Below are 144,179 nucleotides of genomic sequence, written 5' to 3'. Positions count from 1 at the left end.
CATTTGCACATAATTTAATGTTTTTGTTTATCTGATGACATTGTTAAAAACAAACAAATCAGACTTCATGTTCAAGCAGTTACTCAGTACTTGAGTATTCTTTTCAGCAAATACTTTTTTTACTTGTACTTGAGTGATTTTTTTTGATGAATACTTTGGACTTGAGTAATATTATTTTGATGTAACGCTACTTATTTTTGGCTTCTCTACCCTCCTCTGCTCCCTGCATGCTGCAGCCCATGGTGGTGTTTTAATAATGATAATAATGATGGGGTCAATGAAATTATTTCTATAATGATTCAATGTTTGATATGTGCTGTTATCATAGTTATGAATGAAATACGATGACATCCACCACACATATCAAATTGATCAAATTCACCAAACTTGTATTACACCATCCTTGCTGTAACTTAGACCCCGCTCCAAGCTGGTCTAAAGTCTAGTCTACTTTCAGGCACCAAATTATCAGGTGCATGTAAAAGAAAATGCCCTCCTTGGTCCGCCCAGTATGGCGCAGCTCGGTCTACCAAATTCCCAAACACAGTCCATGTGCCAGTTTTTACGCTGAGTACACGTGCACTGTCTACCAAAGTAGAGCCCTCAGTTTTATGTTGTCAGACCTCCCTTGCCTTTCCTCTGGAAATGATGTTGTGAACCTAGAGCGGGGTTATTTAGATACAAATCTTAAAGTGCCATGGAGACTGTATTCAAAAAGTCAAAGGTCATATTTATTGGGGTTGGTCAGGCTACATGCATTAATACTGTAGTAGGAATTCCAAACCAAATGTCCTTTTCACTCAAAACAACAATACAAACTAAAATAAGATGTACTTTCATTTTTGCCAACATGAAAATCAGTAGTTGAATGAAACAAAACATGAATCTAAAACAATTTTATCAGGAGGGGGTAGAGAACATACACACACACAAAAAATAAAGAACATTTTATTTGTCCTATTATTGCGAGACAGTGTACATCAGAGCTGATTTTTATTGTACACTTTCCTCTCACAGTGAACATGGAATACAGTACACCATTTTCATGCAATCTAGGCTCCTACAGCTCGCAAAGTGTCAAAATGTGACAAAACTGAAAGTGAAAATTAAAAATTGCACCTGCAGCAGTGAACTTGGAATGATCTATTAACAGGTCATATGGTGAAGGTATTATCCTCTGATTCCAGCTAAGGTAAATGTACGGCTCTCCATGTCACCACCATGTCAGAACACCACTGAGAAAAATGTAAAAATAAACAAATACATCAATCTATTTGATTCATTGAGGCACATCGGTGGGGTTTTCTCCTTTCCTCTATTTTTTTAGACTACAATTCCTCTCTGCTTACACGTGTGTGTGCGTGTTTGTGCACTTCATTTATCATGCTCTTCTTCAGAAAGCCACCATTTCTGGTACTTAATCGCCGCTGCTGTAGTGATCAATACAGTATATGGAAACTTTCACTAACCTAACGTCACAAAAACATTTAAATAACACATTCTGGCGCAACAGGTAATGCCTAATGTGAACAAAGCGTATTTGCATGTTCACACATAAGTCACCTTGCTTAAGATGGACGCGTGACTCAATGAAGTCTGAGGCTGGCTGTAAATCATGGAGCATGGAGGCTTCCTCAGACATGTGAATCGACACTTAAAGTATGTAAATAGCTTACAATAGCGCACGGCTCGGTCTAACTGTACTTTGAGGCAGAGCATGTGTATTTCATTCTGGATGAAATGAATTAAATACAACTAATTTAATCAGAATACTGTACTTATTAATGCATGTTTGGATGCCCATTAAAAAAAAACTTGAAAATCAGACAGGCTTATCTGGCTGATTATTAAATCATTTATATGTAACACACTGTTGTGCTCTTAGGATGACTATATTTGTTGTAATAGTGGAAGCCATGTGCTGTAAATAAATAAATAAATAAACAAAACTCCAAGCCGTCGGCAGCACGTTTGAAGTAGAAAAGCTCCTTGCTCAGGTTGAAAAATGTCTGCTGGTCCGATACTTTTTGCCAATAATTACTGACAGCTAATTGATCAGCCTACTTGTTAAAAAAAAGTTGATTCGAAGGAAACATTTTTCAGTTTATGGTCATTGGGGAGTCGGTGCACATTGGTGAGTGTCACCGGTCAGCCAACTAACCTATTAACAGAATCCAAACTTAAAGGTTTTTTTTGTAATTCTCTCTGTGTGTCGGTAGATTGGAGACAGGTTTCGGTGCATACTCAACCCAAAACACATTGTGAAGAAATACAGTTAAATTGCCGCTAATGCTATATTGCGTAGCTCGTACTGCCATGAAGGCAACATTTTCATGTGATTCCACCATGTGAAGAATGGTGTAGCACTTGTTGAGTTGGTCAAGAGCATAAATATGTGCATTTTAAAACTCTTGTTTTATTGTGAATACTTTCCAAAGGCAATGTTGTTTGTCATTCTGTTTGATTTGAAGCACAATATACAGCTCACGAATTGACATTAAAACTAAGGGATTATTTATGTCAAAATGTTCCAGTTGCAAATGTTTTTTCCTCATATCATCCATACATATACATAGTAAAAGGCTTAAAACCAGGCAGCGGTATTTTATGCAGAATTCAGTTTTTTTTTCTTCTTTTTTTATACGCACAATGGAATAGCTATTTAATACTCAAAGCATATATTGTACTGGAAACATTTTGTAGCTACACTTACACATCAAAACAGAATCTACAAACACATGCAGTTATTTCAATTTATGTAATGCCATCACTGTGTAATATGTTTGTGTTGTATCCAGTTCCCACTGCCATATGTTATCCGTAGCATATCTTGCTCTAGCAGGCACTCAGTAGCCTGCTGTTCTCAGGGCTCACCTCTCCTTGTCCAAACAAAAAGTGCCCTGCGCACACGCACACACTCAAAGGATTAGACTTTATGATCAAGGTTTTCAGGAAGACACTGGCATATTATTTCATGAGTTCCCCTTCCACACATTTTCCTAACCCAGCCCCACTGAAATTTTCAAAAACAGTTATGCAGGGCTGTTTTGCAAATATCTGATGTGTTTACAATATTGTATTTAATGGGAGGAGTTCTACTATGGAAATACAATTTATTCAAATGCATTGGGACCAATGTTCTGAGTAGCATATATATCAAAAGCAATTTTAGTAATTATGTTTTTTTTGCTGCAACATGTATATAAAATAATACAATGTATACAACTCAAAGTGATCAATTATATCTCCATCAAGGCCCAATACAGTGTTTAACTCATTCACTCCCAGCTATTTTCACTGAAGCAACCCCCTTCACTCCCGGCTGTTTTACTGGATTTTGACCTATTATGCAAGGCCCACACAATATTGTGTTCTATTGCTATAAAAAAAAATGTAACCTAGCAAAAGAAAGATTAGAGTCTCTTATTTCATCTGGGGAAAAAAAGTATATTTCTATCTTCTTCCATTAGCTTTAGACTATAGCTATGTATAATATATAAGTTTCATCGTTATTCACAAATCTATTTAGAATTCTGAGTAATTTAGTTTTTTTTTTAACATGACCCTGGTTGATCTCTTTTGCTCTACTGCCACCTGCTTAGAGGCTGCATAACTAGCATAAAAAAATTAAAAACGAATAAATATGTCTTTGGGACATTTAAAACCTTTTTAAAAGAACGCATTTATACGTTTTTGGGAGCAAATGAGTTAATATTGAACAGCTTTTGTGTTAGGCATTATTGTATTGCACAATGAGTTCAATATTTTGTGGCTGGTCTGTATATTTATGCAATATTAAATTTAGGGATATTTGATACCACTTTTTTTTCTAGACCAATACAAGTACTCCACTCTTGAGTAGTCACAATACCGTTACCAAACACTGATACCACTAGTACATAAAATTCCCCCAAAAACAATGACAGGCTTTTTTTCATTTTTAAGAAAGACCTCTATATCCCAATATCACATTTTGCTTAAAAAGGCATGAACCTAAGTTGTATTCTTCAAATTTTTAGTTCCTGATATTGATATCGACCCCCGTCACGAGTACCGATACCTTAAAATTAAACTGTATTAGCACAGATACCGATACCCGGTATCGGTACTCACCTATCCCTAATTAAACTAGTTAACCTCAAACATACAGTATAAATAGTATACAGTATACATATTTGTTTTGTTAATAGCATGATTGCACAGTACAAACTAGCATTCATGCCCATAGCAAACAAGTTATGGTAATAATTAGTTTCCCCTGTATCCATTTTGTACAGTTTTTGATAGCCACACTTTTTTCCCCCTTTTATGTTAACATCTGTACCTGAAAAAAATGCAATGACACTTTCCTTCACCACTAGTGTCCTCTTCTGGGACACACACACACATGCATGCGCGCGCGCACACACGCACACACACACACGCACACACACACGCACACACACACACACACACACACACACACACACACACACACGCACGCACGCACGCACGCACGCACACACACACACACACACACACACACACACACACACACACACGCACACACACACACACACACACACACACACACAAGGAACACTTATCTGCTCTGAATGTTACAATAATTTAAGAGAAAATTAGCTCCAACATGGCCGTCAGAAAACAAATCATGTCATGCCAAGGCCCATTAGATGACATTGGCCTTGGTTGTGTGGTTAATCTCAAAATGATGAATACGTAAAAAGTCTTGACCAAGATTGGCAACAGACTGTACAGCTGTGATGGTCCCAAAACCAAACTGTAATCACTTGTACTGTAAAAAGAAATAATAAAAAAGTTGTCTACACCACTGTTGTGTATTCTGTTTGAAGTTCCTGTTTGACAGCTTCATTTGTGAAGCGTTTCAATTAGATAGAATATTCCTGCCGACATATCTCCGCACTCAGACTGTCTCGCTTGAACATGAAAGCCTGGACTTAAGGAAGTCATCACACACCTCACCAGGGAAAGACTGACGCACACATGCGCATGCATGCAAACACTAAAAATAGAGGCAGCTCTCCGACAAACACTGCTTAATGCTTCTCGCCCAGACAGTTTCATTTGCATAGCTTTAATGTGTTTTTCGCTCTCCTTTCTCTTCTCTTTTTCTATCTTTTTGCGAAACAGCCTGGTTTTGTAGCATTTCTCTGGGGGGCTTGCAGTGCATGCTCGGAGGGGTCTTTCTGTATCAGAAAAAAGGGGGAAAGGAAAGCTGAAAAGATTACAACAAAAAAATGTAGTAATTCCGTCGACATTTTGGAAATTTGAGACATCCCTTCTTTCTAAGCTCGACAATACTCTTTCTCCATCTGGTTCGTGAGAGTGAAAAGAAAAGCATTGAGCCTCTTGACTGTATTGGAAGGCCATCTGGGCTGGGCTGGGACACTCCCAACGCTCTGAGGCCACTCAAAAGTCCCAACTGACCAGGCAACAGGCCCGGCGCATCTTAATGCATAAGCTGATTTCAGCAACAACAGTCAGGCCCGTTTATTAAACTCTTTTGAGGTGTATGGTAGATAATCAGCATTATACTCACTTGAAAGAGCTAAAACAACAGGCATAGATAAAAGATGATATTTAGAAATTGACCACAATAAGTTACAGCATTCCTGATTTAAAATCTCGGTTTGGCCCTTCCTTTGTGAGTTTGTTTTGTGTCTGTGAAAACTCACTGTGTCAGTAGGTGTGAATATTTGTGTGACTGGTGACCATTCCAGGGTGTTGTCTGCCAAAGTGCAGCTTCCCTCCATGCTACAAAATGGACATATTTCATTTTAAACACACTAATGCAGGGGTGCTCAAGCCCGTTTTCCATTTTTCCCTCCTGCAGTCTAATGATCAGCTAATCAGCAAGCTTTGCCAAAGCCTGATAACGATCCTGAGCGTGAATCAGGTGTGTTAGTGGAGAGAAACATGGAAAATAGGCTGGACAGGGGCTCTCGAGGATCAAACTTGAGCACCCCTGCACTAATGGATTATTGTTTTCACCCTATAAGGGTAGACTTTTTAAACACAACACCAAATAAACATTTACTCTTAAAGTGCAGTGAAAAGAGGGGGGAGTTAATTATAGCCACTGAGAAAACGGAGTAATTGCAGTTACGCATTAAGAAATTTCTTGAATGGTCTGAAAAAGAGGGATATGTCCTTGAGGTTCACTTTCAAAAGTTACACACCGATACAAGCAGAATTTGCTTAGAATTTGCCTGCCAATTAACAACATATTTACACTAATATCACATGACACTTCACATCCATAGAGCAGGTCCAGGAGCACACTCATACAAAGGCACCAACTGAACCAAAAACAATCACATTTCTCAAAGAGTTAAGGAAAAATGTTCTTTAACTCTTTTACTGCCAAAGACGTTAAATGACGTTCTGCAAAAACCTACGGAGGAGCGCCAAAGACGTTAAAAGACGTCCTCCCATTTATTTTATTTTTTTTTTTTTGAAACGGGTGCTGGGAAGGCTTGCGGAGCTCTCCTGAAAGTTTTAAGCAGGTTTTTTGAGCCTAATGACTATTTTTGGCCCCTAGAGGGCAGCGATGACTCTCTTTTGACAAGATCGGGTGGGCGTCAGTAGAGGCGGAGCTAGAGCGTTGAGCAGGAGATCAGAATGGAAAACAAAGGAAAAATGGCGGCCGGTCGCGAGGAGCTAACGCCAGAGCCGTTTTTTTCAAAGACCAAAAGCATCGCTAAAAAAGCACATTGTTGATGACGATCATCATCATCGATGATGAAGATGATGGTGACTCCGTGGTTGGAAAGCATTGACACGGCAGTAGAAGACGTTAGATGGAGCTAGATGGAGGAAGGAACGGGCAATGGCGAGCGTTTGCAAGCAGCTCTACACTTACAAGACGAAAGGCATCGACCAACGCTAAAATAGTACATTGATATCCATGTTGATGAAGGTGAATCCGAGCTTGACGGCGAAATTGGAACCGCTGACGCGGCGGCTATGTCGTAACGCGGAGCGCAACCGAGCACGCACAGGCGGACGTTCGATCGGACGACGGAGAGTGCCCCGAGTCCAATGCATATTCATCGGAGGAAGTGTGTACAGTCTGCTACTTGCTTTTTATTTCCCAGAAAAAAAGGCCGTCAAGAAAGTGTAACGTTTGCACGCAAAACGGACCAATGTGAAAGTGAAAGTAAACTGTTGTGCGAGTCCTGGCGTCTCCTTGCACGCAGGAGAGCGTTACAAAAGGAAAAACTGTATTTGAAACATCCACATAATTGTAAGTAGTACCACAGTTGCACACATTTGTAAATAGTTTGCGAAATTGTTTTGTCAAATTGTTACACTGTTGAATGGAAATAAACGTATTTTGCAATCAAAAAACACTTTTTCATTGTTGGTGAAAGCGTTTTACAGAAGTAAAGCACTATTTAGGTGTTTGTGGCATCATTCATGGACAAAAAGAAGTGTACAATTCACTAGAGTGCATGAAATAACATCGTTTCACAAAAAGCTCTTTTTCTCCGTTTTTTGTTTCAAAAGAGAGAATTTCGGTGAAAGTAACCATTTTCTATTGTTGATTACTGAAGAACGGAATAAGGTAGAAACAAACTAGTCCAAACACAACATTTTCTGTGGACCTTGAAAGATCACTCAAAATGCTTAAATCGGCTGGCACTGGCGACAACCCGTTTTTGAAAACGTCTGGCAGTCAAAGAGTTAAAATAAAAAAATAAAATAAAATAAAAACTTGAGGCAGAACTGAGACTCGATTTGAAGTGGTCATCATCCCCAACTGGTTGGGTTGCAATGTACAACGGGTTCAGCGTGCAGTGACAAATTATCAGGAGTGCTGCAGGAAATTATCCATTTACCAACAAATACATACCTAGCCTTTCAACATACTGCTCTTTTTTATGACTCTGAAAGTTAACCCGAAGGCAGCAGGTTCGAGAGCATCTATTTATCAATCTATCTCAAGCTTTTCCATAATTTTGGTAACAGGTTAATTTTTGTCTCATTTGACTCCAAGCTTTTCTTAAATTGTATTTTTGGGGAAATTGCAGTTTGGCCTTCCTTTCCAATGTCGCATCTTTACTCTTTTTCATGTTCATGACCTTTTCTCTGGATATTGTTGCAGATATCACAGTCTTGGGGTATGTCTTTGCAGCTCATATTCTTGTTCCCCCCCTTTGTCATCTCTTACCTATAATACACCAGTGTTTTTATATGATTTAGTATTAAGCATTATGCATTCAATCCACCCAGACAAAAGTGATTACTGCCTTTATGCAGAAATTAACAAGATTTTGGGGCAACACAATTATTACAGCTTTATAAATACCAGTGAGTATTTGCAGTGCTTTCATATGCAGAACAATTACCAAACCGTCTGGTTAACTTAGGTTACTAAAAATATATATTTTCAGTGCCACTCATGTCATAATTTCTTTATCAATCTCTGTTAAGTGTTACCTTTATTTATTGTTTAGTAACGTATTTCTTGCAAGTGACCTCAATCTGAAGGCTCTTTGGTCTAAGTGATGCCTGAGATCATGGTTGCACTAGACATGACCAAAGGGCATCTCAGTCCATCTTCGGAGAATGAGGGTGACAGTCCCACCTTAGGAAACAAAACAAAGATGCAAACTCTGACTATGCAACCAAATCTTGCTTAAATTAGTGTCTCATGAGGTCAGTGAGTCGACCAATTTTCTTTAGCAGTTTCTAGCCCTTTTTTTTGCGCGATGCTCTAAATTGAATGAATCTCAGCGCACTTAAAACTCCTGTATACACTTGTATCTACATGTGTAAACCCACATACACGATCAATACCAATGCCGTTATCAGTACCATTTGTTCGTTGTGGTACATTTAGTCATAGCTCATTGTTGATAGTATTAGGAGTTAGCGTACATTTTATCTTGGTAGGAAACATTTGAGGTGGTCAGTGAGAGCACTACTGTCCCATGTTTGAAATGGAATGAGAGAAACTAGCTGTTGTGTTAAGTGCTTGTTTAATTCTAAAGCCAAGGTGCTTGCTTACTGGCTGAATACCCATTAACGATGACTCGGACACATGGAGCAGGAGGAGCAAGAGAGGCTTGCATAAATTAGCGGACAAAATATTTATGTCAATCAATCAATCAACCAACCAACCAACCAATCAATGAATGAATGAATGAATCAATCAATCAATCAATCAATCAATCAATCAATCAATCAATCAATCAATCAATCAATCAATCAATCAATCAATCAATCAATTTTCATTTATATAGCACTTTTTATGCATTTAAAATGCAACTCAAAGTGCAATTAAAACATCCATAGTACAATAAAAAAAAAGACCTTCCAACACACACACACACACACACACACACAATGGGGCACAGAGAAACCATGTGAGATAAGGAACCCAGGAGTAGCTCATCCACACTGATAGGGATGACGGACTTCCATGTTGTGAACTTCCTTTCATGAAAGAGTTGAAAAACAAGTCCAAGGTCTTTTGATTGCTTTTTTTTTAAGTAGAAAAAAAGGTGTACTGTTAATGTGTTATGTAAAGGTACTGCTGTATCAAAATTTAGTTTGTTTTGTAAATTCACTCCATTCCTCTCACCGTGGCTCAACATTTAAAGGGGGAGTCAACCCCCCAAAAATGATTGACAATAATATGTTCTATGCAGCCCCACTAGTCTAAATACGGTATTCTGGTTAATATTGCGTTAGTGGAATATGAGTTAAGCAGCTAAATCCAGCCGTTTTTATCAGTATCAGAAGGTGGCCATTTTGCCACTTGCTGTTGAGTGAAAACAACGTCACAGTTGCTCAGGTCTGAGGTAACAACCAATCACAGCTCAGCTTCAGAAAACAGGTGAGCTGTGATTGGTCATTGCCTGAGCCCTGAGCAACATTAATGTCATCTTCAGTCGACAGCAAGTGGCAAAATGGCCGCCCCCTGTGATGGATAAAAATGGCTGGATTTGAACTCATATTCCACAAATGTATTATTAATCAGAATGTCATGTTTGGACTAGTGAGGGCACATATAACATATTATTGCCAAGAAATGTTTATGGTTGACTTCCTCTTTAGATAAGCTTTATCATATTTGATGGTTTTGTCAGAGACTTTCTGAAAAGGTGCTATTCATAAATGTGGGAATGAAATTGTGTTTAAATGTTAAATGTATCTTATCTGGCAGGTAAAAACAAGAATTCTGCCATGCAAAACTGAGCTAAATCACACTGCATGATAGAAACAAGCCTTATGCAACTCAGAGGAACAAAAACGGTGCGCATTAATTCTCATTCGTGCTTTCATTTTTATGGAGAGTATATAGGTGAGTTGAAACTATTTATTCAATGGATCAGTACCAAATTAATGTTACCATCCCGACAACTTTTGCAGCTGAGCTTGCACCACTGCCACCGGTTCAAAATAACCATTATGTGAGCCCGTTGCACATGCAGCAACATCGGCACCCTTACAGCAGGAATCTGTGTCACTGTCATCACTGTCATCCAAAGTAAGTGTCAATAAATGCATCTCTGTCAGGGTTGCAAGGCCACCATGATGGACCGAGCTGTCAACGGCACCTGCAGCCAGAAGCTTGCCCGCTGGCGAGCTCTCACATAGACTGGCTGGAGCTTTCCAGTCCACAGTTTATTATTCAACATTTTCAGAATCTCTGCAAGACAGCAGACAACATATTGCTACAAAGACCCACTGTTTCTGCTATTCCACAGTGGAGCAGCACTTTTGCTTTAATTGGAGGAAAACTGCACATTTTAATGAGCATCACATGTGCAAGTCAGTACGTCTGTAGAGTTTGTGAAAGTGAAAACACTGTTTAGTCCTGAGTTGCAGACACGCCCTATGAGGCAAGCCACTGTGCTGACGGAGGCTGCCTTTGATTGTGCAAGCTATATCACAAGCCCTGCTGGGGTTTGAGGTCTCATTTCCCGATGGGGAGTGACAATTTAATGGTCATGTTCAGGGAAGTAACTGAACAGAAGCTAGGACATTTGTGATGCAATGCTCTCAACAGGATTTATTGGTATGCTTACTACCAATGTGGGTATTAAATCTTGAATTTTTTAAGTTCCATCGACTTGGTCAGTATTTATTCTCTACTTTTTGTGTTTTTGCCCCTGGCCACTGTCTGTCTGCCTGCCACCTTTGACTCCCCCGCTGTTTCTTGCAACAGTCATCCAAACTATACAAGCCCCCAGCCAGTGGAAGAACGCTAGGCACCATGCCAGCAAGCCAGGGCGCCAGTTTGCTTGAACATCAGTAGCATTAAAGATATGCTATCCACCCGAGTGTATCTGCCTGGCTTAGAGCCCTGATCCCCTGTTCCCCCCCACCCCCCATATGCTGTCCCTTGATTCCATTAGATCCGTCTTACATCCAGTATACTGCTTTAGGTCTCTTAAAATACATTCACAAATAAATGAGCAGTGGGGGCTTGAAATAACTACTTTCTCATCTGCAGCCAAGCTGCCCTGATCAGGTCAGGTCATTGTCTTTAAAGGGACAGGGACTGCAGAAAGCAGACCCCTCCTAACATCCATTTCGTTATTCCATGACAGAAATAAAACTCAGTGTTAGTTTTGTTTTTGCCATTTTTCTACAATAATTCCTTTGATTCTTCAAATGATTTGTTTTGTGTTATAGATAGCTGTAAGGCGCAATTCATGATGGTTAAAAATATATCTGCTCCTGTTCCATCATTCCTTTTGCCCTCATTCTTTCCACTCTAATATAGATTGCGTTGCTTCAAGAATGATTACTTGCTGACTATGAAGTGGGACTTTAGTGGCCGAATTTGATGATGTGATCTTCATGTTTTGGTTGTTTTTTTGGGTTTAGCATGGCAGAAAAGTGGTTGGCACTGCACAGTAAGAAGGTCACTGGCACAATTCATTCTTGAACTTATTTAGGAGAAACGAAGCATGCCTGTTGTACTTGAGGTTAGCTGACTGCATGTAATAAATGTATGTGTGTCAAATTAAGTTAATCTTTCTTTAATTGTAAATTTATACTTTTTTTCTTTCTTTTTTGAAATTACAGACAACATCTGGTATATCTCTGATGAAGTCTGAGGGCCATATTCCGGCATACGAGAGGTATGTAATTACCCACAGTTGTCCATGTGAATGCAAGTACTGAAGATGTTGTGAAAAAGCATATAGTCCGCTGATATAAAGAAACCCAACGTTGAAAATGTTATCTACGCTGATTATGAATTCTGCTCATCAAAATAATTTAAATAAGATGAAAGTGGATGTAACTATATCTTAAGTCATCTCAATATCCACAGCTGATGTTATAAAATGATTGTAGAAGATCCTGATCCCAGCAAATGTACCATCGTGCATTAATTGTTGTTCAGTTGGCTGACAAATGTTACAAAATTGAAATATCCTACAAAGTACCTTGCAAACGGTTTCTAGGCAAACATGGCGTTAGTCAGTCTGTTAGGCTACACGCCACTACAGACTTGGAAAATTTAAGGTTGGCTATAACACCTTAAAATGACTGCTTATGTAATCAGGAAGAATGTAACTTTATTTAAGTTAACGAAAACTAACGGAAAAAAATAAAATTCAAAAACCTTTTTCATTAACGAAATAAAATCAAAACAAAAATGCTTTTAAAAAAACGAAAACTAACTGAAAATACATTTTATGTTTACAAAACTAACTAAAACCAACTATAATTGCAGCGAAAATTTGGTTTGTTTTAGTCTTTGGTAATTAATTTAATGCATGAGCTTTTGGGGATGATTTTAAATGTGATTTTAAGTATATTTATTTAACCGGAATAAGAACGTTTGGAAGTGTGTCACACAGAAATGACATCATTTCGCAGCAGCCAATAGAAAAAAAATTCTTCTAGGCGACAAATTTTGGCTCGCCTGTTTTTTCATTCACTCGGTAGCTCAGCTGAAACGCAACGCTAGGTAAGAAATTAGTTATTTTTTGATTTTACCATGGTTTTTATCAGGGCCGTTTCTAGCTTTATGGTGATGCTGTTTGGGGGCCACTAGTTTGCCGAACTCTACGCCAAACTCTGCTATACGTCACTAACTGTGTGACACAAAAACACCAGCCGCTGCTCATCATCACAGTTTATTTTATGTATATACGATGATTATTTTTTTATGCATAAAAGGGATGTAATAAACAAATATTAGAGACAGATAAAGACAGGACATTTTAATCTTCTTCAGGCAGAGTTGTCAAAAGTACTAGTGTTCAGTCTTTATGTAAAAAAAAATGCAAAAAACTACTCTGTTAAAAGTATTGAAGTCACTCCCTTACATAACTTGACTTGAAAAAAGTAGAAAAAGGTTATTATTTTTTTAAATTAATTCTATATTTCCCTAAACCCAGAATACTGATCCACAGAACAAATCTGTAGCAACATGTCAAGCCGCATATCTAGTGCTGCCATTATATTTTTCATAACCATCCAGCCATACATCCATTTCCTTAACGGCTTGTCCTCACAAGGGTCGCTGGAGCCTATCCCAACTGGCTTCAGACAGTAGGCGGGGTAAACTCTGAACTGGTTGCCAGCCAATCGCAGGGCACACAGAGACGACCAAACAACCATCCACACTCACAATCACACCTATGGACAATTTGAAGTGTTCCATTAACCTGCCATGCATGTCTTTGGAATGTGGGAGGAAACCGGAGTACCCAGAGAAAGTGACATCTCACACGCTTTGTAAATGTTATTATGTCTTCCAGTGAACACGATCACCATTTTCTTATCCATTCCCTGTGAGACGCTTTAAAACTGGTGGCGTTCGGGAGCTCATTTTCCTCCATATTGACCAACATGCGTGTGATCGTTGACTAGCAACTCATCTGGTTTCCGGTGCACGGCGCGTGAGCTTTGCCTGTCTTATGTTGTGTCGTCACGCACACCAAAAGTAACAACCCCATTTTCAAAATGTAAGAAAAAAAAAGAACAGATATTTGCATTTGAAAAAAAAAAAGTAAGAAGTAAAAGTAAAAAGTCACCAGAATAAAAAAAAAATCGAGTAAAGTACAGATATTTGAAAAAACTACTTAAGTACAGTAACAAAGTACAAGTACTTCCCATCTCCTCAGGTAAGATTTGGCGAGAAACGGTTATGGTGTTTATTAAATATTGTGCAAAAGTAATACACAATTTTTTAAACGAAAACTAATACTCAAACTAACTGAAACTAAACTAAAACTAAGCATTTTTAAAACAACTAAAACTAATAAAAACTAACAGAACCTCCCTCAAAACAAATTAAAACTAACAAAAACATTTTTTTTTAAAACGAAATAAAAACTAACTAAAATGAAAATTCCCAAACCATAATAACCTTGCTAGGAATTCATTATTGCCAGGAACAACTTCCAATGCTACAATGAAGTGTTGAATAGATTTGTTTTAAGTGTGTTGTTATGTGGGCTTCTTCCCACGTTAAAAGAACAAGCATGTTGAAATTAAATTTTTAACTTGTTGCCCAAAGTCCGCTGGGATTGGTTTCAGGTTCCTTATGAGGACAAGTGGAATATAAAATGGATGGAAGGTTAAGCATACAAATTTGACTTTTTGAATAACAAAGTAAATAGCTTAATTCAAGAGACCCAAGGGCACTCTCATGGGAACAACAAAAAGGTGAAATGAAAATAACTCCCATGAATGCTTTCATTTTAACACGTTTGTAATATAAGAACACATGGTTTTAACCTTGCGTTTTGAGTTTGAAAACATTCAAAAGATTCAAAAAGCTTTAGTGTCAACTCTATAGATAAGTACTAGACACATAGACCAGGGATGTCAAACTCATTATCTCATGGGCCACATGGAGTCAAATTTATTACCAAGCGGGCCGGATCAGTAAAATCATGGTATATAACTTAATAAACAATTGGCGCTATTTGTGGGTTAGCCCATACATCAACTGTAATTATACTGTTCCAAAAAATAAAACAAATGCAAATGAAACACAGCAACACTGCCTGTACGAGTTCCGGACAGAATGCATTGTGTGGCACAGTTAATGAAGTTTTAAGGACGGTAATCCTTTTTATATGTGTTTATGTTACCATTAACTTAATTTGTGTTGTATTTAACACGTTTATGTCGGTCTATGATTTTATTTATTTATTTATTTTAAACAAACCATAACTTTAGGTGGTGTGTAAAATAATGACAATTCCATGTACATGTTTGCATTGCTCATCTGCTTGTGAAATTATGAATTTATATGTTTTGATTGTGGCCATCTGAATAATTGGTTCCACTAGTAATTTTTTTTTACTTTACAAAAGTCATCTCGCGGGCCAGATTAAACCCCTTTGCGGGCCCTGACATAGACAATCAAAGCAAAACTTTTTATGAATTGAACCACGGTGTAGCAATAAAGACATAAAGAGCGATTGAATGTAAATTCTAAAAACAACAAAACTGTGGAAAGATAAAAGCATCATTGTTGTGTGAAATTGGTTGATACTGTATGACATAAAAAAACAGCCCAAGATTTGTGCTTGAAACGAACGTTGACTTAATGGTATTTTATCATTATTGTTCTTCATAATGATTCTGTATGATGAATGGATTTACCAGTACATATAGTTTGACTAACCATACTCAGACTATGAGGTTTTGTGTGTCTAGGGGGTTTGTTGTTATCGTACAACATTAGGGATGGATACCTTTCACATCTGGTACAGTTCCAATACTCGGTACCTAGGAATCGATACCGGTACTCAACGGTACCAATTTTCTGTACTTTTGTACTCTCTCTCTCTCTCTCTCTTTTTAATTTTTTTTAAATTTGTTAAATTTAATTTATTAATTTTGGTGTAAGTAAATGTTCATCATCTTTTTAAAAATACATTTAACAGCTACCTTTCAATATATAAAACTTGAAAAAAAAATAAAAAAATAAAATTCGTTCTAATGAGCCAGAGAGGAATAGTAAAAATAAAGGTTTAACATTTTACAATTACTGAAGTATAATTAATAAACATAAGTTATCATTACAAAAAACAAAGTGGGAATCAAAGTTCAGTGCAATGAACAACAGTAAATATATAAATTAATAATATTGATATTATGTTAGTTTCTTGTGCAGTTGTTTTTCAAGAACGTAAAGCCTGTAGCGCTATGAGCTCGAAGTTTGAATCCACATATGAAATATGGAAAATATTAAATCATGTAATTAAAAATATTTCCAAAAAAAATAGATCATCCAGAATATTTTTTAAAAGATAAAAACATTGCTATTGATAAAATTACAGAAATAGCTAATTCATTTAATGAGTTCTTTGTCAATGTTTGTAATGACCTAGTGAAAGAAATTTCTGAGCCAAGAAATAAATATGAAGTAGATAAATATATTAAAAATAACTCCTACACTATGTTTCTTAGTGCAGTAAATGAAACCGAAGTTTTAAATGTTGTAAAAACACAAAAAAAATAAATAAAAAGTCAAATGATTGATTTAATATCGACATGACATTAGTCAAAAGCATCATCGAACATGTTGTACAACCATTCACATATATCTGTAATGTGTCGTTTAAAGCTGGTATCTTTCCATCAAAAATGAAAACCATTCAAAGTCATTCCTATTTATAAAAACGGAGATAGACATTTATATAGACTATAGTCTACTATAGACCCTCTTTTGCCACAGTTCTAAAAAATATATATATATTTTTTCACATAGACTGGACACTTTCATCAAGAAACATAACCTCTTAAGTGAAAAATCAATATGAATTTAGAGAAGAACGATCAACCTCGATGGCAGTCATGGAACTTGTAAAAGCTATAGCTAATTATAGATAATAAAAAATTTACTATTGGGATTTTTATAGATTTAAGAAAAGCATTTGATACTATACATCAGAGTATATTATTGAATAAATTAGAGAGATACGGCATAAGAGGCTTAGCATATAAATGGATTAAAAGTTACCTAGATAAGAGTTATCAGTATTTGCAGTTCAACAAGATACAATCAAAACAATTGATGATCTCTCATGGTGTTCCTCAAGGGTCAGTGCTTGGCCCTAAATTATTTTTTTTATGTTATATATAAACGATTTCTGCTGTGTCTCCAAAATAGTTAAAAGTGTTTTGTTTGCTGATGACACAACTCTCTATTGCTCTGGAGAAAATCTGAAACAGCTTCTGATTGCGGTGGAAAATGAATTAAAAGCATTAAAAAAATGTTTGACACCGACAAATTATCTAAAAAATGTAAGAAAACAAAGTTTATAGTTTTTGGCACGAGACAGCACCAAGTCACAATTAGTCAAATATTTTTATTGATGTTTTGCATTTTTATAGTGCGTACCAGCATGCGGGGGAGGGGGGCCATAAAAACATGTTATTGAACAAGTTGCCATCAGCATTTGCAAAAAGAAAAGATATATACCCACATATTTCCAACCGAGTAAAGGTACACGAAAGGCAAATGTTATTCCCCACCCAAACAACACATTCAATCTCACATTCACACCATACACTCTAAACCTAAGGGAAAAGCACAATAATAATTAAATAATAATTGAAAATAAACACTAGAGTAGATTTTAATGAAATAGAAAGACTGTATGAAAATACATTTCTTGGTGTAGTTATCGATGAAAGATTAAGCTGGAAGTCCCACATAGACAATGTTAAAAAGAAAGTGTCCAAAATTATAGGGATAGGGATACTTTACAAAACAAATTATGTTTTGAATAAGAAGTCATTATATACATTACATTGCTCGTTATTATTACCATATCTAACCTATTGTGTGGAAATATGGGGAAATGCTTACAAAACAAATACTTACCCTCTTTCAAATGACAAAAAAGAGCAATATGAATTATTAACCGATTTAAATATACAGAACCAACAAATTCACTATTTATCAAATTAGACACATTAAAATTTTATGATCTAGTTGAGTTTAAAATTGCTCAAATAATGTACAAGGCACACAATAACAGCTGTTTATGTGTAAGTTTTTGTTTGTATGTTATTTAGTAAGGGGGTAGGACGCGATCATTTTTTTACTTGCTGTGCTTAATGATGATTATGTATGGAGAAAAAATATTTTCTTTTTAATCATTTTATTTTAATTGCAGCATTTCTGTTGCTGGTTGATATGTCCAATAAACAAACAAACAACGTTGGACTCAAATATTTAAAAAATGACAGTTGGAAGAGGACATGGCATGAACAAAGAGTACAATTGAGTTCAAATTAATCATTTGAATGTACCCTATGTAGTCTGTAATGCTCGCTACATTTTACAATCTTTTGCTAATTTTACAATCTTTTGCTAATTTAAAAATGGTCACCATTGAGTATATCCAAATTACAATGTCTATATACCTTAACGATGGTGTGCCTTCCAGCATGATTCGACCGGTGGGGGAAGACATGCCCGGGCTCCTCATACAGCTAGGACGCCGCCAACACCTCCCTCTCTGGCGTGCATGGTCAGCCTGGACCCGGCATACTTCGGAAACAGTATTTCTTTGGCTTGGTGCCAAAACTTGGAAATGTATTTTAGCGCGTGAAGTCCTGCGTGAGTGGGTGACGTCAGTACGCTGGTGCACGTATAATGTTGTGTTCAAGTGCGCCATGGAAAATCTTCAACTCTTCCACTCCCGCACAGTAACAACTTTGAAAAACGTGCTTCAGAACCAAAACATGGCACCGTTTCATTTTACGTTACATTTTCAGTACTCGGAAGTATACCACAAAAAGTACCGTTTTCGGTACCCATATTTTAATAATTTTCGTGCATTTAAAAGAAAAGTAACGACCTTGTTTTTAAAATCAAGTAAAAAGGTTCAAATGTAACGGATAATAGTAAAAAGCAGTCTATAAAATAAATACTCAGGAAAGCACAAAGTACCCAGGTACAGTAATATTTTTTGTGTTTTTGAGTATTTGTACTTCATTGCTTCCCATCCCTGTTAGATGGCCACCAAAAAATTATGTGGCGGGCCGGAAGTGGCCCACGGGCCTTGAGTTTGACACATCGTCTTGCTTATCTCCATCTGGAGCAAAATAAGCTGTTGCTGCAATTCCTGCTATCATCAATGAAGACGTTCCTCCTGGTATTTATTGACCTGTGACATGAATTGTTTATGTTCCATATTTTGGTTATCGGCACCCTCCTCCCATAAAACAATATGCAAATACTGCAAAGATATACAAATTACTGTTGCATAAATTAGAAAATGAGTGAAAATCTCATTATAGGGATGTGTCTTCCATGTCAGACAGAGATGCAGAGCGGCGGTAATGGCTATCGGCTTTCAGCGCCAGTACCAGCTGTGCCCGATCCAAATGGGCACAGACAGCTATTCAGGCCAAGCAGGGTCAGTTGAGGACACAAACACAGAATGGGGGAGGGGTGGCAAGAAGGGAAAATGGAATCGTGAAGAGGAGGAGGAGGAGGAGGTGGGAGAGGGAGTGCGAGAGGAAGAAAAGAGAACAGTAGAAGCGAGAAAAGTATCTGCAGTCGGATTTGCAAAGACTTAGCCTAGTCTTCTCGTAATACAGAACAGTACAATATTTGCCGCCTGTAGTGTGAGGGGTGAAAAGAATGAAAGTGTGATAATAACCCAGAAAATCAGAAATGGAACTGAGTGGAAAATAGGAAAGGGTCTGGCAACATAGCAATAATGAGCATCAGATTTCATAAAAATCAGAATTTGCCCCGCAACCACACACACACACACACACGCACACACACACGCACACACACACACACACACACACACACACACGCACACACACACACACACTTTCACTGTTGCAAAAGAAAGCCCTGGCTATCCTCATTTTAAGAAGGAGAAGGAAAAGACCAGCAGTAGAAAAGGCAATGTGTGCATCCTTTAATAAGGGCTCGGCGGGAACTGAGATAGTTTAATCTCGTTGGTGCGCTACAGACCGAGTTATATTTCAGGCTGAGCGGGGAGCAGTATCTTATTTAACAGGTCACTGTGTGTCATTTCTCGAGTGTCCCAAAGCTAGGGACACTGAGACACCATATTTATTATTGCTTCCTCCATTGTAAATAAGTACGTCAAAATAGCACTAAATTGCTGTGCCAGCTTGTCTGACGTCAAATAGAACATTTTTTTCAGTCCAGGCGCCAGACAATGCTAAGTGTCTATGTTGTATTAAATGTGAAGATAGAAATAAAAATGCTAACATAATAAACTGAATAGTGATACTGCATATAAAGTCCACTTCCTGCTCTGCACTGTCGGGAAAGTTTTATTTGCCGCTACATTTAACTTTCCTGACACAAATCAGCATTTTGGAGTGTTGTTTGTGTTGGGAAAGTTTTATTTGCTGCTACAGTACTGTCTGTCAAACATAAGCCAATGCATTTTAGATCTAATAAATTACATAAACTGATACGTTGATCTAACTTGGGTCATTCTAGAAGGATAGACCATATACAGTAATCTAACACTCTTACTTGAACCTGGCTCTTGTTTGCTGAAAAACAATCGTATATCACAAGACTAGCTGTCTGTCTTCTGTCTCAACAGCAGTGCTATAGGCTTTAATGTTAACATACACACCTTGTATCGTAAAAAAAAACATACAGTCCATCGCCATCTTCAAATATTGGCCAAAGTCACATATTGACAAAAACTCTTCAGGATGCTGCCCACGATCACCTATATCCATATCATTAAATTCTACCACTGAATTTAAATAATTAATACATGTAATATAATAATCAGTATTTGGTTCAGCTTTTCGTGTTTTCTTGGGGGGGGGGGGGGGGGGGGGGCTTGTTTCTTTTATCCAAATCAAAAAGGACAGTCTACTGTCTGATCAGCTGTGACATTTCCTAGCTTGAAGAAAACTTCAGCTGAGTCCTACCTAGCAACTTGATTGAACAATAAATACAGAAGAAAAAAAAGTTGCATGGTAATGATAATGATTTGTGCGGTAAGAAATAATTTTTTGTCAGATATATCCTGGTGATATCCAAGGCACACTCAGAAAATGTTCCCTCTTTATGATGATAAGGTACAGACAACTCTGCGCAGATCATAATTGGCTCGCCGCTCTTAAGCAAAGGTGGGAGAAGTTAGGAGGAGCAAACTAATTTATTTCCTCAAGTACTGTATGTTTTTTTACGATTTTCTAGTTTTGTTAAAAAAGGACACATTTTAATAATATAAAAAATAAATCTTTCTCTCTCATTGAACCCACGATCTGTGGCTAAAGTCAGACCATTTCAGGGTTTTTACTTTCTGGACCTGGATTCCCCAGCCCTGATTAGACATTAGTATCCATATTCAATTCCTCATTACAAAACAAGTACAGGAAACAAATGCTACTGTTATAAATGTCATCTCGTTGAACCATTACATTCCATCTCGCGACATGTTGGCCACTCTTTTAACACTGGGGCTGGACATAAATAGTGGGGTTAAGAATAGCATAATGCATAAGTCACACTTGGATACTAGACTGTTTTCCACCCTGCTCAGAATAGTCTTCTTACAAAAATTTTAAACAAAAAACAAACATAGAATGTAGGAATGCTGTTCACTTTTTTGAAGCCATGAGGGAAGAGTCTACTCAGGTGAAGGAGAAAGTAAAAGTCAGCATTGCTATGTTAAGTTTTTATCTCAAGATCCGTCATTCATGACCGACTGAAGAGACAAACTACAATCTCAGCTTTGTTTTTTGTTTTTTCCTGTGCAACAGAAAGATTCCCAAGACTGGGCCAAATGATATCACCGATACATTTGAGCATTGTCGGGAACACTGCTGAAATTATTTTCTTTTCAAGATGTTAGTTTGCCAATAAACAAATTAATGACCATGCAATAACGTCATGCGTGCAAGTACAATAATCTGCAGGGGTCGGCAACCTTAAATACTCAACGGGCCATTTTGGCTGTCTACCTCGGGGGGGACAAAACTCTTTTGACATATTTTGACTGCACACATTGTTTGCTTGTTTGTTTGTCTTTACCTATTTATGTATATATATATTTTTTAAAATCTATTAACTGCTATATGGAACACAACATGTGATTTCTGTAAATAATAAAAACATTTTAAACTGTAAAAAAAAAAAAAAAAAACTTATTTTCAAAGGATATTATCTATATCTATTTTCACCAACGTAATATATAGGAGAGACCGGGGATAATAGTAACACTTTTTGTTTGAGTACATGTAACTCATTGGCTCTTTGTGCTAGAGATCTCAATCTTTGATATGTGGTGCCCATATTTGTCTGCTATAAATGACACACATTCTACTACCTATTCTTATAACCTGCCCCGGTACCAGGGTGAGCTGTTAGACTACTTGAGGATGGATCATGTAACAATTACATTATTATGCTTAAAAAAAGATCCATGCTAATAAAATTATGGAAGCACTTTGATAAATAATAAACTTATAAGGCTACAATCCTAATAATGAAATAATGACTCAAAAGTACAAAATGAACACAATGAAAATAAATGCAATGTAGTAAATAAATATATATAACATAAAATCCATTAAATAATTAATGATAATGTTCAGGAAAAACTGGTGTGTATTGTGTGTGTGTGTGTGTGTGTGTGTGGGGGGGGGGTTGCCTTAAACCGGATAAGCATTTGAACAATTTAACAGTTGAGCAGTAAACAGAACACTTAACAGTGTGGTTTTTTTAAGAGCAAAATCAGAACGCAAGCTGCCTATGACATAATACACAACTGTGCCTAACTTCAATGTTACATTTTATATCTGTTCTAAATGTACAATCAAATATTTTTTTTTTCTAAGTTTCATTCTCTTGCTAACATAAGCGGAAAAAAATGTTAAACTAATAGAAATATGGTTGCATATTTTAGTTGTTGATACAGTAATTTCGTAATAATTCATAAAATGAAGTTAGAATTAAAAAGATGTATACTGTAAAAAACACCAGTCTGATATTGATTTGTGTTGAGGTCATTTTTCTTCCACTAGATGGCATAACTGCATTTGTCAGACAGTGACAGCTCAGTGCATTTTTCTTTTTATATTAAGAGCTATTTAATCTTTAACATAAAGTAACTTGCGAAATTCTGCACATTTTAAAAATAGTAAAATACTTACCCCAGTCTCCACAAATATATGCATTACTATTAAATTTATTACTACAAAATTTTAACATGGACGTGTCTCCTGCATTGCGACTGGAATTCCGCCAGTACAGGCTTTCCAATTAAGGGGCGGTCTTTAATTGCGCGTAAAAAAAAAATAGTGAAGTTAAAGGAACTATAGATTAACTCAAACTTAATGCACTAATTTTGACACCCCTAAAAAAATTATATTCAACTAACTGATTTGATCTTAAAAGTTCGCAAACCTTACCTTTAATGAATACCACTACATTAGTCCTGATTTTTAGTTCTATCGTTGCTATGAGCATTTGTCAACAATAATACCTTTTACCCACCAAGAAGCCAACTAAAAGAGAAAACGCTCTTAAAAAAAAAAGAAAAAGTCTCCTTCCATTTTTGTTTGGCTTCCAGCTCAACAGGTTGAATTCTAAGCCGTTCGACTGCCCCCGTTTGGACGCATACGGTTGAGTATCACCCAAAAGAAAGAAAGAAATTGCTCAAATCCACAAATTAATGGTACTATAAAAATGGGGTCTGTCTACTTGGGGGTCTATCACATGGTTGGTCCGTTGGATGCCACCATTTTATTTCAAATAGCCCATAGGGAAGATTAGGAGATACTTTTGTCTGACAGCCGTGGCTGAATGGAGAGAGAGAAAAGGGAAATTTAGAGAGTTTGAGAAAGAATGAGGCAGAGCAAAGGAAACTGGGCGATGAAGAGCCACAGGGAGACGAGCTGAAAGGAAAGAGGGCTGAAGAGGGAGGGCGAGGTAAGCGATAGAGAGAAACCAAATGTGTCTTGGGAAAGTTTTGGGGCTGAGGTGCATTGTGGGAGAGCAACGAGGGTGTTGGGGGGTCTGAGGTGTGGATTAATGCCAGTGATTGGAGGAGGTCTGCCGCAGCCGTGCGTGAGCAGAATACCCGAGATGGACAGAGGAATAGAAAAGACGAGTAAAGATGGAAAAGGTAAATACAGCAAACTTTAGAACAAATACAATGTCGCTTGAAAACAAACAAGTCTCCCTCACTCTCTTAACAATTGCTTACGGGGATGTTGACGCACCAACAGGTCGCTCACATTGTCCCTGAAAAAAAATATATATTTTTTTTTACTTTATAATGAGCAACACATTACTGTGTGGTCTCAGACATGACTGGCCCACCTCCACCCTTTGTTTCGTCTTGGATTTGTTGCCCATGTATTAGGAATTCAACGGCATACGTCAACTTTTGTTCAAGATATATCAGATCTTTCATTTGCTTGAATTAATGTTTAAATTAGCTACCAATCAATAAAATGTCATTTCTTTTGGGACCTGGTCCAGTAGGAACCACCAAGCCTGTTTGCAACTACTGTGGGGTTTCACTTTTAGTTGGCTGTGTGCACTCTCGACTCCAAACCTCCAAATCCGGACTATTCTGTTTTTAGAGAAAATTAAGTCTAGTGGGAAGTATTAGATAAGTATTAAATTAAATATAGTTTTTAAGAGGATAGTGAATTGTGAGGTGAGTGCAAAAAACACGTTGCCCCCCAGCAACAGCAGGACGTATAAGCTGATGTTACATTGAAAAGCAAACTAAAGTCGATTTTTCTTTCGACAGTCTTTAATGGAAAAATAACAACAACATTAATGGGACTAATTTGAATGTATTTGGAGATACAAGTAAACATTTAACATGGATGTAATTGACAACTTGTATTTATAAAGCAACTCTAAAGGTAACAAAGTTGCTTGAGATGCTCACTATACACACACAATAGCTCGTTCCTTGCCTTTTGTGTGTGAGTGTTTTTGAAGGCTTCTCAAACAAAAACAACTCTTGGCGTGAAGAAAACGTGGTTTGGCTAAAACAAGGATTTCGATAAGCATTTTTTAAGTTACATGCAAATACTGAAAATTGTGAAGATGTTTTAGTAATATTAATAATTGTAATAATTTTTTTCAAAATGGTGGTAAAAATTAGTTGATTTAGTATTGTTGTCATTATTTTATTATTTCAGCCTAAGGCTAACAGTAACTGCAAAGTTTTGCATTATGATATAACAAAATATATTTTAAAAGAACCGTACTCTAAATATGCACATTTGTGTATGAGGATGTGATGATGAGTACAATCAAAAGATGTTTGTAGACAGAATGTCTGCCTATAAATACAATGAGGGGTGGAATTGATTGTACTGCGTCAAAAAATGCACAAAATGTGATTTCACTAACGCCTCATTGATATTTTATTTCATTTTATATTCACGTATCATCCTCCAAATTATGAGGTACGATACTATAAGACTTGTAGGACTTGATTGAAGTTGTCCTATGACTGTGTCTCAGTTGTTTCTTCTGACTCCTCATCCTATAGTAGAAGAGAACTCGTCGGCTGCTCCTTATTGAATTATATCTTATTTATTTAGTTATTTATTTATTTGGAGGCTGCCAGACAGTTTTGTACAGTGACAACAGACATATGGCGTATGTGTGCCTTGCTAAATCATGAGTCAAGGCTCCAAGCGCCTTGTTATTTTCGATCCGCATGCTTGGGCTAAATAAAAATTGCTATTTGTTTTTGGTGCAGGGAAATTCTCCAAGAAATGTGTGTGTGCGTGTCAGTCTGCTTCTAGCTGTGTGGGACGCTGTGGAGGAAGAGGATCCAAGTCCAAGTGTGTGTGTGTGTGTGTGTGTGTGTGTGAGGGAGAGAGAGAGAGGTGGGGTGTTTTGGGAGGAGAAAGGCTGAGTGAGTAGTAGCTATACCTGGACTGGACTGTCCCTCTTGCATTTAAGTGGGTGGGTGTAGGGGGGGGGTGGGGGGCAGGCAAAAGGAGTGTGAGCCGAGAGGAGGGGGGAAGGGGGTGAGAGAAGATAGGAAGGAGGTGTTGGGGTGACAGGAGGACGGCTTCATGGCTGCTTTTTCCTTTTGCTGAATTTCCACACTCCCATTTTTTTTTTTTTGCTTCATTCAGCTGTGCAAGTAAAGAAGATTGCAAAAGAATGAAGGACAGTTTCAGACTAGAAAGGGAGAAATTCAAGACATTTTTAAAGGGCCGGGATTTTGGCTATGTTGTGGGTAGATTGGCATTTGCTATTTGCAGCTTTTAACAATCTAGTGGTGGAAATATGAGCTTCTTTTTTGATAGTTATGACATTTAGCGTACGCCGAACTTAGTTTGCAACAAAAAAGTATTTTTTTTTCCTGTTCTCATTAATTTTCCCCTCCTTCTTCCCCCCTATGAGTCCCTCATCCTCTCCTTTGCTTTTTTCCCTCGCCTCACTCTATCCCAACCTCTCCCGAAGCGCCTTTCACAGTTTTTTTTTCCTGTTTGTTTTTCTTTTGTGCACGTTTTAGCGTTGTTGTTTTTTTCGATAGGTCACTACGGACATGCCTGTGTGTATCGTATGTAGCTTATGGCAAGCGACGTTGAAGGCCTTTCAAGAGAAAAAAACATTTGGAAGCCAAAGAGAGCCAGAGAGGCAAAATGGGTAAGTCATTATGCTTCCGATATGCGATGAGCTGCGTTTGCTGTGTTTTCATGTTTTGGTTTTATTTCGTTTTGATACCCGACATTCCTTGCATTCTCTTCTTGGGAGTAAAAAGGGGCCTAAACTGACAACTAGCATTCTGCAAGCACTGCATATCTGATATTATGAAGTGATAACAGCATGCCTCTTCCTCACCTCTCATAACTTCACCTTTGTTAAAACACCGCACCCCCAACACAAACACACGCACACATACTCTGTTGCTGGGTAGATTTTGGTGGGCAGGTTTGGCGGTGGCACTTTTCAATACTGAATGTTGCAGGTGTTGCTCTTCTTGTACTTTCAGAAACCTTGATCCTTTCACACACGCACACACAGTCTTGCAGAAGTGGTCGGGTTCTGTGGACCCTGCTGAACTCTTTTGTTGGGGCAAATCTCAAGGTGTCTTTCAGTGCGCTGGCAAAGACCCACTAACGTACTTTCAGCAACTTGGCAACAGCTTCAAAGTCAAACATCTCATTTAAATTCAGGCGGAGAGAGGTGAAGGAGAAAGCGAACTGCAAATTGAAATTGGTTGGAAATTGTTACTTTGTTGCTTGGACTTGTGCCGGGAGATTGCTCGGTTAATGATTCTTTGGGATGTTTTCTAATATGTAGCTTGTTGTAAATACTAAATGGGGATTTGACCCTCGCTTTGTTTTGTCAAATGTTCAACATCAAAAAATAAAAGTTAAAACAGTAAGAGAAAATGTGAGTAGTTAGATTCTCAAAGTGCTCTTGAATTAATTATTAATGAATGTATGTGTTTGTATTTGGAAAAAGAAAGGAAATTACTACATCTTACACTGATTTTAAAAAATCAATTGAGACACACAAAAAAGTAAACATCCACATTCATTCTTGTTAGACATTTTTTCTTCGGCTTCTTTTCAGCATTTCTCTCACTTATATCTTATTTGAGCTAAGCTGCATGGTTCTTAAAATGCCACATAAACTTTTCCAGCAATAACTCACGCAACCACTCTCGCGATCAAGAAAACATGTTTAATATACAGTTTTAGAGACATTTTTTTCCCCCCAATCCGTCACGCCGATGGACGTATGAATTCCTGTGCTCGCAGCCCCAAACCCGTAGATCCGAACTTGTGTTAATTGCCACCACAAGCTTGTATCTACAGGTCTGCGTCTGTGTAGCTCCAACAACCTGAGCAGCATCACCTAAATAGTCGCTAACACCTACCGACAAACTATTAACATGAATATTGTCAGTATCAAAACTGGTCTCTTGGTTTAGTTCATTTACAGTCTATAATCTTTTGTTTTTGTTTTTACTGATCTTCTGATACTTTTCTATAAAGTACTTTGTAGGTTTGGGCCAGTAGCTTTGCTGTTTTAATGACCTTTTCCACAGCAGCCATTTTGGCATAGTATAACAGTAAACGACAAGATGGATACAGATCTCAAAATCCTAAAGTTGGCGTCCCGCTCCGCTTGCCGACAGATTGAGGTAGTAGGTTGTATAGTTGAGAATTACACCATAGGAGATGACTGTACAACCTCCTAGCTTTCCCTGAGGCATGCACGGCCCCCTGCATAGCTGGACATTTATCAGTAGGCTATTCATGCAAACATTCCAAATATACAAAAGGAAGTCAAGATTAGCTACTGCATGCCTATTATTCAAAACGATGTAATTCGTGTAATTTCAACAACTTTAAATGCACAAGTTTTTATTAATTTCAGGTTCTATTGTTGCAAAGCTGACATGAGTGGAAATATTTATGACTTTCTCTCTATGGTAGCATTCATTATTTTGTTTTGCTAAGTGACACAGCATTTAAACTTAGAGGAAATGTGCGGCATGACAAACATTTTGACATGTGACTACGAAAGGAAAGGCATTTGCAAGTCGCGTACCAATAAGAAAAAAAAAAGATTGGTACATTCATTTTGAAGATGTAAATTGGTTCTTGTAAAATAATTGTCACAAAATGTAATGCTTTTAAAACTCTAGCATCAACATAGCTATCAATCAACACCAACAAAAATAATCCTCAATTATATTACAAAATCATGTCAAACTACAGCAAAACACACTTCTTTTCTTTTCATATCCAAACATCTCAGATTATAAAGCCTCTATTGTTCTCACAATATTGAAAACTGGCGATGTAATCAAGCCTGAGTGGCATCTGCCACCTTCACTGCAACAGTCTTTGGTTGGCTTTAGTCCCGTCCAGCTGATTAGAGGAGAAAAAGACTGACCCCTGTTGGTCAACACAATCAAGGGTACAGTACTAGTTTGCATTCAGTTATTTAAAAAGTGAAACTCCATTTGAAAGCGATGTCAGATGCTTTCCTTGAATTACTAGAAAGATGTAAGAGCATTGTACGTTAGTGGCTTTCTCATTTAGTATGTTTGCTTTTTGGGGGTTTGAATGCACAAATTGTGTTCTTTTAAAATGAATTTTGTACTGCAATTTGCTGACTACTTGCCGGGTGTGTACTGTGCCACTTGCCCATAGTCAGCTGGGATAGACTTCAGCTCTCCCGCAACTGGATGAATGAATGGATGGAGATTAATGGATTTTGGTAATTAATTATTAATTAAGCGGTTTCAAGTATTTTTGGTACAATTTAATTCCTTCCTTTTTCATATATTTGTGAGGAAACATACAGTTGTTGACCACCTGTTGAAACGCTATATATGTCCGTAACAACAAAACATATGTTTTAAGGGAAAGTCAAAAAAATTCCTTTAAATATGTTATGTGCACCTCCACTTGTCTAAACAAGGCAGTCTGATTAATAATGTGTTTGGGAAATATGAAATAAGCAACAAAATCTGCCCGTTTTTATCCATCATTTTGCCTCGAAATGACATCACAGGCACCTGTTTTCTGACTTTGATCATGTGACGTGCGCAGGCTGAGCAATGAATGATTGTTACCGGAGCCCTGAACATCTCTGATGTCATCTTCAGTTGACTGCAAGTGGCAAAATGGCTGCCCTTTGAGATGATAGGTGGATTTTGTGGATTCATATTTCACAAACACATTACTAATCAGAATAGCATAGTTTAAACTAGTAGTGCCACATAGAACATATTATTGTACAAACAATTTAATTTTGACTTCCCCTTTAAACACGACACAAAAATAAACATGTCTTGTAATGTCATATTTCAATTGAGTCACCAACAAGGATTGATTTCACATCATTTGCATTAAAGATTCCTTTATACTTCATGTAAGTGTCAACATTTTAATGTATTTCACCATTTCAGTTGTAGATGTCATGTTGACAATGATTCCCATTTAAGTGAGAAAAGTTGCGTTCTGTCTTCTTTTTCCCAGTTGCCATAGCGATAGCCCAATGACCTCTGGGTAAAAAGAAATGGTTCTCTTACATCAGTCAGAGGTGGCACATGACCATCACTCAGGCCATCAGTGTTTTTTTTCTTTTTCTAAAGCAGGGATCGCCATCAATTTTGAAACTGAGAGCTACTTGTTAATGTGAAGGTTTTACCAGTTTGACACAAACCATTTAAATGAATTTGTTCAAATTACATTTAATAATATATTATTATTATTAACAAATAGTGATATTAATTTTTGAGAAGAAACTAATCATGCTCATCATTTCTCACAATATCAATAGGCAACACTTCATTTTTTCTGCTATTACTTCTACAGCATTCCTAGAAAATCTCCTCTGCTCATGTGGTCCTTGTGGGCCACCTGTTGCCCATGGGCACTACATTGGTGAGCCCTGTTCTGCAGCTCCACTGGCCTACGCACCATTGCATGCGTTTACACGCTGTCCAGCCCGCGTGCTTGTATTGTTCCATCTCAGGCCACTGCTGGTGTGTGCGTGTTTGCAGTCCTGCTGCTGTTTGGTCCGGTGTGTGGGATGTCGTGACAGAACTGGGTCTCGGATGATGTGCTATTTGGCCTGCCAGACTGATCCCTTGCCATCAGCAGCAGATAACAAATGCTTAGGTAGGACTGAGATGAAATCAGTAAATCAATGGTGACTCGTCTTCAGTTACCTGAATGCAGCTGATGTCAGAATGTTACGGAAGAGTTTCTGCAGCTTTTATATTAGTTACCAAGTTGAAACATAAACTACTACAAGTAAGCGAAAAGACTGATTCATTCTTTACATTTTGGTGCAATTTCACACCTCTAAATGTGGATGAGCACTCAGTAGTGAGAAGCCATCTTCCAAGGTTGAACTGTCAACAAAAGAATTGTGGTGTGTCGTATTTGTGTTTATTAGTTTGTTTATCCAATTCATGGAGAATGGCATAACACGTTCGGAATAGACAGGGTTGTCCACTGACCATTTGGTGCAGGGGGGATTGTTGCTTTTGTATTTCAATTAGCAAAAGAGAAAGTACTGTTCTTTATTTACCTTTCTGTCTAAATACAAGCAAATTATATCAAGTCTTGCTAGTTGATAGCATTGCAAATGCCTTTTTTTTACAATCATAGTAGAAATAGATGCGCCACAATAGATGCAACAAAAAAACTCAAATCATTTTTAAAATGTTTGAGGTTTTGACTTCAAAATATACTGTATATAGTAAATTTGACATCGTCATTTCTGGAGAAGCATTGGGGGAAAATTGGCCTCCATTGGAATTAATGGGGAATTTTAAGGTGTAAAATGCTGAATTATGGGGAAAACATGATTTTTATTTTCAGTGGTGTGAATTTTTGGAATATGTTGAAATTAAAATGATGTGAATCGGATGAATTATTCAGCGTGTAAAAAATATGGGATAAATAAAAAAAAATAGCAGATAGATATCTGCGATTTTGCATATTTATACATGCAAAATTATGGCATGTCAAACATTTTTCATTAAGTGAACTGCATAAACAGATTTAAAATGTAAATGGGAACTATCTGAATCTGTTATTTTGAATGTGCCAATGGAAATGAATGGTAAATAAATATTGGGGGAAATTCGGCCTTGGTTGGAATGAATGGGGAATTGTTAGGTGAAAAAGTGTTGAATTATGGAAAAACTGAATTTTTGGAATATAAAAAAATTGAAGCCCACATGGGGTGAAAATTTGAAATATGTTGAAATTGGATTGATATGAATCAGAGGAATCATGTAGAAGGAGAAGTGTGTCAAAAAAGTGTGAGAAATAAAAAAAAATAGGAATAACATTGCTGGTGTCGGGCCTGAACCTCAAAAGTCACAATTTGGTAAAATAATATTTTTTCACATATCTAAATCTTTTCACGTGTGGGTGTTATTTTTACAAATTATTTACCAATCTAAAGTGTTGAAAATGGCTTATTCTCTTTGAGGATGCAATGTTAATGGTTGAAGAAACATTACATTTTTGGGGTCTCCTAAAAAGTAACCATTTTGGTAGTACAAGGTTGTGGCCCGGCGCCAGTGATATGTGTGGCCTTCAGCAATTAATTTTAACCAATTTCTGGTATTTAAGCTATAGAACTATAATTCTGTTTGTCTTGTGCACAAACACAGCAATGTAACGTATGTTTGTGCACATATATCTCAGTGTGTGTGTGTGTGTGTGTGTGTGTGTGTGTGTGTGTGTGTGTGTGACGTGTGTACGCACTCAGGCATTTGACGCTTTGTCTGCTTGCTGCAGGCTCTTACCATCAAAGCAGCTAATATTAGCATGTCACCCAAGACATGCTCTATTTGGACACAAAGCAACTGATAAATGTGGGGAGCTGTCCTGTCTCACTCTTGCACTATCTATTCTCTATGCGAGTGTGTATGTGCGTGTGTATCAGCAAACACATGCAAATATGTGTCAGCAGCCAGGGTGATTTTAAAACCGGTAACGTCAGTGATTTTTTTTTTTTTTTTTGCATGAGAGTGTAGGGGGCGTGCCATCGATCCAGATACGATTTTCTGGCCTTAAATGCAGCTGCATGACGAAGACAGCGCCCTACGTGGACCCGAGTCAAAGAGGCTTCGAGATGAGCCGGGATCCAGACACACCCAGTCGGGCAGGCAGCCAAGCAGGGAGGATGAGAAGAATAGAAAAAGGCCAGTGTGATCTCAAACATTTGCCCTCCTCACTTTGCCTCCGTCGCTGATTTGAGGCTACAGTTGGTTGTATGTCGCCACTCTCCCTTTCGGCTCCATCTGTCCCTCCCCCATCATCTCTCCTTCTTCTCTTCATTTCTCTCTCTTTCGCTCTCTCTCTCTCCGCACCAAAGCCTGGGGGAGCCAGTGGAGATTATATGTAGCCTCTATAAGCCAAAGCACATCATGTAGCCATGTTTCTGCGGCCCCATCTCACTCATACGCTGTCGGCTTCTACTTCACTCTTTGAAAGAAAGAAAGAAAGAAAGAGAAAGAAATTGTGTTTGCAGAGGGGAGCAGAGGATTTCCTTCAACGGTGCAAATCTGACAATGGCAAGGTGGAAAAAAAACAAGCCAAGGTCCACCCCCTTCTCCTCCTCCCTCTCTCCTTACCTCTCTCCCTCGCTCATCTGATATGGAAGAAAGAGTGGGCCTCTCGCTGTAACTGATTACAGCTGTGGGGCAAATTAATGGATAATATTTCTCCTCCCTTTCTCACTGTTTTTTCACCTCCTGCCAAAAAACACGACGGGGAAATTTATGAAGAGGAGGTAAAATTTTAAACACAATTACAGTACAAGGGTGAAAAGGGGGAAATATCTCTCTCTCCCTTCCATTTATGATAAAAAAAAAGAGATACATACAATGAGGGGGGTGTAGAAGCGATTTGTGCAGTCTTGTTACTTGTTACTTATCTGCCTTTAGAACTTCAAGTTCAGACACTAAATGAGTGTAGGCATCGATGCAAAGGAGGTAAAATAGTTTTTCAGTGTGTGTGTGTGTGTGTGTGTGTGTGTGCGTGCGTTCTCCACCCCCCACCTCCACCTCTCCTCTCCGCTTAGTGAGTGTGGCTGCATACTGGTATGCTTGACTGGCACTGTGCTCACGCTGTTGCTCGACTCTTGCTCATTTCGACTCGCCTCTTTCAACATCTGACGCTTGTGTATCACTTCCACCTATTTTCCAGAAAGAGGAATTACATCGCTTAGTCTCTCTCTCTCTCTCGCTCGCTCTGTCATGTGACAGGGAGAGAAGGAGAGAGGGAGAGGGAGAGAGGCACCAAAGATAGAGGGAGGGAGGGAGAGAGAGTGTACACATGGTCCATTCGGGCTCGGTCTCGCACCCATCTCATGCCTCTCGTTCTTGACTCTGCCATCACTCTTCTTGGGTTTATTACGGTTGACTTCTTAGCAGCCTGCTTGAAACGGTTGTCTCGCTTTTGGTGAAGTCATTCTTATTCAAAGCAAACTTCTGTTGATACCACCTGGAATCTCCTTGGTGTGCCGCTGTAACTTTAAATCTGAGCTTTCTCTCTTTGCCTGTTTTTCTTCTTCCTCTTCTGAGCAGGCAAGTGAGCGAGGAGACGAAAAAACAGGAGGCTCCCGTTTCAAAAGGAAGGTGAGTGACTACCAGCGGAATACGCTTCCTCCCCACTTCCATCTCAGCTTCCCATCTGTTTCCTGTGCTTCAGACCACCGTGCTTGCATGATGGAAGCGTAGAAGTCTATGATCTGGCTTGCATGTGCTTCGTGCTGCCTCCGGAGCTCGCTAAAGAAGCTCAGATGGAGCATTGGAAGGTTTAGCAGTACTGGTAAACATGTCAGGCAGCTATTCTGTTGTATTTTGGAGACCGTTCAGTCCAAGTTTGGGTTCTCACTCTTTGGAATCATCGTAACATCGTCTGATTCCTGCTTGATTGAATAAGTAGCAGATTTTTGGTATGGTGGACAGCAGCAGCAAACTCGCTACCTGATGGAGGGAAGGCATTTCTAAAGTGTTGTATTGTTCAGCTAAAGAGGGGGAGGGGGAGGGACAGAGAGTGAAAGTGTTAGAAGGGGGGTATAGTCAGGCCAATGTTGTGTCTGGCAGGCATTTGCACTAGCTACTGTATATGCTCACTATGAATACACGGACAGCGAAGATGGCAATGGCTGCGCTTAATTGATCTGGGTAATGAAGAAACATCTGTGTAATTGGCAAGGCTGCATGCCTTTTACCGGCAAAGAAAGCACGCATGCCAGAATCCGCGTCGCTAAGCCACTTCGTCCTCATTTGACTTCACTTTCAGTTTGCTAACAAAAAGCGGGAGGAAAGCGGCAGCCTAAGAGGCTTAGAGGACATGTGTCGTCGCTGTGGACATGTGTCTCTCTCCGTCCCTGAGACCCTAACTTGTGACGTTGTGTTTTCATGTCCACGGGTTAGGCTCTCGGGATCTGAGCGGGGTTCGCTGTCGCCGTCGTCACGCGCATGTCCCTGCCTCTCTCCGAATTCGCCATATTTGGCTCCTGATGCAAAACGCATGTCTCCTTGGCTTTTGCTCTCATCAGGCTGCTGCACCTTGCTCCATCCTATATGAACCAGAGAGCAATTTAGTCAGCCATACTGGGGTGTGCTTGTTGAAGGCCATTGGAAGTGCTTAGACATACTGTATGTCAGGGGTGTCCAAATCTGTTCCCCGAGGGCCACTATCCTGCATCTTTAAGATGTTTCCCTCCTCCAACGCACCTGATTCAAATGATCAGGGTCGTCATCAGGCTCCCGGAGAGCTCGCTGATGAGCTGATCATTTCAATCAGGTGTGTTAGAGGAGGGGAACCATCTAAAACATGCAGGATAGCGGCCATAGAGGACCAGAGTTGGTGACCATTGTTTAAGATGTTTCCCTCCTCCAACACACCTGATTGATGGCCCTCGTTTAAGATGTTTCCCTCCTCCAACACACCTGATTCAAATGATAAGTTCTCTGCAGGAGCCTGATAATGATCCGATCATTTGAATCAGGTGTTTTAGAAAGGGAAACATTTTAAATATGTAAGACACCGGCTCTGGAGGACCAAATTTAGACACCCATGCTTTATATAATTCATTTGTGGTTAGTTCACAATGGGCTGCCAGTTTGAAGGGATAGTGAGTAGAAACAAGGTTTCTCTAATTATTTTTTACTTTGGTCAGCTTTTGATTAGATGGCTCATGTTTGGTCAACTTGTAAGGATTACTTTACATCCAGGGTCACCAACTCCAGCCCTCGAGGGTCCCTATCGTGCATCTTTTAGATGTTTCCCACCTCCAACACTCCTGATTCAAATGTCCAGGATCGTTATTAGGCTGATGAGCTGATCATTTGAATTAGGTGTGTCACAGGAGTGAAACATCTAAATCATGCAGGATAGGAGTCCTCGAGGACCGGATTTGGTGACCCCAAATCAAATCAAGGGACAGTGATTTTTACAGTGCTTTTTAAATAGTAGTTCTGTAATTTTCAGGTAGTCACCCTACAGGTGTTCGCCTTTACAAAAGCAGAAGGATTTAAAGAAAATGCTGACATATTTACTAGCTGTTAGCAACATGAGCATGTGAAGCCGAATGACTCGGTTTTGTAGTGCATTACCATAGTTTTGGATTCCTGATGAGTGCATCAGTTCTGCGTGTGCGTTCAGCTGTCCAACTTGAGAGCAGCACAGAGTAATGTTGAGAGCGTGACCATGACAGCTCTGTACGTTATGTGCTTGACCTCACTGAACCTTCTGCATCATTACCAAAATGAGCCGACGCACGTCTCCGTACAATCCTGTTTTTGTAGCAATTCTTCATGGACATTTTTGCAATATTTTTGTTCGACCTTCACATTCGACTCATGTTTATTTGCTGCTCTATAGTGTCACACCACAGCTCTTTAATCTCATTGACTCTTGCTAAGTTTGTGCTGTATGCGAGACAGAAATAACGTGATTAAGAAAATGCATGACCATTCAGTTTAGCTTGTCTTTTGTTTTAAGCCATGACTTGCTTTTTTGAATGTTGATATTATTGAAAGTCCAGACATACCTGAATTCCTCCGATGTTGTTCTGTATGTGTCTGAAACATGGACTATGGCTGGTGTTTGAAATTCTTGTAACCCTGGAAATTCAGTTTGGCCTTTTTCTGTATTGCTTTTTAGATAAGGCTTATTTTCCCGAGGGAGAATTCTCTTGGCTACTCAACAGATACAATAATATTTACAATATTCTAATAAGAGCCAATAGAAAAGCTTCCGGATTTGATTTAGTCCTACCTGTAGTTGAAGTCTGCCATGATGCAAACCACTGCAAAGACCATTTGCTTTTATGATTGCAGGTGTACCTAATGTTTTGGCCTGCGAGTGCATATGATGCGTCAACGTGAACGTACTTCAAAGTGGATTCCGAGAGCGATTTCTGTGCTGTCGTTAATTAACAAATATGGATTTTAACTTCAGCCCCCACTGTGCTGCTAATCTGCTGCTTTAGCAATTCTCTTATGTAATGCTTTTGTAAGCCTCGCCTCTCCTTTTCCCACCAGTCCTCTGCATCTAAATCGTATTTTATTTCTTCAGCTTGGTGAACAAAAAATTACCTGAAGCGACTTAGGGTGTCGCAGATAAGCTTGGAAAGGTTTCAGGCTTGCTTCTCCATTGTTCTGCTCCTCCACACACACACTGTCTGAAACACTGTGTCCCCGTGGCAGAGTGAGGCAGACAGACCGAGGGAGTAGTGGGCTTATACCCGCCACAATAAGCTGCTTTATCAACCTAACGTTATCCTTGATTGAATTTTTCACAAAAGGGATTCAAGCGTGTCATCTTCTCCTGATTGGATGGAAATAATGCCGTATGCACCTGGGAAGCTGATTTTATGATCTGATCGTGCATTACAGACGGATTGAGTTCAAATGTGGATGAAAGCGTTCAGATCAGCTGGCTATGATAGCATTCGTAATTTCCATTCAAATTTGGATTCTGTTTGGGTATTTAAGTGCAGCGTTCCTTACCTCAATAATGAAGACAAGAACTCCTCCTTTGTGGACATCTCATGTGATGCCTTAATGATGGTTCGGACTCCAACTTTTGTTTTCCTGACAATTTTAGTTGAACTCCATATTGGAGCACTTTTGGCACATAGAGCCTTCGATTGGACAATTCTTTGCTTTGACTTGCGAGCTTCAGTTTGAGATATGAGTGCTGTATGTATCAATTCACTTCACAACTCGTTAGCGGAGGTTTTCCTGATAGAATTAGTAAATATTGTTCAAGCTCTTTATTGCCACTCTCATCTGAAGGTTACTGCTAAAGTAAACATGAAGCAAAGATAATTATAAGCAAACCCCACATTGCCTCCACTACCTGAATGCTAACATCCAATGGGAAAGTCCATAGACACGGGTGCCAAGATTTAGCATGCATGTTAAGCAACAGATATCTGAACACAAACATTGCCAGAACACAGACAGACCATATAACAACCCACACAGGGTATATTTTTTACTTTGCAAAGAACAACAAATTTTAAAGTCGCACTGATGAGCTATGAGGAGTTGAGATGTCTCAATGAACAGTATACTTCTGTATATGTCTGTTTGTCTTATACTGCTCCCAGGTGACCAAGGTGTGTAAAAGTGTGACAAAAACCTACTTCAAGACCTAACTAATTATTTAATTAATTAATTAAATTCTATCACATGATGTCATTACTGTATGTGTATAAAGTTAGCAGTTATTAATTTAATAATAATGTATATATTTGTGGAGGTTGGGGTCAACTTGTATTTTACAATTTTAAAAATGTGTAGAATTTCACAAGTGACTTCATGTTAAAGATTACATAGGTCTTAATCTAAAAAGAAAAATGCAATGAGCTGTCACCAACGTTTTACAAATGCAATTATGCCATCTATTGGCAGAAAAATGGCCTCAACACAAATCAATAACACACATTTTTTACAGTACAGTACATCTTTTTAATTTTAAACTAAATTTTCTGAATTATTATGAAATTACTGTATGAAACTTGCATTGTACATTTTGAACAGATGTGAAATGTGCGATTAATCGTGAGTTTACTATTGAAGTCATGCGATTAATTATGATTGCAAATTTTAATCGCCTGACACCCCTACTTTTTGATATAATTAGATTTTTTTAAACTAACATTTATAGGATGGTTAGTTTGTTTTCTTGCACTACATAAGGCTATAAATATTTTGTGTATGTGCCTTAGATAGCACAGCTGCTATGTTATTGTCTCTTGAAGAAGTTATTTAACATTGGATTCATGCCGTTATTATGACCGTAAATATTAAAGATCACATTATCATTCTATTCCAATGAGTGCTTAGCCTGATCCGATTCTAGAAGGTCCTGTAAGCGGCCATCCATGAAGAGCAGGTGTATGAGTGGAAGCTACAGTCCGTCGGGGAGTTAGTCACTGCTGTTTTGTGAAATGATTCCGTTGGATTACACTTGAAGTAGAATAATTGATCAAGGCGAGTGACACGTGGAATGCGGTGACTGTGAATATGTCTGTGCTGTTGCTCTTTGAGTCAAGTTTACAGTCACCGTGCTGCAGTTTCCTTTTTTCTTTTTCTTCCTTTTTTGGCCACACCCTTTGTACTGGGAGTGTCTGTCTGTGCTGCAGCCAAGAAGAAGCGACGTCATGAATAAGCATTCGTCGTTTGACCTTTTGACAATGTGGCTGTATATAATGTTCACATTGGGTGGAGCAACAAGATAGAGTTGTGTCTCCAATGTGAAGTCTCTTTTACATGTCTGCTGCCTATAAGAAGCTTCAAGTCTGGACTTTTTCCACTCCCTTTTCGATTGTCTACTGTTGATTGCTTGTTTTGTTTTCATGTTCAAAATAAACATTTAAAATCAATCAAACCTGCCAGGATTGTTGGACACATGAGGTTTATCTAATTTGATGATGGAATTAATTTGCAGGTACGTTATACAGTATGTTCTTGTGTTTTTGTAGGGCCACAATAAAGTAGCTCAAATGGATTAACAGAAACTAGATGATACTAGCAGACGCTCACCTTATTCGTTGAACCGTTCACCAATATGTCCCCAACAAGCAAGAAATATGAATGGCACTGAGCTTGAAAGGGGTTGCTTTTGTGTTCATCCAAAAACAGGCCCAGGGTTTGGTGCCGTCTGTGTCGTTGCTCTTCACATTCACATGGTTTTGGATTTAATTTAATCATCATGTTGGAAAATTGCTGCATTCACGGACACATCGATCAAAACAAAAAATTGTGGATGATTAATAGATATTGTGCTGGGTGACTGTGGAGATGTGATCAGCTTTGGCTCAGTCTGTCTCCACAAATGTGGCTATTTTTTATTCCAACTGCTTCGGCCTTCAACATCAGTGGCAACATCAGTACAGTATTTGAAAAAGAAGATTGGAAGCAATAATGTCATGTATGATTAGTAATATTTTGGCAAAAGAAAAATCTAATGGCCTTTATTTTGTGTTTTCATAATTTTTTTCATCTCCTTTCAAGTATTCTGACAAAATATTTTGTTTCAAAAGGCCACAGAGAAAGGAAACTGACACCATTTCATTTACAGTACATGCAGCACATCCAACCACTAATTTATTTTTGTCTGTCTTAATAGCACTTCACTCACCCCAAACTAACCATGTGGCTAAAATGACCAAAAACAAACCTTGCTAGAGAAATTCTTTAAAAAGAGGGAAACAATGTTATTTTAGGTAACAAAAACAAAAACTGAAATTCAAAAACAATTTTCTTAACAAAATAAAATAAAAACAAAAATGTTTATTTTTAAAACCAAAAACTAACTGAAACTACATTTTATGTTTACTAAAACTAACTAGAATTATAGCAATAATGTCCTGTGTTTTTGTCTTTGGTAATTAATTTAACGCATGAGCCTTTGGGGATGATTTTAAATGTGATTTTAAGTAGATTTATTTTGATACTAACCAGTATAAGGACAATTGAAAGTGTGTCACACAAAAGTGACGTCATCTACCAGCAGCCAATAGAAAAGCACCTTCAGATGACTTCGTTCCTCTGCGACAATTTTCCTTGGTTGATTTTTGGCTCCAGTGGCGCAGCTTGCCTGCTTTTTCCATTTAACTCAGCCGAAATGCAACATTAGGTAAGAAATGCATTACTTTTCTAATCTTACCATGTTTTTTTTTTTTAATATTGCGCACAAGTAATACACCTTTTTAAAAGCAAAAAACAAAACTAAAACTGAAACAAATTAAAACTAAACTAATAACTAAGCATTTTTTTAAATAAATAAAACTAATAAAAATTAACAGAACCACCCAAAATTAATTAAAATGAACTCAATTTAAAAAACAAAACAAAATCAATACTAGCTAAAATAAAAATTCCAAAACTACAATAACCGTGGGGGGAAAGTAACCTTGGTGGGTTACAACAAAAAGAATGGTGTGACCTATGTTGCAGCAAGTAGCGCTGTCAGTACTGTACCATGAGTTTTAGCTGGTAAAAATGGCACAATACTGTAATTGTAAAATACCATTTTGACGATGGAGTGGGCACTTAAACATTTCATCCACAAGTACATGCGGGATTATAAATATTACTGTTTAGTACTGTTGTAAAATACAATATGTAGACAGCCAGTTGGTACCTCATTATTAGGCCTTTGCTAGCTTAAAACACAGAAACATATTTATTGTACGTGTAAAAGTGAGTGGATCACTCGTACCTTGTAACAGACAGATGATTGTACTTGAATTTCTGTCTTATTGTTTGTAATACACTCAACAAGCGGATCATAACAGGAGTAGCAAGGTTGGTTCAAAGACCACTTACATAGTAGGACATTTCAAATTCAGGCAAAAAAAAACTCCATCAATGCATGAAACGTTAATACAGTAACTACACATATCTAAACAATGTGGACAGTAACAATCTAAGCTGACAGGCAAGAAAAATGATGGGGGTTAAATCACTTAGCACCCCCTCCCCCCTTTATTTTTTAAGTTGTACTTTCTTCCTTTTTTAACATAATCATTTTTATTTTTTTTATTTTGTTGCATTTATAGTATCAAAGTCAAACTGTTGGTATCGTGACAACACTACGGCACGTTCAAGCGAGAGTCAAGTTTTTCAAGTCAAATGTTTAAAGTGTTTGGGAATTATGCCGGGATATCATATGTTTCATTTCTGTTTTTTCACAGGTGCAACATAAGTAATAGAAGAAAAACACCACAAACTACTATAGACATACTTACTAATAGAGACATTGATATATTGATTGATTGATTTGATTTATTTGTATCAGGGACTGTACATATTAATAAACATTTCAGTAAATATGCCAGAATTAGCCAAAAGGCTATTTTTCATCTGCAGTCGCAAGACAGATCGTAAATTTCACCCTATTAAAATAAAATATACAACAATAACATTACATTCACAAAAATACTATTAAAATGTTAAAATTACATTTTCATAACAAAAGCAATACATTTACTAAAATGTACATTAAAACAAACCAGGGATCAACAAATACAGGAAGCATTAGTGTTGACATTTCTGATTATCAGTTAAGCATTTTTTAAGTTTGAGCTTAAATGTAATGTATGTGTCTAGATTTCTAATGTGAACAGGAGCGAGATTTCACTCAGTAGCAGCTCGGACAGAGAAAGCAGTTTGACTAAAAGCACTTTTCTTAACGGGAACAATACAGTCTCCCCTTGCTGCACCTCTGGTTCTCCTCTGGTCAGTTGTTTGGATGTTAATAAAATGGCGCAGAGGAGGGGATGATAGACCATGAATGATTTTATAGATAAGACATAGATATGAATATTTGACCATAATTTCCCAGGTGAGTAACTTATATTTTTGTAATATTGGACAATGATATGAACTATTAGGTTTCTTATCAAGATTTTTTTTTACAGTTGGCTTGTAAAGTCATTGTAAAGGTTTCAAGGATGTAACATTAGCTTAGCAGTAGGTGATATGTGAAAGGACCATAGCATGCATATACATTTTTGCTTCCTGTGTTGACATCTGATGTCTAAAATGATTGAGGTTAAAATGGACACGATTACAGACCCTTTTTACGTGTGCTTTAAATGTTAACTGTGAATCAATTATGACCCCCAGATAAATGTAATTGGGAACGATTTGGAGCCTTTCCCCTAAAACAAAAACATCAGGCTCGTCATTAGCATTGTTGCTGGACTTAGTGAAAAACATTGCCACAGTTTTAGATGTATTTAACTGCAAACAGGAGTGTTTCAACCAAGCGGTGATATGAACCATGGAATCGGAGAGCTTCTGAGCCACCTGAGCAACATTATTGCCCTGAACGTAAAAAACAGTGTAATCAGCACACATTTGAACGGCTACATCAGCACAGACAGATGGAAGGTCATTTATATAAAGTGAGAACAGCCAGGGCCCTAAAATTGAGCCTTGGGGAAGACCGTTGGTGACTGGACATGTTGGGAACGGCCAGAGAGATAAGACTCAATGCACTTGATTGCATTTCGGGAGAAATTAAAACGGCATAATTTTGACAACAACATTTTGTGATTGACAGTGTGGGAGGCTTTTTTGAGATGGAGGAACACAGCACCAACAACCCCACCTCGATCAAGCAGAGCTCCGATGCTGTCAGTGAGGAAACAGGTGGCAGTCTCTGTAGAATAACTAGCTCTAAAGCTAGTTAAAGCTCATGGTGTTTAAATGGTTGATTATTTGTTTTGCCACCAGTTTTTCTGCAATCTTAGACACTGTAAGCAAAATACTGATGGGTCTATAATTGGATGTTGTGTGCTGTGGATGTCGATTTTAATGCAGTCTATTTTGAAGTAAGCCAATCATAACTTCCATGTCTGCATATTAACGTTCTTCTTGACAATCTGATAGTTATGTGTTGGTAAAGTTCCAGATTGTTGTTTGGCAACCGTACACACGGGAGAATACAGAGAGCATAATTATGAAAAATGGAGGGACCTAGTGCAGATAGAGGCTTTTTGTTGGGCAGTGATGAATATTTACATTGACTATAAAAACTTTACACACCCCTGTTTAAATGCCTTAGAGCAGAGGTCCCCAACCCTGGTCCAGCCTGTTTTCCATGCCTCCCACAGCCAACACAGGTGATTCATATCATCAGCTAATCAGCAATCTCTGGAGAAGGCTGATAACGATCTCCACCTGTGTTGGCTGTGGGAGGCATGGAAAACAGGCTGGATACCGGTCCCTGAGGACCAGGGTTGGGGACCTCTGCCTTAGAGAATAAAATGGCTGAACTTTTTCCACTATTGATGTAACCTATAACATGTACAACTCAATTGGGGGGAAAGGGGGGTCACATCCTCTTTTAATAATGTAGCCAAAAAGTTTATTTTCATAGCTTCATAACATATTATCCAAAGGCCCATTTTTGGAGCTTGAATAAGTCCAAATACAAAGAGGTTTTTTCAAACGAAAACTCCTAAAAACATTTCTCATGCAAGACAATGCATCTTCCTGACAAAGATACAATTGAAGTTGTGGCTGTTATGCATAAAGTGGGAGGAGCCAGTTGTGCATGATAATTTGGAGCACTTTATTTTGAATAATTCAAAACAAAACATTGTTTTTATGGTGGTGTTTGTTCAATACAATTCTGAATGTTATTGAAGCTAAATAATGATACAAAAGTAACAATGTATGCCAATTAATTTGTCACAGATTTTTCCTGCTGATGCTCAAATCAAAATCATCTGTTTATTTGTCTTTTTTATCGCAGAAACATGGTCATGGTAAGTCAGGTATTTTTTTTCTCACACTGTGTGATTTGAGTTATTTATGTATTCTTTGTCTCTATTTATATACCCTTTGAGTGTCTGGGAGCTTTGACAAGATTCCTTTTTAAATTTCATGTCAACGCTTTATTAAAGCATACCAGTAGCTGGGGAGGGTCGTCATTCCAGATTTGTCGTGAGTGACTTTTTTGAAAATAGAAGAGTCATCAATGCCGCTAAATATAGCAACAAAATCGCAAAATTGTCAACACTGGGACAATAGTGCACACAATGACTTGATTGAGTTCTTTTATTTGGGCAGGGCTCACATTGAAGACACTGCATGTGCAAGATTCAACAAATTCTATGAAACTAAAAGGCTTGCCTGCGCCTCTTAAGAGCAAAATGAAATAGCTGAATGAATGTTATATACTGTATATTTGCAACACAGTCAAAGAGTACCTCAAAAAGGAATTATAAAATTTATATTCTGTGAAAGAAATTTGATATGTGATAGCCATCATGTAAAATGTGTTTTATTGAAATTTACATTATTTCCCCTTGTTTATGACTAAAATGGACACAAAATATATGCTGTTGTTGCTCATGTTCATGTGCTGTCTCTATCCAATCCATCCATCGCCTGCATGCTCTGCCAGTAAAACCATGTCGAGATTTGGCACACACACGCACGCACACACAAACACTCAAGAGCTCGGCAGGCAAATGTAGGCCAGAAGCCATCTGAGGATGGGGCTCAACAAAAGAGGTAGCAAGACATGCGACAAGGAAAGACATTCATCCCGAATAGAAGGCAGTTACTCTATGAGTTTTAAACCTCTAACATTATACAATATGGTACTAATTCAAATGTCGTTTGGTAGAGCACCAAACTACAGAGAGGCTGAACTGTTAAAAAATAATAGTATTCTGTATTTGGGTTACTTTGTCCATTGATTTGTTAATTAGCATGCTACTTGATGTTCCATTTACCTCACAGTGGGGTACAAAAGGATACAAAAATGATCTTCCTGTCTTTTGTCCAAATTATCTCACATTTTTCTTCCTCATCTCATAGGCCAACTTGTGCCATTTTAATGATTAAATCATTGATTGATGGGTTGAAAAATAAAAACAATGTAAAGCACAGACAGAGAAATAAAATGGAAAATAGTTTAATGTAATCATTATTTACTTATTTGTTTATTTATTTACTCTTCAGATGCAGGGGAGGTTACAGGGAAACTCTGCCTCCCCTATTTGCCCTCGCCGCACATGCTTAACTGCATTGGCCAGCCATCTACATTTTACAATTGGTTGTGCGGCTGTTGAAACGAGTGGTGCTGTTGAAACCAGTGGTGCCCAAGTCCATATTTTCCATGTTTCCCTCCTGCAGCACAGCTGAATCTAATGATCAGCTCATCAGCAAGCTTTGCAGAAGCCTGATAACGATTCCGATCATGAATCAGGTGTGTTAGTGTTAGTGAGAGAAACATGGAAAACAGGCTGGATAGGAGCTCTCCCTGTGATAAACGTATCTCTATGTAGTGGTTTACAGTGTAAAATTGAAGTTGTGAAAAAAAATCACACGCAAAAGAAGAAGTAGGCTTTCGTCCAAAGTGATTTAAAAAAAGATACATTCTTATTTATCTTATTTTGGCAAAGGAATTTCATATAGAGAACATAACAGCTTTGTAGCTTGTGCTAATTAGCATAAAGTCCTATTTCCTATGGAACATATCAAAAAATAAGTTAACAATTAACAACTAATGGGAAGGGATAGCTTGGTGGAAAAACACTGTCAGTTTTTTTGAAATAAAAATATTCTGCCCTTTCATTCCTCAAGAACAAAAGTATAAATTCATGCCAAAAATCCAAGTACATTAACATTATTACTTTGTGCATGTGCATTTTTCTATGTAAATCAAGAAAATGTTTCCATCAAAATTCGTGTCTTATTTTGAAAATACGGACACGCCAAACATAATTGAATCTTTTTGTGTGTGTATGTTTTTATAGAACTGTTCTGTCACCTCTTTCAAAGGTTCTCAAAGAATCTGAATGTGAGTTGAATCTTCAGGTGGGTTTCATTGTGTCTGTGGGTGTATCCACACAAATCCCTTCAAGGTCACTGGAGTCTCTGGAAGATCTCAAATTAAGTTCTCATAAAGACTTTCTAACTTTTATATACGGACTTTTGATTGAGTCAGCAGCTGATCAAGCATTTGAGCCTGAATGTCATTACAACGTGGGAAACCACTCATTGCTAACCCTCAGACCGCCCCTGGACAAATGGAGAAAAAGGCTTGAAGGAGTCTTTAGACCAGGTGTAGGCAACATATGGCCCGTGGGCCACATATGGCCTGCTCTGTTCTTTAATCTGGTTCACTGAGCATTTACATGATCAAAAGTGCTGTATTATTTGTTGCAATTTAGATATTTTTCTGCCTAAAATTGTGTTAGTGAAAACTTATTTATTCCTATTTTTTCTATTCATTTTATATGATGAAGCAACTGATCAATTTATTCATTGTTAATAATACAGTAAAACTTGATAGTCCAATACATTTGACACTTTAAAAAATATTGTATTTTTGAAAAATGGATATAACAGAATAAATTTAATCTATTTCATATAAACATTTCAAGCTATTTTTGTCCTAATCTACAATTAATCCATTGTAGCCCTTGAACCGCTTTCACACTGGGTCATGTGTCAAAAATCACTTGTTCTGGTAGCAATTAAAGGTCAACTAAACCCAAAATGGAGAAAAAAAAACTTTATGTTATGTGGGGGGCAGTCAAAAGCCAATGTAGTTAGCCCAATTTAATTTAACTTCAGTTATTAGTACAAGTTTATTAAAAAGAAAAGATAAAACTTCCTGTTAGCTGTTTTGGAAATTACATCATTGTTGGCTGCCTGTTAGAAACAGAGAGCTGTTATTGAAATTTCTCACTTTGGGAATGGAACCACCACTAAACAATTACAAATGTTGGAGAAGCTTCAACAAAGTATTGTTGCAACAACAACAACAATATGGAGTAAAATAGAGTTTAGCTCCTTTAGCAATTTGTTGTTATTGTGGACAAATAAGTTAGTGGGTCTTCTGTCTTTTCGCAAAGTAGCCCAATCATCACATTCTTCTTGCATCTTCCTTTGCTCAATCTTTGTCCACATAACATTGAGGTTCTTTCCAGGATGTTGATGTGTTGGCTGTAGTTAATAGTTTTTTCTAGCCAAGAACGAGGAGATTGAACTTTTCCGCTGGTAGCCCAGTCTGCTTCTCCTTAAATTGTGAAAAAAAAAAAAACCTTTCTTTCTAATCTATTCCAACTGCAGGTGAACCCCTTGGACATGTCTGCTGCTGCTTTTTTTTTTTTTAGGAATGAGAGGTGCAAGCTCCCTCACTGCAGGTGAAGGAGTTCTTGCTCTTGCCTCAAGTAAATCAGAAAGTAAAACTACCTATAGTCCATGTTTCTTCATCTTTCTGCCAGTGACTGCTCCAAGTTTAGCTGAGTTAACGGAGTTAAAAGAGTTAACGCTTGAATGAATTTAAATTCATCTCCAGAGTTAACGATTTAGTTTTGACAGCCCTAATATATAAAATCACAAATCACTTCATCGTCGAAGGCAAAAATTTGACGATGATGTTCTTAGCTATGAACAAATTCTCTGAAGAACACTCAACAGCACTCACATCAATAATGAATGATTACGTTTTATTTAATACTATGCTTCATTGACAGTCTATTGATTGAATGAATGACATCCAATCCAAGAACGGAGATTTATAATAACAAAAGCCAAGACTTATTTAGACTTGCACAACATAATAATATTCAACGTATAATAAATAAGAAGTAAGCGAAATGTTAGTCACATATGACTTCTTATGTAACATCTCTGCTGCTTTCTTGCAAAAGAGATTTGGTGTTATGTGTAACCTTTTCCTTTTGTCAAGCGTCTTAGGTGACCTGCAAAGTATATGGTGTGACCATTCCAAACAGATAAAAGCCCGTGCAAACCCTGACCCCACCCCCACCCCTTTGCTGTCCTGGCAGCACATTGCTACATTTTAACTTTTGCTTGCTTTGCTTACATGAAACAATGCTATATTTTCATTGTTGTCTAGGTTTCTTCCTGTGTTCCAGGACTCAACACATGGTTAAATAATGTAAGAAAAAAATTAAATAAAAGTATTTTCAATTGACCACTTTTCACTTTACAATACTGTGTTTCTATTTACTAGAATAAAACATTGGCATTCATTTCGGCAATTTTAAGGGAAAACACTATATTACGTTATATAGGTTTTTAATTAAAAAATCAGATTCTCATCTGTTTTCATCAATATATAGGAGTTGTCTAATTCCATTGTTGATGTTTTTGTTTTCACCGCCATAACAAATCCAAGTTGTGCCACTTATGAGCAAAAATGTCAATCGTGTCACTTGAACCATGAGGTGTAAATCCAACCTAAGATCGCAAATTTGATCTGATATCAATTATGTCTTATGGTTGTTATGAACGAAAAATAGCTTTTTGCTGTGTATCCTTCGTGTCATTGATCTTCTCAGAGTTTTGACCTCACTGGCCGCGCTCTCCTTCCTTCCTTAAGTTTGCACAGTGGTTTGCATATAACGGCCTCTAGTTGCCATAGAAACCAGATCTTAGTAGCCTACTGCTTTTTTTCCCTGTCTTTCTCGCTGTGTGCAGAAAAATGACAGCTAAATGTGAACGCTGCACACTCTCTTCATTTCATCTCTCCTCACAGCTCTTGTCACCTCCATCTATGATCCTCTTTTCCTCTTCCTCTGACACACTCTTTTCATTTTTCATTTTCTTGCACCCTCGGCCGCCTTGCTTCTGCGAGCTTAATCCGCGCTTGCTTAGCTGCTGATTGCTGCATATGCACAACACGGGGTCACTATGAGTTTATGCTTATATTTACATTGCTTGCTGCTGTCACATCTGAGGAATGTGGTTTGGCTGAAATACAATTATCATATGGTAGCCAGGGCACATTTCCTTCATACCCTGCTTACGTCCCGTCAGAATTGCCTCCTTACACGTGGCCAAACTTTTGTTATATGTGGACAAGTCCTCCATCCACAACAGCCTGATAGCCTCCTTGTCGCTAAAGTTTTAGGGGCAACTTTGAGCATTCTGTTCAGCGGCACATAATGTATCATCAAAGCTGGGATTAAAAGTTTTTTTTCTCCTCTTCTGTCTTTTCATGGTCTTGGCTGTTGGAAGAGTTGAGCTGGAAGATTTAAGCTTATTAGCTTAAAGAACAGGGGAAGGGAGTTTTGAACTGATGTATGGCAGACTTCAAAGATGGCTTAATCTCTCAATACACATGCCCTATACAGGCTATTTATACTGAGAAGCTATGTTTCTTCCAAAAGACTTCCTCTTAGTACCCTAGAACAGCTCTCGGTTTTATTCTTGCTCGTATGTCTAGACAGACGAGACCTCCCCGCTTGCCCCCTTTCTACTTGAAGTCATGAAAGCTCATACAGTGGATAAAAAAAAAAGTCTACACACCCCTGTTAACCTGTTCAATTGCCAGGGTTTGTGATAGTCATAACAATATTGACGAATTTCAAACCTTTTTCTTCAACTACTATTACTAATGCTACAGGCCCAATTATAGGAGGATGTCCACACTTATGCAACCACATTAACTCAGTTACTGATTGTCGGTCACAATGGTGGCAAAAGCTTTGAGAAGATCCATCTATAATAATATAATATAATAATAACAAATCGTATATTAATATTATAAATAATAATAATAATAATAATAATAATAATAATAATAATAATAATAATAATAATAATAATAATAATCTATCTATTTACCTGGTATCTATCTGATATGAATTTTACTTTACTTTTAATCACTCAATGAGACAAATAATACTGATACATGCACTTTCATTGTAGATTAAAAATGGAATAATTTATGACAAGATACAGCAGTGACTCATCTTTATTGAGCGTAAGACCCGTGCGGGTCACTTGACATTATAGAGACTCTATAATCTCTACTGTGGAAGTATTAACTTGAGAATGAATGTTGATTTTGGAATCATATGGTCTGCAAAGAAGTGTTACATAAAACAGTGGTCCCCAACCACCGGGCCGCCGACCGGTCCCGGGCCATGGGCCACTTTGGACAGGGCCACTGCGGGCCACACAGTTGAAAGAAAAAAATAAAGAAAAAAATACTGTACTTACGGTTAATTGATTAGCTGAGGTTTAAAAAATATTTTATTTTGAAAAGTGACTGGATTCTCTCTGTTTACGACGGACTCTTGACGCATGTCAAGATGCTAATTATCTCAGTCGCGTAGCGCTGATGCTAATCGACAAGTTAGCAAAATGAGTAAAAAACAGACATATTTGAAAGTTTCTTTGGAACGGAAAAAAGACCCAGTAATGGGACAAAACAGGAGCCTATGACCAAGAAGAAAAAGAAAGGTACATGGACTACAGGAGATTCCCACGCATGACGATGACCCGCTCTGCGGCGAGCGGCTCTTAATTTAGCATTATGGTGAGTGAGCTACTCATGGACTTTGGATTTTATCTGTGATGCCTTGTTATGTTGGCGCATTTAAGCAGGGCACTGCTAATATATTTACATAAAAATGTGGCTTCACATTTAGTGTTATATCTACAAAATACTGCAGTTTTTGTGTTGCTCGTATCATTCATAAGCATTACCACAGTGACTTCACCATAATAAAGCGTTGTTGTTACCCTTGTTATGGTGTGTGTGCTGCTAGTACAGGTGGTGGATTTGCGTTTGTTGTTGACATCTTTTATTAATCAGCCGACGAACAGCCAAGCATCCCCCCTTCCCCCCAACCCACTGGGTTGCCGGTCTGCGAAAGTGGTGGACTTGTATGAACTAGTACGTGGTGAAAAAAAGGCACCTTCTAAATTTTAGAGCTTTTTTTATGTATTGAATGTTGTAACATAATTTTAAACATTTTGTAATACCATGTGCTATACTGCATATGGTTTTCTAGTAGGCTTTTGCCTACAATTTGTATACTGCCTCTGTCTTCTTTAAAGACAAGACTGGCTAGTCACATGAAAGTCAGAAGTTTACCAAGATGGCTTTGTTAGGTAATAGACTTGTATTGCCACATGGCTAACTCCTTCGAAGGTTAACTCTTTTATCTAAGTATAAATTCACAAAAGGATCAACTAAATGTTATATTTGATTTAAAAGGCACTTTATTCTAACCAACCAAGCAAATATGAATGCATCATTTTTGTATGTTGTAAAAAAAAAAGGTGTTCTAGTGGTATGACTAATTTCTTTTCAGAATATTTGTTCATGTCCGGCCCCGCATGTGGGCTTGCGCTACAAAAGTTGGTTGTCACATCGTGGTACACAGACCATGCAGGTATCTTGAAAGGCAATATTATAAATATTCAAGATTTTTTTTCAGAGCAGCTTACATGGTTTTACTAAATAATTCCTAAACACATGAAGAATGAGTGTAATTTATGTCGGCTTCATTGTGTTTCCAGATGTCAACCTGACAAAAGCTGTTCTAAAATGTTTGATGAGCAGTCATCATGTACATTACAACATACATCATGATGATTATGTGTCTGCCGGCGGTGCGAGTGTTGGAACACGGCCATCAGTGGCCGGAAACAACGCTGATGTATGGAACCCGGAAGTCGGAAGTCCGTGGCATCTACCCCATATGCTTGTGAACAGAGTCAATATATGTAGGAACTCAATGTGTCCTTGCATTAGCAAGTATGTGCCTCAATATATATATTATATTTACATATTTTTATATATAATATTTTTTATAATATTTGTATTCCTATAATGTACAAAAGCACAATATTGTGTGTGTGTGTGTGTTTTTTTAGTATGGCCTAATTTATTTATTTTTTGCAATATTGTGACCTTTATTCGCCAACCTCTCTACAATATTGTGATAATTATCGTATCGTGATGTTTGAATATCATTACATCCCTAGTGATCACACTACAGCAGGAAAAGGGAACCCTGGACATCGAGAGTCCTGTCTGTTTTCTATGTCTCTCTCCTCCAACACAGCTGACTCAAATGATCAGCGAATCAGCAAGTTCTGTAGAAGCCTGATAACGATCTTGTTCATGAATCAGGTGTGTTGGTGGAGAGCGACATGGAAAAAAGGCAAGACAGCGGCTCTCGAGGACCGGGGGTTCCCTACCACTGCATTAGAGGTCACAAAAACGTATAACAGACACTTGCAATTATGTATTGATGTTTCCGGAGGACTGAAAGCGCTAGTGTTGTAAGATGTTGATTGTTGTGACTTTGTTTTGGGTTGGGTCCTGTTGATGGTGTCGGTTGCTATGCACTTGCTATGCTGCTCCTGTATTTGTTTTTATTTGGCCCTTGAGATGATGATGCTGTCAGTTGCTATGGTTCTGTATTTGTCACTCTTACAGTGGAACCTCAGAGTTCGAGCGTCTCAGAACTTATACAAATCGGACTTCGACCAAAAAATCTGAGAGAAAAAAAACGCCTCTGTGTTTGACCTCATTCTGAACACTCCCGCAGGTGCTCCAACGTGCCCCATACATTTGCGAGTGCATTTTTTATCCACTGATGCCATCACACCACAATAAAAAAAGGTAAGGTCTTTGTTGTTGTTTAAATACTGTATAAGGTGTACATGTTTTTAAATAAATAGAAATTAAATTAAATTAGAAATAAATGAATAGATTTTTATTTATTTTTTTACCTTTGGAAAAGATTAATTGCATTTACATTATTTCCTATGGGGGAAAAAAACAACTGAACAAATCGGACTTTGAACACTTCACAGAAACGAATTATGTTCAAACTCCAAGGTACCACTGTATTTTGTTTTGTAGGCCTTATTCTGTCATATAGAACTGAGCATTGCCATAGCTCAGGGGTCTGCAACCTGCGGTTCTGCGGCTTTTTTACATATTTATTGTAATTTTTCAGATAAAATATTATTTAAATGAATTAATGATTTAGTTTAAAAAAGAATAATTAAATATTCAACAAACGTCAGAGTCAAAATGTTAAATTTTTCAGAAAAAGAGACAAGGTAGATCAAAACGTTTTTAAAAATTACCTAAAAATGTTCAAAAAGTGACCATAAAATGTTCGAAAAAGAGAAGGAAAAGCAGAAATTCACCATAAAATTCCATGAAATTGCTAAAAATGTCAGTTTAATTGAAAATAATAATTTTAAAAAAAAATGTATAAAAAAGCCAAAAATAAAATTATCAAAAAGTAACTATAAAATGCCCAAGAAATCACGAAAATTACCATAAAATCTATTTGCCCCTCCCCCCAAACAATAAAACAAACAAACAAAAAAGCAGAAATGAAAATGTTTAAAATGTAACTATAAAATGTTCAAATCCAGAAAATTACCATAAAATGTTTCTGACATTAATTAGGACAAACCCACTTTTAACACACTTAAGACCAAAGAATAATGTTATAGGACATAATAAGATACTTGGGCAAAAACAGCCCGATCTTTTTTATGTGTGTATGTGTACCAACATAAAGATTTAATCGTTTGAAAACGTCTTTGGCCGTTGGAAGTGTGTGAAAGGTGTGTGTGGGTGTCCATGTACAGTGGCTGTATTGGTAATACTGTGTGTGGCATCTGGCCACCTTTGATCGCCCCCTTCATAGCCCGTTTCAAAAGAGTCCCTTTTGGAAGAAAAGTGTGTGTGCTGGAGGGGAAGGAAAACGTTATAGAGGAAGACGGAGGGACTCAAGAGAGGGAAGCAGTGAAGTGTGAAGACTGTGCATCTTTCTCCCACTGTCTTTCATCACTCTAAGAAGCCTATTATGTCTGAGGAAAGTGGCAGAACGAGCAGACATTTGCTCACTCCCTCTCCCCAGTTTCTTAATATAGGAAGTTGGTTCCCACAGGCTGAACAATACGTTAGCCAAGCGAAGCAGCATTGTTTGAGGGGAGGATTTGCTCAACCTGAAACTACACAGACTTTAGAGGAGCTGCTTATGAGTGCGGGAGGCACAGGCACCCTATAGTCCTCAGTGGGGTACAACCATTATGGCTTCAACAGGACCAAAGTCCGCCAGATGAACCAAAATCCACATTGCACAGTAAAAAGAATCGCTTTCAATCTCAGAGATTTGTTTCATTTTATGTCACATAAATGGCTATATTGTTGTAGGCTAACTAATAATATTAACAATCTCCTAAAGCATCAATTAATATTTGTTTTGGACTCATTTCAGCGTGTCTCTGTGACTAAGAGGGTTAAGGTAACCTCGGATCTTGTACTTTAGTTGTTCTACAGTGTTGTTGGGGCCGCGGTGGCAAATCCATGTCCAGAAAGTAAAATCCCTGCCACATTTTGGCTTTAGCCCCTGGTGCTAGCTAGCTAGCTAGCTCATTGGGTGCTTGTTTACCTGCTAGGGAACAAGCTAGCTAGCACCTGGGGCTAAAGCCAAACTGTGGTAGGTTTTTACTTTCTGAACCTGGCTTTGAATCCTCTGGTTGGGGGGAAATGTGGCTAAAAAGTCTTACTTTTCTATTTCTTCACTCTAGGTGACAAAGAACTTTTCTCATTACCCTAATTCCTGGCACACAGATAACACTGAGACACAAAATACATTGAGTAATCACAGTTCAACATAATCTTGTATTAACTCTTTGACTGCCAGACGTTTTTAGAAAAGGGATGCCGTCAGTGCCAGCCGATTTAAGCATTTTGACTGATCTTTCAAGGTCTACAGAAAATTTTGTGTTTGGACTATGGAAACACACATACTACCAAATGAAAGATTGAACTCTCATCAGAAAAAAAAAGTTTGTTTCTACCTTATTCCGTTTTTCAGTAATCAACAATAGAAAATGGTTAGTTTCACCCAAATGCTCTGTTTTGAAACAAAAAACGGAGAAATCAAGGTTTTTGTGAAACGATATTATTTCATGCACTCTAGTGAATTGTACACTTCTTTTTTCCCATGAATGATGCCACAAACACCTAAACAGTGCTTTACTTCTGTAAAACACTACCACCGACAATGAAAAAGTGTTTTTTGATAGCAAAATACGTTTATTTACATTCAACAGTGTAACAATTTGACAAAACAATTTGGCAAACTATTTACAAATGTGTGCAACTGTGGTACTATTTACAATTGTGTGGGTGGTTCAAATACAGTTTTTCTTTTTGTAACACTCCCCTGCGTGCAAGTGGACGCAGCAGGATTTGCACAACAGATTAGTTTTACTGCGATGGCCCCTTAGCGTGCAGACGCTACACTTTCTTGCTGGCTTTTTTTTCCGGGGAATAGCAAGTATATACTGCAGTGTGTGTTTGGCCATGTTGTCATCAAGTCTACTCTCAGGATCATGATACGGTGACGTTACGGTGGTGTTACGTCTGGCTTCCTCATGTCCTTCAGTTCCTATACCGGGTGGCTGATCCATCTTATCCGCTCCATTCATGGTGGCATCGTAGTCCATAACCAGTGTCTTCTCCGTGATCAGACTGTACCCAGTCCTCCGATGAATATGCATTGGACTCGGGGCACTCTTCGTCGTCCGATTGAACGTCCGCCTGAGCAGAAGTGCTCGGTTGTGCTCCGCATTTTCTGGCGTTAGCATCGCTAACCGGTGAGGCTTTATGACGTGATCATAGCTGCCGCGTCAACGCTTCCAACTTCGGCGTCAACCTCGGAGTCACCATCATCATCATCGTCGTCATCAATGTGCTCTTTAGCATTGGTCGATGCTTTTCGTCTTTGAAACAAATGCTCAAGCGTGAGCTGCTTGCAACCGGTCGCCATTATGGCTTCCTCAGCCATTGTCCCCTCAACACTCTAGCTCTGCCTCACGTCTTCTACTGACGCCTACCCAATCTTGTCCAAAGAGAGTCATCGCTGCCATCTAAGGACCAAAAATAGGCATTATACTAACTAGATCTGCTTGATACTTTCAGCACAGCTGGCCAAAGGCTTTCCTCCGCCCGTTTCCCCCAAAAAAACAAAAAAACTTGGTGAACGTCTTTTAACGTCTTTGGCGCTCCTCCGTAGGATTTTACTAAACGTTATTTAACGTTTTGGGCAGTCAAAGAGTTAAACAGTCAGGTAGTGATAAGGATTTTGCCTCAAGCACTTCAAAGGGAAAGTAAACCCAAATATTTTCTCTACAATGATATGTTCTATGTAGCCCCACTGTTCTAAACACAGTATTCTGATAATGTTGCTGAAATGAAGCAGAAAAATCCACCCATTTATCTCAGGGGGTGGCCATTTTGCCACGTGCTGTCGACTGAAGACATCATAGTTGATCAGAGCTCAGGAAATGACCAATCCCGGCTCAGATTGTGAATGTCACATGGCCACACTGAAGCAGGTGAGCCACGATTGGTCGTTACATGAGCCCTGCGCAAATATGATGTCATCTTCAGCCGACAGCAAGTGGCAAAATGGCCGCCCCCTGAGATGGATAAAACTGGTGGATTTTCATTTTCCTCAAATGCAGTATTGATCAGAGTACCGTGTTTAGACTAGTGGGGGAGCATAGAACATATTATTGTAAAGAAAATATTGGCGATCAGTCCATGTATAACCCACCTCTCACCCTAAGTCAGATGGAATTAGTAGGTGGTTGTCTGATGGCTATCAAAAATTATCTAGTGGTGAGAAGTTATAGCGATATAAATAGCGATCTAACCCTCTGCAACACAAACTGACAGTTTTTTTTCACTCCAGATTATTGTGAAAGTCGCTTCTTCTCTTCGCACTCTCTGGCTTTCAAACAACAGCACATTCAACTCTGTATGATTTTCAAAGTCGTCGGGTCATTATAGCACTCACTCAAAACCTTACAAAACTTTGTCTTTCAATGAGAATGCTTGGCCATGTTGGCATTTAAAAACAACATGAGTGAATGTGAAGGGATTAAGGCTAAATGTAGTTTTGTTGTTGTTGCTCTGCTTCTCTTTCACGTAGAAGTTTCAAACAGCTAGATAAGCGGCAAAGTCAGCCAAAAGCGAACTAGTGGTTAAATTGTGGCGGGAAATGTCAAATGCTATCTGCCAACTACGAGAGAGAAAAAAATTCACATTTTGGCTTTCGATCCCTCTCCTTTTTTTTTTTTGCAGGCTATATATGCCTCAACAACAGTGAGCAAGGTATGCGACTCTATTCACCGCACCAAGTAGGGGGTCCCGACACAGGTCTGTTCACAAGTCCCGTCCCCCATCCCGACTCAACCCCTATGCTAGCTTTAACCCGCCACGCTGATCATGACTTTGTGGTCTGTGGGGGGTCGTGGCCTCAACATCTGTTTTGCTAAGCTATTGCTAAAAGTAACAGCTACTTTGGAGAGGAACCTGAAACTCAATATTGATGTTGTAATTGTTTCTTTTCAATAAATGAGAACATATAAACTCCCCTCAGAATGGCTAAACTGGAACAAATCTAAAAAATTTAATGTTTCTAAAGGTGTGCAATGTGCAGTACAATTCAATCTTTTTGAAGAAAAATGTGCCTCAACTTTTGATTTTTTCCACTGTCTTAGGTACATCGGTCAAAGTGAGTCTGTTTGTTGATGTTTGCAATAGCCAATGAAAGGCAAAGGACTTGAAAAAGAGCGGATCCGATTTTTGCAATGTTGTCACCTGGACTGGCTACTCATTATTCAAGTACCTGCTCACTTCATGGTTGCTATACGCCCACTCAACTCAGGGAAAATGGCCGAATGGCTGCACATGTGTGTCTTATGCAAAGGTTAACCTTTCTCCTGCAAACCTCAGAGGAGATGCAGAATGAATGTCTTCATTTTATTTTTGGAGTAATTCTTAGCATTTCAAAAACCAGAGTTGTGCCGTGTTCTGATGCATTTCATGGAGAATGACTTCACAAATGTAAGCTTTCACACGCAATAAAAATGCATTTCCGTGTTTTAAGCGAGCGAGACACAGATAAGCGCTGACAACAATTCTTAACATATTCGTAATTAATATTGTACCTAAGGATGAAATAGCAACGCTTGCAGTACAGGTGCTGGTCAGAAAATTTGAATATTGAGGAAAAGTTTATTTATTCCAATATTTTTTGTAAGGAAAACTTGCATGCTATATTAGTTCATCACACACAAAGTGAAATATTTCAATTCTTTATTTGTTTCAATTTTGATGAAAATTTATGGCAAAAAAATACAAAAATAAAAATCCAGCGTTTCACAAAACTAGAATATTTCACATGACCAACAAACAGAAATGAAAAGTAACGAAGTACAAATACTTTGTTACTCTACTTGAGTAGTTTTTTCCAGTACAGACGCTCCCCAACTTACGAGCGAGTTACGTTCCGAGCGATCGTTCGTAAGGTGAATTTGTTCGTAAGTTGCTTCAGTCCTATATTTTGTATTATAATTTATGTTTAAAGAGAATACATACAGTACTGTACTACGTATGTTAGAGAGAGAGAGCGAGAGACACACACAGTATGTACATGTACGTAATAAGATAAATAAAATGAAGTTTAACTTACTTTTGGAAGATGTACTCGAGATGCTTAAGGATTTGATGGAGGAGGAGGAAGAGGAGGATTTTATATCATGAGAGGTTCTTCGTCGTCGCTGGAATGGGCTTCAAAAGTTACTTCCTCCTCCGTAACTTCAATGTAGGAAGAAGTTGAGGGTCGCGGAGAAGAAGATGAGGGTTGATGAGTATCTTCCTTGGAGGATTTACTAGAAACTGGCCTAAAGAAGCGATCTAACTACGATTGCACAGTTTTCTTCTTTTTTCATCATAAATGATGCGGTAGCACTGTATGGCATCATTCAATTGATTTGCAACCTTTGTGCAACGTTCAATATTTGGGTCTTGCTGCTCGAAGAGTGCGATGGCTTTATCTATGAGCGACAGGCGTTTCTTCTTCTTCCTCCTCCTCGACACGTTGCTGAGCCTCCAATGCTGGGTGAGCTCTCACAGCGCCAAGCGTCGGTATTAGCGGCGGAAAGAAGCACTACAGTACTCGGAAAAAGGTGCGCAATAAAAAATCTAACTTACAGCATCTCTTTCCGAACATTTTTTGACATGCGCGCAGACATGTTCGTATGTACCGTTGTTCGTAACTCGAATGTTCGTAAGTAGGGGAGCGTCTGTACTTTGTATTTTCCTGAGTATTTATTTTCTAGACTACTTTTTACTTTTATCCGCTACATTTTAACATGAGTATCTGTACTTCTTACTTGATACATTTTCAAAACAAGGTCGTTACTTTTGTATTTAAATGTATGAAAACGATTAAAATACTTGACCTGGAAGAAAAAAACAGCTGTCAATGTCCTCTGGCTCTGCCAATCATATGAAGCGTTACACACGGTTCCCCACATCCCAGCTCGTGATTGGCTTTACGACACGCATATCCATTTTTGCTCCTTTGGCTAATGGCTTTTAAATTGATGTAGGAAGAAACATACGATAAAAATACTTTTTACTTCTACTCGTAAAGTACATTTTAGAGCCTGTACTTTTTACTTTTACTTGAGTAATTATTTGAGTTAGTACTTTTACCAAAGCTGTTTTCACACAAGTAATTGTAACTATTACTCACGTAGAGAATGTCAGGACTTTGCCCATCTCTGTAAAAAAAAAAAGAAAAAAAGAAGATCTCAAAGATGGACCTCCTTTTACATTAAGTAGACTTGATCAACATCAATGGAGCCACACTACCAAACCATTCTCTGACTATGGAAACTTCACACTGGACTTAAAGCAGTTTGACTTTTGTGCTTCTCCAGACTCAGGAAGACCTTGATTTCCAAATTAAATGCAAAATTGAAACAATATCTTGATAAGAGAAAAAAAAAGTTTCAAGTACTTAAAAACAAGTTCTCCCCTCGCAGAGAAGCTCTGGGGAGACACCGCCATTTTAGTGGGTGGAAATGATGACTTCAAGACGCATTTACGTCAAGACAGAGCATGCGCATGCCAGACGCAGCCTCATCATTCTGATTGAGGTGTTTATATGGAGCATTTTCATTCCGTTTGGCCGTTCGGATTCATTCTAATCGGAATACATGGCTCCAAGTAAACCAGGTTACAGACTTATTTATAAATGTATTCAACAGTTGAGAATGTTAAAGACAACAGTGTTTTTACATGCCATTACCTGCCAGTTACTACATTTTTTTTTATTATAGTTTGATGAAGAACTGCACTAAAATAAATGTATTGGAAGACTAAATTAAGTAATTGATGATTGCATACGACATAGTCTACTGCAATTATTGTGTCCTGAGCTTCCACATCAAACGTATTCACTTGGAAAATAATTATCATAGCTTTGTAAGAAAATGCATTGCTCATAACAAACACATCTTCTCTTTGATTCAGTTCCCTCCTCTCACCGAGTTTTCTTTACCAGAGGGAGGTTGGCTCTCCTGCAGTTTTGCAGCTGCTTCCTCATCATTTGTCAAGGGGTCCGATAAAGCCCTATTATACGTCTGCGGGAGGGCCTCATTCAGACTGGCATGCAGGCTTGCAGATGAAACACGTCTCCGTCACACAATCACAAGCTGCTACAGTAAGAATGAATATGTTTCGTTCGAAATTCTGCCATGTGCGCGTGCTTTCTAAGATCTGTCCGAGCAGGTGGTAATTTTGGAACAAACACAACCACAAACATTCATTCATTCAATTGCAATCAAGGTTACTGTAGTTTTGGATTTGTCATTATAGTACTACTGTACTATAGCATTTTTTATTTTGTTTTGACTTTTTCAGATTCAGTTAGTTGTAATTAGTTGGTAGAGCGTTTTTTTTTTTGTTTTGTTTTTAAATGAGTGTGTTTTTTAATTTTAAGTTCCTTTAAATTAACACCATCATTTCTTTTAACACATGATTAATGACCGCCCCTTACTTGGAAAGCCTGTACTGGGGAAATTCCAAAAGCAACGCAACAGACACATCCACGTCAAAATTTAACAATCATAAATTTAATAATAATGCATACATTTGTGGAGACTGGGGTCAAGTTGTATTTTACCATTTTAAAACTGTGCAGAACTTCACAAGTGACTTCGTGTTTAAGATTAGATAGTTCTTAATATGAAAAGAAAAATGCACTGAGCTATCACCAACGTCTCACAAATGCAATTATGCCATCTAGTGGCAGAACAATGACATCAATGCAAATCTATATCACACTTTTTTTTACAGTACAGTATATCTTTTTAAATTTGAACTCAATTTTATGAATTATGAAATTACAGTAACAATGACTTAAAGATGCAGTTACATTTCTATTAGTTTAACATTTTTTCTACTTTTCTGTTAACAAGAGTATGAAAACTTAGGAAAAAATATTTATTGTATATTTTATTGTACATTTAGAACAGATATAAAATTTGCAATTAATTGTGGGTTATTTATTGAAGTCATGCAATTAATTACGATTAAAAAAATGAATTGCCTTACACCCCTAATTTTTATTATGCTTAATTTTGAATAGTTTTATTTTTAAATAAATAGTATTTCTTGTGTGCAAGGGTAAAACAAGTTTACAGTACGCATAAGTAAGCAAGTAGATAAACAACCATCCACAAATCAAATACAGGTACTACAATATAACAGTCCGCATACTTGCAATAAGTGTACTAAAACTGTTTATAATCCTGCTTGTAAGGGTAGATGCATCACAACATACAGTAAAGCCATTCATGAGACACATGTTGTAATGGCTTTGTTTTTGTATGTTTTACTTCCTTAGCCTTCACTTGACTGTAGAATAAACAAAAAATAACTATAAAAAAAAGTTGCCAGCAAATGCTTGTAAAATCTCATTAAATTACTGGGAAAATCTATTACAGTACATTACTGTATTTTTTTTTTTACAGTTTTACTGTATATAAATTACAGTTACTTACTGTATATATATATATATTTTTTAAGAAAACAGCAACTCACTGTAATCTAGTTCTAATTTATTATATAAATGAATAATACAGTATATTGTCGTAAAATACAAGTATAAAGTATATATATATATATATATATATATATATATATATATATATATATATATACATATATATATAATATGCCCTTTGCACTGGAAAAAAAATCCTAGTCTGTATTTACCTTTTGATTGTTCAAATCATTTGTTCTTGAAAGCTGGATCTTTTATGTACGCATTTAGCATGAACTATATCAATAAGATATACTGGTTCTATAAAAAACAGACGTATTATGTATTGGCAATGTGTGAAATTTAGCTTGTTGTCCTAGAAATCTGTAAAGTAGCAAAGCATATTTCTAAACATGAAATCTTACCATTTACAAAATTCCACAGGGCAATAATAATGGTATGGTGGGCTGGATTTAAAAGGCCTTCTGTCTGGCATAAGCATCTAGAAATCTAGTCTTAACTCTTAACTTTCAACTCACTTGGAAAGCCTTCTGATGAGTTTCAGTTTTGAGGTTATCAATAAGGAAAGCACGAATAGTGAAAGTACATAAATACTGAGAGCCTGAGAAGGTTAAAAAAAAAATCAGTCAGCATTACTTTCGGAACGATTGTGCTATAGGCCGTAAAATGCTACTTCTTTATTTGCTTTGTAAATGTGTGGGTGTGTTGGTGGGGGTCTGGGTGGGCGCTGGGTGGGCGCTGAGGGGCGGTTGAGTGGGTTGGGCAACACTGCTGAGTGCGATGAGCCGATGGCATCTGAAGGCTATTAGCGTGGGGAGAATACATTCAGGAACTATATATACTGTATACTATATATATATATACACACACACAGTGGTACCTCGGAGTTTGAACATAATTCGTTCCTGCGAATTGTTCAAAGTCCGAATTTTTCAACCTCCGAAACATTTTTTCCCATAGGAAATAATGTAAATGCAATTAATCCGTTCCCAAGCTCCAAAAACAGAAAATTCCATTTTAATTTCTATTTAGGTTTTTTAAATTTAAACCCTGTACAGTATTTAAACAATAAAAAATACCTTACCTTTTTGTTGTGGTGTGATGGCATCAGTGGATGATAAATGCTATGTTAATGTAAGCTTTAGTTCAGTGCTGAGTTTGTGTATTTTACATTGGGCATATTATTAGACTACTAAGCGGTGCTTCCGTGCGTTGTTTAACGTCAGGCACGTTGTTGAACAGCTAAGGGGGGTCCTCGTGACAGTATTTACAGAAGTAGTCACGGTAGTTACAACTGCGCGATAATCTCCTTCCTAATTCTACTGTGGTTCGTAGCACTGTATGATTTCTTTGCTGCCACTGGCACTGTTGACTTTCATAGGTGCAAAAGTAGTGACTTATCAGTCTTTCACATCAATTTTGGGGTATTTTTGCCACTCTTCCTTGCAAAATGCAGCCAATTGAGAGAGGTTGGATTGGCGTCTAGCATAAACTGCCCTCTTCAGGTACCCACCACAGTATTTTGAAATAATTTAAGTCAGGATTTTGACTGGGCACATCCAGAACATGAATCTTGTTGTTCTTCAGCAATTCCTTGGTTGTATTGCTGGGATGCTTTGGATTATTGTCATGTTGCATGATCCATCTTCTACCAGGCAGTAACTTCACAAAGAACGGCTTCAGGTTATGTTCCAGGATTTCACAATATTCCTCTGAATTCATAATTCCCTGGACTATGTGGAGTTGTCCAGGTCCTGAGGATGAAAAGCCAGCCCAGAATTTAACATTTTCTCCTCCATGCTTCACTCTAGGGTGAAGGTTCTTTTGCTGGTATGCAGTGTTGACTTTTCACCAAACATGACTGTTTTAGTTGAGACCAAACAGTTCAATTTTGGACTCATCTGTCCACAGAAGGGACTTCCAAAAAGCTTCAGGTTTGTCCAGGTACTCTCTGGCAAAGTTGAGATGGGCAGCTTTGATCTTTTTTGTGAGCAGAGGCTTCTACCTCGCAAGCCTTCTATGAAAGCCTTGTCGATGGACGTTTCTTCTGATTGTTGAAGCATGCATGTGTCCCTGATGCAGTAAAAGAGGTCTGCAAATCCCTTCATGTAATGTTTGAGTTGGCTTTTTACCTGAATTAGCATTTTTCTTGCAGTTTTTCCTGATATTTTAGAAGGTCGTCCACTTCTAGGCAGGATTGTAGTAATTTTCGGTGTTCTCTAGTTGCAGATGATCTGCTTCACAGTGGAATGATGAAGCTCAATTTTTTTTAGATGACTTTATAGCTTTCCCCAGACAGATGTGCTGTCACTACCCATTTTTCTTCCTCTCAGCATGACTGACCTGTATGGGTTCACCTAGGTAAGACTAAAGTGACATGGTTTTGTCTCTGTTGTCAGTTATGCACAATTTTTTCGCTAAAACTCACGTTTCATTGGTCCATTTCAGTGGTTAGTCTAGCTACCAATTTGTCCTACCTGATCCTACTTGACTGCTTGTTTAAAGCAATGCAGCTCAGGGTTCACTTACTTTTGCACCTACATGAATTGACCCAAAACTATTTTTAATTAAGTTTTGACTACACAATTGATAAAAAAAAAAAAAAAAGAACCATGCTTTGAATCGATAAACCTACACCTGTTATTTCAAATAAATTGTAATGGTTCAGATTGAACAACAAAATCAGGTTGAAAGTCAAAATTGCTCAAGAGGTTCACAAACTTTTGAGCAGCACTGTATATTATATATAGGGATGTTCGATAACACTATTTTTAGGCCGATACTGATACCGATACCCAAATCTTCAATACTCACCGATACCAATACCAAGTGCTGACACCATTATGATACATAAAATTTCCACACAAAAAACAATAACAGATTTTTTTTTTATGTCATATGTATCCCAACTAGTGGTGCAATGGATCATAAAAGTCACGGTTCGGATCAGATCACGGATTTGAGTCACTGATCGGATCGTTTTTTGGATCAGCAAAAAAACAAAAAAAAACAAGATAAATAGTACTTTGTCTGCATTTATTTTGTAAAGCACTTTTTTCATTAAATGAAAAAAAATCTATTCAAAATGTCTAATATAGCTATTTAGGATTTAAGAACAAAACTTTCAAGTGCATTATGAGGCAGAAACATTTTTACATGGTTCATGTGTAAAATAAAAAGGCATTAATGGCTTAAGGATGTGTTCCTCTAAGCTAAACAGCTAAGTTTGACATTTTGAGATGATTGTTTTTCTTTTTTAATGGATAATTATATCATAAAATAAAGGAAGTTCTATTCATCTTTTTTTTCTTTAGTTTTTTTAAATAATGAAAAGAGCTCAACGGCACATTCCCTTCCTTTAAACATGGAGAGTGAATTACAAAGTAGCTGTCTACTTACAAGCCGGCAGCCAGACACATGTTGATCATGCTAACAGCTAGCCGCTAGCCACTTACATTGGAGACTTCTGCCGTATCATCATAGAATGACGGCATATGAATTAGCAATGTCTCAGTGTCCTAAATTAGCGATTGGACATGACTAAGAGATAGCATTGTGCTGATGTTGGTCGCAACTACAATGTCAATCAACTACGATACAGAAACGTCTAAAAGGGAAATCAAGCTAGCCATCACGCCACGATGTGGGCGAACTTCAAAGTAAAAGCATAATAAGGCTATTTGCTATGCCGTCTATGTATTACTGTATTTGGTCAACTTTTTTTTTAAGTTAGGGTTGGCGTGTTACGTTGAGTATGTTTCAGCTTCCTTAATATGTCAGAATGGTATTGACTGTGAATGTGAACTTTTTTCCCCCCACCAACCAATCCGCGGATCGGGCCTGATCCGAACCGACCACGGATCAATGATGATCCATTTCCCCACTAATCCCAACTGTAGCAAATTTCCTTTGTTCTATTTTTAGCATTGCAGCTCGACGACGTTAACAATTCAATTAAGTGTGCGGCAAACGTAAATGAGGCAATTAAACACGGCAAAATTACGTGAGATACATATATAACCCACATTGAACTACAGATATTGGGGATATTATTCACAACAAGAGTACTTACTTATTTTCAGTAACGCACACTAAAATAGTAATAGTAATAAAATGTGTTACTTCATAAGGAGACACACAGAAAACAAACAAGATGGAACAAAACTTACGCATTAAAGGGTCCCAGTTTGGCATGATGGTGCAGTAGCCCTTGAAGACTTATGGCGGCACATGACTAATTATATTTCAGCCTACTTGTTTAAAGTGTCAAAGAAGCGGTTCTCTTATTCATTCATTTTGGTACTGTGGAAAAATACATGAAACCTGGATTGATATTCAGGATTGGCTTTCTATCGTGTGTAAACAGAGATGTCTGTTTATGCCAGAGATTTGCTTACTTTAAAATGTGAAGAGAAAAAAAAGGAAATATCCAGTTCGATAGCAACTTTTTGGGCATTTTTTTTCATTCGTTTATAAGAAGTTTTTGTTATAACATTGGACATATTCAGACCCTCCAGGAATAAGTAAATGGAAATCTTTAATGAAATAGTATTTAAATATTGAGAGAACTACCGGTATATCAGCGGACAAAATAAAAAAATAAAGAAAAAACATTTAGTTTGGAAACAAATATTTGAGGCCATGTAATTAATGTATGAGATATATTATTAACTTACCATTTCTATAAATTATTGTCTTCTTTATTTTCTTTAATTTTTTTTGATACTCAGGAAGGTTTTTTTCCCTCTTTCTTCCATAACGACTGTATGTTGAAAGTAGCACCAGGAATATATTGTGTTTGTTTGTAACAAGTACCGTATGTTTTGAGTTTTTGGGTCATGTCTGTGAATTATATTTGTCCTGTTTACATAGTCCTTGGTTTAGCTTGTCTGTCAGATTTTTTTTTTGGGGGGGGGGGGTTGTATGGTTTGTCGGGGTTTGTTGGTTATGTTTGTGACGTTTGTCTTTTGAGTTATGGGGAAAAAAAGAGAAAATTCGTTCAATAACAATTTAGAGAAAAATAATTGCAATCATTTTTACGTGACAGATGCATTAACACTCCGTTATGCTATATGAAAATCCATCTCTACTCTATGCCCACGTCAACCTCTACAAATATAAAAGATGATCGCACCAATAATTTGTATTTTTTCATCCAGAGAGTTAATGTAAGTGGAAATTGCAGAAATATTCAGGGCACTCTGCACCACAACAAATCGACACAAATGTTGTTTTGTTGACATTGACATCTTAATGGAGACACAATATATGACATTGACTTGGGCTCAATGTTAAAGTGTGATGCCTATTTCAGGTGATACATGCTGATTCATCCATTGAATGACATCCCAAATGGATCATTTCCACCTTTTAGCCTCAATCCAGGCCCTGATTTTATTCCTAGTACAGGTACATTGCACCCTCTTGGCCTGTCTTGTGGTTATTTCCAAGCATTGCTCTCTTTCCCAGGTCTCTCTTGGCCTCAGAGTGAAGGCTCTTGGCTGAGCTCCATGCTACACAAAGGGCCCGGGCATTCCAGCTGTCTGCCTTTAATCCAGTGTGTCAACTTGTGTTAATGTTGCTGCGTGAAATCTGAGGGCGCAAAGCGGCGTGGAATATCTACAAGAAGAAAAAAAATGCAATGATTTCTCTGAATAAGGCCACCACACAGCCAGTGATCAGGTGGCGGTAGGTGTGATGAATGATGGATGGTGGCAGTTATTTGTGCTAGTAAATGCTTGTATCTGATTGTAATTTTTTGGGGGGTAGCCCAGACGATAATGATAATATTGTGTTATACAACAAATAGGATGTTGGATAATTAAACGGAAAAGCTGAGAAAAGACACAATGCGTGGCTAATTTAGCATTTCCGCTCCTCCTCAGGACCCCTGTGGTCTGCTCTGACTCACAATGGAGGAATGACACGCTTCTGTGGACAGTTAATTATCTTGGACACACACACTGGCACCCAACCTCCTGCACAGAACCTACGCATGGACCACAGACACAATTTCGAATGAGCGTCACATAAGTCAATATGAACGGCCACACACACGCTTTTTTTCTGTCCTAAGTCCATGTCGGTCCTCATTCTTCATTGACATAATGCATATTTTTCCTTAACTCATTCACTCCCAGCCATTTTCACTGAAGCAACCAACTTCGCTCGTGGCTGTTTTACTGGATTTTGACTGATTTTGCAAGGCCCACAGAATATTGAGTTCTATTGCTATAGAAATATGACACATAAGAAAGATTAGAGTCTCTTCTTTAATCAGGAAAAAAAAGTATGTTTCTATCTGTTTTTGTTTTGCAACAATTAGCATTAGAATATAGCTAAGTTTCATCATTATTCACAAATCTGTTTGGAACTGTGGGTAAATGGGCTTATTTGCAACATGGCCCTGGTTGATCTCTTATACTCTGCTGCCACCTGCTGGCCGTTTTTTGTAATACTACCATTGCTTTAAGCATTCTCTTCAGGTCAGAGGCTGCATCAAAGCCTTCTGTTTGCTTTAGCATTAAAAAACATTTAAAAAAATACGTCTTTGGGAGCATCGTAATATTTAAAATAGAACATATTTATAAGTTTTTCGGAACAAATGGGTTAATGGTTACCCAAACTTCTATTGAAGCATTTGTTAAACAACATGCTATATGTTAAGTTAGAGAAATGTAAATTCCATTGTGTGTCTACTGTCTACAGTTTCTGGGCTTCATTATTAAGAAGTGTCAACTTTGATCTGATCCAGAGATCCAGATTGTGGTCGAGTAGTCAATTCTTACATGCAGGAAGCACTTGTGATTAATCAGAATGCAGTGCAAAGAACATACTATTGGAAAGAAAAATGTTGACTCTATTTCCCTTTCAATGGCGCCTTTACAGATGTGCAAGTACACATGAGCACTAACACACCCCTATACCATCACAGTTGCCTTTTGAACTTAGCGCTGATAACAATCTGGACAGTCCATGATTTCCAAAAACAATTTGAAATATGGGCTCGTCAGACCACAGCACACTTTTCCACTTAGCGTCAGCCCATCTCAGATGAACTCGGCCCCAGAGAAGCCGGCGGGTGTTGTTGATACATGGATCTCAGTCTTTCGCTTTGCATGGTAGAGTTTTAGCTCATGTTTGTAGATGTAGCGACGAAATGTGTCAATTGACTTTGGTTTTCTGAAGTGTTCTGAAGACCTCATGACAATATTCTTTACACAGGGATGAAGGTCAAGGGCTTTGGCTCACGCAGCTGTTGAAAAAGTGGAGTACCCATCTTGCTAGTGAACAACAGCCTTTTGGGGATGCTCATTTTATGCCCAATCGTGACACTGACCTGTTACAAATTAAGTTTTTGGAGTATTCTGCAGTCTTTTGTTGATCTTGTCTCAGCTTTTTTTGGAACATGTTGCAGGTGTCAAATTCAAAATGAAAAAAATATTTCCAAAAACATTTCATCCATTTGAACATTAAATACCTTCATTGCTGCATTCTGTTTTTATTTACAATTTACAAAACATCCCAACTTCATTGGAATTGAGGGTTTTTATGTAAACTTGCACCCCTAGGATGAAGAAATATTACACTTTATGCATTCTAATTCTTGTCTTGCTAAAATAGTAATTTTTTTGGAGCTGGCCCATAAAGTGCTGGGCCAATGGCGAGTCCAGCTTTCGATACCATAATAGCGTTGCATCTACTTGCAGAATCAGAGCCCAGCAAATTCCGTAATGTTGGCTCTCCAAATTCTCGAGTAAGCTTGCTAGCGTTTTCATCTTACATATTTTCACAAATTTGTAATGTGTGTGACTTGATTTAACCCAATTGACAATTTGACTTGATTTTTCACATCCACACAGTTAAACATATGCAAAGACAGTGACTAGTGATGACGCTTGGCTCAGTGCAGGATTTTATTTTATTTTTTAGGGGAAGAATTATCGTTGCAACTGGTCAAAATTATTTTGTACTTGACCAAGAAGATCAAACATTTAATTTCTAATGCTCAAGTCTGTTCTTTGACCTGTTGGTATCTGGGCCTCCCCTTGTCAGCTCGGAGGCAAGCCACCCGGTGTATATAAACAAAACAAAAAAGGAGGAAGAAGAAGGGAAATGGTGGAGGGAACGAGCCAGACTGAACAAAGCTGTGAGTGGAGAGAAACTGAACACAGTGTCTGTTGTGTGGATGAAGGGCGAACTTGGCACAAATGCTAGGCGGTCTGTAAGAGTATCCTGTGCTGCTCCCTGCTCCATGTCTGTCTCCTCAATACTGTCTTTGTCCTCGCAATGCACACAGTGACACTGAGAATGCACACACAGCAACACCTGGTACCTCAATCCCCCCCCCCCCCCCCGCCCCCCCACACACACACTTTCTCGAAAGTAAGACATCAGGCCACCGTATAGTGCAGGATATTGTGCTAAATTGATTAAAACCCTCTTTAACTTGACATCAACTCACATTGTGTGCCAGTTTACAGGTTGGGGGCAGATGATGATGTTTCCTGGATGAAATTATGAAGATAAGACATATAGAAAATGGATGGATGGATGGACGATGGACAGATGGATGGAGACTTAACACAGAGTCAGAGAAGAAGGGATGGCGAGCGGCATTAAGTTTTGCTTTTAGTAACCTGACCTACACAGAGAGCAGAGAAGGCCGAGATGAAGGGAGAAAGGACCGTTGTCCAAGACCCCAAGAAAAGACAGATTAGAGCCGAGCCTGGTATCGGGTATACAGGCCATCAATCCCAGCCAATTGCATTACAAGTGCATTAGGACATGGCCGTTTACCCCTTCCTGACTCCAATGCCACAACTCTCCAACTAGCTCGTATTGTATCACGATTTGATGACCAGTTATGATTTATTACACGCTGCCTTAGAACAATGGATCCATCCATGTGAATTTTCATTGTCTGAAATTCCTGAGTAATGAGAAGTTCTCGATCCCCAGCAATGAACCCTCATCCTTTTCATTTTAGAGGATCTCATCTCTGACAGTCTCCTGTTGTTAATGAAAACACAAAAAGATTGTTTGTTCCAGGCAGGAGCCCCATAATACGAGACAAATCTTCTACTCTGTTATTCACTTTCTGATTCCTCCTGACCTTCAACTTGCTTGAACACAAGCCGCACTTTTTTTTTTAAACAGATGCTTCACCTGTTTTTATGTTGACTAAGGCATTTTTTCCCACCATCCAGTTTAAATGAACCCCTCTCATGCCACAGGCTGGTTTAGTTCAGTGTTTGTGTCTCAGATCTAACCTTCCTGTGGGGTATTTGAATTTTCTTTTTTTTTCATATATTCCAGCATCACAGTTTATTTTTAAAAAATTATTGTATTTTAAAAATATAGGAAAAATCTGTCAAATAAAATAAACATTGGAATTCTGTTATTTTAGTATTTTGGTGTTTTTTTGTTTATTTTTTTGCAGTTTGTGGAAGAGAAATCAAACCAAATGTCCCAACCGAATACCAGCAGCAAGGAGGATGATAGCCAGAAAGGACAGTCAACCCTTCTGCATCCTGGCCATATCACTAAAAAAACCCACACACAAAAACAGGGTGACTGTTACCTTAACCTAAATTGATTATGTTGCTTTCACTAAATAACATCATGTTTTGCAGTTGAACATGTTTAAATAATGTAGTTTTAACATGAAACGTGACAATTCAAAATTTACTAAACCATTTTATGTGAACACAACCTAATTCAAATAGGTTAAAATAGCAAATCACTTACAATGCCAAACATGAGCAAATGATAATTTTTTTTTTTAGTTGAGTTGCCTAAATTTTAATATATTGGATCGACATGATGTATTTGTGTTACTGTTACTCCTAGACTTAAGTCAAACTATAATTTTATATCTGCGATTGGCTGGCAACCAGTTCAGGGTGTACCCCGCCTTGGCGCCTTCTGCCCGAAGCCACCTGGGATAGGCTCCAGCGCCCCCCGAGACTCTTGTGAGGACAAGCGGTTAAGAAAATGGATGGATGGATAATTTTGTGTGTGTGAGTGTGTGTGGCTTTCTGCATTTTTGCAGATTGTAATCAAGTATATGAAATAAATCATATGAATAAAAAATACAAATGTAATGTGCCCCATTTTCTTTCAACTCTTGAATACAAACTGAAAATACTTTTTTTTTTTTTTTTTTTTTTTTCTAATATGAATCCCACCGGCAAGCAGTAAGAAAATGGGGTAGTTGCAGGTTGGCTTAGTGCTAGAGCACCTGCACCAATGGAAGCTAGTCCACAACGTAGGCAACGACAGTTTGATTCACCCACGGAGCGGTTCTTTCCTACAAGTTGTTCTCTCTCTCTCTCTCTCTCTCTCTCTCTCTCTCTCTCTCTCTCTCTCGCTCTCTCTCTCTCTCTCTCTCTCTTCCATAATTGTATTATGTTCACCCAACAAGTTATTTTTTGGAGTGACCTGGAAGATTATTTTTTTTAATGTTCGTATGCCAAAACCACTTTTCAAATGTGCTGCAAAACCTATACCACCAGCTAAACATGCGGCACTTCCTTGCACTCTATGTTTGATCTCATCCTTGACATTCATCCCACAGAGCAAAACATCAGAATGATCAATCATCAGGCAGCCTCACACTGCTGCCATTGTCAGCACCATACCAGATTGAAGGAACCTCTGTTTGCATCCGTTCTCGGACGGGGCATATAGTCTAGCCTTTGTCCAAGCCGCCCATATTGATGGAATCTGAAAGTAAGCAGAATCTCTCTGGATATCAAAAGCAGGACGTCTGCAAAACAATGGCACAAGTTTGAGAACAAATGCACCCTTTATGTCCAGTGGGGGGGACGAGAAAGGAAAAGAGGGTTGTGGAAATGTGTATTCTAATACGAAAGATGGAAATGAGAATACACTATTTGCACACACCCGTCCACAAACATGTGCATCTATAAACAAGCACGGGGAGCCACCATTGTACATCTTTCGCCTCCTTGCTGCCATTTTCCCTTGATGAGTCTATCCTTCTGACCCTATGACAGCTTCACGGGGGGGCGCTATTAGTTGACGCCACGGGGAGTCGCATCAGACACACAACTCCTGCCCTAGCCTGAGGAAATGCAACACCTCTATGGGCTCAAAAGTAAAGATGTCCTAACATTATAGCTTTCTTCTCTGTTGCGGCTTTTAACTCATTCACTGCCATTGACAGCTATAAACGTCAGAAATTCATTTGAACTATTTTTATTAACAATATTTTTTTTGTACATTTAGAACAGATATAACATTTGTGATTAATCGTGAGTTAACTAGTGAAGTCATGCAATTAATAACGATTACACATTTTTATCGCCTGATGCCCCAATTTTTTAATAATCTTTTCTTTCTTTTTTTTAAACGCATTTTTTATTTTTACTTTTTATTAATGTATTTTTTTAAGAAAAAAAATATTAAAAAATTAGGGGCGTCGGCCAATTAAAATTTTTAAACGTAATTAATGGCATAACTTGACTAGTTAACTCCCGATTTATTTATATTTTAATTTAAAAAATAATAATAATGTTTTTTTTTAAAGAAAAAAATTGTAAAAAATTAGGGGCGTCGAGCGATTACAATTTTTAAATGTAATTAATCTCATGACTTCCCTAGTTAACTCACGATTAATCACAAATTTTATATCTGTTCTAATACCCCAAAAAAATGTTAGGTTTTCATACCGTCAATGGCAGTGAATGAGTTAAACAGCAGGAACACAAACACCATTATTGTTCTGTGTACAGTGATTATCAAAACAACTTCCACAAAAAAAATGTATTACTATCTTTTGTTTCAGATAAATACAGAGCTGCTCTTACGGGATCTTCCACAGCACAGTTGTTAGGCCATCTAAGTGTCAACCCTTGTCTTCAAAACGGGTCTCCTTGATCATCCCTTTAAGCTTTGGAAAGACGGAAAATATTTTTTTTAAATAATATCACACGCATGCAGGTCGGGTGACTAGAGAGGTTGCTCCAGTCCGGTGAGGTTCTTTCTAGGCATTGTCCTGCCTCCTCTCACACAATGACCAATAAAGAATACCATCTGGCCCTGCAGCAAAACTTGCCCCTCACATCGAAGAATATCATCAACTTGACATCAGCTGTCTTGCTTTATCCTGCCTTGGTGACATCGGACGTTGGCGTTTGGCCTCCGCGTTGTACTCCAAGATCTGTGACTCTTCACTTGGCAAGTCTGGTCTTATTGCTCTGATAATCACTCGTTCTGGTCTGGAAGTTAGTAATTCTAAAGGTTTTGTTTTTTTTGCCCCCAATATAGACCAGTGATTCCTAAACCTTGCTGTATGTATGGAACTAGACAAGTTTCAGGCATGCAATCCCAAAATCCTTTGCGATTGATTGATTTTTCCAAATTCAAAACAGTTAGAGAACAAAACCAACAAATCACGACTGCAAATCAATGTGACTATTGGTGTTGCCTAAGTCAAAGCAAGCTAATTTTATTTATGTAGTGTCAATTCCGAACAGAAGCTATCTCAAGACACTTTACACAAAAGAAACAACAGAACCCCACATGAGAAAAGCACTTGGCGATGCAGGCAAAGAAAAACTTCCTCTAAAGAAACCTCAAACAAACACAGGCTCTATGGGGCAACTTTCTGCCTCGGGCGGTTGGGTTGAGATGGCGAGATAGAGAAGACGGACACTTACTGAGACAAGTTAAGAAACATGCGGCCACTCATATGAAGGCAATAACATTCGGGACTTGGGCCTTCAGAATTAGAGTTAAAAGTGACCTATCTAACCCTTAACATAGCTCTTTTATCAAATAAAATACAAACCAACAATATAACAATAGGAATTTCACATGTCTGAGAAATACTATTATTAAGAAAATAAACAATTACAAATCTCTATACTACAATGTTGTGTATTCACCAGAAATGCTGATTATTTATAGATAATAAAACATTTCCTTTTAAACTGTCCATTTTTCTTAAAATGTCTGCCTTGAAAACAAATGTTTAATAATGTCTAACAGTTGTCCTCTGCAGCCACCTGCCTGTAATGAATTAATATTAATCTGGGGACACGCCTCTTAGCAATATGATTGGTTACACAGCATGAGACGAGTTAGCTCTGATCATTAAATAAGAGGATGGGAAAAAATGCTTGATCACTCTGAGCCTGAGAGTGCCCATCCATCCATCCATCCATCCAGCCATCTTCTACCGCTAATCTGAGATCGGGTCGCGGAGGCAGCAGCTTTAGAAGGGAAGCCCAGACTTCCCACTCCCCAGCCACTTCAACCTGCTCCACCGGCGGGATCCCAAGGCATTCCCACACTGCAAAAAATGAAACTTTAAGTAATACTTACTTAAATGTAACCTAAAGTTGCTTATTTTGATTTGACAAGTTATTTTTACTTAAAATGAAATTGTCAGAAAAGGTCATTGTGCTTATTTTAAGATTTTTTTTTACTTAATCTTATTTGATCAAGCAGTCTTGGCATTGAGTGTTAACAGCCAGTTTTAAGTACTGTGAGGATTAAAAACAAGCATTTCCCACATTTTAAGATGACAACTAACCAACATCAAAGGCCCTGAACTGGGGTTTCATGAGTTTTCTTATTTTAAGATTTTGCATAATCTAGTAATAAAATAAATGGAAAAAAATACAGGTATGAAAACAGACGGGTGCAAACATTGTTCATTTCAGGAGTGCCTACCCTCAGTCTTGAAGGTTGTGGGTTTAATTTGTGGCCGGGTCATGAAAAAGAAAATGGGACCTGTTACCTCCCTGCTTGACAGTCAAGCTAAGTTATCCAAGCTTAAATTTTTTTTAAAAAACTCATGTAATTTAAGAAAATAGTTCGATTTATTACAGCTTGAAAAAAGTCGACATACTTGTTTTTAGTCTGAAAATACTATTTTCAAGACCGCAGTGGTTGATATGGACCTAGTATTATTTTCTTATTTTTCAAAATCATTACAGGTAAATTTAAGTAAAATTTTCTTGTTCTGTTGGCAGATAATTTTGCTGATTTGAAGTAATAATTTTCTTATTTGACTATTTTTTGCAGTGCAGGCTAGCCTAGAGACATAGTCTCTCCAGTGTGTCCTGGGGGCTCCCGCCGGTGGGACATGCCCGGAACACCGTCCAGGAGGCATCCGAATCAGATGCTCGGGCCACCTCACCTGGCTCTTCTCAATGCGGAGAAGCAGCGGCTCAACTTTGAGTCCCTCCTGGATGACCGAGCTTCTCACCCTATCTCTAAGGGAGAGAACAGACACCCTACAGAGGAAACTAATTTTGGTCGCTTGTATCCAGGATCTTGTTCTTTCGTTCACGACCCATAGCTCGTGACAATAATTGAGGGTAGGAACGTAGATCGACCGGTATGTCGAGAGCTTTGCCTTTTGGCTGAGCTCCTTCTTCACTACAACGGACCGATCGATACAGAGTCCGCATCACCAGAGGGTTCGAGGATTGCCACCACGACAGGCACCGACCACCTTATGCCTAAGAGTGATGAATGTGAAATATGATTGGTTAAAAAAAATAGCCATTGCTAATCGCTTGTAAGTGTTATGGGCCAGCATGTTTTGATATTGAAGGCCCTGGGCAGATTACATTGACAAAGCAACAGGAGGACTGGAGGTGAGATTCAAAGCTTGATACAATTGTACCATCGATCTGTAAGTTGAGCTAATCAAGCCTTTGAGAGTTGATTACCTATTATTGATGAAAATACAGTATATCAGAAAAGTTAAGGTGTGTTTTTCAGGAATTTTAACAAACAAATGTCCTCCACTACCTATTATTGATGAAAATACAGTATATCAGAAAATCAGAAAAGTTAAGGTGTGTTTTTCAGGAATTTTGACACCCAAATGTCCTCCAATTCTGGAATGACCCTTTGCTTGTTTATTGACTTTACTTCAAAAAAGTAAAAATTCTAATTCTATTTCAGAAAGTACAAATATCTGTTTTTAAACATACATCTATGAGTAAAAAAAGTGGTTAAAAAAATAAGTAGGAACAATGTACAGTGACAATACATTGGTACTTCATTACCTCCCATCACTGCTATCCACAAGACCACATGTCAAAATGTTGACGGTGGTGATCATTCTCATCTACTACGTCAACAATTTGAGTGCAGGCTGATGATAAAGCAGTCATCTCGCAGGTTTGGTCCAGATGAGCACACTCCACTTTGTTCTTGGCTGCTTTAACTCCCCTCTGATGAGAGTGTTTCTCAAACGCTTGCTTAACGGCGCTCTGTTGACTTTTGACACCAGCAAGTCACAAAAACCTCTTGACCCACCTCTTAACCCTTGGAGAGTGGGACAAGTGGTTTGTTGTTGTAGACTTGTCTTCAATTCTTTTATTGGGCTAAATGACAAAATTGATAGATTACTTCACCAGACCACTGTAGTCGTTACATTTTTGTATTCAATTTGATCGACAGACAATGCTGCCGTCATTGTGGGAAACTTTATATTAAAAATTTCTTCTGATTGTATTTTGGAGTAAAATGTAAAAAAATATATAGATAGTATTTTAATAAAGATATTGCAGCGGGGTAAAACTGAAAATTGCCAGAAATAAGGATAATTAAGCAAAGTACAGAAATGTCTGAGCAAAGTAATTGTTTCTACATTACAAGCTTAATTATTGGCCAGCTTGTGAGGTGAAGTTGCTAATATAATTAAAATTACATCTGCCAGAAGTGATTTTGAAGGCCATTGGCAGATTACAGTTCCAAGGCAGCATGTACATCCTGGAAGCACTGCAGCCTAGAGAAACGCCACAAAAATATGAGAATAGTTGAGCGGTTGAGAATAAATAAATCCAACTTTATAAAAACATGTATATTAGTAAGTGCTTGTGATCGAGAAAGCCCTGCTGGCCCTCTGAGTGCTAACCACTGGTACATTTGTGTCAATGTGAGAAACTCAGTTTACCTGGGAAACAAATAAGGACAAACAGTAAATAAAATAGATGAATGGACAATATAGTACTGAAATAAAGAGAGCGCTATTAGGGACGTGTCAGACCACTGGGTGGAGCCTATTCTGTCACGTGTAGTTATTGGCCAGTGTGCGTTTTGAGATTTAGGGCTAAACAAAACGTCAATTGTCAAGTTTTGGTTAGTAGGTAGTTCGTCTACCAACTACAGCAAGACTGAATCGTATCATTGAGATGATACTATAACCTATCAACAGAAACAAAATATCATATGCTGCAAACTTGAAATCGCCATGGTTTGAAATTGATGCCAAAGTGTCTACTGCCCCCTTGTGGACTATTTTCATGCTCTGTCCCACTTGTCCCAGGCTCCAGCTAACCATTTCAAGGGAAGCCCCTGACCCTCAGCACCCCAAGACTCTTTTTATGGGTCTGATGTCCGACAAACACACATAAAGAGCAATGGAAAAACATACCTCAATGGACATATTTTTTTCTCCTTTCTAAATAATAAATTACAGTACTGTACTACTAACGAGAATGGAGATGGAGTAAATAATAACTGAAAGAGCAAAAATCGCAAGTTGCACAAATGAAACAAAACCTAAGGGAACTTGTGTGCAGCTTCAACATGTTTACTTTGAATTCTAGGTTCCACTAATTGACCCAGGTCTGCAAATCTCAGAGCCCTATTGGGTTTATATTCAATCCACATTTCTTGAATGTATTCAGGACTAAATCTGCACTAATACATATTTAAAATGATTAAGACTTAATCAAATGAATGTGTAAGTCAGTTTTTCACTGCTTTTATTACATTGTGAAAGTAGAGGACATTTTAATTAAGTGAAACAAAAGCTAACCTGATGGAAGAGTTGAATCTTTGTACTAAATTAAACTCGACTCATTTATGAAAATATATTAAGAAATTGGAGCAACCGTACATTATAATTTATATTAAATTTGTGTAATTTAATACATCATATTTTGATAACTTGTACTTGAAATATTCACAAATACAAGTTAGATTTTTTTTTTTTGTTGATATCAGAATATTTAAATGTATCTTGTGTCCTTGATCAGTATGCAAAATGTTTATTTGAGTCAAGATTAGAATTAGTCAACAGATGTTAAGTCTGAGCAAAACTTATTAAAGAATAAAATGAAAAATAAATAATATAATTAAATGTTTTGAAGTGTCCACACTAGATTTTTTTTAAATATGTTGTTAAACTTCAGATTTTTCTGCAACACATTTTGTGTCAAGCCAAGGGTAGTTAGTTATCTTAGTGAACGATGAAGAGAGAGAGAGATCAATTGGCTCAACAAATGTTCAGAGTAAAAATGACACTAACATTTATTTTAATCACCTTTATTTCAGCATAAGTGGTTTTTAAAACACCTCACACTGTTTTTTTTTACTTTTTTTTTCTTGCAACCTCTGAGATAAGCAAACAAGACATCAATATCATCAAACATGGCCAAGGCCAGATATCCGTGCCAAACAACATTTTGAAGCAAACTTTTGGACAAGAGTTGACAAAGACAGGTGGGGCACGAATGGCCAAAAACAATAATTACACTTTGTACATGAGTAAAAAATTGCTAAAAAGTGTCCCCAGAAGGCGAATTGGAAAGGAGCAGTGATTTGACAAAACTGAACAAATGCCCTGGGAATTCTTTCATCTTTACTTTGTGACTGTGTGTATTCATACGTGCAACATTGGTCTTTATCATAGGTTATACAGACGCCTGATGAGTCTTATAAGGCATTATGTGGTCAAATAAAAACAAAATTACATTGAAAAAAAATGTTTCCAGAGAGCAAACATGAAATCATTGCCATAAAAATCCAAGTTAAGGCAAAGATGATAGAACAAGATGAGGAAGTCCAACCACAAGGAAAAAAAAAAAAAGTTCCAGCAAAGACCCCGATGATGTTGGAAACGTTTTGTTGGCCTGTCCGTTATTACAATTGGGCTCGGTGAGTCGTCAAAGAGGAAGCTGTATGCAGAAGCACTTCCACACTAAGACACAAACACAAAAGAGCTTGCTGACCACTGTGGAATGGTTGCATACAGACCCACGGTAATACGAATGAATCACAGAGTGCACATACAAGTCACAGGTAGAGATGGCAGAAGGAGACGAGTATAAAATACATTCATGAAGACTTCTTACGGACAAAAAAAAAGTCAAAATCAAGCAGAAACCCCAATGGCTCAAGCCCAGAGGCATAACACATTTCAGTTAAAAGACTACCATACATACAAGTCAGGGGATGGATGAGCGGGAGGTAGGTGACATGGATATATTTTTTTTACTTTTATTTTTTTACATTTGTGGGTGTGCAACTGTGCAACAATGAGCATGTGAATGGTCACGGTCCTTTAAATAAAAAAAGCAGTTCTCACTTGTATTAGCATTAGGCCACATAGACAAATTTTGTTTTGACATGGGCATTCCCCCTTTGTAAAAAAAGAAAAGAAAAAAAAAGAAGTACATTTCTATGAATCCAATGTATGGTCCCAGTTCCCCTTGATTGATTTAAACTTAATAAAAATGGTCTGCATGACTTAATTCCAGTATACTTACTTACAAGTAATAGGCGTTGATACTGCATACAGGGGGGCTTGTTTGGGGAATCGTCACGTGACGTTCGGATCTCTATAGAATAGTGTTGATTTGGCGAGTGGGGGTTGCTCTGTAAAATTTTCATTTAAACACTGAACGTGAATCCTAACAGCAGCTACAATCTGCTTTCTACCACGCCCACTGATCCATTCCAACCTTGGACAGCGCAGCCTACCTAACATGTGAGGATGATGATGGTGGTGCTTCGCTGGTACCCAACACAATTCCCTGAGAACTCCAAACACGTTGACTACATTTATGGCAAAAAGCTGGGGATGACCATTTCCACTTGGGAATGATAAATTTAAAAAAATCAACATATACATATATTCAAATAATGCGGTGCAGCGTTACAAAGATAAGATGCATTAAAAGCCAATATTTACAAATAGTTCTGTTAAATTCAGGTGAATTATCCAATCATCTTGGCACGTGTCAACATACAAACACAACAGTGTGCTGGTGGTGGAGGAAAAAAAGTGTTGTTTTGAGAATGTTGTTTTGAATGCACGTTTAACATTCAGATTGTTCCCAAATTGCAATCCATGACATGGATAATTCAAATTGTACAGATGATACGTGACTGTTCTGTATGCTGTTGTATAAACATACATTTGCCTGTTTTGTATTTAGAGATTTTGTATGTGACTCATGTACTTGTTTTATATGTGCATTTGTATGTTGTTGTTTTTTTACATTCTATACTTAAGTCTCCGGATGCTAATTTTGGCTTTAAGCAATGGACCACTGAAAAGGAGTCCATTCTTCCACGTTGTACTCAACAAACGCTAAATTCTTCACAGTATGCCTCAGCGTCCAACACAACCTCCATATATTCTTTTTTTCTTATAAAAAATAAGTTATTGCGCATCCAAAAAAAGTGCATTGTATATTTTAAAAATATCTCTATCTCTCATTTCTTCATGTTTCTTTCTAATTTGGTGGCTTCCTGCCATCTGGGTGCGGGAAGAGGAGACGAGAAGAAGGTAAAAGGAGCGAGGTTGCGCTACGCGATGACCATGGGAACGTCGTCTGAGAAGCCGCTGATCATGGGCGCATCTTCGTCATCATCCACTGGGGATGGAAGAGAGAGATTAAGTTCAAACTCGGGATAGATATTCAGTGTTATCTTAACCTTAGTGATGTCATATGACTTTAAGGACTATGTTCATGCTTCAGATAACAATGAAAAAGTGTGTCGTAAAATAAGTGACAATGGCACAAGGGAAAAAATATTGATATTGCACTATTAATTAAAAAGTGGAATAATAAAAAATAATCCAGTGAGAAAAATGTGAACTTGCTCACCTAGCTCATCCCCAGAGGAGAAGATGGCAGAGCCGAGGCGCGAGTTGTAGTGAGAGTTTGCGAAGGCGGTAAAATTGTTCTGTAGTCGACGGTGTCTGAGGTAGAGCACCACCAAGCCGCCGCATACTCCCAGCAGCAGCAGGAAGAGGACCGGAACCACGACTGCCGCCATATCCTCAGAGCCTTCACTTGATGAGGCCTCACTTGCTCCTAGAAACATCAAACAAGTTCTCTTGGCACTTTTGTTTGCATGCATGGCCTTTTATGAAATCTCAACAGTTTGTAATCAATAGTGATTAAAATATTTTTTTTTAAACAACTAATATCTAAACATGATTCAACACAAATTAAACTTTAATTTGAGGGTTTTAACATCCAAATCAGGTAAATGAATCCAAAATCTATTGTGGTGGTGTTTCAATGTCCAATAATTATGGACCTGAATGTCGGAGTATTGTTTCAACAACATGTTGGTACCTGGGAGCTATGTTGAAGTGAATTGAGGGAGCACCTGATAATGTGCTTAGCCGCTTTTTTGCTGGATCTATAGACAATTTCTAAACCTTTCCGAGGGACGACAAATACTTGCAGACTTTCAGTAGTGGAAAAACGGGAGTTCACAGTAGTTGCGTTCTCCAGTACCTGCTCGCAGCTGGTTATAGAGCAGCAGTGCGGGCTCGCCACACAGTTGAGCGTTGAGCATACAGCGGGCCTGGACATAGAACGTGTAGTTGTGTCCAATCTTCAAGCTGCTGATGCGGAAATAGGTCTCTGTTGTGTTTCCCAGGAAGGTTGTCCTGTTGGTCAAACTGTCGTACACATGCACCTCATAGCCCTGTAAACAATTGGACTTTTTGTAAAATTAGTGAATAAGAGACAGGCTCACACTTTAAAATGCTGGTTTCATGGTCACAACTTTGAACACCACAAAGAATTTGAAGGTAAATATGATCCAAAAATCCTAAAATAAAACAAGTAACAGTGAATTATACAGCTTGACGTTAGTTAATCACAACCACTTCCGTGACTACCTAAAATAACTAGATTCAAAAAAAATACTTTTGCATGTTGAATAATTTTTAAATTACACATGTAGATTACCTTAATTTCCGGACTATAAACCACTACTTTTTTCACTTACATTCGACCCTGCAGCTAATGCAACGGTGAGGTTTATCCACCAGGGGGGTGGGGGGGGGGCACTATAAAGGAAGTGCAAGAGCGCCAGGAAGATCAAAACAAAGGAGTTTTTTGGTTTTGAGAGAGACAACAAAGGAGAGAGAGAGGCTGAACAGGCCATTATGGGCCTGTTTCGGTTCCGACGCTGAGGAAAAGGACTTCAATGGTTTTACATAGTACGCAGGGGGAGGACGATGGCACGAGAATTACCGGTAAGGACTGACTTTTCTGCTATAGTAGGCTGCCCATTTTGTTCTGTTGTTATACTGTACTACTACTTTTACTACTGTGAATGCAGCAGGTGTGTTGTATCATTTGTGCACCTCACAAATGCTGTTCAGATGTTAATAAATAGGACGCTTTGTGTTCCCAAACCGTCATCTCTGTTTCGACAATCCCCTCTTATATCCTTATATACCGGCGCGGAGAACATTAGAACAACTGCGGCTGAGAGTTGGGTACAGCTTATACCTGGACCAATTTCGAGTATTCCCCAAATTTAGCTAGCGCGGCTTATAGTCAGATGCTTCTTATAGTCCGGAAATTATAAAGATTAACTCATGATTAATTGCAAATTAATCACACATTTTATATCTGTTGTAAATGTACAATAAAATATATATATTTTGTGTTTTTCATACTCTTGTTAACATAAGTAAAAAAATATGTTAACATAATCACAATATGGTTGTATCTTTTAGTTTATTCATGCAGTAATTTCATAGTTATTTGAAGTTTAAAATAAAAATATGTACTGCACTATAAAAAAATAAAAAAAAATTAAAAAGAGTGTGAAACATTGATTTGGTCATTTTTCTGCCACTAGATGTCATTCGTGTTTCATGTTGAACATTGTCACCATTCTTTTCATATTAAGGGCTGCTTTGAACATTATTTGTGCAAATGGTTTAAATTGTAAATTACAACCTGATTCCAGTCCACACAGATATATGAATATTATTCTATCTGACACCGAAAACATGCAGGACTGCGGCTCTCTAGGACCGAACTTGCCTATCCCTGTCTTAAGAGTATCCATGCAGATGTCTTTGAAAGCTGGAGCAAACCTAGCTCGGTGCTAACTGGCACTACCGAGTGCGTTCTTTTGAAGCTTGTGGTGGTGCTTCATAGTCCAAAAGGCTCCTCCACTCTAACTTTCTGCTCTTTAAACATTGTGTATATTAGCTACAGTGAGGGTACAGAGCATTTATAGAAGGTAATATTACATACGTGGACGCATCTGCTGCGTCGCAACCAGAATTCCCCCAGTGCTAATGTCAACACCCCTAGTATTTTTCGACTTTCATACCAATGATTGTCATTGTAAAATTCTTATCAAAGCTGGTTTCTCACCCTGCTCTCACTGAAAGTCTTTTCTTTGACTGCTAGGCTCTTCCAGAACAGGAATATGTGGTCGTTCTCTGTCAGTATCTTCAAGGCTTCGGGAGCCGGAAGAGGAACTGCAACAGAAGGGAAAATGTATTTCAGGGAAAATGTATTTCTATGACATAAACAAACATACAAAACAAACATGGCAGAGTGAACACAGTACTTCATACCACCATGGAACAAAAATAATTATATTTTGGCATTTAAAAACAACAAAGTGCCTTAATACAAGAGAGAACATGGAAGTTCATGCACCGGTACCCATTTAAAAAACCTGTATTGAGTATTTGGCAGCAGCTATCTTGTTCTTGTTCTGAATTTAGTGGCAAGTGACAGATTTTAGTAATTTAATGTATTTTCCTGCATGGTATTATAATGGTGACTTGCTCAAATGTTCTTCTCTATACTGTGCACAAAGTATGACAAAGTGCCTCACACCAGGCATGCACCGTGGATGATATCCAACCACAGCATTACTGTTTGCAGGCTATGTGTGGTGGCTGCTGAGCTATGCAGATATATATATGTATGTATATATATATATATATATATATATATATATTTTTTTTTTTGTATTAAATCATTTAAGGATATGCGATTTGGAAAAATGGATGGATGGATGGAAGATTGATCTGATACACATGGAGTCCACCTAGTAATGTGTGGGGTTAGCCAAGTTGCCCACGTTTGGAGTAGCCAGTATGTATTCATGCGTTAGTGGATGCAACTTGTCCCGAAGAAACATGAGGTTGTGTACCTGTGTTGAGAGTGAAGCTGGCTTCCTTGCTCATGTTGATGAGACGAACGGAGATGCTGTAGCGTCCTCCAGGCTCCAGGCCTTTCAGCTGGTACTCCACTGTGTTGTTCTGGGTAGCTACTTTGTAGTCTCGCTCCACCTTACGGACCGCATCCCACACATGGATCGCATACGTCTAAACAGAAAGAAAAATGTCGAGACCATAAATATAAAACAATCAAATGAAAAGCAGTGCAATTGTGAGACATCTACAATGTGTGCATCGTAATCATGATTACATAAAGAGATGAGAGATGTACCAGAGTTCCGTTTGGTGTATCATATGGTGGCTGCCATTTAAGTGTGGCCTCTGTCTTGTCTACTTTCACACGGTGGAGATTCCTGGGTGGTAGCCGTTCATTGGGAATCATTTTGACCACAACATGCTCAGATGGAGGACCCAAGAAGGGTGAGACAGCCCGCACCTAAAGCCGAGATAAACAAAAATGCAAAGATGAGATAATTCAACACTTAGCAGCCCACGCTCAAATGGAACAAACACAAAAAAAGAAGAAAATGTGTACCTTTCATCACTGCACAGCTTCAAGGATTGAATTGGCATGACATCATTTGAAAGGTAAAAGGAAGCTTGTCTGAAGACTCACCAGAAAAAGATACTGCTCGCCACTGTCCACAGTGACTGTGAGATTGGTAAGCGTGGTGGTGACATGACGAGGACTATGGTACAAATCCAGGAAGGATGTAGCGTAAAACACACCATACACCTACAAATGAACATACACAACACATTCATTAAATCTTGAATCTAAAAGTTGAAAAGAGCATTGCTATTATTAAGACATGCACTCAACGGTGAAAACCAACGCAGTCTTATGTGATCTGAAGCAAGACCTGTGCTTACACTCTCAGTTTTGATGAGCACATATTATTGTTGTGATCCATGAAATGTAATACAGAGAGGACTTTGGAAATAATATATCTTAATTAATTTTTAGTAACTGTATACTATTTATAATGCTCATCTAAAAACTGATATATATATATATAATTTTTATATAAGTATTTCATCATAACATTATCATATATCATTTTATATATCATTTTCATTATTTTATAGTTGTCTCTTTCTCTGTGATTCAGCTGGCCGGTAGGCCTTAGCACCCTCTATTGGCGAGCTGCTGATAGACAATGTAATGTACCTGTGCAGATTGCCCATTGGTGATAGTCCAGCTGCAGTCCACAGCAGTTTGGTTGAGGGGGCGGGCTTTGAGGAGGGGCTGGTCTGGCTGGACGCCAGTAGTCTGATGATGAGACAAGGCTGTGGCACTGTCACCTATGCTGCTGTGAGCCCAAACAGCTACCTCATACACCGTCCCTGCTGTTAGGTTCATCGCTGAAGTTGCACAGAGGAAACATTTTACATGTTGACCATTTCAGGTGATTATGATTCTATGGCATATAAATAACGAATTCTGGTTGGATTCGAAACAAAGAAAAATCATTTCTTCTTAGTTTAAAATGGCTTTCTTTAACTAGAATCCCACATCGCATTGTGGCATAAGATAGAATCCTGGTTGTTTTTCGTGCCTTTTCGTGTTGTAAATGCTAAATCCTTGTTGTGGCGGATGCCGCATGCTAAAGTAGTGAGCTAGCTGGGGTGGCGGTCCCTTCGTTAGTTGCTGTGAGAGGACATATGTCACTCATTCGTTGCCAGACAATATTTTCTATTTCTTTTTTCTTCTTCTTCCATTGGTGCTAATTTTGGATGAGTCCAAACTCCGATGTTTTTGGTCTCAGTTATCACAAAGGAAAAATGTGCAAAAATGTGACTTATAGTCAAATGCAAGTTTTTTTTTCTTCATGATGCATTTTTTGACTGGTGCGACTTATGCTTTGGAGTTAGTCAAAAAAATACGATACTTGTTGTGACAATTTTGTTTGGTGGTGTGCCATGAGATTTTTCCAATGTAAAATATGTGCATTGGCTCAATAAAGGTTTAGAAACACTGCCATAGATTACCTCTTAGGATCTTTTGTTTGACTGTGTAATTCTTGCTCTCCTTCATGTGCGAGTCAAACTGCCAGGACAGAACCACGATGTACTGTTCCACCTTAAACACATGTACATACACATTAGTTATTGTGGGGACAAAAGTGATTTTTTATGGCACATGCTGCACCTACTTCATACTGGGAATTGAGACTGAACGAGAGGCTCATGGACTCTGCAGTAATGCTGTCGACGATCACAGAAGGAGGAGGCAGAGCTGCACCAGAGCATACATAAATGTAAAATTCAGGATGATAACACAACTGTCATAATGTGAACATCAGCAGAAGGGGGAAGTATGGAGCAACATTTCTAAATGGAGTGTATGCGAAACAATCACACCTTTCTTGGGAGTGATGGATTTAATTTCAGTCCAGTTTCCCAAACCTCGACTGGTTACAGCTGCCACCTGAGAAAAAAACGTCACAACATTGCATATATTGCATGTATTCTAGAATATTATTACAGATAAGAGAAATGTTATGCAAGTTTCTGGCTTACTCTGAACTTGTACTGCATGTCTGGCTGCAGCTCTTTCACCTCTGTGCTCGTTGTGGTACTGCTCTGTGATGCCCACTCAATGGCTGTTTGTTCACTGTACTCAATCTGAGAAGCAGCACACAGACATGCATCTTTAAACCCTGTGCTGTATAATAAAGTTGTTGTTCGCTAGCTCTAAACGTAAAAAAACAGAAAAAAAAATTAGAAGAAATTAGCTTATTTTTGCTCATTGTCTTATAATTGGGTGTTCTGATTTTAACTTTCCCAGTGTAGTTAATTTAACCGTTGCTTTACGTCGTTATGTTTCCTCTCAATGTTCCAATGATAGTTGGACGTTGTGTCAGCAGTTTCTGTCAGCAGTCTGTCACTTAAAAGATAAACTCCTTATGGTTTTGGAAACCAAACTTAATTACTAAAGAGTTTGCCGACATTTTGTCTATTTTTGGAGGCGCTGTGCCTCCTCTCTTCATTCATCCACTCTATGGGTGTCAGGGGGCATGCAGAGGGCATGGCACTCTTGGTTCCACCGATGTAATATTGTCAGAGAATATATTGTCCGACTGGTCCCTGAAGTATACATGAATGTGATTGGCGCATATGACAGGTGAGTGACATGTTTTTTTTTACCAATATGTGAGACCTTGCTGGTCTGGACGAGTGGAATAAAGCAGCACAATTATCAGCACGTTGTATGTTAGATGAGCTGACTTTTACACAACACAAAACAAGGCAACCGAAAAGCAGCACACAAGCACCTGCATTGTGCATTTTTCACTCATCACACTAGTACTGCCCTGGTCTCGCCCCGGTCTTGATCAAAAATCCAGAGTCTATACGCGACAGAGTAAAAATGCCTTCGATTCAGAGACGAAACCCTTAAAAGTGGTCTTGAGACCAAGACCGATCTCGAAAAGTGCAACAATCATGTAGGGTATGCACGACCAATCCCAATGTAATGAAAACATAACTATTTGTAAACTGAAATAAATAAACTTTTAGAAGATAAAAAACAAACAAAAAAACTTACAATATACTCTCGAATGAGGCCGTTTCCTTTGTCAGGGGGACTCCAGGAAACATCAATTGTCCCATCTTTGCTCTTATCACAAGACAACTCCAGGTGCCTGGGAGCCTCAGGCACTGCAGAGAACACAGATTCGGTTGGTTATAGCTTCCATCTTCATCTTATTTCAGATTCCAATGAACAAAAATAGGAGCATTTGAATGGAAATTTCGAACACATTTGAACAGTTCCACCTAGAGGAAATGTTTGAAAATCTAATCTTTCTTAAAATTAACAGAAAGTATCATGACTTAAAAACTGAGCAAGAGCAACAATGAAACATGACACATTCCGCTTGTTACAATGCCTTGAGCCTGGGTATGAGGTAGGACATTTCTAACATAACATCAAAAAGAATCCTTAAACTCACATCCTTCTGGCGTTCTGACAGTGATCATCTCATTGGTCTTGTGCAGCTTGCTGAGACACTGCGTGAGCACCTTGACTTGATAGGTGGTGTCTGGTCTCAGGACAGTAAGTTTGTAGCTGGTCTTGTTACTGTGAGTGTCCATGATGACCCACTGCTGGGTGCCTACAAGCCTAACACACATAGAAACATATGTTAAGAGACAATCACAACTTCCTAGTCATGACTGAAAAGACAGACTCATATACCACTGGGCTGCCATTTGCCTACATCATCTGTCGATCACGTAAGATGTTAATGAGTTTAATAATAATGAGTCAATTATTATAATTAAGTAATAAATATAATACAATTATAGTGAGAAAATGTCCATTTTGTTTTAATATTTGCAAGATGCATCCACACTTCCACACTCATTCAGTGCCAGCCATTTTAAGACTTTTCTTTACTCAACAATAAAAGAAAAATCATATATATTTTGTACGCACGCACGCACGGACACGCACACACACACATGCAGTATATACAGCGGCTAAAATAAGTATTGAAAACGTCACCATTTTTATGAGTAAATACATTTCCAAAGGTACTATTGATATTAAATTTTCACCAGATGTTGGGAACAACCAAATTAATCCATGCATGCAAAAAAAGCAGGATTAATAAAATAAGAAATGTGTGTAAAAATGTGAAATGAAGCAGGGAAAAAGTATTGAACACGTGAAGGGAGATGCATAAAGGCATGGAAAGCAAAAACAACAACTAAAAGTGATTAATAACCAAACAACAATCCAGCTCTTTTGTCAGTGCAAACAAATATCAGCAGTTTCTATCCTAAATGATGTCCTACTATAAGGTCTCATTGCCAAGGTTTGAGTCAAGACACATCTCATGATGGGTAAGAGCAAAGAGCTGTCTCAAGACCACTCCAAACTAATTGTTGCCAAACTTAACGATGGCTTTGGTTACAGGTGAATATCTAAGCTTCTGAATGTTCCCGAATGTTCATGAGTGGGAAGCCAAGCATACCAGCTTGAATTTGCCTAGACCAGGTGCTCCTCACAGGATTTCTGACAGAGGAGTGCAAAGAATAATCAGAAGAGTTGTCCAAGAGCCAACTTGTGGAGAGCTTCAAAAAGACCTTGAATTAGTAAATACTGTTGTCACAAGGAAAACCATCATCTGGACAAGCCCCAATTACTGGGAGAATATCGTCTGGTCTGATGAAAGCTAAATTGAACCGTTTGGATGCCATAATGCACAGCGCGTTTGGAGGAGAAATGGCACTGCATATCACCCGAAAAACACTCAACTGAAGTTCAGAGGTGGGAATGTGATGGTGTGGGGCTGATTTGCAGCAAATAGCACAGGGAAACTTCACATACTTGAAAGAAAGATGAATGGGAAAATGTACCGAGAGATTCTTGACAAAAAATTGCTGTCTACGAGAACGATGAAAATGAAACGAGGGTGGACATTTCAGCAGGATATTGATCCAAGACATACTGCAAAGGAAACTCTCAATTGGTTTCAACAAAAAAATAATAAAGCTGCTAGAATGGCCCAGCCAATCACCTGACTTGAATCCAATCGGAAATCTTTGGAAAGAGCTGAAACTCGATAGCCATAAGAAAAGCTCACGGAACTTCGAGATTTGAAGACTGCTTGTTTGGAGGAATGGGAAAATCACACCAGAGCAATGCATGCGACTAGTTTCTTCATACAGGTAGCATCTTGTAGCGGTCATTGCAATCATTTAGTGATAAAAATGTTATACTTATTTCAGCCACTGTATAGTGTATATACACAAGTACCTGAGACCAAAAGTCTAAACTCTGAAAATGCATAAATACGTCTTTGGGATTGAATGAGTTTGAAATCAAAAAAATATATATATAAAAAAAAAAAAAGGAAAAAAATAACAACTGCAGTTATACACACCTGTAGTAGATGAGGTAGTAGCAGGAATTCAGGGGAAGGTTTTTAGGATGAGACCATGTAAGAGTGATGGCACCCAAGAAGTCTGGACTCCATTGAAGGTTCTGGACTTTATAGGCCAGGGTATCCGCTGGAAGGAAAGAAAGTCTACCTCAGTTTGTGTTCAACTGTAATCATGATGCATTGCTAATATATTAATGATGAAGTAGATTGTTTATATTGTAGTTTATGGATGAGAAATAACCTAGATTTGATCTTCATTGTGATTGTTAGCTGAGGAGCCTGATGTTTAATTGTGATTGACAGATATGTGTTGCTTAACTCACCTGAATGCCACACAGCCTAAAATGACAACTAAAAACTTCTTATCTTTATTCTTGAGTGACAAGGTAATAAAATAAACTGGCATTAGTAGTTTACATGGTGATATTCTTTTAAAAGAGTTATACAATGATCACCAAAAAATACATTTACTGTTATCCTTTCAGCCCTGCAATTGACTGGCAACCAGTTCAGGGTGTACCCCGCCTACTGCCCGAAGCCAGCTGGGATAGGCTCCAGCAACCCCCGCGACCCTTGTGAGGACAAGCGGTAAAGAAAATGGATGGATGGATGGATGGATGTTATCCTTTCACACATATACCGAATGAACTTCAGCATGAACTCACAGGTGCAGTTGTCCTCGTCGCTGTGGTCGGAACAGTCTAAAAAGCCGTCACATCGCTCTTCGTCCAACACACACGTTTCACCATCAGCACAGCGGGTTCCGTTCACACAGAACAATGGCCCACGAGTGGCTGTGAAAAGAGTGAGCGACATGCATCAAATCGCGCCGTATTGCAGAGATTCCCTATTTTAGAACCATTTTGCAGGATGATTGATACAGTAGGGATTCAAAGATATCAAAAATCTCATGGTACGACATCTTCCAAGCATTAAGGCGATCAATTACAATTATTACTGCTGTATTGTAAACAAAAATTAACTTGGAATAGTTTGTTATTGTGAGAGGCATGGCAAACTAACACATCACACAATTGTTGACATGACTGCTTCTTCTTCTTTCTTTTACTACAAAACTTAATTTCCTTTTTTTTGGACTGGCTCAGACTTACTTTGAACAATGCCTTACTAGCTTAGTCATGCTGCCGTGAACTTTACTCAATTTATCCTATCCTTTATTGTCCTCTGTTGTTAAAGGATAGGATAAATTGAGTAAAGCACTGCAGCATAACTAAGCTAGTAAGCCATTGTTCAAGGTAAGGGGTGTTATGGTAGCACGGTGGTACAAAGAGACTCACGACAATGGGCTTCATCAGAGGCATCTCGACAGTGGATCTTGCCATCACAATGCTGCCATTCTGGGATGCAGTGATGCGGCTGGCGACACCGAAACTGACCCTGACTGCAGTGACCATGGGCGGAGGGGGCCTGGGTGGAAATTGGCGTCTGTGTCACAGAGTCGTTAACTGCACGTATAAAAAGAAAAAAAGAAAAAACATTTGCGTTATTTTCAGTGATTTATAGATATTGAATACATAAACTAAAATTTATTTTGAAAAGGAGCTACACAGATTAACACACGTGGTACCTGTGGGACATCCCAGCTCATCACTGCCATCAGGACAGTCAGCATAGCCGTCGCAAACCCAAGTGTTGATGATACAAGCTCCAGTGCCACAGTGGAAGCGGTTGGGGGCGCAGGTCGACGGCCCTGGGGCCACAGTGTGAGGAACTGCTCCACCTGCAGATAAATAATAAATAAATGAATACACTGAGATGTTTTGCTGTTAAAGTAGACAAACTAATCAGTGGTAACCATGTCAGCAACAAAATGACTTCATAAGTTTAGTAGTACTACTCATAAAGAAAAAAAGAGTTATCTTCGTAGGAAAACATCAACTAATTTACTCTAGATGATGCGCTCAGGCATGCAGTGCGGTCTCCCCTGTGGAGGAAAAGATCCAGCGAGCTGGAGAAGCTGTTCACCCAAACACCGGCACTAGGACTGCTTGCGGACGCCCTCTGATGGCATGTTACACTTGCCGATAGGTCAGTAGGGTGGTGGTGAGAACCCAGGTGGCCCACTGACCGGTCCAGCGCACTTGCTGGCCGAAAAAAAATGAAATGTGGAGCGGCATTTTCGGGCCATTGATTGAAAAAAAAAACCTGTAAGTCTAAGTACTATTCTAACATGACTGATGTAGATCATTTTGGCTTGGTCATTTAATAAGTAGATTGCATTCAGAAAAAGTGTGCACCCCTGCTGTAGCCAAGGAGATTTAACGTGGAAGAAGTTGGATATTGCTTAACTCCAGTGCTGATACTGTTACTCATGTCTGTCTGATTTGACAAGGGCCTGGGCGATGAATCATTACAATTGCTCAATTCAAGTTGTTGTGTCAGGCCCCCCTGGACTAGCCTGATGGAAGGCAGTTAAGGAGTCGATCGCATTGCACAATGCCTAAGAAAAATGGTGTCCATTGTTGCAAAAGCAGTCCCTGACCAGCATGTTGAGTTAGTTAAACGGTGCTAAAAGAATAAAATATATTTCCCACGGTTGAATAAATATAGACTAGAAATACCTCTTTAACCTTTTAAAAAGTTTTCCATTAGAGAGGTTTTCAGTGTAGGGGATGGCATTGTGGCAACGTGGAAATCTTAATGCCTAATGTTAATGGACTTAGTCTCCTTGGCAAAAATGTGTTTAAACTAGAAAACTACCTTATTGCATGCAGGACTTTTTTTTTTTTTTTTACATTTTCAAGGTACAGGGTTAATTGTTTTATTCAAGTCACAGTTTTTTTTCATTACATATTAATACCAAAGGGAATATGTTAGTTAAATTAATGATGTGAAATAGTCGAGCATTTAAAATGTTTATTTAAAAGTATTACACATTGTGTCATTTTTGTCTTCCTTTTGAAGATTAAAAAATGATCATAGTAAATCAGATTTTTTGGAAACAAATCTGAAAGATTTTATGTTAATATTATTATATTTTATATATATTTTATTTTAAGGCCATATTGTCAAGCCCTTTGGGTATTTGGGAATAATGTAGAATATAAAAATAGCGGCACGTGTACCTGTGCAATTAGATTCGTCAGACCAGTCGCCACAGTCGTTTTCATCATCACACTTCCACCACGTCGGGATGCAGCGTCCACTTTTACATTCAAACTGGAAATATCTTGAGCAGCCAGGAACCTCAGTGGGAGCAGCTGCAACACACAAGAAAACCGAGAAAGTGGGCCTTGTGCTACTCAAAAAACACACTCACACAAAACAGTTACACAGTTAGGACTCGCATCTGATACAATTGTCTTTGTGTGTTGTGTTCAGAATTATTATAGTTTTGGAATTTCATTTTAGTTCGTTTTTATTTCGTTTTGAATATAGTTTTTTTTAAATTCGTTATCAAGGTGGTTCAGTTAGTTTTTATTAGTTTTAGTTATTTAAAAAATGTTTAGTTTTAGTTAGTTTCAGTATTAGTTTTCGTTTTTTTTGTGTTAGTTTTTTAAAACTGTTTTACTTGCGTGCAATATTCAATAAACACCATGGTAAAACGAAAAAAGTAACTAATTTCTTACCTAGCGTTGCATTTCGCCTGAGCAGGCAAGCCAAGCTATTGGAGCCAAAAGTCAAGCACGCAAAATTGTCGCTTAGGAGCGATTTCATTTGAAGGTGCTTTTCTATTGACTGTTGCTAGATGACGTCACTTCTGTATGACATTATTATTATAATTAATAATAATAATTATTATTATTATTCCGGTTAAATAAATATACTTAAAATCATATTTAAAATTATCCCCAAAGGCTCATGGGTTAAATTCATTTTCATATATTTTCATATAATAAAATTTTCCCCATAACTATAGTTAGTTTTAGTTCGTTTTGTAAACGTAAAATGTAATTTCAGTTAGTTTTCATTTTTCAAAAAGCATTTTTATTTCGTTGACGAAATGGATTTTTTGTTTTAGTTTTTTCGTTGTTTTTTGTTAACTAAATTAACCTTGGTTGTGTTCCAAGTTATTGTCAGAGGAGTCCACCAGTTAGATCTCCCTCACCACAGTTGGCTTCATCAGAGTAGTCACCACAGTCGTCCATGCCATCACATTTCCACTCCAAGCTCACACAGACTCCGTTGGCACACTGGAAGGTGTATGCATCACACACTTTTCCAAATTCTGATGGAGTGGCTGACAAAACAAGCAAAAAGTGTGTCAGTGCAATATGGAGAAAATATTCAGTTGGTCACCCCTTTGGAACTATAACAGCATACATATGTTTACTGCCCCTTCATTTAGAAGTCACTGGTACTCACCAAGAGGGCCTGGCAATGCAAGCTTAATTAACACCAATCAGTAATGTACGATGGTGGGCTGAAAAGTTCATAGCCTGACCCAAAAAGACTTATGCCACTGATGAAACTTGACATGCATTAAATTCAGTCCTTGGTGACACTAACACCATTTTTCCCCAGATTTACTAATGCTGATGTGGTCGACTTTGAAAAGTGGTATTAAGGGGGTCCTGTTTCACCAAGACAACGCTCCTGCACATAAGTCTGTGGTTGCAATGGCTGCAGTGAGAGACTGTGGCTTTAAGAAAAAAGTCAGACGGTGCCAAATTCAGAGAAAATGGGGGATGATCAACCTGTTCAAGGCCACAGTCTCTCACAGCAGCCATTGCAACTACCGACAGTCTCGAAAAACCACATCAGCATGAGTAAATCTGAAAAAAAATAGATACTGTGATTGTCGCACAGGATTGAATTTAATGCATATCTAGTTTCATCAGTGTAGCATAAGTCCTTCCGGGTCAGGCTATGAACTTTTCAGCCAACCATCGTATAATCACACTGTATACACATAATTTAATTTCAGGGATGGAACTGAATGATGCGTTTAACGAAGGATGTATACAATTTTAGCAGAGGTGGGTGGCCAGCATCCTAAGGAGATGTTTAAGGCAAAAACTTGATGATTGTCCAAATATGACTTAGGCCATTATTTTAACAGGGTGATGATATGGTACATTAGAAGTGTGTCAGTTATTAAATAGGCAAAACAATTATCTATGCCTGCGGATTGTGACTCAGTGACACAGTAAATGTGAACTTCAACGAACATGTAAATAAACTGTCAAAAAGCGGACATAGTCAATATGCCAGAATTGCGCACTTGGCCCTACAGTATAAAACCAGTCTATTTTTAACCGGCACAGTCTTCTCGCAGCTTTTCTGGACATGATGGTCATAACAACACAAGTATAAAAACATAAGACATTCATTGACCAATTGCATTTCAACACATATGCAGCTACCTAATTTAAATCTCATTTTATACATCATTTCAATTTAAAACAATTAAACTTGTAACCTTACCACATTTGGCATAATCTGGATCTTCATCAGAGCCATCTTCACAGTGTTTGACACCATCACATACCAAGGACTGAAAGAGACACTGGGCTCGGTTTTTGCATACAAATTCCATGTAGCGAGTACACAATGGGTCTGTGGGCAAAAATCCCAAGTAACATTTTTTAATAAGGTACGATGTGCTTAACAAACTTGTGTGAGTATCACTGTCAGAATTTCTACGGTAACCATGCTCACCACAGTAGTCCTCATCAGCGCCATCCAGACAATCTTTAATGCCATTACAATGGGAAGTGCCTGGCAAGCATGTGTCATTGGAACAGAGGAAGCCTTTGCATTTAGTTCCCTCTGGAAAATAATACAACAATACAAATAGTAAACATTGATGAAAGAGCTATGCTTCTTCATGATTGTGGCGATGACACACAAACATAGGCAGGTAAGCGTCATTATCTGTACGCTAATAGTTTAGGGTGTATCCCTTACTGTATATTGGCCTGATTTACTAAAGATGTGCATGCAAAAACGAGCACAAACTTGATTGGCACACAAACAGATGTGAAAGCTGATCGCTTACCAGATGTGCTAAATTGCCATACAGTTTATTTTGTCACATGTGGGAGGAGCAAACAAATTGATTAATTTAGCATGTCCAATATGTAAATGGATTATTTCAACATGTACAATAAAATTTTTCATACGTAAAAAACTATGCTGTTGATTTTGTGGTTTTAAATGTAGGTGTAAACCAGCATGCAAACCAATACCAGCGTAACACATGCAAAATGAAAGGCAGCAAAGGAGAACTTTGCCACTTACATTTTTGAAAAGTTGACAAAAATTATCGCAACACATTGTTTATTCACCCAAAAATATTTGAAGCTTTTGAATGATCAAAGGCACGGGAAACCAACTCCAGTCCTCGAGGGTCCCTATCATGCATGTTTTAGTTGTTTCCCGCCCTCCAACACACCAGATTCCAATGATCAGTTCATGCGCAAGCTCTCCAGGAATCGAATAGCAATCCTAATCATTTTAATTAGTTGTGTTGGAGGAGGGAAACATACAACATGCAGGATAGGGTGCCTTGAGGACCGGAGTGGGTGACCCCTAATCTAAGGGCTTACTTGGAGTCAGTTACAAGAAGAAGTCATGCCAAGTCACCTATAACCAAACCCATATCAGATCGCTATAACGCAGCCTCGCTGTTTCGAGAATTTTGTGTGTGCAATTTTGCATGCATTTTATAAAATAGGTACATTACAGTAAAAAAATATATTTGTTACAGTAATGTACCTATTTTATAAAATCTATGAATGTTTGAACATTGAGAATGTTTAAACAAGAGAGAAATTGGAGAACATGTAAATGCCTTGATGAAAAAAGTACATAAACTGTTTGGAGCCCTAAAACATTTATTACAAATGTAAAACATAAAGCTAACTACTTGGCAGATTTCATTTATTTCGGGTATTTTTTGGAACCTACCCCCAGCAGAAAACGAGGGAACACTGTACCGCCCAAATTTTCAGGAGACCCCAAAAACTGCATGATTGTTCACAATTAACACTGCATCATCAAAGAGAGCAAGCCATTTTCAACACTTTAAATTTGTCAAAAATTCGTAAAAATGCCACCCACACGTGTGAACTGACCAAAAGTATAGATTTTTGAAAAATATGGAATTTGCCAAATTGTGACTTATGAGGTCTCCCTTAGAGCTATCTTAAGTGCAAAAGCCTCTTTCAAATACAGTACAGTGGTCTCCACCACTTTTAGACCTCTTGCCAACAGCGCGTGCAATGTGTCGTGCAATCTGCTAGAGTGAGTAAAAATGCAATTTATCGCCTTCTATTTGGTATTTTACCAAATCACATTCAAGACGGACACTGGTAGCACCCACAATCTGTCACAGCAAACATGCACTTTAGCCGCTAATTGGGATCTCCTTAAGTGTAAATATAGATGGCCGTTATTGCCAAATAGATAATAATGCCAATGTTTATCTAACAGGCAGGGCTGAATAGAATACTTGGCTGTAGTATATTATTCATTTATTATTAGCTTATTGGATAATGGATGGATGGATGGATAAATCCAATAATATCCCGTCACCTTGTGTGGAGCATGTGAATGACTGTATACAATGCCATGCTGATGATAGTAATACGTCAAGTGTGGCCTTGCTTAACTGATGCAACACTTATCTGGCAACATGATGACAGGTGGCACAGTGTTGTGTGATGTACAGAACACATGTTAGTAAGTGCTTCATGTTACCACAGAAATGAGGGTCTTCATCTGAGCTGTCCTGGCAGTCATTGTCACCGTCGCACGTCCAGCGCTGCGGTATGCAGTGGCCCGTGTGACACTGGAAACTACTGGATTCACATGTATGCTGGGCAGCTAGAAAGATACAATATTACTTATATTGTAATTGTGCAAAAGTGAGACTTTAATCAGTGGGATCTTATCACTAAATTATTTTTTTTCAACCCTTACCTGTACAGTTTGCCTCATCAGACCAGTCTCTGCAGTCATTGTCTCCATCACAACGCCAGGCATCACGAATGCAAACACCGCGTGCACATGTGAACTCCCCAGCACCACACACGTGAGAATCTGAGTCATATAACAACAATCAAACTAAAAATCAACAATCAACCAAAGGGGAAGTCTAGATGGCCGGGACAATTCCCGGTGGGCTTATCCTATATTTTGGGCCGCAAATCGGCAGGCAGGAGCCCACACATTGTTTCAAAATCACGCAGCTAGCAGCCCACACATAATCAGCCCGTAAATAAAGAGTATCCACGGCATCTTATGTTGACTGTCTCATTGTCAATAAACTGTAACTACAATCACCATTAGAGGCCATTATATATAGCGCTGACTGCCTGCCTAGGGTGTAACCTAGTTACATTAATTTAATATCAAAAGTAGAAAAACTTTAATCTACGAATGGAAACAATAAACAATATAACTATATTAAACTCTGTCTGTACTAAAATAACACATAAAAGAGGCAAAACAATCACAAGTGCTACTAATAACAGCAACAAAGCATGATGCGAAAGCCTACAATTAGGACAATCATTTGTTTTTTGGTGCAAACAAGAAAATGTTTAAACATGGAAAACATATTAAGACACATAAATTTATTTGAAACACTATAATTATGCAAGTCCATTTTGGACCAAACAGTAATTTCTAGACTTTAAGACCTTAGCTAAATTTGGTGAATACTCGAGTTTGTTACACATATAAGCCGCACCTGACTGTAAACTGCAGGTGTTACCGCACCAGTATATAATGGTTCCCGCTACTTTCTTTTTCATAATTGTCTCGCTCTCGTTCTGTCTCTCTTACTGTATTTGGGCTGGCTTGTTTTGTTTTGCTCTGCCTGACGATTTTGCACTTCTTTTTTAGTGCGCGCCCTTGTGATGTTGTGACCTTGTGAGACGCACCTTTGTATTAGCCGCTGGGTCGAATGCATGTGAAAAAAACAGCGCCGTAAAGTCCAGAAATTACTGTAGTCATTTTTTTTAAAGTGCAAATATATAAACTTCAACAACTCAAATTAGTATTAATAGTCTTTTATTTTTGTTGACGATTATGACGATTTTGTAATTGTGGAGTGTAATAATTGAAATCGAGTAATTGCACAGCCTTTGTCTAGTGTGTAAGCTGCCTCGCAAAAAGTCAACTGGGAAAGGTACACTGTTACTCTCAATATACAGCATCTCTCCAAACACCAGCTGGTGAAATATTGAAAACCATTGTAACATAGTAATAATGAGGAACATTTATGTGAAAAATTCAAGTTTTTCACTGAGAAATTCTAAGTAAATTTTGTAAGGAGTGTATTGAGTGCATTTTACTAATTTATTAAAAAAAAATACTCAAGCATTGAGAAACAAACTTATGACCTTCAGCTTGGGAGACAGCAACTCTACCGCCTGAGCCATTCTTGTTTTGCCTGCATTGCTGGTGTGTCCAAAATGAGACAAAATATGCTCCTGGCGGTACGAGGATTCCACATGACACCAGCAATATACTAACACACGGCAGGAGTAGTTTGTCTCAAGTAGTGGACTGGCCGTCTTCCAAGCTGAAGGTCATGAGTTTGTTCCTCAAGGCTTGAGTAACTTCTTTTTTTAAAATAAACGATTAAAATGTACTCAATAATCTCCTTGTAAAATTGACTACGTGGAAAAACTTTGCTAGGATTTTTCAAGTAAATTATACCCAAAAAAATTGCAGTAAGGTGAATAACTGAAGACTTACCACAATGCTCTTCATCACTGTTGTCTCCACAGTCATCTTCGTGGTCACATTGGAAAGCCAAAGGAATGCAAGAACCGGAGGAGACGCAGCGGAACTGGTTGGTCGGGTCACAGGTTGTAGTTGCTGAAGATACCAACAAGAACAGTTTGTGGGAAGCTAAGTTTTTATTGGAAGATAACGCTGTGTACTTACGACACTCCTGTTCGTCACTCATGTCTCCGCAGTCGTTGTCACTGTCACACTTCCAGATACTACTAATACAGCGGCCATTTGAGCAGCGGTACTGGTTGGCAGAACAGCTCACCTCTGACAATGACAGGCACAGTCACACACAACCAAAACTGAGCCAAGTAGACACCGGCCATTTTTAATGGCTACATTTATGGGCCAATTGCAGCACAGGGTGATTTTATAAAACACAGTCTCACCAGTCTTAACACAGGTGTTGTTTTGGAGTTGGTATCCTGTAGGGCACTGACACTGCACCTGTCCATCAGGCAAGGTGGTAGTTGGGGTGTCTTCTGGACAGATGCAGGTGTGTCTAGAGCCAGGCTGAGGCAGACACAATAAGCTGCATGGCAGGTCAGCACAGGCGTTGTGACCTGGTAGATAATTGAAGACATCTTGTGCATCTTGAAGTTTGCAGTATTTTAGGTGGTTAATACCATCAGTAGGTTCGACAGGTACACGACTATCTATGTTTAACTTATTAGACTTCTGATCCTCAAAGGAATTCAGTTATTTACATGAATTTAGTACACATGCAACTACGTAAAGTATTATTCCAAATCATCCACTCGTGTGTGTTTCTCAGACACTTTTCTCACCTCCGTTCTTGCCTTTATAAAAAATCTTAAGGTCCATGACACCTGTCAGTCTGCCAACAATTAGCTCATTACTCTGAGTACCAGTTTTCGGTGCTTTGAAGATCCCCATTCTGGACCAGTCGTCCCAATACAAGTCATTCTGCAAGCAAGTTTGTGAACATCTCAAAAGGCGAATGGTAAATTCAAACTATTTAAAATTAGAAGCACTCACCTTGAAAACAGCGATGGCATATGGGTGGGGTAGCCCCTCAAAGAGAATGCGTCGTTGGCCTCCAGTGAAGTTGGCCCTTTCAATACGGTCGCTGAAAGCTTCAGTCCAGTACAGCCAGTGATCATCAGCTGTAATTCCATTTGGCCAGCGGACGCCTTCTGAGGCAATTGAGGACACACTGGTTCCATCCATGGAGCTTCGGTAAATACCTGCTGCTCTGTCTCCCCAGTCGGTCCAGAACATCAGTCTGTGGGACAATACATTATGAATTAAATATAAGGTATCGAATAAAAACAACACAGATGTATATAAATAAGTATATACACACACATGCACACACATACACAATGACAACATTTTTGAATTGTGGTTCAACAGAATTATATATATTTTTTTAAACTATGAAACAGGCCTGGACAAAATAGATGGGACCTTTAACTTAATATTGTGAGGCAATCACTGCAATCAAACGAGTCACTTAAATTCCTAACTTGAGGTTCTACTGTGTGTGAAATGTTTAGCCCAAGGACACAACGACACACAGCTTGGAGAGAGCGGGATTCGAACAGCAGCCTCTTATTACTAACCAACTTATCTATCTCCTGAGCCAAGGCCGCTCAAAAATAGTTCCCAGAGGACATTTTTCTAGGAAAATTTTCAGCATTAACCCAAATCGTTGTTATAAAGAGACATTCGTAACTTAAGGTTCTAATGTACTGTTATATAGTTTGTATTAGGGATGTAACGATAACCGTAATATCGTGATACTGCGATATTAAAACTGCCACAATATCGCCATTGTCATGTCACGTTATTAAAATTAGCACATCTGTAAAAAAATAAAATAAAAAAATAAAAAAATAAAATAGACAGGTTGATTTCGATTTGTGCAGTTCTAGCACCCTCTGATGGCTAGTTTTTTTTAGTGCAGTTTAATTTTCATAAGGGATGTTTTCACCCTTCTATGTTTAAAATCCATCCTAATCGTCAGATGGAGGGGAACGTAATATACTTGTGAACCGAGTCAATATGTGTGCTTGTATTAGCAAGTAAGTGCCTCAATATTAAGTGTTATTAGAGATGGTAGGTGGTTTATATACATTGCTGTTATGTACAAAAGCACAATATTGTGCTTATTTTTTGTATGAGCTTTTTTTTTTTTTTTTTTTACAATATTGTGACCTTTTTGTAATATTGCCAACCTCCCCACAATATAGTGATAATTATCGTATTGTGGCTTCATATTGTGATATTGTATCACAAACAGACTTATGATCAAGTATATTACTCCTTTTACATTTATAATTTACATCAGAAAGGTTTTATGGGCACAAAAATGTATAGTTTAATTTCCAATATTTAAAAAATCCGTGTACATACTGTAAATAAATTGATTATTTTGATGACTTTTTGAGTTTTGTTACCAAAAAACTCCACCTAAATGACCTATACTCGTTAGATTTTTGGGTTTTCCTTTATGGTGTTGCTTTGATATTTTTGGGGGAATATTGATTTTGGCCCTAGAAATAAAGGGATGCTGGATTCGTGTGCGCATGTGTGTTTAATGTAAGGAGTTTACCCCTGTTCAGGCAAAAGAACAAGAGCTCGCGGATGTTCCAGGATAGAGGCATTAAGGAGGGTGTGACGGAAATCCCCATCAGGATTGGAAACCTTAAACATACACAAACCAGCAATTGTTATTTTTATTTTTTTACAAGGGTGTGAGTGAAAATTAGAAATTACATTTTAGCTCGCAAGATATGTAAAGAGAACACGCAACTTACTGTATGTATAACCGGTGTTCGCAAAATACATTCATGTCGCCTACTGGTTTCTTTTCGCTAACAGGCTGTGAATCCGTATACATTCTCCGATTATTCCTACCATCTAATTTTCAAATAATACATTACCTCAATTTTCTGTGCACCAGCATCAACCCAGTAAAGCAATCTGCTAATGGGGTCAAAAGCCAAGGCCTCCACGTTCTGCAGGTCTCTCCTGACTATAACCTCCTGACCTGTGCTGCCATTTAGACAGAGACGCTGCAATAGAAGATACAGTTGGTAATGGTTAACCTCAAACATCAAAATATATATATTTTTAAAGCTGCCTTAAAATAAATCAACATGAGAAAAGACAACAATGTGTCACATGACTCTGAAGACTTATATCAAAGCTTTTGCAGCTCTCTGCACTCACAATGGTAAACCTTTCATTTCAGTTTGAAACACTGTAAACTTGATAATCGTAAGACCCGACAAAGTGATCACTCATGTGACTTCAGCTACATCAGAGATTTTGGATCAAGTAAAATAGATAGGGAGAGTATGGATATTCAAAACTAGTAGGTCTCTTGCTTAGATATAGGAGAATAATCCCGACAAGTTTGAAGAAGATCATTGAGAATTGTGACACGTAGAAACCCTGTAAAAGCCCTAATTCTATGTTGTCACAGTAGTTACTGTTCAATTTGTCATGGAGGAAGGACTCTCAAACCTGTATGGTATCCAGCAAGATGTCAGCCCAGTAGAGGCAGTTCTTGTCATAGTCAAAGTCCAGAGCCACGGCCTCCTTTAGGCCCACTAGAGGGAGGACCTGGTCAGTACCAGTGGCCAGGTCATAGCGATGGATCGAGCTTCTCACAGCATACAAGATGAACTCATTACTCTCTGTAAGAAGATCAAATATGTGGCTTAATGGGAAGTAAAAGATGGACAGAGGAAATTGATTACTGCCTAATACCGTAAGCCAAAATATTTTAAATGGCTGACTAACGCCCTGCAAAGTCAATCTGGACTTATTTGAACACATGAAATGGTCTAATATTTATTTATTTTTGACATTTTACCAAGACTCACGAATGACATACAAGACAGATCTAACATCACAACTATCAGGACATCCAATGTTCAACCCATCTTGTGGTAATGTAATCCATTTTCTAAACCAGTTGTCCTCAATAGGGTCGTGAATGAGATAGAGCAGGGTCACCAACATTTTTGAAACTAAGAGTTACTTCGAGGGTACTGATTAACATAAAGGGATATAAATTTGATACACACTTTTGGAATAACACATTTGCTCCTAATTACCTTTAATAATATAAAAATTATATTAATTCATGAGAAGACAATAATCATGCTAATGATTTTTCATAACAAATGGATATATATCAGTAGGCTACACAAATTTTAGAAGTCTCTGCCGGTGTTCACATTTTGAAACAATCACTTCCACAACATTCTTAGAAAACAACAATGTCTCAAAACTGGCGAGCTATTTTTATGATCAGGCTTGCGGGCTACTCATGTGGCCCTTGGGGGCTGCCTGGTGTCCATGTGTACTACGATGTTGACCCCTGAGCTACAGCCTAGCCTTGCTAGAAGCGGTGTACAAGTGGTCACCAGTCAATTACAGGACAATGTAATTTATTATAGCAAGTCGAATGGAAGTTGCAATTACCTCTAACAGGACAAGGTAGCCTCTCTCCATCCAGTCGGGCTTCCACATCACCTCCACTGCAACTGTCCCCAGGTACTTTTCTGTATCTGTGGCAGGACAGAGAACAGCTAAGTATTTTCAGTAGTCTGACACTTGGTGGTGCTCTTGGCAAAGAAAGAAGAAAGAATACTTAGTGTAAATCTATACAAAATAAAAATGGGAAAAATAAGATACTGTAAATCTATATAAAATAAAATACTGTACCTTAGAATTAAGAACATTTATGTGAACATGAAACAATCACTAATGCTTCAAACGCTGAGGAAATGCTAATAATTCAACAGACATGAATCTCGAGTTGCAATTCTACACTGCAAAGCCGAATAAAAGCAGCTCACCCTTTGCTGTGACGGTAAGTGGTGCCAACAGGACAGGGAACTGGAGGAGCATTGAGGTCACCTGAAAACTCGGGGTCGGGGACACACACTTGCAGGGACAAGTCTTCACTCAGCCTGAAGCCGTAGTCACTGCAAGGAGGAAGATGACATGAAACAAGCTTGCTTACCATGAGCCCTCTTTTTAGCATGCAATTAGAAACTGACTCATTATCATAGTTGCAATGAGAGGTTTCCCATGGCTTCACAGAGCCGAGAAGACATAGTTTATCATACCATTCAAAGTCAGGGTTTCATTAAAGGCACACAAATACTAGCATTGCTCAACACCTTTTTAAATTCAACAGTGTACAAATGCTTGGAATTTCAGCTTCTCAGCAGTATCTGATATTTGTAGTCCCCCATGAAAGCAGAATGATTATCTTTGTGTAACACAATGTGAACAATAATCACTTATTCTGGCATAATAATGTATGGCACCAGGGTTGGGAGGGTTACTTTTAAAATGTATTTCGTTACAGTTACAAGTCACCTGCTAAAAAATACAGTTAGTAACGTAATCCAAGTACCATGATAATAAAGTAATGTAGATTGATTCATTGAAGGCCATATGCTGTTTCGAACTGTCACTGAAAGCATCCACACCTCATAGATAGATAGATAGATAGATAGATAGATAGATAGATAGATAGATAGATAGATAGATAGATAGATAGATAGATAGATAGATAGATAGATAAATAAGAATAGAATAGACATCCAATGAGGTAAAGTAAAGCTTTGCTTGCTAACAAAGCTGTTGTTGCTGGAATGGGGAGAAAGGGAAAATAATGCTTTTGAAAGCAATATTTCCCATGGTAGCACATACACCCACACACACGCATGCACTAATAATGATATGAGGATGACCATGTGTGATATCAACTGCAAAACTTTTCTTCCAGTCACGAGTTTAGCCATGTTTATTGTGTATGGCATTTAAATAGTGAATTGGTGGGAGGGAGATTTGTTCGGATGGTAACTCACATTATACCTATGATTAGCAAAAAGCTCAGCGTAGCATGCCGCAGGACTCTCAACTCAAACATTTTCTTTGTTTAAGATGTTTAAGATCTCTCTCTCATCATAGAAAATTGGAATCCCTCAAAATAATCCCTCACAGCAGTTGCTGCTCGGACCCTATTGAACAGATTTTAAAAAATGCAATAGATTTAAGAATGTTTGTCAGTTTGTATTCACAGAATAATTGAGGAGAATGAGAGAATTGAGGACTTGCTTTTTATTCTCCAAACAGAATGGAAAGATGTTTGCTATTTCTGGATGTTGGTTTATCATGAGTGTTGTGTACATGCATGGGCTCTCTCACCATTCATAGTCCTGGCGGGAACAGGAGCAGTTCGACATGGTGACAGGACGGTCAAAGTCCTCGCCGTTAAAACATGTCGCATGAGGTGTTCGTCTTTTAAACGTTATTTCCCTGCCCAAAAGGCACTCATTACCATGTTCATCTGAAGGGGACCAATGCTTGTAGTCAGCCTCAGAACATGGAACACCTGGGCAAAAGAAAATGGTGGTGGTCCATTGTCAACCATTCTTGTTACTATGACAGGCAGTATGCCCGGAAGATTGCAAAAACTAAACTCTAACTAAAATTCAAGACAAATCTAATCAAATTAAGACATCGTATATTTGCTCTGATTGGAAAAAATACTTGATGCTCTAACAGTAAAAACTGCTGGAAAAAAAGAAATATCTTAGCAGATTCAGAAATTGTATTATTTATTGTAATAAAATTACTTGTGAAACTGTAGGGGGTGGGAGACAACTATGCAACATTGTTATTATGGTGTGTTGTGTGTAGAATACTGAGGGGGGGAAATCATTAGTATATACATTTTGGGAAAAGGTTATAAAACAAGAAAATGAGGAAAAAGTGAAGCACTGTGAATACTTTCAGGATGCACTGCAATTCTAATATTTTGATTCCCTTATTTAGCGACATGCGAGGGACAAATTATTTAGAAGACCTCAGTGGGATGCAATATAGTTGTGTCAAATTCAACTTTATTCTAATGTGTAATTGAACTATTTTATTTCCCCCTGGGAAAAATAAATACTATACTATTACTATGGTGGCTAATAACTCAGATCTTCTTTTAAATACCAGTAGAGAATAAGCTATTATGTAAGTAGTTGATAATAAAATAAGGTGTATACTGTAATGATTGCTGTGGTGAATTCAGAAAATAAAAAACAAAATATGTAATCCTGCTGAGAATTGTGAGAAAGAAAAATAATAAATAGCTGTTGAGAAGTGATGTTGCTCAGAGCTTAAAACATCAAATGTTGAAAAAGTTGAATAATCCCTATCCCTCTGAACCAACTCTTTGCAGTCCAACCTACCCAAAACATCAGAGGCGTTGACCTGCAGAATGAGCCAACTATGTCTCTGGTGGGCGTAGGAACCAAAGATAGTGAAGATGGTGCTTTTCTCTCCAGGCTCCGTCAGTAACTGGTAAACATACACCTCTCTGTCAGAGAACTGGAATTCGGTCCATGTCTCGCCCTCATTGGTGCTGAACCTGCAGAGACACATTTTTATTGTGTTTCTGTTGTATCATTTTTTTTTTTAGTGAACAGAAATTCCTCATCCATGGATTTTGCCTGTTCCATCCTAATAACATAAGCACAAGTTGAACTTACTTGAGATGAGTACAGGAGCCTCCTTGTGGGATAGCCATCAGGATACCACCGTGGTCTCCCCATGTGAAAAAATGAGGACCTGCTAAAGCCTAAAAATAAGACCCGTAATAAAAATAAACATTTAAAATAACATACAATAAAGCAGTATTTTTTTTTTCAACCTCCATCTACTGTTGTGAAGTGTCATTAACTTTCAAGACAAATTTCGTTCAATATTTCATACACGTTCTGTTCAATATTGCATGCTAGTTCGGTACAAGATGCTTTGTTTCTTTTACGTAGGTGTCAGATTTTAACAAACCTCCCTCCATCTGGCTCCAGCGCTGCTTGACACATACACATTGGGTTTGTTCGCCAAGTTGCTGCCGTAAGATCCTGAAATAACAACAGAAAAAAAGAAATTATTTTTCTCTTTTGCTGTCGAACTCTCAAACACACGTCATGAACCCCTGTGTTCACAAATTCTGATGAGGATTGTTTATTCAAGAAGACTGCTTAAAAAATATTTTAGTGGATCTCTTCAAACTTTATATATATATATATATATATATATATATATAAAACAAGTGTTAGCTGTTAAGTTTTTAAACACCAAATAAGTTTGGGAGTTATAGCCACATTTATTTTATCAAATTTAACTTCTCGGGAAACAATCGGATTTCATTTAGAAGTTTAGTAGTAGCCCACAGAATTGCTTCTTATATATTAGCATAATAAAGTTCAACGTAATTAAACATAAATGTTCCCATTCAGTACTATAATAGTCAGAAGTGCATTTGGCCAACCCTTTGGGCTTGCTGCCTCCTCAGTACTATGTGAAAGGGTTTTCCCGAAAGAAAATGAAAAAAGTCCAGAGCACCCCAGCAAAAATACTAATTCTGTAGCTGCAATAAATCAAGGGTTTGGCCAGCAGGGGGAAGTGAGCACACATGAAGTCTCAAGAGGGTTTACTGCTTCGCTTCACACTATAGACCGTTTCCAAATTATGGTAGATTCTATCACACCCAGTCAGGTTCAGTTGCATGCATCAAATCCTAACCACGACCGACTAAATTCCTCATCTGCACCGTCACTATCGTGACAAAATGTTTTGACAACGGACATATTTGCCCATTCCGTACGCCCGTATTGTCTTACGAGTCATAACCATCCTGTTTTGTCCAATTTGGTCTCCCCTTCCCTGAAACGTGGCTGCCGTGGAAACCGGTAACAAAACGGAAATGTAGCTTAAGAATGCCAGATATATACTTTCACATCCCTTTTAGTTTAAGTGGTGAAGGAATGTGTAAAACATGTCCGCTCATGGTCACAATATGAAAAACGTAAGGGATGCCAACATGATATGCCATCGGGTTGTGAGAGAACATACATGCATCTGTGACAGAGCGTGGGACGAACTGTCGTGCGGCTTTGAGCTTCCAGGACTCAGCAACCACACAAACCCCCACAGCACATCACGGATATCATGATCAACGGTGACTGAGAAAACTAAGCACGACTTCAATAAAGAGGTTTTTTTTGGGGGGGCAAATGTCACAGCACGTATGCTTTGGGCAAACAGGGCTGCAATGGCCACTGTTAACATAATATAAACGGAATCATAAAAGTTATTTGATAAACACAAGAACATCAAACATCACAAGTAGTCGAACCAGTTGCACTGCACCTGCATAACAGGCTCAAGTGCAATTTGAGGTTTTCATTGGGACAAAATCTACTTTTGGTATCTACCAAGACAATGATTCAACAAAGGGACTACTAGATGCTGCTCAGTGTCAAAATGTGTTGAATTGTTAAGTAACTTGTTTCTAAATCAAAACATATTTAGAGTTTTCAAATTCTATTTTGCTCAATAATCCTGTCCACAAATCTATCTGTAAATGTATTACAACAACAACAAAAAGCTGTTTTAGACCTCTAACAAGGTCAGTCACATTAGGGTTCTTCCTTTGCCAATGCTTGACCACACTACCATATCAGCAAGTTTATTTCTGGCATAATTCATTGGACTCACCGAGTCTCCTCAAAGCAAGTCTCAATGCCAAATCCAACAGCAGTGTTGAAATTGGCAAACATTAACATATTGCCTTTGTTTCTCAGTGAATAATGACTTCTATCATATCGCAGTTCAACTACTACTCACAAACCTGGTGTGAGGAAGTCTCTTATGGTAATTCATAATTGATGCTTGGTTGAAAACCTATTATAGTACTGTATCTGCATGTAAATAATTTGAAATTGGGGCAAAAAGAATAGTCAAATGACACATACTTCAATGGAATTAAGTTTAACCGCTCTTCTACCTTTAAAGCCGGGAAGTGGATACATCATTTTGTTTTCTTTTGACAAAATCTCAGTTTCTTAGCCGATGAAATGCATCAGAATATACGAGTGACGTGGCCCTCGTAGCATTTCCTGGAATTTTATTCAAGCATTCTTGGCTGATGCAGATTTGTGAGAGTTATGAAATAAATGACGGTGATAGATGGCACACAGTGGTACCAGTCGACAGAGACATATTGTTAAGATCCGTATGTTTGTAGACCATGAGGATGTTGAAAATTTCAACAGCTTTGAAACGGAATTGACGACGAATAATTACCACTTGATTCCCCGAGGTTATTACAGCTGTGCTCCAGTGTTGAGGGTAAATATACCCGCAAAGTTGTTTGATGATTTTTTTTTTATATATATTGAAGGTTTATAAGAATAAACGTAGGTTTGTGTGAAAGCCACGGGTGTAATCTCTCCAATGTTTTGGGAATTATGTTTCTATCTGCTTCAGGAGCTGAGATATAAATGATTAATTACGCATTAACAGTATTGTTGAATTTCAAGGAAAACTTTTCGGTGGTGATTCTAATGTCACTCAAAGGTTTTAGAGGCATGTTTTGGCAGGCGCTTTAAGCCTTAATGGATTAAGGTATGTATTTTTTCCTTTCAATATGAACTATACCAGCCTTTACCATAACTTTTTTTAAGCTACATGCTCCTAGTTTGCAAGTTAAAGGGAGCCACATTCAAGCGTTTTTAAATACCTTTTGAAGGGCACTTTGCTAGGCTCAATATTATAACAAAATACTTATAATTTTTATTACGACCAATCACGGCTCACCTGTTTTCCGAAGCTGAGCAGTGATTGGTCGTTACCTGAGCCCTAAGCAACCATGTCATTTTCAGTCGACATCAAGCGGCAAAATGGCCGCCCCTGAGATGGATAAAACAAATGGATTTTGCTGCTTGACTCATATTCCACAAACGCATTATTAATCAGAATGCCGTGTTTAGACTAGTTAAGGTGTATAGAACATATTATTGTAAAGAACATTTTGGGTTGATTTCCTCTTTAAAAACAGGACAGAATTGACCTTACACTGTATTTAGTGTAATGGCCTGGTGGGTGGTCAAGGAAAGCCTATAAAACGCTAAGAGGAAGCCTGAGTTGGAAATAACTAGCTTTGTTCCGATAGCGTTTTTTGGCCCCCAATATCGATTCCAATACCTAGTTTTGCGGTATCGGCATCGCAAATACCGAGTTTTGTTTTGTTTTTGTCAACATGAAAAAGCTGTCCTGCCATTGGTTCAAAGCATTCAAGGGCCAATAGGATATCTTAACTCGGCAGGCAGTGAACACATCACACATCAATGAATGTTGTGCGCGAGCAAGACACAAGATGCTGCATCTAAAGTCCTATATTAGCGTGGGTAGTACTTGCCGATGCCGATACCACTATTTTTTGATGCAGTATAGGGGCCTCTCCCGACACCGCTATCGGAACAACACTAGAAATAAATGTATCCTACAAATATAATAACAGTCATAACACAGCACGTAGTGGAGGTTATGAGGAGTTTTGTATGCTGACATGTCATTGCAGTGTGGATACACAAACCCCTTTTAAAAAATGTTTGTCTGACCTCTTGCGTGCCTACTACATACTGCAGCAGGAATACTGTAAGCCCATCCGTTTGAGAGGGATAACAAAGTGAATTCTGCCAGCAAATGGCAGTCTCTCCTTTGCATAGTTTCTTTCTTTTCATGCAAATTACTAAGTAGGAATTTAATTAGAGGAACAGTTTAGAGTAAGGGGACACCAAAAACCATCAACAAATCAATGTTTCTTACAAGATGGAAAGAAGCAAAGAGAGGATTCAAAGCAAGCCACAGATAATGATACCTCATTCTGAAGAAGTCCTGCAAAATAATGTGTATCGTGATAACTATTTTTATTCTCAGGTGCATGACACACTTTAAAACAGTCCCATGTCAAACAAGAGGTCTCAACCACCTTAGAGAGAGTACAACCAGATTTCCTGTTTCAGGCAATACAGGAAGCAAATATTTACTATCAGAGGTGGCTGGGCTCATTGGGTTATGTTGCAAGTTTCCTGCATTGGGCCGCTGAACCATTCTTATCGCAGAAAGAGGAAATGGTTGAACAATTACAAGATGACCTAGCATTGAAACAATCACCAGTCAGACCATGTTACAAACAATCATAAATAAGGCCTCTTATTTCTTTGACTTATACAATGCTGATAAAATATCTAATGACGCTGATAATAAAAAGAAAAAAAAAAGATAATGCTCCCCCATTACAGAGTCCTAAAAATAAATCCTCAACTCTCCATCATGACAAAAGATAGTATCATTTGTCGCTAAAATGTATATGTACACCTCTGCGTAACATTGTATCTTAATAAACATTAAAGAAAACAAAAAAGAAAGAAATATTGATGAATTTACAACAAAGTTTGTCAAGGGAAATCAACTGTGTGTGCTTGCCCCAGGCAGCAACAGTGCTTCGCATACCACAGTTTAGTTCCTCATAAAATACAGCGCTGCCAACCTATAGAAGTTCATTTCCTGTTTCCTGTAACTATTTATCAGAAATTTCATATTATAAAAATTCTGTTAGGAACATTACAGTGGGACTGTGTGCAAAAAAGTGTTTTATGTATCTGTAATCAATATACCAGAATGGCTTTATTATGCTGCCTCATACTTATTACAACTAACCAACCACCTGTTTATAAAGTTTGCAGTAATTACAGTACAATAGTCTGCTATTTTCTCAAATGCATTTTGCCACATTAATTTAAAAAAAGTGTCTATTTTCCTAGGTAAGGCAAGTGTAATTAAGTCATTCTAGTATCAGATTCTGCCCCAAACATAATAGACACTCAGCGAAATATGTCCATTCAAACTAAAATAATCAAGGAATGACAGAAACAGAGGATTAACTATTTACAGTCATTTCTGGACTATAAGGCACACCTGACTATAAACCCGCGCTAGCTAAATTTGGGGAATACTTGAGTTTGTTACACATAAAAGCCGCACCCGACTGTAAGCTGCAGGTTTTTTAATGTTACGTGCACCGGTTTCCCGCTACTTTCTTTTCCATAATGAGGGCGCAAATGGTCTCGCTCTTGTTCTGTCTTTCCTGCTGTATATGGGCTCACTTGGTTGTTATGATATTTTACTAACAATAGACTTTCCTTTTCTAATTTCGAAAGGAAGCAACATTTCATCCCTTCCTGACCCAATGACTTATACCAAGGTTAAAAAGAGGGGTTATAAAGGTTAAGAGCTGATTAGAAGAAGATTAAATTTTTCTTAAGAGCCTGTGTCACATGCTCAAAAACGAAGGTGCTTAATGGACGAAGACAAGGTCTGTGTATCTGAAATTGATTGTTATTCCTAAAGCCCGTATCTCACTGAGCAGCGCAGGCTTCCGAGGGTGCACACACATAGCGAGTGTTGCTTTTTTTGCAGGCTTTGTTCAATTTAGCAAAACGTTGCAAAAACACTTGCCACACACTCTCAAACCCTCTTTATGCTCTCAAGCTGTGTTTCTTGTTGCAGAGAAATTTTGAACATGTTCAAAATTTGATGGCGACCGCAACAAGAAAAACGGTTTGAGAGTATAAAGAGAGTTTGGGAGTGTCTGGTGATGGTCTTTGCAACATTTAACAAAACCTGCTGAGAAAGTAACATAGCGACATGCGTGCACCCTCGCAAGCCTGCGCCGCTCAGTGAGAAATGGGCTTAAAGTGCCTGGACCTAATTTGAATCTAAATTTAGAAAACTGAATTTGCTTTGAATAAACTGAAAGTAAAAATATAGAGTTGCATCTTTAGTGAGGATTAAATACCGTTTCAGAGAAAATTAAATACATTTCAATTCAGTTTCAAGTTTGGTAGACTTCCATTGCAAACTAATAAATTCAAATTGTATAATTCAGATTACATTTTTCGATGCAATGACTCAAATTAATACAAACGTTTTTCAGTGCGATTATTCAAGTTTAACGATTCAAATTCAAATATAAATGATTAGAATTTGGTATCTGGCGGAACATATGTCAGCCCATACGTATCCTTGTTCCTCACCACTGCATATGAATAGCAGTGATTCAGGTTAGCCTCAAGACGTTCGTCAAGCTTTCAGCTAACGTTGGACCCTCCGTTAGCTTCCAGCGCATTACGTGACCGGATTCTCCGGCAATACAGCACCGTATAATTTATATACCACATATTTTTGCTTCTTTTCAACCTGAGCAATGTGATCCATGTTTTTTTTTCTTTCTCTCTTTTTTTTTTTTTTTTTTTTTAGATATCTACAATAATAAATGTTACGGACGTGATTAGGTAGCATTCAGTGATTTTTGTAACAAAATACAGTAAAAATAAAATAATAATAATAAAATAAAGTAAGTTGGCTGAAAACATCATTTAATCATAATAAAAAAAAAAGAAATTTTTTTTATACCTGTGGCCATGATGAGTCCCGGTGCAGACTCCTTAGACAAAATGGGAATCCTCCTCATTTGGAAGTTCAATAGTTGGCTCCAGCGCTGGGCTAGATGGAGTGAGCAACCTTTACTGAGCTGAAGATGAAAAGCAGGAGAAGAGCGTGAACTGACAGTTCTTCACGAAAGGTTTACTCTCCAGTGGTTACTGTATTTACTTACAAGAACAACATGGTATGAGCTCAAATGGTTTAGCATTAGAAAATTTTAATGACATAAAATTAATGCAGACATTACTTTCAGTGACAATGGAAACGTTTGACTAATGTTATTGTGGAAACAAACAAAATAATAAATAAATGCAAAATTACTTAGTGCTGAAGTCAACCTTAAACATTTCTTGACAATAATATGTTGATAATAATAATATGAACTCACTAGTCTGTGTACATACATATATATATATATATATATATATATATATATATATATATATATATATATATATATATATAAAGTAAATTTGTGTAATATGAGTTATGAAGCAAAATCCAGCCAGCCTGAATTTTGCTCCTTAACTCATATACTACTAATGCAATATTAACCAGAATACCATATTTAGACTAGTGGCGCTGTATAGAACATATTATTGTCAAAATAATTTGGGGGGGTTGACTTCCCCCTTTAAATAGTGTTTTTACCTGATTGGGGTGGATAACTGTGATATGGCTGGCCGTGAGGTAATTATACAGATTCTAATACAACACAGGTAAAATTTATAGACAAAAGTAAATGGAATAAAAAAATATATAAATAAAAAAAATTAAAAAACTTAGTTTGTCCCCACTTTGCAGCTATAACAGCAATTCTTCTGTACAACAGACTTTATTCAAGGTTTTGCAATAAGTCGGCATAATTTTTTGGGTTTGTTTATCTACAAAAACATATGTGAGGTTTGAGGTCAATGATGTTGAATGAGAGGGATATATTTCAGTCTCAAGTCGCAAGTTTATCCCGCCAAAGGTGCATAAAAGAGCTGAGTTCAAGGATATAATGTTCTTGCATACCTAACTCATTTTATTATGCATTTATGGAGCTTATTTTATTTTTGGAACAGTAAAAGCCTGTTTCCAAAACTCTTCTCACGCAGCAGAATTGCATGGAACTGTCTAAAGCGAGGAGTCCAGCTCAACACTAAATTAATCTGTTTTATTAAACATTTCTGTCATAAAACGTTTGTCTCTATGCATAACCTTTAATGTGGTTAAAAAGTGCATTAGTGAATATTAGTGCAATTTAAAGATGTGAACTCTCAAAGGTGTTGTACCTGGCAATCCAGAGTCCCTCCCAGACTGTCAGCAGTGGGTGGTTGAAGCAGCTCCCACGTTCCTCCTTTGTCGAACGTGATGACTGACCGCATATTGCGCTCAATGACGGTCCCATTGACGAGTGTGGCGATGAACACACCTCTGAGTCCTTCCACACGGTGTAAGTCAGCAAAAGGCTCATTAGCAAAATATCTGAAACAAATGGATTTAAAAAAAAAAAAAAAAAAAGTCAATTCAATACAATCTACTGCTTCAAATGTATTATAATACACCTAACTAGGTAAGGAACAATAATATCTATACGGGCCATATTTTCCCGTGTGCTTCAAGACCCTGTAAAGTCATTGACCGCTGCAACATCTCAGCTGGGATAGCTGGGATTTCATCGTTGTTTGATTGTAAATGGCATGTTTTAAGGTTTCAATTAATATGAATAAAATATTTTTCTTCCATCACTGTTGGTTTTATTGGATTGTTAAAAAGTTCCTGTTTTTGTGTGTCACCATGTATTTGTTTCTATATATTGATGACAATTGCTAAAAACATTTACAAAGACTGAGAACTATTTAGTACTCAATTATGAACATGGCTAAAATGGTGCACTTTTACTCACTTTGGGATCAGGCATGAGTTGCTAACCTGGCAATAGCCAGATTGATATGGTGAGTCACTCAAGGGAGTTCTCCACAATATCAATCTGGAACTGCTTCACGGTGATTTGCTCGGAAAAGGCGGGACATTCTGTACAAGACTTCAAGCTGATTATACAATGCGGCAACTTGTGCACGTTTGTTTTGACCAATTACGGCCACGGATGAAAATGTCGTCTTCGTCTAAGGTGGTGGTGGTGTGTGTGTGTGTGTGCGTGTGTGTGTGTGTGGGGGGGGGGGGGAGAAGTGCCTCTCGCTGTTCAACATTCAAAATGGAAACGGGGAGCTCTCACGCTTTGGCGACTGAAATATATGTCTCCTCGTCTCTAAAAAACATTTATTATGAATAATGAAGCTTGAGGTAAAAATATATATATATATATGAGAGCATGAACTGCTGGCAGGGTTCCATTCACTTGGGCCAGAGCCTCAGCCGTCACTCAGCCCAGCCGCCGTGTCCCCGCCTCGAGGGTGGAGGCTTCGGGCGGCCACCAGAGGGCTTGGAGAGTGATGACGACAGAGCCTTTTCCTTATTAACTGTACTTTTTACCTTTGCTGCTGCATGCTATAACCATGTGGATCTAATCCACCCAAGTTCACATCGCACAACCAGCCAAACTATCAAAAACAAATGACTTATAGTCAGAAAAATATAGTATTGTGGACATGCACCCATTTGAAGATATGGAAGCTTGCAAAAATGTGTATTAGCATTTATGGCAACTACCACTGGATTACTACCCATATAGACAAAACAGAGTGAGCGTAAATTTAGTTTGTCTTCATGAATACCTGATGAGTGTGTTGCTTCTGGAGCCCTCTGGACTGTAATATAGAACATTCTCCAATGACAGAGAGAAGGAGACACCTTGCGTGTCTGAGATGTACAAGTGTGTCAGATTGTTCAAGTGGTTGACACACACAAACACTTGGTCCTCAGAAGCATCAGCGATGTAGTATTCCTGTTAATTGGGGGGGGGGGGGGGTGATAAAACTTTGTTTGAGCACATTGTGAAAAAAGGTTAGTGCTGGGCAGCACGTCAGTGGTGGTGCATAGGATATCATTTGAACTGCATCATGCACTCTCATCCATGCAAAAGGAGATTTACTGTGATTGGATGACGGGTTCTAAATTGGGCAGCTTTCATTGGCTGGCGGTTATAGGAGACCCAAAGCTGAACAGATGAAGATTCAGTGCTGCCAATCAGTTTCTGAAAAACGAAAAAATGAAAATCTGGGTTACACTAGTACTAAATTAATCTCTAAACATTTTCCATACAGCTAATATGTTAAGTATCACAAATGACAAACACAGCAATTTTCACTAGCCTTTAGACCAGGCGTGCCCAACTAGTCGATCGTGGATTGCACGACCGCGAGAGGAGTAGGGGTAAAAAAAAAAAAAGTGTGAGTTTTGTAAGTTTGTGTTATTATCCATCCATCCATCCATCCATCTATCAATCAATCAATCCATCAATTAATTATCCGAACCTCTTATCCTCACAAAGGTCGCGAGCGTGTGCAGGAGCTGAAAAATGGGAGAATGTTTGCTATGTATTTTCATACAACACAAGGGGCTCAGTGATATTTTAGCCCAGAGAGACCACAAATTGCACTTTTAGTACAGTAATTTTGGACTATAAGGCGCACCTAACTATAAGCCGTGCAAGCTAAATTTGGGGAATTCTTGAGTTTGTTACACATATAAGCCGCACCAGACTGTAAGCCGCATGTGTTTTAATGTTACAGCACTGGTGTCCCTCTATTTTCTTTTCCACAATGAGGGCGCTAATTGTCTTGCTCTTGTTCTGTCTCTCCTACTGTATTTGGGCTCACTTAGTTTGTTTTGCTCTGCCTGCCGCTCTTGCGCTTCCTTTATAGTGCACCCCTTTCCGATCTAGTGGATAAGCCGCACCTTTGTATTAGTCGTAGGGTGAAGTGCAAGTGAAAAAAGTAGCGGCTTATAGTCCAGAAATTACTGTAACTGCAAGTGAACTGCACACTCCACACAGTGTCTTTGTTCTACTGAAATCACCCAGTTGTATAAAATCATGTATTACAAGATATTTGAATATACTGTACTGTGAATATTATATCCGCAAAGGTTGAATTGAGGCAATTGAACAATTGGACCTTTGCTGATTACCATGGCCTGGATGACCGAGAATCTATACATACATACAGTACAGTGGATATAAAAAGTCTACACACCCCTGTTCAAATGTCAGGTTTTTGTGATATTTAAAAAAATAAAAGATAAAAAGATAAAAAAAGACCAAAACAAAAAAATTACAAATCCACCATTAAGTTGTCCTATAACCTGAATAACATTTTTTTTTATCCTTTTAAGAGGGGAAGTAAAAATAAACATGCAGTATATAATAATGTGGTTTTACAAGCATGCACACATCACAACATGGCTGTGCTCAGAATTAACCATTGACACACACATTGCACTTGTGTATACAACAAGGTGGTTTCAAATTGCCCACATCACATCTTCCACAAGGGGAGATATAGAAGATTATCTGCCGATGTCATGGAAGGATCAGGGAGTCTGTTTCTGTTTCCGCAATGTCAAGCCTGGGATATTCGGGAGTATTGCGCTCCAAGCTATCCCCCATCTGCAAATGAGAGAGGCTACTAGGATTAGCCGGGGAAACACTTTGTTACAATCCACAATGGAGTAAAGAGACATTATGCCCAATTCTACCAACGAAAAGTTGACGAAAACACCAAAACAAGGAAAACTCTCCCCATGTGCATGTGCTAAACTTGTGCTGGGAAGGAAAATAAGGCCCTTTAACTTTAATTTGATTAATCAGACTCAGATACTGACTCCCCTTTTACATGTGTTTGAATGTGATTGGTTGATTATGAACACAGCCACATACCCAGTTAAAGTGTAAAAAAGCGTTCAGACTTATGCAACCATCTTATCATAGATGTTTATTTTTGCTTCCCCTCTCTAAAACATATTTTCCCCTGATTCTGTGGTACAAGGTTATGGGTCGCATTAATGGTGGGGGGAAAAAATTACGGAAAGAAATTGTCTTTGTCTTATTATTATAATAATTATTTTAATAAAATAAATCTAACATTTGAATATAGGTGTGTAGGGTTTTAACATCCACCGTATGTATCTTGTCGACGGCACTCTATAGCCGGATTAAAATCATTCCGATTGAAGATCTGTGGTCATCTGTTTACATGTGACATAATCCATTCTGATCTGACGTTTACATGCTCCTCTGCCATTAATCTGACAAGCCCTGTTATCGCCGTGGGGCGTGCGAAGATCGATCATGTAAATTTTCAAGATGGAGTTCATTTGTCATTTAGCACAGTGTTGTGATAGTTTTAACACTTTTCATTAAAGTAAATCTTGATAAAAACAAGTTCCAAGTAGCTTTCCCCTCGCAAACGAACTCTTGGTAAAACACTGCCATTTTTAAGTGCGGAATCTGCAAAGTCATGTCTCATGCGCAGACAAAAACACAGCCTGGCTGAACTGTTTATTTATATATATTTATTACATGACGCTAATTTGGATTGGCAAAAGGAATATACCACCCATCTGCATCCAAATTTAAATTCCATTCGGATTCAGCCTATTCATTCAGATTGAGGTGTTTATATGGAGCATTTTCATTCCGTTTGGCCATTTGAATTAATTCTAATTGGAATACAAGGCTCCATGTAAACCCAGCTTTATAACAGGGGTCACCAACATGGTGCCCACGGGCACTTGAATAGCTCACCAGTGATTGATGGGATGATAATTTAAAAATGTGAACCCTGGCAGAGATGTATAGAAAAAGTGTTGCACATTGATAATTGTTTCCTAATTACTCTAAGAAAGCATTAACTTCATCAATGTTGTTGTTACTTCTCAAGTGTGTATCAAACTGAAGCCCTATGTGTTAATCAGTAGCCTACTAAAGAAGTAGTTGTTGACCCCTGCTCTTCGATTTGAGTAAGAATATAAAGGCTGTATTATGAAAATTCCAATACAATATTTCAAAGGAAAATGCAGCCATTTATAGATACAAATATTTTACAAGATGTAAATACAGAGAGATAATATTCTTTAATGATCCCCAGAGGGTAATTTTTATCAAATGTTTTCTAAAGACATTATCTTATAAAGTGCCTATCTCACTATATAATATTTACTATCCCATTACACAAATCCTTCACAGTTGACCTCTCTTTCCGATCAACTGTTAAAACAAACATTACAGCAACAGGGTGTTTGAGCTCACACCAGACTGACAGCAAATCTGTCCAGGGAAACAAGCGAAGAGATGATATCCAAATCATATTCCCCATCTGTTCCACTATCTGTTTTTTCTGCTGCCTCACTCTGCCTTCAAATACACAAACACTGAAAACTGGCAATGTGCGCTATATTACCAACTGACAAATGTTGATTTCTGCTGTTACTTCAGCTCATTCAGTCCACCATGCGTAAAGTGAAAACAAATCTGGGTTGAAAACATGTTTTGAGAATGAGATAAACTGAACAACAACTACAGGTCCTCGTCAAATAATTAGAACATCCTCGAAAAGTTGAATAATTGCCGTAATTCCATTCAAAAAGTCAAACTTTCATAGATTATAGATTTAGGGCCCACAATTTAAGGTCATAAAACCCACAAAAACACAATCTCTTTTTTTTTAATAATGTGAAGAAATCACCATGCATGCTTCCCAGTGCTTTGCATGGGAAAAAAGATGAATGGATCGATGGATGATATTTTCTAAATTATATGTCAATCTTCAATAGTTGGTTGGGAATCCCTTTGCCTTAATCACTGCCTAGATGCGCTGTGACATTGCCTGGGAGTCCTGGAAGCCCAGGCTTTCTTGATGCTTGTTGTCAACTCAGGCCCGCATTTTCCTCTTGAAAATACTGTATTACAAAAGGAAAACGAGGGCCTCAATACAGTTCAGACCCCAATCCAGACCCCAAAACATAGAGCTGACAGCATGCATCAAGAAAACCTGGGCTTTAAGGACCCCCAGGCAATGTCACGGTGCATCGAACCAGTGCTTAAGGCAAAGGGAATCCAACCAACTATTGAAGATTGACAAAAATACCATCCATCCATCTTTTTTCCCCCAATACAAAACACTGGGAAGTATGCATGGTGATTTCTTCGCATTCTAATTTTTTGACATCCTGTTTTCGTGGGTTTTATGAGCTGGAAGCCCAAATAATGTAAAAATAAGCATATAAGTACTTGAAATCACTTAAGTTGTGGGCCCTGAATCTATAATCTATGAAAGTTTGACTTCTTAAATGGAATTCTGGAAGTTATTCAACTTTTTGAAGATATTGTAATTTTTTGACGAGCACCTGTACAGTAGATGGATTAGCATTCCATGCTGTTAACTAATTTAGATTGTATATTATTTTGGGGCAAATGTATGTCTAGATGATCTTTTGTAGTACATCTCTATGTCTATGAACAACCATTATTCAGTTCATTGAATATGTGACAATATTTATGTCAAGACAGAGGACACTGACTAACATATTTTGCATTACAATACATGTGACCCTTGCAGTGTTACGTGAAGCTGTCTTACCCTTGTGGTGGTGGCAAACATGTACTTTTCCCTGAGCTGGAAGCTGTCAACCTGCTCCAGAATCACTTTGCGGTTCTGTTCACTCTGGAAGAAGTCAGTACTGCTGAGTATAGTGGAGACACCCAGGGGCTCATGCCTCTGGACCAGCACTGTTGTGGGGGGGTCAAAAGGCTCAATGCCCCTGGAGAGGAAGAGGGAGTTATTGCACATTGAAAGGGGCAAACACGTCATATTCATCACATCCCACCACACTTTTTAGTTGCTTAGTTGGTACCAATAAGTCAAATTTTCTCTATCCATGATTATGTGTTTGATAATTAATTAAAGGTGTATTTATTAACTCATTCACTCCCAGGCATTTTCACTAAGACAATCCCCTTCGCTCCCGGCTGTTTTAGTGGGTTTTGACGGATTTTGTAAGGCCCACAGAATATTGTGTTCTATTGCTATAAAAACATGAAACCTACCAAAAGAAAGATTAATATGTGATAGTATGTGATTTCAATTGTAACAGTATGTCTGACCTGAAAGTTTCCACCTTGGTTACACAACACGGACTTAAGTGTTGTCATCCTAAAAATCTAGAAAGGCTATAAAGTTTGAAAAACAAACCTGTTTATGGATGCAAAGCTGTTCCGGAACACGGGCACAGTGAGCTGGACTAAAAGGACTAAATGACCGTGCTTGACTGTCTTATCGTCAGCCTTCCAAACACTGTTTTCCTTCTGAGGCTCAATAGCTTAACAGAGGGAGCACTGTCTCTGCAAGGCTCTGCAACTGTGGCTTTTAGTCAAAGATCCTTGCTCAACTTAAGGACGCCGTCTGAATCAGAGTGCATGTCAGACTTATTTGCACACTGTGCATGTCTCTTGCTTTGAATGAATACAACAACTCTAAGGGTGCACTGCTTTCACACCCGTAATTCGCTCTTGCAGGTCCGAATTCATGGGTTTACAAATAATGTCAGTGTCACCACGGCTTAGGTCATGTTTACAAAACAATAATTCCAAGTGTACCAAAATATGTCACAACAAATCATGTGACATTTTGTCTGTTATTAGTCGCAAGAATGTAAACAGAAAAAGGGGTTTTGCTGTACAGACTAGTAAGTGATAAGTGAATAAAAGCAGCACAAACACCAAATGGAGCACAACTGAAGTGCCCTTTAAAACATGACTCCAGCTGATTTTTCTTGGTTGTGCAGTGTTGGTGTTGGTATCAGTCTTCTCTGCATGTACCAACTCCAAACATGCTAAAACCCAGCACTCTAATCGGTTTACATGTCACATGTACAAAAAGTAGGCGCATATCAATGACATGTCGGAGTATTTTGCTAGCTGCTAATGCCATCTATGATGTTGTTGCCCTTCTAAGCAACAGATAAAACACCCACACAGCAGGTACAAACTGATCTGATCATGTCTTCAAATTCAAATAATGAACCCGTTGACTTACCCACACACAGTCACAATAATATGATAACCACAAAATTTAATTCAAGTGAAGCTCTATTATTATATTGGAATTTCAGATTATGTTTAAAACTTGTAATCTCATTTATTCTCTCAAGCGTGAGAACATTTTCATGTCAATTGAAAGTGAAATAATTCAGGGTATTTATTGTTTTGACTCATCTCAGTGTACAGCTGGCTGTCCTTGCCATGAGCTGCTACATAATTGTTAACTTACCAAAAGTAGGTCTTCACATGCTCCTGGATCAACACCCAAGTCTCCCCAAAGTCGTCTGACTTCCACAGCTACAAGAGTGTGGAGGGGGAGTGGGGGGAGAAAAAGAAGAGGGGGATGGTGCATTTAAAAAATGTAGGTCATGCTCATTCCTTCCTTTTGTCTTTGCACATAAGCAGTAGAGAACAATTGAGCTGCTAGTCAATAGTGCAAGAACTCAAGAAAAAATAAAAAGTAAGAGCTTCCATGTAGCAAAGCAAGTAATAGTTTCTGTTTAGGGTTGCCATTATTCAGGTTAGGTAAAACAGATTGATCATGAATACAATATAAACAAACACAATCGATGTCAAAAACAGTCAATTACAAACAATTATACAGTATATACTTTACAGTATGCACCCAATGGTTAGTCAACATTAAAATTAACATTAAAATGTGAACATTAAAATTAAAGGCATCCTATTTAAATAGTTCAACACCTGGCAAAATAAAAAAAAATCATTATAGTTATACAATTGTAAACATTAATTATAGTTAATTTAAATTTTGCATTACCAGCATTAGTTTGGCAGAGGGGGAAAAATCTGACAGGCTATTGTTTTACAAGGTTTTGTAGGGTCTGTTTTAACACCCGCTAATATAAAACAATATCATATCGTCGCTGCTATGTGAAAAATACTTTTGTCCATTTTTTGTTGTTGTTGTTTACAGTTTTGATGAGTCTGCATTCAGTTTAATTCCAAAAACATAAAAATTAAAAAAGAAACTAAAGGTTATTTAATATTAAAATATATGAAGGTGCATTTTGTAGATAATTACTGTGATGTAGTAATTTGGTGATCCCGATCAACATCTTCTCATTAAATCTGTTTAAGGCCTTTCCGAACTGTACATGCCACCTCTGGCAAATTTGTCTACGAAGGAAATGGAGGGTCATCATAAAAAGACTCTCATATTCTAAGACTCTCATTGGAAGGAACTGCTTGATTCATTTGACAAAGTGACTGACACTCTGATGACTCAATATTCAATGAGGTGAGTGAACAAGTAGAGAACAAAAGGCCATCTGACAAAAACTTAAATCCATGATAAGCTTTTACTCATCTCATGCATTCCCTCTGCAACAGTAGTACTCTATTCCCATTCAGCTCAGCTGATGAAGTGTTTCCCAATAAACCTTAAAATTATGAAATAATCTTTGTCATGGTGCTTTTTTTTTTTTTATCGTACACCTACATTCTGTGATATTCCTCACCAGATATGCAGATGTTAGGGGACCTTCATCAACAAATACAAATCAACATAACAGAAATGAACAGTTTTGTTTGACTGTTTAAAAAAAAAAAATCCATAGCACTGAACAAAGAAACCAAAAAGAGCCAAACTTTCCTAAATTCTACATTCATATACTCTATATTCTGTATGTCCTTATGGCAGAGGACCCATTCTTTACCTGCTTGTTTGGATGAGAGCTATCATACCCAAGCACCAGGTTGGGTGCTGTGCTGTGGATCAACATGTCTGTTGGTTTGAATGGGAGGGAGAAACCTTGCACACTCTTGCAGAAATCAAAAGTGTTCCATAGGTAATTATTGGTGGAGTCTACGAAGAGGTACTGAAACGCAAGAAAGCACATGGTAAAGGGAAAAGATGTCACACCCATGGATAAAAAATACAAAAATAGGCATCAACAAGAAAAACGTGAAAATACACTATTATAAAGAAACAAAAGACAAAAAAACATAACTATTTTTTGTTTATTAACGGCATTCACTCCCAACCATTTTCACTGAAGCAATCCCCTTTGCTCCCGGCTGTTTTACTGGATTTTGACAAATTTTGCAAGGCCCACACAATATTCTGTTCTATTGCTATAAAAACATGGAACCTACCAAAAGAAAGATTAGAGTCTCTTCTTTTATCAGGATATTTCTATCTGTGTCTGTTTTGCAGCATTTAGCATTAGAATATAGTTTGATCATTATTCACAAATCTGTTTGAAACTGTGGGTAAATCAGCTTGTTTTCAACATGGCCCTGGTTGATCGCTTCTACTCGCCGTTTTTGTAATAACTACAATTGCTTCAACAGTTTTGTGCAGTTGAGAGGCTGCATCAAAGCCTTCTGTTTGCTCTGGCATAAAAAATATATAAATATTTGAGACATTTAAAACATTTAAAATAGAACATATTTATACGTTTTTGGGTGCAAATGAGTTAATTTTAACTAAGGCGAGAAAAAGGGGAGGAAGACCACAGCTCCTGCATTGAAAAAGGGTAATCTTCCAAAATAACAGGGAAATTGTGACTCAAGTGCGGTGGTTAATTTGCCGTGACTGGCAACTCGCCACCTAGTTGACATGACTGTGATGCTAACCGGCTGCTAAGTGGTCTCAATGAGACGGCTTGCACGTTGCGACCGCGCAGTGGCCTAAATGTGCACATTTGTGTTATTCATAACCGCTTGTAAATGTCTACAAGCATTCACGGCAAATCGAAGACATTCACGGCAAAATAACGTTCGCTGGAGATTTGCCGGTAACGGCAAAATAACCATTGATTAAACAATCAAAACTAACGCTACAACAGTCTCTGTAGTAACGTTATGCTACTTTTTCTTATGGTAAAACGTTATGCCACTTTTCCGCATATTAAAATAGTTCTCAAATGTGTAAAAAACTGTATTTTTCTCTTCTTCTGCTCCCATGGCCAGTCGTTTCAATTCACAACATTAACACATGGCTACCATGACTGAAATCACTGACCCTGAGAGAAGGGTATGGCCTAGACGTGGCCTGGTGCAGCTATTTACATAAAATTGACACACCCCTAAAACAGGCTGCTTTGAACAGAGTGTTTTTTGTCTGATTTAGGGACAGCAAAAATATTAGATCCAAAGTCAATTTTGACGACGACAGAGAGAACTATTTTAGTATGTTGAAAAGTTGAATAATATGAGACGTTTAGGTTCACACAGAAGGAGAATTAGCCAGAATCTCCCCTCCTGACAATCGTAAAGACGCGGCAATATCCTAAAGAACAGATAATCCTGTCGTGTGTGGTGTATTCAGACTGATCTCGTCTTCTCGGAAGGTCGTTTGGGCCGCTCCGATCTCAAATCGGGAAAATTCAACATGTTGGATTGTTTTGGCTGGACTTCTCACTATGTGTAGTGTGCCCCGAGAACAAACAAAGAAACATCCAGTTGACGGTGATATGCAGCCAATCAGAAAGCGAGGCGGCGGGTAAAACGGTGGGGAATCCAAAATTATAACAGTCACGGCGCAACAGAAAGTTTGTGCTTGTTCTGTTTACACTCCTTTAAACAACGCCTTTTCTTTTTATGTTGCTTATTTCTGCTAAAAACAAACCACAAAGTTTTGCAACTGGCCCTCCTCCTTACTCTGAAGTCACGTTTAATCTCGAGAAGTTTTGCAAGGCTTCCCGTCTAACCAGGAAACATTCACAAATGAAATTGTACGTTCAAGTTCAAAACTGTTACTGCCGTGTTTTTTTTCTCGTCACGTGTGTAGTCTCTCACAGTTTGGAAGTCGGACGACAATTTTAAAATCTTGCCGTGTGAACCAGGCTTTAGTATTACTATAACCATTTAAAATTTATAGTAGACTTCTATTAGTCCCGTGAGTGACGTGACAGTCACATTACAACTGAAAATCTAAAATGATTGCTGGCACCAGAGTATCAGATTTCTTGAATGTTAATCTTGACATGTTAATCTGACATCTGTTTGGATTTTATTGTACAATCAAACACTCAAATTTGTAAAACTCATTCAGACTACGGTAGTTAGCCAAGCAGTCAGTCAGAGTGGCTGCCTTCAGTTCAATGTGCAACAGGAGTTTAGACCAGTAAAACAGTCACAATAGGGTGTGTCAGTAGGATGGCAAAAGTGAGTCAGTGAAATATTGACCTTACTGTGTGAACTGGACCATGTGACCGTGGAACAAATAAGAATCTACTTACCCTCTTGTTGTCTGCAGGACTGTGGTAAAACTGGGAGATAATCTGTGTGCTGCCATTCTTCGCCTTAGCGTCAGACAACAGGAATTTCGCAGTGGCAAGTGTGAAGGTGGACCCATAGTCATAAGACACGTATACCTGGATTCAAAGCAGAAACAGGTAATTAGGAACTGTATCCTTGCTGAAAACTTACTGCCATGCATTAAGAACTCTCTTTTCATGCATCCCCCTTTATCATTCACACAAAGCTGGCACACACAAAACTGAATTGAACTGACATTACAGCACAGAAGGAGACAACATTGTATCCAGTATTTATCCTCTTTTGACCACAAATTAGTAACTATCGTAAGACGGTAATTTAGATTGTCTGTGGACGACAGACACAAAGACAAAGTGTTCCGAGTCACCTTAATATCAAGTTAGGAACCTTGGGGTAACATTAGACTCTGACCTGAATTTTAACAAACATATTAAAACAGTAACATCAGCAGCTTTGTATTAGGGCTGAACAATTAATTGCATTTGCTATAAAATCGCGGTTTGACAAAATGCGATTACGTAATTATGAAAAGCTGCGATTTAAATGCGGAGGAAGCGAAAGAGGGGGGAGCAGGAATGTCACCTCTGTAACTAAAACCTGCCGCCATAAGTGAACGTAATTTTGGTGAGTTTTTTTTGTCTCATGAGAACTTGAGACGAGTGTCTAACATGTTTAATCTGTTTGAACATGATTTTTTAAAACAACATTTCACCGTTGTGAGTTATGACTTTTCGGCTGCCGTAGTGTACACGCAAGTGCGCGGCAGCGGCTGATACTTTTGAGGCAAAATAGGTGACCATATGTTGTGTCGTCCGATTTCATGAATGAAAATTAGGACGGACAAAATTATTATTGCTCGTCATTCATTACTCACTGTCATTTAGGTGCCGCCACCGCAGCCACTTTTAATGTACATGTATTGTAGCGTTGGTGAACTAATCAGGCCAAGCGGCGAACAAGCAACAACTCTTTCATGACAATTTGCAAGTCACTGTCGGCCGTAACCACGCCAGAACACAACAGCTCAGAACGCGCTTGGTTTACCAAAACTAAAGTCTGTGTTGCCTTCACGGCCCGTCCAGACCATGGGAAACTACCCAGCCCGCGACCCGCCCACAAGGATTGCTACAGAATGCTAGTGGTTTTTGAAATCAGATTGGAAAATGTTACGTCATAAAAGCAGGTATAATTTTACTCTGCCTACATTTTAGCATGTGTGAGTTTACTGAGATCGCTAAATTTAATTTGTTTAAATATGTATAGTTAATTTATTCATTGATAAATGCAGTGTTTAAAAGTGCAGTGTTTTCATGTCATGTTTCATGCAACATGAAAAGCTGGATATGTTGGAAGTCGTAAATTATAACTGTAATTGTAATAGAAAAAATATCAAAAGATCCTGTAATCTACAGTATAATAGATATGATATTGTTTATTATAGTTAACTTTTAGTTGGGTAAAAAAATTCATTGAAAAGGACCTTGAAAAAAATCATCGCATATGATATTGCAATTGCAATTTTAGGATTGTTTTCCATAATTGTTCAGCCCTACTTTGTATCATCTAAAAAACTTTGCCAAGTTCATAGAAATTTTGTCTAAAACTGACTAAAAGAGACAAAACCCATACATTTGTCTCCAGTAGGGTGGAGTATTTTAATGGCCTGCCCACTGGCTTCTCTATTTGAACTATAACTGCAGCTCATCTACAATGCTGCTTGAGACCTGGCTAGAAGCAGGGAATACAACCATATTGACCTTGATAGCAGTCAGTATGCAGATTCACATCTCGCCGTTGGCTACTTAAACTTAATCCAAAGCAGGACTCAAACCATGACCCACCAGTTTCTAGAGCCTAGTCCTAATCCTGGCATTTGGAGGCTTTACTGAATACAGTATAATATATTACTAGATATATTTGGGATGAAGAGGTAAAGGAAAAGTGAGAAAATATCCGCATGATTAAACCCTTACAATGCCTGCCCAAGTTTCAATCAATTCCTCATAGCTGCAAGTGAACAGCGAGCAAATTATCAACTCAGGCATGGCTCTTCAATTATTGCTTGAGGTTGAGGGTAGGGTGTCATCTTTTTTCAGTTTGGGTGTGCCCTGCTGAATGCTGCAGTTTGTGCATTAAAATCTGGCTCAATAATCAAGTCATCATCTGAAACATGACAAACTGGTTTGAAAAAATATGCAGTTCATGATGCTCTGACGCAGGGCTGTCAAACATACGGCCCGCGGGTTGGATCAGGCCCACAAAGGGGTTTAATCCAGCCCGCGAGGCGATTTTGTAAAGTTAAAAAAAATGAGCCATGTCGGACCAATTAATCAGCCGGCCACAGTCAAAGCATATAAATTTGTAATTTCACAAGCAATCCTCAGATTAGCAAAGCAATTTGTACACAGAATTGGTCTGGATGTCATTATTTTAAACACGCCTTAAAGTTAGTTTGTTTAAAAGAATAAGAAAATTAAAAAAAAAAAAAAATCAAACAAAACGTGCTGAATACGGCACACATTCAACTACACATATGACAAGGATTAACATCCTTATAACTTCATTAACGGCACCACAATACATTCTGTGAACAATATACGCATGTATGCAAAATAGGTACAGTAGATATAACATGCCCGGCATTTACATTTGTGTTATTTTTTGGGACAGTATATTTACAGTTGCGTCCTGCAATTTAGGGCTGGCCCGCAAATATCAAATATCTGCGTATAATTGACGGCAATTGTTTTGAAATTATATACCATGATTTTACCGATTTGGCCCACTTGGTAATATATTTTCCTCAATTTCCTAATATGAGTTTGACACCCCTGCTCTGATAAATCAATCGCCATAGGAAGGTATGAGGTAAGAGAGTCATACCAGAGATACCTAGTCAAGTTCGACTACATTGGTGTAGAATTCTTGACTGTGCAATTTTCACAGGTCGGGTCGAACTTACCGAGCTGTTTCTGGGTCCAACGGCTCCAACGCTGTCTCGGGCCAAAGCCACAATGACATTGCTCTTTTCTCCAGCCCAGTGGACAACCATCTGGTTATGAGAGTCATTCAGGCTGACCTGCAGAGTGGTGAAACCAGGATGAGCATCAGTGAATTTGGGTTTAAAAGTGGTTCTTTTTAGTACACACCTTCAACATTCTGATTCACAGCATGGTGATTGGTGAACATATGTTTGAATAGCATTCAGATGAATTTTTGTTGGCATTGCAACAAGATTAAGATTCAATTTATGTAATCATTTTTGGATTTTCATTTAATGTATCCGTTTATTTCTGCCTGGCTTGTGTAAAATCAGCTTGAAGCAAAGACTGAACAAAATTAGATAGGCCAAAGTAAAAATTGACACACGAAAAGAGAACAGAATCAGAAAAATACTGGATTATTAACAAAATGGAAGCAACAGTAAAATGTTAACTCTCAGGGAATGTGACATGCTGTTTAAAATGTAATGCATCCAATTGTTGTTGTCAAAGCAAAAAGGTACAATGAGGACATGAACGGTGTAAATTGGGTGTGACCAAACTGCCCCCCCCCCTCACCTCCGCAACCAAAGGAGGGGGGGGGGGTGTAACACTACAACATTAAGCCTGTATGTGAAAGCCAACAAAAGACATTGAGAGCCATATCTCCAAAACCAGTTCAACAAGCATAGTTACATGAGAAAAACAATATTTTAAATGCTGTTATGAGTCATTGTATACAGCACACTCAAATAAAAAGAAAGCTATCCTTGTAAAGCAAATGAGGCTTAATTTGTTCACCTGTGTTCCTCTGAATCTTGGTACTTTATGAATTTCAAATAATGAAATGCAAGTGCATGATTCATCTTCTATATTCCTCAACAAAAGAAAAGTGTGCAACTTGTTTTCCAAGAAAGTCCCCCCCCCCCCATGATATAATTAATACAAATAAATACTGCATAATCTGTATTTGATTCAGTTTTTCATGGTTTCTAAAAAATATATAAATAAAAAATTGATAAAAAATAAAAATACTTGGGCCAGTATTTTAGGAATGTGACGATAAGTAAAATGTGTAGCATTTCCACTCCTCAACCGGGAGTTGTCACAAGGCTGCTTAAGTGTTTGCGTTGGTCACTCTAAAATAGACAGCAAACCCAAGCGCTAAGGATGGAATTTGATCCCAAAGCGAAGAGGTGTGTGGATTGCCAAAAGAAGAATATACTCAGCTTTGAGATTGGCTGGTGACCGGTTCAGGGTGTACCCCGCCTACCTCCCAAAGACAGCTGGAAATAGGCTCCAGCAAACTCGTGACCCTAGTGAGGATAAGCGGTTCAAATAATGGATGGATGAATGGAAGAAATTTCGTTAAATGACGACAAGATTCGTTTTTCCATTGATTGCGATGCCAGACCGCCCCACACCTGGGCATACCCATAGCTCAAAACATGGGGTGGCATCCTCTGTTCAAATGGGCACAACAAACATATTAACCTGCACTGCTCATCCCACATATCCATAACCCTTATAACTGACACATTATTTAAAATGGACAGTATACTGTAAATCTTAGTGGCCTGAAGCATTGTTAGGATAAAGAAATAATCTGCCAAATACACATTTTTTTCCAACACTCATGACAGGAACGTGAACTTGGTAAATGGTATGACTTTATTTTATTTAGCGCTAGGGCTGGGCAATAAATCTAATTAATTCGATACATCGTCATTTAAAAAATCGAATCTTTGAAAATGTTCTAAATCGTGAAATCGAATTGTCTTTTGGATTATTAAAAGCTGTTGTTCTTATGTTGTGTTACATTCAAATATTTTTGGGGCAGAATGCTGGATGGGTGCTTTACAAGACATGTTTACAATAGCTACCAACTACTTAATTGTGGCATCTAAGAAAAAAAACTATGAATGTTAAGTTTATGTTAAAACTTATTTAAAATCAGTATACATTATTGTTGTCTGAACATTTTGCACGGGAATTATTTTTGAATAAATGAAACCTTTAAATAAATGTTGGTTGGGTTTATTAGATTAAAATCGTAATCGTCCTGAATGTCTGTAAAAATCGAGATTAGATTTTTTTGCCATATCGCCCAGCCCTATTTAGCGCTCATCAAATACAATAATTGATTGAAAATATTATGGACGACCAACAGTAGAGTGCTGCACATTTGCAAACGGGTTAAAAGTAAACACCTGAATACCAACACCAGCACAGTTAAACAAACTACAGTATAGACAATCCTGTTAACCCAATATTTTCCAGTAAGACATCATCTTATCATTAAAGCGGATGAATTCCCTCCCTGTGTAAACATAAGCTCATGTAAAGCACTTATTTCATTGAGTCTGGAGCACAACATACAGTACAATAACTGTAAGATACGTAGTTCATAAACCAAGCTCATCTTTAACAAATGCTATCCATAGAACAAATATTTTCAAGTCTACTTATTTAACTTGATCTCTTCACACATTATCTAATTTTGGATGAGGGTTTTGTTGCACATCTAAAAGTCTAGATTCCGTCTGCTGTACTTTACAAACTTTTAGTCAGTTTAAGTTAGCATCACACTACTGCTGTGAATTAGTGGGCTCTGCGTCTGGCACTACCAAAGAAGCAGGACATGGTATGGTAACAATACAACAGGCATTTACACATTTAGCCTGCACTCCCCTACTACCCTCCCTTCTCTTCAGCTCAAAGCTCTCCATTATTCAACAAGAGTGAAAAGAAGGGGGTGCAGCATGGCCAGGAGCTCAACAGCAGCACAGTCAGCCTCAAGCAATGACATCATCTCTGTAGGACTGGCAGACAACACATCCTTGCTCTGCTGTCTTGTCGGTCACCAGGTGCAAATATAGGGATTTCCCCCACACATACCTTTTGCTATAAATACACATTCTCTTTAATGGTTGAATGAGTATTGCATTTCTCATCAACAAAGCCTGTTGCAAAAACAAAAATATGTGTAAATATGAGTTAAGATGCACTATACATGTAAATGATTCTCAACTCAACTTTTAGAGTGGCATGTGCCTGTAGGACTTTCTACCCATTCATCCAGAAGAGCACTTGTGAGGTCAGAGGTCACTGATGTTAGACTTGGTTTGCAATATTTGTTGTAGTTCATCCAAGGGTTTTGATGGGTTTGAGGTCCGGGTTCTGTGCCATTTATTCTGTACTCTGCTCAAGAAAGCATGCTTTCATGGACCATCGGTGTCTTCTGTACTGTGGCACACTCATGGGTCACAATCACAGTACTGCCTTGATAAAATGAAAATAAATTTTGATTGAGGGGAATTGACAAGATCAGTCACTGATTTATTATTAGATAACTGTTTAGTACTGGAGCAAAAAGACCACAGCCTAAGCCCCAAGTAATTGTGAATCCCAAAGAGGCTGTCTACAAACAATTTGGGAGTGTTAAATAACAGTGTTAAAGAAGTGAATTCATTCACATGTTACTACTTGGCTGTTTAAATGTTTCTGTGGACTTCTGAGGTAATTTTGCTGCATTACATTACATAAATGAAGATTAATGAGCCCATCCTAGAAGAAGCCATGCAAGCCAAAATCAAGACAAAGTCAGTTCAGGACAAAAGGGACGTTTTCTAAGAGGAAACTCTTATTTTAATATTATCCGTAGGATTTTTTTTTTTTTTACATATACATATCTGTGGAAGATAATTCTGGGGGGAAATGTTTTCGAAGCATACAGTGCCCGGTCGGTAATTTGTATCAGGATAGGAAGAAAAAACAATTCCCTGAAGACAATAATAAAACAAAGAGTTAACATTGTTTTGAATAATGACACTAGTCAGGTTTCCATCCAATTGTTTTGAATTTTTTAAGCAAATTTACTGAAAATGTGATTGAGAGGAGACTCCGCCGCTATAGATGGAGAAATACACCATAGAGATGTGATCCACCAGTAATTTAAAAGAAGAAGATCAGGAAGCGACTGCGCAGTGCGATAGCGTCGTATGAGTTTTCGTTTGCAATTCTTGAAAAACCTTAGCGTTTCTTTGCGGTTTTCCATCTAAAATAGCATTAATATTTGCTTCTTTAATTAATTTCAAAAAGATTTGTTTCGTCCCCCAAATCCTTCTTCTTCTTGCTAATGAGTGGTTTGCAACCTCTGGTGTGTATTAATTTTTGTTCCTGAAGTGTTTGGCAAATATTAGCTTGTGATGCCTTCGCTCATCACCCTAGAGGTTGTCGCTGGTGTCACTAACTGATGTTTTACTGTCTTTCTTGCTCTCGCAAAGTTTCTGACGTGAACTCCTGCTGTATTCTTTGACTATTGGTTTCTTTCTTTCAGTGTTTTTTTTTTTGAATAATCAATGGGCAGTAATAGGACACAACTTGCCAACAATGCAATGCTATCAGACAAACACACTTTTGAAGACTCCAAGGGATTAGACTTTTACCAATAGTCCAAAGTTAAGATTCAATTTGCATCTCAATTTTTGACCCTCGATTAGATGCACAATTAGATTTTTTATATATATAAATAAATAGGTTGATATTGTGAGAAACGTTGTTACATGTGTATTTCGCCTGCAAAGAAATCCACTCTAGTGCCATTAAACGTTTTTTGTTTTTTTTTAGAATGTATGCTCCAGTAGAAACATTTGGCAAGGAGTCAACAGTGTTTTGATGCCGTCACTATCAACTTTAATCGATTAATCTATCAATTATTCAATTGATTAATTGACTAATCAGATTTATTTTAATTTTGCATTAAAGGTTTTTTTTTTTTTTTTAAAGAATTTTTCCTTCCTGAGTACTGTTTATTAACCGGTGATTGGTGTTTATTTTGTACTTCGTATTCATATAGTATTAATTTATTTTTTTTAAAGAAGGGGGGGGATTTGATTTTTGATTTTGGTTTGGTCATTGTTTTCTAAAGTCAAAACTTATTTTGATTCAACTCAGTCTACAGAAGTCAGTGAACAATTACTGTTGATAATAATCAGACGATTTGGACAATTTTTTATTTAAAAAATGGCTATTACTCAATTGTTCAAACAGTTGTCTTAAGCTGAATTAATCAATTCATACTATTTTGCATGTTTTTGTATGTGCAAATTCCTCTCTGTTTTAAAGACAAAGTATTGTAAAACAATCAAATCTTCCGCCTGTAGCTCATATCTTTGTTGTTTAAAGTGTTTAACCATTATAGGCTATGGGTTGTTTTTAGAAAACATGGTCCAGGAGTGTGTAACATGAGAGCCATAAAATAAACTTGCTTAAAAAACAGATAAAAATTATACATGCTTTAAATCACAATTTCTGCAGTGTGCTATGAATAAATAAAGATATTTCACTCAAGCCCTTTGTTCGCAAGAATAAGAAATGTTGTGGTCTACTCCATTGTTTTATATTGGAGTTCTTGGTACCTAAGCACCAAACACTGAGCTCTAGTCGGTAGATTCATCAGTTATGTAACCAGAATAATACCAGAATCAGCCTTTAAAAAAAAAAAACATGTCAGTCTTATTTTATTGATGGTTTTATATATATATATATATATATATATATATATATATACTATATATATATATATATATATATATATATATATATATATATATATATATATATATATATATATATATATATATAGATAGATAATTTGCTATATATGACACTAATACAATATTCTATATAAAGTGTATAGTAGAATAAACGAAGAGTATGACACTGATTGAATTACAAGCTGCCAACTTCCTAACAAATTGAATCTTAATTTTATATACCAGCAATTTTACAAACTAACATCATTCACAGCAATGAAACCTGATGCTAACCAAACTCCCCAGAGCCTATTTGTCCCGTTGGTAGTGTGTGCACTGATCACACACAAGAAGGCTGTGGTCAGCATGAGACAACCACATGTGTTGGACTGGTGATGGATGACAAGGAGGCATTTCCCTCTGTTTTGTATTTCATCAAGGAACTGCTCACTCTAATTTATCCTTTATTTATTGTTTGAATCTGTGGCCGTGTGACAATTATAGCTCAACGTTTGCACAGATAAACTGGGTGTTGAAAAATATGTGGTTAATCGTCAACTCGATTGCCGGTAATGTGAGATGCTTTCAAGTTAAGTCAAGCGCAATAATTTTTTTCTCCACTGTTTATACAGCATATCAAAATTAGTCAGTGACCTGTTTTAAGTGTGAGTCTATGGGGTTTGTGAATTGAATGCAATAACCAATAAAAGGCAAAAGGCTTGTAAAACATTATTTGAATTCAGCGCTGTTATGACGTAGGATCGAGGGCCGCCAATGACGTTAAAAGATGTCATCCAATTATTTTTATTTTTTTAAACGGGTGGAGGAAAGCCTTGGGCAGCTCTGGTGAAAGTTTCAAGCAGATCTAGTTAGCCTAATGACTATTTTTGGCCCCTAGATGGCAGCAATGACTCTCTTTTGACAAGATTGGGTAGGGGTCAGTAGAAGACGTGAGGCGGAGCTAGAGGGGACAATGGCTGGGGAAGGGAAGAGAGCATGGCGACCGGTTGCAAGCGGCTCACGCTCGAGCAGTTTTTTTCAAAGACGAAAAGCATCGACCAACGCTAAAGAGCACATTGATGACGATGATGATCATCATCATGGTGATTCCGAGGTTGGAAGCATTGACGCGGCAGTAGAAAACGTGAGGCGGAGCTATATGGCTGAAGAAGCGAACAATGGCGACCGGTTGCAAGCAGCTCACACTTGGGAATTTTTTTCAAAGACGAAAGGCATCGACCAACGCTAAAGAGCACATTGATGACGACGATGATCATCATCGATGATGATGATGATGATGGTGACTCCGAGGTTGACGCCGAAGTTGGAAGCGCTGACGTGGCGGCTATGACGACGTCATGAAGGTTCACGGGCTAGCAATGCTAACACCAGAAAACGCGGAGCACAACCGAGCACGCTCAGGCGGACGTTCAATCGGACGACGAAGAGTGACCCGGGTCCAATGCATTATCATCGAAGTAGTGGGTACAGTCTGCAACTTGCTATTCCCCGGAAAAAAAGGCCGTCAAGAAAGTGTAACGTCTGCACGCAAAACGGACAACCGAAGTGAAACGTATCTGTTGTGCAAATCCTGCTCCGTCTCCTTGCACGCAGGGCAGTGTTACAAAAAGAAAACTGTATTTGAAACATCCACATAATTGTAAATAGTACCACAGTTGCACACATTTGTAAATAGTTTGTGAAATTGTTTTGTCAAATTGTTACACTGTTGAATGGAAATAAACGTATTTTGCAATCTAAAAACACTTTTTCATTGTTGGTGGTGGTGTATTACAGAAGTAAAGCACTATTTAGGTGTTTGTGGCATCATTCATGGACAAAAAGAAGTGTACAATTCACTAGAGTGCATGAAATAACATCATTTCACAAAAAGCTCTTTTTCTCCGCTTTTGTTTCAAAACAGAGCATTTCGGTGAAACTAACCATTTTCTATTGTTGATTACTGAAGAACGGAATAAGGTAGAAACAAACTTTTTTTTCTGATGAAAGAAAGAAAGAAAGAAAAAAATCTTTCATTTGGTAGTATGTGTGTTTCCATAGTCCAAACACAACATTTTCTGTGGACCTTGAAAGATCAGTCAAAATGCTTAAATCGGCTGGCACTGGCGACATCCCGTTTCTGAAAACGTCTGGCAGTGAAACAGTTAAAAGCTCTACCCACAATATAGTCCATTAATACTTTTCATGTGATCTTCAGTCAACATCATGTTCCCAGACCTGTTCTGTCAGTTTTAAAGTTGACAACTTCCTTACCAGAAACCCATGTCAAATTATTGGAGTTGACTTTCATTTTAAACGCTCAGGTTGTGATGAACGAAGACAAAATACCAGGGATGTTTTGTTAGTTTTTTTAAAATAGAAAAACAAAGAGAGGTATAAGGAAACCAATTAGAGAACCAAAGCTTCCCCCATATTACCATAACACTTCTCAAAACTGGCCATTGTAAAATGATCAATTTCAAGAATGTGCAAAACTTGCATGCTCTAGTCTAGAATGAAAATTATGTGAATATCCAACCAGACCGTGTAAATGTATATGTGCATTTTTCTAAAACATTCAGATGTGATGAAATCATTAGGCATAATTTGTCACTATGACGCACTTGAATCACCATTGTTTGATATCTAATGTGTGAATTGCTGCAATGGATATCATACAACAAATGTATCTTCCACCTGGCCATAATTCTACATTTTAAAGGTTGGCATAATGTACAGTAAATGCAATCAAACCCTGCAGCTTTGACCATCTTATTTTAACTATAATTCATCAATATGTGTGTTACCATTGTGAGCTCTTGATGGGATTGAAATGTAGGTAGGCAGGTAGCAAAAAAGAAGGAAATTTTGTATTATAGTTGACTGCTAAATATAATTTTACTCTTTGTCACTATGTCTTAAGTCATGTGCTTTATCATTTTTTAGTTAAATATGTCAGGTAAAGTAACAGTCAAGTCTTAGGAAGCATCTTCAGTCAAGACATACCAATATACTCGTTGATTATCAGAAATCTTGCATATCTGCTAGCACCTGTACTACTTTGTGGAAGTCATACTGTCAAATAAGCATGAGCATCATTCAAAAGCATTGTCAGCCGCTTTTGACGGCAACTGATGATTAATTGCTCTTGTCAGAAAATAAATGAACGGATGTCCCAGTTGTTTCAAATCTGCTCTTGGAGCTAGCTTGCTATCAAGACAATAAGTGACGAGGTCAGGCAGGTAAGAGTTGACAGCCATTTGAGCACGGTGACGTTACGAAAACACCAGGAACGCAGTGTCTTCGTTAGCGGTCTTTAACGTGTCGTTTTGCGCCCTTGTCTACTCAAAAAACATTCATTGTGAATTTGGTGCATCCAGTCAGTCCATTTATTTAATGGTGTGACTTAGGAAACAACCGTAGGCTTGAGTGTTTCTTTAAAGCGTGCCAACTAAGGATCATTAAAGGTGATGTTCGTTGTTAAAGGTGTTACCATTGAGTTACATCTCAGTACCTGGCCGTACACCTTCGGCATGGTAGATTCACTTGTGCTCCGGCGGGTTCGCTTCGGCGAAAGGGCGCCGTAGTCCGACCCGTCTTCAGCAGCACCAACATCGGCCAGTCGAAGAGCTGGAGTCGCGTTGCCCCCTCCATCTGCGTATGGTAAATCCTTATTTGCGTCTACTATATAATATCCTCTTTGTTGCGGTAGTAGGAAGCGCTCCTCGTTGTGAAGATGAAGTGTCGACGAATGTATTCCTACAAGCCATAAGATAATGATGTAAAGCGAACGCTGAAGAGGACACAGCATCCTGCCTGCTTGCGGTAACGCCATGTTTGTGTATGTTTGGGTTTCAGGGTAGTTAAGCGCCAAGAGCTCCTTCTACAGGCTGCAATGGGCCCGGTGATGCATTCACGTGCTGTTGGAATTTCAATATTTTCCACAGACAGAAGAGTCTGACCTTGTTTATGCACTGCACTTTTCATCTTTTTTTTCTCTTCATTATTTGCCGTGTTTTTGAGGTATGCTACATAATCAGTGGTCTCTGTCATTTTGCTTTTCATGCATCACCTTGTAACTGTTCTGTGAGGAAAAGCCACCTCTTCTTCCCCTTATGAGAACAGACAAATTTATTTATGAGTTATTTGTGAAATTTCATTCTGCTTGTCTCACTTATACTGTGATGTTCAGGGAACAACAAAGAAGAAATGACCAGTATGATGAGGCCTAATGAGGCAACTTTAAGAAAAAACATTTAAAATAAGGGGACAATGAACATTCTGATATGTCATGTTTTGTTGTGAACTGGTTCATGACTTCAGTATCAAGATGATATTATTTGGAAAAAAATCTGTCTCTTGCCTAAATGTTAATTGATAACAAATAAGATTAAAGAAGTTTAATTTAAAATAATTCATCACATTTACCCTACTAAAGCTTATATTGTAAAAAGGTTTAAGAAAAACACTGATGTATGCTGTAGCTTCTGCTGTGATTCTCTGAAAACTATGGTTCATTTATTTTGGCAATGTCAACAAGTGATTTTTTTCTAGTCTAGGCTGTGTTCTTTTATAAGAACTTATATTGACAAAGATTTTGTTTCATTTTGGAAGAATGTTATTTTTGGTTTTGTTGAACAAAATGAAAAAAGCAAAGCAAATGTGTGTTTGGTTAATTGATTTATTATTTTGTCAAATTTTCACATACATGAGTGTACATTTATGGGAATTAAGCCATCTTTTTTGGCTTTCATTAATGAACTCAGACTTTATATTTTGTCAATTAGATATTGTAAGAAAAAAGCAATGATGACTATTTCTGCTTGTGTTGAGTGTAACATATTTGTCTAATTTTATTTGACATGTATTTTTAGTTATCTCCTAGCGTTTTTTTTTTTTTTTGATGTTCATGTTTGAAAGGTACTTGTTCAATGTATCTGATTTTTGATTTTAAATTGAAATTATTGAATCAAGTTTTTTTTTTTAATACTTCAATGTCAAAATAGGAGAGTATTTTTGTCTTATAGAGTAGCTTTTTTGTTTTGTTATGTTCAGCTATAGAATTTACAGTAGCAAATCAAAAATATTTTCTGCTATTTTGTGTGTTGATGAAATACTGTAAAATGCTTCTGATACTCTTCAGTCAAAATACACTAAGAGTAAAGATTTACAGCACAATTTGAGTCATCATCCACTCAAGTTACTTAGGTTTGAAGGGCAGAGTAGGGCGTTGGCTCTAAGCGTGAGGCCACTTGTTTTCAAACAGCCCAGAGTGTGAGGAGAAGAGCAAGTGGCAGGACTTCATCGCCAACCCACCAAATACATTTGACAGTTATCGTGCATATTTATGTGTAGCATGTATACAGCAGACACATCATCATACAAAAATATCCCTTGCACTCTGCCCCCACCTCAACAACTTTAGCAAATATTTAATAAAGTACTGCGTTAATGCCTAATTTGTGCTAACTATGCAGCTCTGCTAATGTTTATCTTACTCTGACATAGTAGTGGTATTGTCTAATCTGGAGGTTGGACTCAGGCCGACACTTGACAATGGCGGATGGTCACCCAGCCAAGCCTCCAAGTCATGGGTGGACAACTATGGGGGTTGGGGGTTATTATGTAGCAATAAGAGGCACACATCCATTGTAATCCAATAAATTCAGACTTACTCACTTATGGACATATTTTCAGAAATAGGCAGTTAAGAAGATGTGTAATACACACTAAACTGATCTGTCAAGTGTTCTATCACTTTGGTGTTGACCTATTTTTTTCTTCTTCTTTCAGTTTCATCGGAACTGGGAGCTGCATTTGGAATGTGTTATGCCTTATGTGTTATGTTTTCATATTTATCTGTTTGTATCTGTTTAAAATGTCTGTGTTCAGGGCAAGTGTACTTGTGTTTTTCAAATTTTCAGGTACTCTGCGTGACCTTTTTTGTATTTTGTGAGTCTGCAGCTCCTCCCAGCATGAAATAAACAGAATAGAAGCTATACACACAATGTTAAAGGATAGCCTATTACTGCTAGGCTCGCCCCACCCTATCTTGCAGCTCCTCAGAGAAGTTTTATCACACCTTGCAGATTTTATTCCTTTTGACTTTACTAATTCATTAAAGAATAGATAACCAAGACAACTGATGGTGTGTTCTACATTTATTTAACAGAATGAATCTTTTGTCAAAATTGTATTTTTTTTTTGTCAGTCCACATGCTCGTGTGCTTGTACTATATGGTGAACACAGATGAAATGTCGATGTTAAATAGGTTTAATTTAAAATAAATTGCGAAAAAACAATACAACTGGAAGGATGTAAATAAGCAAATGATCAGTGGCCAACTGTTTGCCAACTGGAAATCACCACAAGAAGCTACCTTTTTACATGCTCTCACATGTCCTCTTACGTCTGGAAACAGAACTGGGCCACGTGTAAATGTTCCTATAGTTAACTGGCCCAAGTGAAAGGAGTAAAGAGACATACAGATGGATTGACAGAAGGACATAAAACATTGCCATATTTAGCATGTAAATGGTCTAATAAAGAACAATGTTATTTTTGTGAAACCTAACCTCAAACACATCTTTTTTTATTTGAAATGTATTGTGCTAGTGCGTAAAGGTAACTAGACTAGTCATTTTCCAGATCTGGACATAATTAAATAATTCTATATGTATTACTCTGCAAAGATTGACTCATTCAGTTTCTTTAAATACTACACAATCATATGCTTTTTTTTGTTTGCTTGTTTGTTCTTTGGCTCTTTACTATTACAGTATTAAAACATATTCCTTATACCATCAACGCCTGACTGTACATGAATGTACATTACGACAGTTGGTGTGACTCAATATGAGAAGTTTACATTTTCGAGGTGCTTTGAAGGCAACATACAGACGAGCGGAGCAGATGCTTCCTTAAAATATATCAACTTTTTAAGGAATTGATAATGACATATAAATTAGAAAGCTAATTTAACGAGGTTTGTCTTAGTGCTCTGGAAATATTAACACAATTTTGACCCAAAATATTACGTATA

The 144,179-nt window shown here is 38.0% G+C and overlaps 2 protein-coding genes and 1 long non-coding RNA gene across 4 annotated transcripts in view; 2 read left to right on the top strand and 1 right to left on the bottom strand.

The window, feature by feature from the left end:
* The window catches only part of LOC144051866 (uncharacterized), a 58,357-nt gene extending 46,163 nt beyond the window's left edge, over positions 1–12,194 (top strand). The window contains exon 5 of the mRNA XM_077565417.1: positions 12,067–12,194. The gene's annotated coding sequence lies outside the window, so the exon portion shown is untranslated. The remainder of the gene's footprint in view (positions 1–12,066) is intronic.
* A 21,156-nt stretch (positions 12,195–33,350) lies between these two features.
* Positions 33,351–71,682, top strand: LOC144052301 (uncharacterized). Of its 2 annotated transcripts, XR_013294188.1 has the most exons (3): positions 33,351–33,927; positions 34,053–34,103; positions 43,063–43,523. It is a non-coding gene; the product is annotated as an uncharacterized LOC144052301 (long non-coding RNA). The 2 variants fall into 2 exon arrangements; XR_013294189.1 differs by lacking the exon at positions 43,063–43,523 and adding an exon at positions 70,671–71,682 and having other exon boundaries at positions 33,351–34,103.
* Positions 71,683–79,500: 7,818 nt separating this feature from the next.
* Positions 79,501–140,999, bottom strand: sorl1 (sortilin-related receptor, L(DLR class) A repeats containing). Its single transcript, XM_077565836.1, has 48 exons — positions 140,651–140,999; positions 131,581–131,697; positions 128,579–128,713; positions 126,050–126,211; positions 124,600–124,667; positions 122,911–123,091; positions 118,425–118,526; positions 118,108–118,277; positions 116,665–116,857; positions 115,358–115,475; positions 108,884–108,957; positions 108,583–108,671; positions 108,283–108,461; positions 107,246–107,432; positions 105,883–106,011; positions 105,506–105,591; positions 104,540–104,712; positions 103,954–104,085; positions 103,623–103,714; positions 102,044–102,290; positions 101,833–101,971; positions 101,434–101,607; positions 101,198–101,311; positions 101,006–101,128; positions 99,221–99,340; positions 98,999–99,124; positions 96,956–97,066; positions 96,722–96,853; positions 95,403–95,534; positions 94,420–94,554; positions 92,922–93,074; positions 92,632–92,799; positions 91,999–92,127; positions 91,334–91,460; positions 89,396–89,565; positions 88,990–89,102; positions 87,963–88,067; positions 87,804–87,870; positions 87,596–87,678; positions 87,432–87,522; positions 86,611–86,804; positions 86,056–86,175; positions 85,711–85,875; positions 85,412–85,586; positions 84,619–84,725; positions 82,729–82,921; positions 82,087–82,296; positions 79,501–81,852 (listed from the first exon to the last, which is right to left on the bottom strand). The coding sequence occupies exons 1-48, from the start codon at positions 140,969–140,971 to the stop codon at positions 81,785–81,787; spliced, it is 6,699 nt and encodes a 2,232-aa protein (XP_077421962.1). The 5' UTR covers positions 140,972–140,999; the 3' UTR covers positions 79,501–81,784.
* Positions 141,000–144,179: the final 3,180 nt, after the last annotated feature.

This window comes from Vanacampus margaritifer, chromosome 5 (genome assembly GCF_051991255.1).
Source record: "Vanacampus margaritifer isolate UIUO_Vmar chromosome 5, RoL_Vmar_1.0, whole genome shotgun sequence".
In the NCBI taxonomy this organism is placed as follows: domain Eukaryota; kingdom Metazoa; phylum Chordata; class Actinopteri; order Syngnathiformes; family Syngnathidae; genus Vanacampus; species Vanacampus margaritifer.
Note: the sequence above shows the minus strand (reverse complement) of the source record. Positions and strands in the feature narration are given on the sequence as shown.

Excerpts from the sequence above, each read along its gene's own strand:
- sorl1 (XM_077565836.1), bottom strand. The coding sequence starts at position 140,971 with ATGGCGTTACCGCAAGCAGGCAGGATGCTGTGTCCTCTTCAGCGTTCG. Across the intron at positions 128,714-131,580 it reads TTGGACCCAGAAACAGCTCG|GTATACGTGTCTTATGACTA; the intron begins GTAAGTTCGACC and ends CTTTGAATCCAG. Across the intron at positions 102,291-103,622 it reads GTTCTTTTGCCTGAACAGGG|ACTGATGTTCTGGACCGACT; the intron begins GTAAACTCCTTA and ends ATTGTCCCACAG.